Source organism: Salvelinus namaycush, chromosome 24 (genome assembly GCF_016432855.1).
Source record: "Salvelinus namaycush isolate Seneca chromosome 24, SaNama_1.0, whole genome shotgun sequence".
Lineage (NCBI taxonomy): Eukaryota > Metazoa > Chordata > Actinopteri > Salmoniformes > Salmonidae > Salvelinus > Salvelinus namaycush.
Window position 1 is genome coordinate 1,814,974 of NC_052330.1, and position 144,179 is coordinate 1,959,152.

Consider the following 144,179-nt stretch of genomic DNA (forward strand, 5'->3'; position numbering starts at 1 on the left):
GGACAGTGTGAAACAGAAGGTCCTCCACACCAGGACAGCGTGAAACAGAAGGTCCTCCACACCAGGGCAGCGTAAAACAGAAGGTCCTCCACACCAGGACAGCGTAAAACAGAAGGTCCTCCACACCAAGACAGTGTAAAACAGAAGGTCCTCCACACCAGGACAGTGTGAAACAGAAGGTCCTCCACACCAGGACAGTGTGAAACAGAAGGTCCTCCACACCAGGGCAGCGTAAAACAGAAGGTCCTCCACACCAGGACAGCGTAAAACAGAAGGTCCTCCACACCAAGACAGTGTAAAACAGAAGGTCCTCCACACCAGGACAGTGTGAAACAGAAGGTCCTCCACACCAGGACAGTGTGAAACAGAAGGTCCTCCACACCAGGGCAGCGTAAAACAGAAGGTCCTCCACACCAGGACAGCGTAAAACAGAAGGTCCTCCACACCAGGACAGCGTAAAACAGAAGGTCCTCCACACCAGGACAGCGTGAAACAGAAGGTCCTCCACACCAGGACAGCGTGAAACAGAAGGTCCTCCACACCAGGGCAGCGTGAAACAGAAGGTCCTCCACACCAGGGCAGCGTGAAACAGAAGGTCCTCCACACCAGGGCAGTGTGAAACAGAAGGTCCTCCACACCAGGACAGCGTGAAACAGAAGGTCCTCCACACCAGGACAGCGTGAAACAGAAGGTCCTCCACACCAGGGCAGCGTGAAACAGAAGGTCCTCCACACCAGGGCAGTGTGAAACAGAAGGTCCTCCACACCAGGGCAGTGTGAAACAGAAGGTCCTCCACACCAGGGCAGTGTAAAACACAATTTTAGAATTTTCTCCAGAAGAACTGCTAAGAACTGTTAGTCCTTTTGCAGCCTACCTGCATGCCCCATCCGTGTTGTTCTATACCACTGTATTATCTTTTGCAGGAAAATATTGTTTGTTTAATTTGTTTTACATTTCCATCATCACAACATTAGTCTTTAATAGTGATTTGTTCAAAACATTGCTGTTTCTTTTGCTGTAAATAATTGTTTATTTTACATTTCAGAAAATAAAGCAATGTTAATTCAGTTCTCAATTTGTTTCGTTTTTTTCCGTAAAAAATAACAAAAAGAACGGATAAGAATATCGTTAAAGTACCAGATCGATAAGCAGTATCTTTAAGAGTAGCAATACCGTTAAAATCTTAACGATACCCATCCCTAGGTGAGATAAAGAGTATGCTGTGTTGACCAAACGGACAGATATTATATTTGCAATGAAAAGCAAATCCAATATCAGTAACACACATCTGATTTATGAATACATTAGCTGTCTATCCATCTTGTTTAATTTAACCAGGGCCATGTTCAGTAGGAAGAAAACATTTTGAAATGGGAAGGTACAACCTGAACATATCCAAAAAGAACACTGGTTTTTGCTTCGCGCTGCAAAACGTTTTGCAAAGTTGTGGATTATTGAACACGACCCAGGTTTACACACAAACCTAGCAAATCAAGGTTTCAAATAGTAATGAAAATCTTTCAAATACTTTAACTCTTGACACACCATATATATATATATATACACACAGTGGTCTCCAAAATTACTGGCACCCCTGACTGGCAATGCACAAACAATACTTAAACAAATATAAACAATATAATTATAGAGATAAACTCAAAATACCAACATGTGAGAAATACTGTACTTTATTAATGTTTCAATGGAACCAACCAAAATCATTCAATTATTTAATACAAAATACATTTGACCAAAATCAAGGTTTCATAATTATTGGCACTCCTCATTTAGTACTTAGTGCAACCACCTCTGGCAAGGATAACAGCATGGAGTCTTTTCCTGTGATGTTTGACAAGGTTAAGGAACACATTTGGAGGGATTTGGGACCATTCCTCTATGCAGATCCTTTCAAGATCCTTCACACATTCTTGGGTTTGCGCTTATCAACTGCCCTCTTCCACTCAGCCCACAGGTTTTCGATTGGATTGAGGTCCAGCGACTGAGATGGCCATGGCAGAACAGAGCTAGCTGCAGCGAACTGAAAAGAGGAGCGACCCAGGGATGTGTGTGCTTTGGGGACCATTAACAGAATGTGACTGGCAGAACGGGTGTTGTATGTGGAGGATGAGGGCTGCAGTAGGTATCTGAGATAGGGGGGAGTGAGGCCTTAGAGGGTTTTATAAATAAGCATTGCGACGGGTATATAGAGATGACCAGTTTCCAGAGGAGTATAGAGTGCAGTGATGTGTCCTATAAAGGAGCATTTGTGGCAAATCTGATGGCCAAATGGTAAAGAACATCTAGCCGCTCGAGAGCACCCTTGCCTGCCAATCTATAAATTACGTCTCCGTAATCTAGCATGGGTAGGATGGTCATCTGAATCAGGGTTAGTTTGGAAGCTGGGGTGAAAGAGAAGCGATTACGATAGAGGAAACCAAGTGTAGATTTAACCTTAGCCTGCAGCTTTGATATGTGCTGACAGAAGGTGTACAGTCTATCCATACTCCCGAGTACTTGTATGGGGTGACTACCTCAAGCTCTAAACCCTCAGAGGTAGTAATCACAGCGGTGGGGAGAGGGGCATTCTTCTTACCAAACCACATGGCCTTTGTTTTGGAGGTGTTCAGAACAAGGTTAAGGGCAGAGAAAGCTTTTTGGACACTAAGAATCTTTGTTGTAGAGCGTTTAACACAAAATCCGAGGGGCCAGCTGAGTATAAGACTGTATCTGCATAAAAATGGATGAGAGAGAGCTTCCTACTGCTTGAGCTATGTTGTTGATGTAAATTGAGAAGAGCGTGGGGCTTAGGATCGAGCCTTGAGGTACTCCCTTGGTGACAGGCAGTGGCTGAGACAGAAGATGTTCTGACTTTATAAACTGCACTCTTTGAGAGGTAGTTTGCAAACCAGGCCAAAGACCCCTCAGAGACACCAATACTCCTTAGCCAACCCACAAGAATGGAATGGTCTACCGTATCAAAAGCATTGACCAAGTCAATACATTTCTGTCCCTCTAGAGTGGCCCCGGTCAACCGTAAGTGCTGTTATTGTGAAGTGGAAACGTCTCGAAGCAACAGTGGCTCAGCCATGAAGTAGTAGGCCACAAAAATAATAGTAGTAGCCCGTGAAAATAATCTATCCTCAGATGCAACATTCACTACGAGCTCCAAACTGCCTCTGGAAGCAACGTCAGCATAAGAACTGTTTGTCGGGAGCTTCATGAAATGGGTTTCCATGGCCGAGCAGCCGCACACAAGACTAAGATCACCATGAGCAATGCCAAGCATCAGCTGGAGTGGTGTAAAGCTTGCCGCCAATGGACTCTGGAGCAGTGGAAATGCGTTTTCTGGAGTGATGAATCACACTTCACCATCTGGCAGTCCGATCGACGAATCTGGGTTTGGCGGATGCCAGGAGAACGCTACCTGCCCCAATGCATTGTGCCAACTGTAAAGTTTGGTAGAGGAGGAATAATGGTCTGGGGCTGTTTTTCATGGTTCGGGCTAGGCCCCTTAGTTCTAAAGATGGGAAATCTTAAACTTCTTAAGGCTAGGGGGGTATTCGGAAGTTTGGATGACTGACGTGCCCAAAGTAAACTGCCTGTTACTCAGGCCCAGAAGCTAGGATATGCATATAATTGTTAGCATAGAAAACACTCTGAAGTTTCTACAACTGTTAAAATAATGTCTGTGAGTATAACAGAACTGATATGGCAGGTGAAAACCCGAGGAAAATCTATCTGGAAAACATGTTTTTTGAGCTCCCAGGCCATTCCTATGTTGGCATATTGGATTTCCAACCAAAAAGTGCCCAGATTGCAGTACCTATGCCTTCCACTGGATGTTAACAGTCTTTAGAAAAGGTTTCAGGCTTGTTTTTTGAAAAATGAACAAGTAGTTGTAGTTTTTCAAGGTGTCCCTCATTAGGACTCTAGTCTTGTGGAGCGCGTGAATGAGGGCGCGCACTTCGTTATTTATCTCCGGTATTGAACATACTACATTCAGTCTTAAATTTTATCGTTTATTTACATATTAGGGTACCTGAGGATTGATTAGAAACGTTGTTTGACTTGTTTGGACGAAGTTTACCGATAACTTTTGGGATTCCTTTGTCTGCATGTTGAAGGAGTGGAACGGGTGGATTACTGAATCAAACGCACCAACAAACCTGACTTTTTTGGGATATAAAGAAGGACTTTATCGAACAAAACAACCATTTGTTGTGTAGATGGGACCCTTGGGATTGCAAACAGAGGAAGATCTTCAAAGGTAAGTGTTTTATTTTATCGCTATTTCTGATTTTTGTGGCGCCTCTGCTGGTTTGAAAAATGTTTTTAAACCAGGTGTATGCGGGCGCTGTCCTCAGATAATCAAATGCTTTCGCTGTAAAGCCTATTGTAAATCGAACAAAGCGGTTCGATTACCAAGATTCTAAGCTAAAGAATGATGTATGACACTTGTATTTTCATGAATGTTTCATACAACTATTTTTGTATTTTGAATTTCGCGCTCTGCAATTTCATCGGATGTTTTCGTAGTGGAACGCTAGCGGGACACCTAGCTCAAAGAGGTTTTAACACTGTGCTTCCAACTTTGTGGCAACAGTTTGGGGAAGGCCCTTTCCTGTTTCAGCATGACAAAGCCCCCGTGTACAAATCGAGGTCCATACAGAAATGGCTTGTTGAGATCGGTGTGGAAGAACTTGACTGGCCTGCACCGAGCCCTGACCTCAACCCACACCTTAGGGATGAATTGTTAGACCTCTCACTCAAACCCTTGTCATTTGTTTGTTTTATGTTGCACCTACCTCAAATGTGTTATTTCATGTTACTGAATGTATGTACTTTATTTAACCAGAGTATTTTCTGATTTCATTATCAACAAATGAATCAAAAAGTACAGTTAATGTAAAATGAACATAAAATCTACAGTATAATGTTTGGATTCAGTCTTCAAAGGGGTCCTTGAACTACCTCTTACAAGTCTAACGGAGGAGTACAAGTGCTCTAAAGTAAGACTTCAGATGACATTGAAGGACTCCAAAGACCAGACCATTAGCAAGGCTGCACCTCCCCTACAAACTGGACGGAAATGGACATCATCCAAGGCTGTGCAGCAAGCAACATCAGCCCTGAGACACCAAGACATTGTGGGGAATATCCAGCATGGAAGAGGAGACTTTGGCCTGGCAGCAAGCAAACCAACGTTCCATAAGGCAACAACATCTGAACGCAGGAAGCTGGTGGTCGAGGAGGTGCGCAGACAGGAGGAGACTGCAAGAAGTGCAAATGCTGTCTCTCTTGCTAAACAAGGGCAATGGACGCGGTGGGAAGGCCTGGAGAGGAGAAAGATCAACTGGAGTGAGCTTTGGCAAATGGAGGCAAGCAACATCAGCTTCATCATAAGAGCTGTTTATGATGTGCTTCCATCACCAAAAAACCTACATCAATGGTATGGCGAGGACCTGACCTGCCCCCTCTGCCCAGCTCCAGCGACTCTCAGGCATATAATGACAGGTTGCAAGACCAGCCTCTCACAAGGCCGCTACACCTGGAGGCACAATCAGGTCCTCAAGAGCCTGGCTGCAGCACTTGAGACCAAGAGGAGTGCAACCAATTCATTACCTCCAAAAACAAGCAATCCCGTCAAAACAACAACATTCATCCGGGAGGGACAGAAAAGGCCCAAGCATCCTCCTACAAAGCCAGAAACTGGACACCTAGGCATGGCCCGGGACTGGAAGATGCTTGTCGATATTGGCCAGCAACTCATTTTTCCACCTGAGATTGCTTCTACCAACCTTAGGCCAGACATAGTACTCTGGTCCCCTTCACGAAAGGCTGTGTACATCATAGAGCTCACAGTCCCGTGGGAAAACTCTGTTGAAGAGGCCTACGAGCGTAAGAAATTGCGTTACACAGAGTTGGCAGCAGACGCAACTCAGCGTGGCTGGAATGCAAAAGTCTGGCCAGTTGAAGTGGGATGCAGAGGATTCGTGGCTTTTTCCACCATCAGGTTGCTGAAAGAACTTGGAATCCATGGACAGGCTCTGCGGCAGACCGTCAGAGCAGTTTCACAAGCAGCTGAAAGAGGCAGCCAGTGGATCTGGATCAAACGGAAGGACCCTTGCTGGGCTATAATTTCATGACCCCCCACCCCCACCTGAGAACCCAATTCAGATCCCTCCAACTTGAGGAGGGCATATGAGGTATGCGGTCAGCTGTAGGCATGGCTGAGGGAAGAGGACGCCCCTGCCTTGCATAGTCCCGTGGGAAATCTTAATTGGGCATGGGACACAAGCTAAGGCTTGATCACCCTTTAGCTGGCCACCTTTGATGAGGGTGTTTAGTGATTTAAAGGCCGAAACACCCACTGATTCGAAGGCACACTACTGAGGATGTGTCCCAAAATTGACATCTTAACCCAGTCTAAGAAATAAACCTCCCATGCCACTCTGTCAACATCACGGCAAATCTCATGTGAGTGCATACCATCTATTGGCACAATGGACAGTTTTAACATCTCGTCCCGTGTTTTATGATTCTGTCAGACTAACTGTTTTGTCCTCACCTTTAGTCTAATCATTTTCCAAACTGTTCCCATTTAATAGCTTACCATGGTTATGCATATGCGTTTTCATATTTCTTCTGTAAGAAACATTTATATTTAGCCCTATCCATATAGGCCAATTCCCACGAGTATAAATGGTTAATATTGCTTGATTGAGCTTGTCTTGTGCAACCAACGGAATAGCCCCAAAAGCGCAAACACCGCCGATCTGGCATTCCAGGCAGGCTCAAGCAAATACTGAAAGTATTTGAAAGATTTCCAAAACAATTTGAACCAAGTCTGAAAGCCACCCTCTTTACCTATCAATAGTCTTACCTGGGCTTCCCTGCAGGCTGAGTCTGCTGGCGACTGGGCTGGACCTTGATGGCTCCGCGATGGGGGGACAGGCTTGGAGAGTTGCGGGGGGAGGCGCCAGGGGAGAGTCGGGGGGAGGAGTGGGAAGATGGTTCGGGGGCTTGGGCCACGGAGGCGGGTCCAGGGTGTTTCCTCGGGATGCGTCTGATTAGCCGGCTGACCCATCGCTGCTGCTCCTCCTGAGAGCCGGCCAATAGGAGTAGGTCTTTGGCCGTGGATATGTCGTAGTTCACTAAGGGAGGAGGTTTGACGTTAGTGAATACACTAATACAGGAAAACAATTTATTTAAAGAAAACGGACTAATATGTATGCCTACTAAAATGTGCTTTAACTTCACTGTCTTAATAATACAGTCGCTAAAGTGGCAATGTTCAAGGGGGACTAACATTCTAAACAGTAATTCCCATTGTTCGAAAACTCATAAATAATATTTAACCCTCGCTTGCCCACATGCCCATAAAACCCTTTGAACCCAGTGGCATTCACCCACAGAAATATAAAACCTAGACGGTAAAGTGGCACAAACCCTCTGGGTTTTAGAACTCTATGGGTGAACACCACTGGGTTTATAGAGTTTTAAGGAATGTGGAAGGCAAGGGAGGGTTACATATTGTGACCATTCCCCTCTTACTGACCCCTGCAGGGGGCGATAGCCTCCTCATTCTGGTCTAAGTGGTCCTTGTGGCACTTGGTGTGGCAGCGGCGGCACTCCAGCGCGGGCGGCGGCTTGAACACGTTCCACAGGGGCCGCGTGCACGCCTCACAGCTCGATGGCAGGTGGTAGAGAGTGGGGATAAACTCGTGACCCTTGTGCGTGACGTAGGACGAGCGCTCGCCCGCCAGCGCCAGCGGCTCCGCCGCAAATTCCTGCTCCCGCTTGCTCTCGCCCTCATTGGCGTAAAGGATCTGTGAGGTGGAGAGATGGAAGAGGAATTAAGGAGCAGATCATATATGTTACGTTTCTGTAAATGAGGATTCTGTTGAAAGTCTCGAAGAAAAGATATTGATGTCAATGTGAGTTGTCACCTGGAATATCCTGGGGATTTCTTTGGTGTCAGCACGGTACACATCTGTTTGAGTGACTGGTCGGACGTGGAACAGCTTACTGCATGGAGGAAAGAATGGAAAAAAATGATAGGCATCTCAATAGAAGCAGTGAGAGAAAAAAAAGATCAAATGAGGACAAACAAGCTTTGTGACTCACTCAATGTCTAGGATCATGTAGGGGTTGGACTGCTCTCGGTCCATCTCACTATTGTAGAACAAGATCTTCTTACTGCTTACCACCACGTACTGAGAGAGAGAGAGCAGGGAAAAAGACAAAATCACACAGTAGGACTCACGTGTCAGTGGAATAATCAATAAAGACCAATAATCAGGTACAGAATAGTCAGAGAGGCAGAAGGGGCACCATACCCTTCTATCCCATCCAAATCTCTTGGTGCTCTTCACAGGAAGTGATAGCCAGCCCTCCAGCCTGGTATCTGTTTTGCATACAGGAAACAGGAAGTACATTAATATTGCTTCATAAGAGCTTCATTACAGCTGTTACATACTGCAGAGCTGAGGTCAGGAGCCAATCCACACGGCCCACTTTTGTCGAAACGTGTTGCGTGCATCATGTAATACTCTGTAGCTAATTATTGTCTCCTAAACGTTATTTACATGCCTTCCCAACAAAGGTTTTTATTTCGCTAAATTAATCTATTAATGGTGCTTGAAAGAAAAATGGCACCCTATTTCTTATCCAAAATGGTACCATTTCTGGTCAAAGTAGTGCACTATACAAGGAATAGGGAGCCATTTGAGATGCAGCTCAGGATCCCTACACGCGAGCTATTCCAAATCGGGAAAACGTTTTGAAAGTCCACATAACCTTGAGTTGAGTCAACTCAAACTAACAGGGGCCACACAATGTTAGGCTGCGACTTTCCGCACACAGCTGTGAAACACCAACCACTATTACTGTAGTTGCACTGCAGAGTCACTGCCGGGAGTGTTACAGACTGACAGACTGCCGAGGCGGGATAGAGAGGGTACGTATTTTGGAGACTTGCTTCGTTGCGTTTGAACCACCATGAGGGGTCACCTGCACCGCTGCGGTCAGGCTCTGGGGACGGCTGCTCATAGGTGAGGGCCAAAGGTCGGCGGCCATGTTCTAACCGCCCGTCATTTACGTCATACTCTTTCTCTTCCTCCTACTCCTCATTCTCAGAGTCGGAGCCAAAGAAAAGGTGAGCCACTCTAAAGGAGGGCCGGGTGGCAATGCTGACATTTCTGCCTGCGCTGGTAGTGGAGGGCATATATTCGGAGGTCTGGGAGTGACTGATGAACACTACACCATCACAACAGACAGAGAGAGGGAGTGTGGGAGTGGATATTGAAGGGACAGAAAGGAATAAGGAATTAAAGGTGTATTCGAGGCAGATGTTTAGGCATAGTGAAAGAAGGCGTGGGAAAGTCAATAAAGGAGTGACAGGTGGGAAAATAAAAGGTGTGAGGAAAACAGTGTTGAGACAGAGAGAGATAGGGAAGGATAGAGGGATTGATAGAGGAGTGTTCAGTGCTTTGACTTGAATGTTAAATATTCATTATTTAACGCTCAAGTTAAAACACTGAACATTTGAGTACATAAAGGTAACACCTGCCTACTGAGGGTTTCCAATTGAAGAGTTAAGTGGCCAGTGTTAAAGTGAGGGGTGAGAGGCCGGTCTTACCTGGGTAACCGCAGTCATCCATGTCGTTACTGCTGCTGACGCTGGTGGAGTCCATAGAGTGGATGCTCAGAGAGGTCAGCTGACAGCGCAGCTGCTCAATGTCACTGTCCTTACTGTCCAAGGCCATCTGGAGCTCCATGCGTACCTGGCTCTCGTCTGATAACACCTACAGTACAGATGGAAATCAGAGGAGGATGCTGGCACCTTAAATGGGGAGGACAGGCTCGCGGTAACGGCTGGAGCGGAATAAGTGGAATTGTTATCAAACACATGGTTTCCATGTGTTTGATGCCATTCCATTACCACGAGTCTGTCCTCCCCTCAGCAGCCTCCACTGATGGAAACACACATGCACACACTTTTAGCTGAAGCATCAAGTAGGTAGTATTTACTGGTGTCTATATATCGATGTGACTTTGGGAGGCCATTCCAGCCAACTGGCCTCACTTTGTTCCCACAGCACTGCCTAGTAATAAGAAAATGAAATGCTCGCATAGTAAAACGTTCACAGCAACAAGTGGTTGTGTGATGGTTAGTATTTTATTTCTTTAACCTTTATTTAACTAGGCAAGTCAGTTAAGAACAATTTCTTATTTACAATGACGGCCTACCCCGGCCAAACCCTTACGACGCTGGGCCAATTGTGAGCCCTCCTATGGGACTCTCAATCACGGCCGTTTGTGATACAGCCTGGAATCTAACCAGGGTCTGTTGTGACGCCTCTAGCACTGAGATGCAGTGCCTTAGACCACTGCGCCACTCGGGAGCCCAACCTAGTACAAGGTTGTGGTTATGTGATGGTTAGTTTAAGGTTGTCGTTGTGTTTTGGTTGGACTGACTACCTGTTTAAGTGGCTGCGTGAAGGTTGTGGTTATGTTATAGACTGACCGCCTGCATATCGTTTATCTCTCTTTGGTACTTGATGATGGTGCTGTTCAGTTTCTCCTTCTCCGACCTCAGCTCCAGCTGTAGCTTCCTGTTCTCCTTCTCCTTCCTGCGCATGTCCAGGGTGTCGTCGTGGCGGTGACCCGTACGCATCGACTCCCTCCGGTTCATGATTTCAGACAGCTTGTTGACCGCCTGGTGGATACAGCCATACATATACACAATATGTTATGGGGACGGAAATAAACAGCACACCGCAATATACACCGAGTGCACAAAACATTAGGAACACCTTACTAATATTTGCTCTTAGAACAGCCTCAATTCGTTGGGACACGGAATCCACAAGGTGTCAAAATCGTTCCACAGGGATGCTGGCCCATGTTGACTCCAATGCGTCCCACAGTTGTGTCAAGTTGTCTGGAAGTTCTTTGGGTGGTGGACAATTCTTGATACACGGGAAACATTAGAGCGTGATACACCCAACAGCGTTGCAGTTCCTGACACACTCAAACCGGTACATCTGGCACCTTCTACCATAACCCGTTCAAAGGCACTTAAATCTTTTGTCTTGCCCATCACCCTCTGAATGGCACACACACAATCCATGTCTCAATTGTGGTCCCGTGTGGCTCAGTTGGTAGAGCATGGCGCTTGCAACGCCAGGGTTGTGGGTTCATTTCCCACGGGGGGACCAGGATGAATATGTATGAACTTTCCAATTTGTAAGTTGCTCTGGATAAGAGCGTCTGCTAAATGACTTAAATGTAAATTGTCTTAAAAATCCTTCTTAAACCCGTCTCCTCCCCTTCATCTACACTGATTGAAGTGGATTTAACAAGTGACATCAATAAGGGATCATAGCGTTCACCTGGATTCATGGAAAGAGCAGTATTTTGTACACTCAGTGTATATTCTCAATGAAAAATACTTTATGGGCTGGTTTCCCGGACACACGATTCAGCCTAGTCCTGGAACAGAAAGCGCTTTTGATGGAGATTCTAGGAAACTGACTCTATATATTGCATAATATGTAACATTTTAGTTTTGTATCTGTTCTGCTGATCTCAGGACCATGAACCCCCGATACTTTGTACTCCAGGAGCTAACGTGTTATGCTAACCATTACCCCTACCAATAACGTGGTCTTGGTTGGGAAAGGGCGACACTACTTTTACAGCGACACTATTTGTCGCTAACCAGTGCTTTCTAGCCAGCTAGCTCGTATGTGATACACATCCAAACAGTCCCTCACCTGTATCTTAAGCGTTCTCTCCGTCTGCAGATTCTTCTCAAAGGACATCTTCACGCTGTTCATATGTCTCTCATCCTCCCTGGCCTTCTGGAGCTCTGTGAACAAAACCCATACCAAACCTTCTGACAACATCCCTGGAACATTCTGGACAAACATTCTCATCACCACATCTGGTAACATTCTGGATACTGTGAGGACATTGAGAGCACATGGAATCCTCCATCACCAAACCAAGAACAAACATTCCCACAACATTTCTGGAACATTCTGGACCTGGGCTCAAAGTAGGAAGGGCGAGTGGGGGGGGGCTACTCACGTTGCTGCATCTCCTTCAGTTGGTTATTGAGCTCCTCTTTCTCATTGGCTAGGTTGGCCACGTCTACGGTCAGGGTGCGGTTGGACTCCTCCAACTGTAGGGGGCCACAGATGACAGTTGAGCATTACAGACACCAAGTACAGTGGGAGAAGGGTCTCAAAAGTATTCAGTGACACCCTCTCTTTGACAACATTCTTATTTGACTGATTAAACTCAAGCCTCAGTCTCTCTCCCTCTCTCTTCCTCCCCGCTCTCTCTCTCTCCAACCCATCCCCCCTCACCGAGCCGATGGTGGCCTCCTTGTCCCCTAGCTCCTGCCTGTGTTGGGCCATCATGTCCTTGATCTCCAGCTTTTTCATGATCTTCTCCTTCTCCAGATCGGAGTACTTCTCCTCGGCGATGGAGCGCGCTAGCTGTTCAGAGTCCACCTTGGTCAGGCTCACCCCCAGCTGTGCTGCCAGGGAATCCCTGTGGGAAGGAAGACCCGGAATACCAGGGAATGTGGGAATTTGGAGAAATACTGACACTACTGTATGGGAAAACGGCTGAATCTAGTCCAGTGCTTTATGTCAGAGCAGTCACTGGAAGGCCAGAAAGGAAATCCCAGAATACCAGGAAAATCCTGGTTTGTTGGAATCTGTGCACTATAATATGGGAAAATTAAGCTAATGACATCAGTGTCCTGTACTGTATGTCGGGACGGTCACTTGACCTAGGAATACATTAATCTTGCATTGCCAAACGTTGTAATAGGAGAAGGCTGGCCTGAGGTTAGGCCTAAGTACACTACAGGTCAAAAGTTTGGGGTCACTTAGAAATGTCCTTGTTTTTGAAAGAAAAGCAAATTTTTGACCATTAAAATAACATATAATTGATCAGAAATACAGTGTAGACATTGTTAATGTTGTAAATGACTAGTGTAGCTGGAAACGGCTGATTTTCAATGGAATATCTACATAGGCATACAGAGGCGAGAAATGAAGGCTATTCCATGCAAGAAATTGCCAAGAAACTGAAGATCTCGTACAAGGCTGTGTACTACTCCCTTCCCAGAACAGCGCAAACTGGCGCTAACCAAAATAGAAAGAGGAGTGGGTGAACAACTGAGCAAGAGGACAAGTACATTAGTGTCTAGTTTGAAAAACAGACGCCTTAAGTCCTTAACTGGCAGATTCATTAAATAGTACCCGCAAAACACCAGTCTCAACTTCAACAGTGAAGAGACGACTCCGGAATGCTGGCCTTCTAGGCAGAGTTGCAAAAAAAAAAGCCATATCTCAGACTGGCCAATAAAAAGTAAAGATTAAGACGGGCAAAAGAACACAGACACTGGACAGAGAAACTCTGCCTAGAAGGCCAGCATCCCGGAGTCGCCTCTTACTGTTGATGCTGAGACTGGTGTTTTACGTGTACTATTTAATGAATCTGCCAGTTGAGGACTTGTGAGGCATCTGTTTCTCAAACTAGACAAACCTCCCACTCCTCTTTCTATTCTGGTTAGGGCCAGTTTGTGCTGTTCTGTGAAGAGAGTAGTACACAGCGTTGTACGAGATCTTCAGTTCCTTGGCAATTTCTTGCATGGAATAGCCTTAATTTCTCAGAACAAGAATAGACTGACGAGTTTTAGAAGAAAGGCCATTTTGAGCCTGTAACCAAACCCACAAATGCTGATGCTCCAGATACTCAACTAGTCTAAAGAAGGCCAGTTTTATTGCTTCTTTAAATCAGAACAACAGTTTTCAGCTGTGTAACATAATTGCAAAAGGGTTTTCTAATGATCAATTAGACTTTTAAAATTGTAAACCTGGATTAGCTAACACAACGTGCCATTGGAACACAGGAGTGATGGTTGCTGATAATGGGCCTCTGTACGCCTAAAAAAAAAATCAGCCGTTTCCAGCTACAATAGTCATTTACAACATTAACAATGTCTACACTATATTTCTAAACAATGTCTACACTATATTTTTAAACAAATGTCTACACTATATTTCTAACATCAATTTCATGTTATTGTAATGGACCATTTTTTTGTTGCTTTTCTTCAAAAACAAGGACATTTCTAAGTGACCCCAAACTTTTGAACGGTAGTATATATATCAATGAGTTCCATTTTCACTTCTATTTTAGGTGCAGTCAAGTCAAAAACGTGATATTACTCTTTTATATATACTTCCACACAATGAGGTTGGAATAATATTGTGAAATTGTGAAAATGATGATGATGCCCTTTTAGTATAATAGTCTAAGGGCTGTTTAGTGTCAGCCTGTTTTGGTGGGATGTAGTTTTGGTGACATCACCAGGCGGTAAATTAGTTAATAGACAAATAAGAGAGTTCCAAACCTCTCTGCCAATAACAGCTAGTTTTCAGTTTTCCCCTCCCCACCATTTTAATTGAAAACAATGACAGTAAGGTACTTAAAAAAAAAAATATATAACTAGGCAAGTCATTTAAGAACAAATTCTTATTTTCAATGAAGGCCTAGGAACAGTGGGTTAACTGCCTTATTCAGGGGCAGAATGACAGATTTGTACCTTGTCAGCTCGGGGCTTCGATCTTGGAACCTTTCGGTTACTAGTCCAACGCTCTAACACTAGGCTACGCTGCCGCCCCTTAATTGTTACCCAGAAATGATTTGATATTGAGATAAAATTAGACCTCCGTGCTGGCTGTAACAGGAGTTTAGAGCTTAAAGTCTGTCTGTGTGACTTTACAGTGTGTGCTAATAATCAAACATCTTGTGTAATTTAATTTGGTCAGATTCTCGAAGATCATTGTGTTTGTGATATGGTGATTGATGGCACATCACCTGTAGACTAGGCATCACAAGAGGTTAGGTTACGCTCTGATCACATTACCTGCAGTATTGTCAGGCTATCATTTCGCCATGATAAGGGTGGAACGCATTATTACATGAGGCTACAGCTAATCACTTGTGGACAGACTACTTAAACATAAGTGGTACCATGTATGTTTACGTAGTCTGTCCATGACAGATTAACTTTGTGCTAATGACACTAATCTCCAAGAGCTTGTTAGAAGTGCTTCTTCCCACAATGGGTCCAGCAACTACAGTGGATGTATAACCAGGCAAGTGCAGTACAGCTGGGCTCAGTAGTGTGAACAAAGATATAATTGAGTTTCAGGTAGGGTTGTAAAAATCCAGTAACTTTCCCAGGGTTTCCAGAAATCACGGTTGGGTGATTTGCAGAAAAAAACTGCATTTTGGGAAAACTTACAGGAATTTCGCAACCCTAGTGTCAAGGCACAGTTTATGGGTAGGATCCTGTTCCAGTACCTCTCCTCCTGGTACTCCTCCAGTCTCTGCAGAATGTCCTTATACAGCTTGTTCCTCTCATCACACTCCTCCTTCAGCTCCCGGATCTGGGTCTTGTACAGGGTCTGGCACAGAGGACAGCCAAGTCAACACACACCAACTATTGTGCGTCCCAAATGGCACCCTATTCCCTATGTAGTGCACTACTTTTGACCAGGGTCAATAGGGATAGGGTGCCATTTGGGACATAACAAACACTGTAAAGCAGTGCTAAATTGCTAAATATAGTATTTCTTAGGGTTGCAAAAATTCCCAGCAGTATTCTAACCTGGATGTCTGGTAAACCTGGGAATTTGGGGGAAATCTTTCCACACATTGGGAGAGTGACTAGAAGTCAACAGTACCGTGAAATACTGTTCTGCCTCCAGCTGGTCCTTCATCTCCTTCAGCTGTCCGTCAGTCTCCTGTCTCTCCCTGTGATTGGGGAAAAAGACTGTCAATCACTGCCATGTCAAATCAATCTAAAACAAGCAACACACAACTCCCAACATGTAGTGCCTGGGGAAGACAGAAATGATACCTAATGATGAGTAACATCTATTGGCCATCACATCCCCTCTCTCACACACACACATACAGTGCCTTTCCGGAAAGTATTCAGACCCCTGGACTTTTCCCACATTCAGTTACGTTACAGCCTTATTCTAAAATGGATTAAATATATAAAACTCCTCAGTAACCTACACACAATACAGCATAATGACAAAGCAAAAAACGTATTTTTTGTAATTGTTTCAAATTTATTTGAAAAAAAAGAAGGAAATATGACATTTACATAACTATTCAAACACTTGACTCAATACTTTGTTGAAGCACCTTTAGCAGCAATTACAGCCTCAAGTCCTCTTGGGTATGACACTACAAGCTTGGCACACCTGTATTTGGGGAGTTTCTCCTATTCCTCTCTGCAGATCCTCTCAAGCTCTGTCAGGTTGGATGCACAGCTATTTTCAGGTCTCTCCAGAGATGTTTGATCAGGTTCAAGTCCGGGCTCTGGCTGGGCCACTCAAGGACATTCAGAGACGTGTCCCGAAGCCACTCCTGCATTGTCTTGGATGTGTGCTTAGGGTCGTTGTCCTGTTGGAAGGTGAACCTTCGCCCCAGTCAGAGGTCCTGAGCGCTCTGGAGCAGGTTTTCATCAAGGATCTCTGTGTACTTTGCTCCGTTCATCTTTGCCTGAATCCTGACTAGTCTCCCAGTCCCTGCCGCTGAAAAACATCCCACAGCATGATGCTGCCACCATCATGCTTCACCGTAGGGATGCCGCAAGGTTTCCTCCAGACGTGATGCTTGGCATTCAGGCCAAAGAGTTCAATCTTGGTTACATCAGACCAGAGAATCTTGTTTCTCATGGTCAGAGTCTTTAGGTGCTTTTTGGCAAACTCCAAGCGGGCTGTCATGTGCCTTTTATTGAGGAGTGGCTTCTGTCTAGCAACTCTACCATAAAGGCCTGATTGGTAGGGTGCTGCAGAGATGGTTGTCCTTCTGGAAGGTTCTCCCATCTCCATAGAGGAACTCTAGAGCTCTGTCAGAGAGACCATCGAGTTCTTGGTCACCTCCCTGTCTTGGTGGTTCCAAACTTCTTCTATTTAAGAATGATGGAGGCCACTGTGTTGTTTTTGGGACGTTCAATGCTGCAGAAATGTTTGGTACCCTTCCCCAGATCTGTGCCTCCTGTCAATCCTGTCTTGGAGCTCTACGGACAATTCCTTCGACTTAATGGCTTGGTTTTTCCTCTGACATTCACTGTCAACTGTGGGAACTTATATAGACCGGTGGGTGCCTTTCCAAATCATGTCCAATCAATTGAATTTACCACAGGTGGACTCCAATCAAGTTGTAGAAACATCTCAAGGATGATCACCTGAGCTCAATTTCGAGTCTCATAGCAAAGGGTCTGAACATTACGTAAATAAGTTATTGTGTTTAAGATTGATGAAGAAAAAAACAATTGAATACATTTTTGACTAAGGCTGTACCCTAACAAAATGTGGAAAAAGTCAAGGGGTCTGAATCCTTTCCAAAGGCACTGTACGTCCAAGCCAGCTCGACTGTGCATATGTGTTTATAAAGCATGTGTGTGTGCTCGCGTTATCCCCTCTACCTGCGTAGCTCCTGGTTCTGTTTCTCCAGGCTGTGCTTCATGTCTAGCAGGTGGTTGAGCTCCTGCTTCAGCTGCTTCTCCGAGGAGCACAGGGCAGTCACCTGCTGGGTCTGGGCATTCAGGTCATTCTGGCTCAACATGCGCTTTTGCTCCTCCTGCTCCATACACAGGCTCAGGGTTTTCACCTAGAGTGAGGAGAAATGAGACAGTGTGTGAGAGTGAGTGAGTGAGTGAGTGTGAGAGAGTGAGTGAGTGAGTGAGTGAGAGATGGTGAGGTTAGTTTAGGGTAAAGACAGCACCAAGATCTTTTCTTGCAGGTAATAGAACAGACAAGAGAGAAATCTTCACGAAACACACAAATAAAGACACACACGCACACATATTTACACGCTCTCTCACACAAAGATGCATAATGAATGTAGAGACACGCACAGACTTGTCCCCCTCCCCACACACACACACCTCCTCAGCGAGTTTGTCCTTGTGCGTGCGCAGCTCGTCCAGTTTGTGCTCAGCCTGCTTGTAGTCACAGTCCAGCATGGAGTACTCCTTCTCCAGGTGCAGCAATCTGGACTCCAACTGCAGCTTGTAGCTCCGCTCCTCCTGCAGCGTCCGCTCCGTCCCTCACAAACATAAGGAGGAGACAATGTTATGATAATAATAGACAATTGTATAATATGGACCGCCAGATGTTTCCCAATTTTGCTGCAGACCTGAACTAGCTGACAGTATTCACCTATTCAAGGACTTAGTTGACAAGTTGATTCAGATGTGCTAGAATAGATGGAACAGCTGGAGGTCCCAGAGGAGAGGTTTGAAAAGTCCTGATTTAGCCAACACTTTTATCCAGATTGTCATTGTTGACAGTGACACATACTCACTAGGTGGGGCCCATTTCCCCCCTGCTTCTTGTTGTAACATATATTTTTCTCTTATGCTCCATTTCACTTATCTATCAATTCCCAAACACCACTACCTTTTCTCCCCCCCTCTCACCATTCAGGGCCTCAGACTTGGCTTCTTCGATGGACTCGTAGATCTGGTTCTTGTCGGCCAGGTGTGTCTTGGTGGCCTTGTGCTCTGCCCGCTCCATGTCAAAGCTCTGCTGCAGTGACTTGTGCTTGAACGCCAGGTCAATCTCCTGGTTGCTCTTCTCCTAATGGACCCAACCAGAAGTCAAAGGTCAGCTGTGCATGTGTGTCTCTGTGTGTGTGGCTGTAATCTGTGTACAGCCACAGGATAAAGAGGGGACAGCCGCCCAATACCAAATTGATTGCCACTGTGAGAGATCTAAGAGGACTTGAGATTATTAGATCTAATAAATCAATAGATCTACAGTGCCTTCAGAAAGTATTCACACCCCTTGACTTTTCCACATTTTATTGTGTTACAGCTTGAATTAAAAAAAAATATTCAATTGTGTCACTGATCTACACCCAATACCCCAGGGATCATCAACTAGATTCAGCCGTGGGTCAATTTTTTCTGGAGCAGATGGTCAGGGGGCCGGAACATAATTACAAATCATTTGTAGACTGCAAATTGCCTGCAAGAAGCCCAAACAGATAGAATGTTTGACTAAAACATAATCATTTCAAACCTTGCGTACATTTGTATACAATCACGTGTCTCTCTATTATGCGTGGGAATGCCTGGGAACAGATTTCTTTAAATAACTTGTAGCTGATTTCCTGGTGTTTTTACAGTCTTTTATGTCCAGCAATCAAAATCCCCCCCCAAAATACATACATATTTTTTATTATTTTGCTCAGAAAACTTGGGGTGCCAAACCCCCCCCCCCCCCCCCCCGCGGACCAAATTCGTCCCACGGGCCACCAGTTGGGGGACCCTGCAATAGCCCACAATGTGAAAGTGTAATTATGTTTTAAGAATTTTTTGGGAAATTAGTTAACAGTAAAAAATGTCTTGAGTCTGTAATTATTCAAGCCCTTTGTTATACAAGCCTAAATAAGTTCAGGGGTAAAATGTGGCTTAACAAGTCACATTATAAGATGAATTGACTCTCTATGAAATAATAGTGTTTAACATGATTTTCATCTCTGTGCCCCGCCCACACATACAATTATCTGTAAGGTCCCTCAGTCAAACAATGAATTTCAAGCACAGATTCAACCACAAAGACCAGGGAGGTTTTCCAATACCTTGCAAAGAAGGGCACCAATTGGTAGATGGGTAAAAAAAAAATTAAAAGCAGACATTTAATATCCCTTTGAGCATGGTGAAGTTATTAATTACACTTTGGATGGTGTATCAATGCACCCAGTCAGATTAGACTAGATTAGTTTATTAGTCACATGCACAGGGTCGCAGATGTAATTGCAGGGTGCAGTGAAATGCTTACGCTCCGAACTCCAACAGTGCAGGTCAAAAAGAGAAGTGACAATAATACCAATCATAAAAAATACATATTTACAACTGTAACAATGATAAATGTCAATGGGGGGGTAGAATGTCCCCGAGGGAATGTCCATAAGTACAGGCACCCTTCCAAATAGTTGCTGGAGGGGAAGGAAACCACTCAGGCCAATGGTGATTTAAAAAAAAGTTAGTTTAATGTCTTTGATATGAGACAAATTTGGATGGATCAACAACATTGTAGTTACTCCACAATACTAACCTAATTGACAGAGTGAAAATAAGCAAGCCTGTACAGAATAAAAAATATTACAAAGCATGCATTCTGTTTGTAATAAGGCACTAAAGTAATACGGCAAAATATGTGGCAAAGAAATACACTTTTTGTCCTGAATACAAAGGGTTATGTTGTTTGGGGCAAATCCAACACAACAACACATCACTGAGTACCACTCTTCATGTTTTCAAACATGGTGGTGGCTGCATCATGTTCTGTGTATGCTTGTCATCGACAAGGACTAGGGAGTTGTTTAGGATAAAAAGAAACGGAATAGAGCTAAGCGCAGGAAAAATCCTAGAGGAAAACCTAGATCAGTCTGCTTTCCGACAGACACTGGGAGACAAATTCACCTTTCAGCAGGACAATAAACTAAAACCCAAGGCCAAATATACCTTGGAGTTACTTACCAAGACGACATTGGATGTTCCGGAGATAATGTACACAAAAAAATGAATTAAAAACATTTTAATCCCACTTTGTAACAAAACAAAATGTGGAAAAAGTAACTTTCTGAATGCACTGTATCTTGCTCTGAAACGCTGTTTCAGTTCATTTTCTTCCGTTTGGTGCCTAATGTTTCACGACCCAGCCCTCTTACCTTTTCCATGTCAGTGAGCCTATGCTGTAGCTGCTTCTTCTCCATCTGTGAATTGGAGAGAGACCCCTTCACAAGCTTCACCTCCTCCTCCAGACCCTGGATATGCCCTGAGAGAGAGGGAAGATAAAGAACAGTGAGAGAGAGTGAGGGAGGTAGGGACGAGAGTAAAGGTGGAGAAAGCGAGAGAGAAAATGACATGGAGAAACACAAGTACAGAAATAGGGAGAAAGGGAGTGAGAGAGACAGAGATTAGTATCGTTTTGAGGTATCTGTGAGGCAGAGGTGGCACCACAGGTCCCAGAATGGTGTGGCGGAAAAACTATTCTGGGGCCCATAGTTTTTTTCTGATCTGGTAACCTAACCGTCGCAGATGCGGAACGCCAACATAGGCCTGTTTCAAATTGTTCAACGTGTCCAGATCCGAAACGACAACAGTATCACTTGTCTCCAGGGGTGTTTTGACTGTACTATGTGGGAGGTATGAGTTGTTGATCAGACTATGTAAACTTCTGTGTTGAGTCAGGTGTGCCTACTAAAACCTGTAAAATCGTCCCTAACAATAAGCCTTGGGTATCAACAAAAATCTAAAATCACTACTTAATAGGAAGAAGGCGGTTTATGCTGAGGGTGATAGACAGGCTTTAAGAGATGTACAACGTGAGATCAAAAGACAGATACCGGTGGACAAGGAGGCATACAAGCAAAGGGTGGAGAGGACGCTCTCCTCCGAAAACTCAAGGGTGGCCTGGCAAGGGATTAAATCCATGGCTAAAGCCTCCCACATAGACAGGGGAGAAACCCAGTGCTGACCTTGGGAGACATGAGGGCCAGAACATGGCTAATGAACAGAATGTTTTCTTCTCAAGATTTGAATCAGACAACTTTGTGTCAGAGGTAGAACAAATGGAAGTATCATTACAAATGTTTGAGAGGGTTGTTGTGAAACAGGATGATGTTTTGAAGTTGTTCAGCGGATGTAACGCACACAAAAGCCCAGGCCCAGACAAAATAAGTGGACATGTGTTCAAGCACTGTGCTGAACAATTGGCCAGTGTTTTTACAGACATTTTCCAACCTCGCTCGACCAGCTCGACCAGCGACCACGTGCCAGTATTGTGGAAAAACTCAATAATTATACCAATTCCTAAAGCATCTAATCCCTCTGTGCTGAATGACTACCAACCTGTCGCCTTGACATCCTTAGTAATGAAATGCCTTGAGAAAATTGTGAAAAATCATGTTCTCAGCGCCACCCAGAAGCTCCTAGACCCGTTTCAGTTTGCCAATCAGCCAAGCAGAGGAGTGGATGATGCCATTCTTACTCTTCTCAACATGGTCTATAGACATCTAGAGTGTGCCAAATCCCAATGTTGACTTTTTTTCTGCCTTCAACACAATCCAGCCTTACATTCTGCCACAGAGACTCATTCGGGACTTCTCCTTAGATGGGGGGCTGGTTTTGCAGCTGTTGGACTTCCTGAGCCAGAGGTCACAGTGAGTCAAGATAGGTCCCCACGTGTCAGACATACACACTACCAACACAGGCTCTCCTCGGGGATGTGTTTTGTCCCCACTCCTGTACATCTTGTACACTAATAGTTGTACTAGTTCCCATCCTGACAGACACCTCATTAAGTTCGCTGATGACATACCCTGTTGTATGATGACGAAGAACACCATGGAGCGGTCCTAAATGACTTTGTAGAGTGGTGTGACGAATCACAGTTGGTCCTCAATACCAACAAGACCAAAGAGAAGGTGCATAGACTTCAGGAAGCATGCAACACCCACAGTTGAAGTCGGAAGTTTACATACACCTTAGCCAAATACATTTAAACTCAGTTTTTCACAATTCCTGACATTTAATCCTAGTAAAAATTCCCTGTCTTAGGCCAGTTAGATCACCACTTTATTTTAAGAATATGAAATGTCAGAATAATAGTAGAGAGAATGATTTATTTCAGCTTTTATTTCTTTCATCACATTCCCAGTGGGTCAGAAGCTTACATACACTCAATTAGTATTTGGTAGCATTGCCTTTAATTTTTTTTACTTGGGTCAAATGTTTTGGGGTAGCCTTCCACAAGCTTCCCACAATAAGTTTGTGAATTTTGGCCCATTCCTCCTGACAGAGCTGGTGTAACTGAGTCAGGTTTTTAGGCCTCCTTGCTCACACACACTTTTCTATAGGATTGAGGTCAGGGCTTTGTGATGGCCACTCCAATACCTTGACTTTGTTGTCCTTAAGCCATTTTGCCACATCTTTGGAAGTATGTTTTGGGTCAATGTTCATTTGGAAGACCCATTTGCGACCAAGCTTTAACTTCCTGACTGATGTCTTGAGATGTTGCTTCAATATATCCACATAATTCTCCTACCTCATGATGCCATCCATTTTGTGAAGTGCATCAGTCCCTCCTGCAGCAAAGCACACCCACAACATGATGCTGCCACCCCCGTGCTTCCAGGTTGGGATGGTGTTCTTCGGCTTGCAAGCCTCCCCCTTTTCCTCCAAACATAACAATGGTCATCATGGCCAAACAGTTCTATTGTTTTTCATCAGACCAGAGCACATTTCTAAAAAAAAAAGTACGATCTTTGACCCCATGTGCAGTTGCAAACCGTAGTCTGGCTTTTTTATAGCGGTTTTGGAACAGAGGCTTCTTCCTTGCTGAGCGGCTTTTCAGGTTATGTCGATATAGGACTCGATTTACTGTGGATATAGATACTTTTGTACCTGTTTCCTCCAGCATCTACACAAGGTCCTTTGCTGTTGTTCTGGGATTGATATGCACTTTTCGCACCAAAGTACGTTCATCTCTAGGAGACAGAACTCCTCTCCTTCCTGAGCGGAATGACGGCTACGTGGCCCCATGGTGTTTATACTTGCGTACTATCGTTTGTACAGATGAACGTGGTACCTTCAGGCGTTTGGAAATTGCTCCCAAGGATGAACCAGACTTGTGGAGGTCTACAATTTATTTTCTGAGATCTTAGTTGATTTCTTTTGATTTTCCCATGATGTCAAGCAAAGAGGCACCGAGTTTGAAAGTAGGCCTTGAAATACATCCACAGGTACACCTCCAATTGACTCAAATGATATCAATTAGCCTATCAGAAGCTTCTAAAGCCATGACATAATTTTCTGGAATTTTCCAAGCTGTTTAAAGGCACAGTCAACTTAGTGTATGTAAACTTCTGACCCACTGGAATTGTGATACAGTGTATTATAAGTGAAATAATCTATGTGTAAACAATTGTTGAACAAATTACTTGTGTCATGCACAAAGTAGATGTCCTTACCAACTTGCCAAAACTATAGTTTGTTAACAAGAAATTTGTGGAGTTGTTGAAAAATGAGTTTTAATGACTACAACCTAACTGTATGTAAACTTCCGACTTCAACTGTACCTCTGCAACATCTATCAGAGGTCAGAACATTGTAGAGGAATACAAATATCTGGGTGTCCTCTTGGACAATAAGCTTCAGTGGAGTAAATGTACAGACCTGATCTACAAAAAGAGTCAACAGAGACTGTACTTTCTCAAAAAGCTGGGCTCTTTTAATATAGACTGTACTATACTGACTCTGTTTTTACAAACTTTTCATTGAGAGTATTTTAACTTTTTGTATTGTTTGTTGGTTTGGCAATGCCACTATCAGCCAGAGAAATATGCTGAGAAGGATTATCACCACAGCAAGCAAGGTACTTGGAGTCAAACAGACAGGCCTGGATGAGATCTATAAGGTCTGGGCCCTCCGCAAGGCTCACATAATCATTTTAGACCCGAGCCACCCCCTGAACCCGGACTTTGAACTACTCCCCTCTGGGCGCAGGTATAGGGCACTCCTCGGCAGGAAAAACACAACTAGACAATCATTTGTGCCAGGTGTGATATCCTACCTAAATAGCTTGGGCTAATATTCCTATCGACCCAGTATGGCCAGCAGGCTAGTCTTTTTTATATTTTTTTATTGGTATGTAACTTATGAAAGTTGTATTGTCAATTTGTTTTGTATTTAAACATGTACATGACACTGAAACAAAATTCCCCATGGGTACAATAAAATCAGTAAAGAGTTTGCACTTTTACTTTACTTTAAAGCCCATCCCCAGTCTCACCCTGCAGGTCCAGTATAATCTCTGTCCCTAGGCTGCGGTCCCGCCTCTCGGCCTCCAGGTCGGCCTGCAGACCCATCAGCTGCTGCTCCAGGCCCATCTTGGCATTCTCCAGCTGGGTGCAGTTGTCCACCAGCTCCCTGAGGTTGAACTCCAGGGCCTGGGCCTGCTTCTGGGCCTCTGACTGGCTCCTCCGCAGCCGCCCCGACGCCTCCTGCTCCTCGGCCAGCACCGCTGTCGCCTCCTCCAGCTGAGAGATATAGAGGGAGAGAAGGAACCGCATGAGAAATGCCACTCTACCGCTGCTGTCCGACTGTACAATAACTGTAGTTCTTAAATGTTTTTAAAGTAACATTTATAACGATACATTTTTATCAATAGTTTCCCAATCAAGAAATAAATAAGAAAAAGCTGAATATTATTTATTTCCGTATTGTGCCTAAGTAAGTGTTTTCTTATGCTATTTTCTGTGCAATTTGTATGATGTTAATTTCTTCATTTTTTTATTCAATAAAGTGAAAGTAGTCAGTCCATTCCTGGCCGGCTATCATATATTCTTGGTATTTTAGAAGCCATCTCCTGTCAGTTGTGCCCTTGAGCAAGGCACCCAAGCTTACATCCCCTCATGGAGTTTATGTGTGTGTTTTCTCAAGAGGTTGGGTTAAGAAAGCAAAAAACACATTTCTGTGATCTGAAAAATCACAAGATAGTGACGCATACTTATTTAAAGGAATACATGCATACAAGCTTGCTCTCCCTCACCTGTCTCTGCAGGTGGATGTTCTTCTCATTGGAGATCTGAGAGTTCTGGTTCCTCTTCTTCAGCTCTTCAAGCTGGTCCCGCAGGCTGTTTACTAGACATGGTGATGGGATGGATTAAAACAATCAAAGCTTGGTGATGAGTTGGTTATTTGAATCAGCTGTGTAGTGCTAGGGCAAAAAACAAAACGTGCACAGGGGGATTCACTTTTTAATGCTAGTTAAGGTTACTATAAGCATAGTTATCATTCGTGACGTTTGATTTAAAAGCTTTAAAAGCTGCACTAAGTAAGCATTTCACTGTAAGGTCTACCTACACCTGTTGTATTCGGCGCACGTGACAAATAAACTTTGATTTGAAGATGTGTTTTTAATTCACACACAAGCATGTTAGCTAGCTAGCTCAAGCTTGTTAGCTAGCTATCACAAAGGAAATTCAAAGTTCCTCCATAGAAGCCTCTCCTAAGTATAATTATGTGAACCTAATTCATATAACGCATGTCATAACAAGATGCCCAGCGCATCAAGCTTCCTCCTCAACCCTCTCTCGTTCTCTCCCCACCTGCAGCATTTCAGTCGCATCTTGCACCATAGGCTCCACTCGTCTGTCCGTCACGCATGTAAACAACTAGCGTTGCCTGCTCTATCTGCACTGATTGGTGAAATAATTTAATTAGCAAAAAAAAAATGTTTAAAGGTTGATTTCACAGTTTAAAAACCTAACAGAAAATAACAATATAAACCGGTACTTTTTTAGGAACTTTCTTTTGCTGGTCGGAACAGTGGCACCACAGGCTAAAATGTAAGTTTTGCATCTAACTTTACTAACCCATTTTGAGATGTTTTTGGTATTTTGGTCCTTTAATGAGTACCTTCAAAAAGTAAACAAACATCATGTAAATGCATATATTCTTTAGTTTATCATACCACCGTAATCAACATTTCATGAAGTGTAACAACTTTTACATGGACATACATCTATCATTTAAAAGCTCACTACATTTATTCACACATTGTTGTCAAGCCCATTTCATAGAGAATGTTAGAAACTGGACTATAAAGTAACTTACTTTGAAGGCATTTGGCGATTGGTAGGCTAAATTCGATTTCTCGCAAATCAGACATTTTTCTCAGTTTCAGAATAATCTACAGTCACCACAGTTTGTGTAGTTATCCTTAGATATATTCTCCCGATTTACTCAGAGGGAATTGTTAATATGTTGTCACATTTTTATTCTTGATAACATTTCCTTAGAACAATTTGACAAAAATGGCTTGAGAATTTTACAGATGGAAAGATGAAAAAAGTATTTATCCATAATCTCTTCTGAATGAATCTAGTCCTGGAGTGTCTAAACAAAATGAAACCAAAATATTTAGACTGACTTCATCCAGAAAAATTGATTTGTGTGATATGCAAATATGTGCATATTTAATGAGATATCACGTCATTTGCATATTCTATACAAAAAGTATTATATTTGTGTCTACATTTAACTGGTAAAAATGTATTGTGATATGATTTTAAAAAATGCCTCTCATTAAAGCCAACAGATATCATTTCTTGATTTGTTATAAGCATGCACAAGCCCTTGTTATGGTATCTGTGAAACAACGTTAAAATTACACAAATGAAAGTAACAGTCAGGATCACTGTAAAGTGATAATAAAACAAGAGCCAGTCATACATGCTTATGACAAGTCTTTCAATGCATTATAAGCTCATTACAAGCTCATTATAATCAGTATACTGGGCTTAGTTTACGCTCATTCTCGAGGCTGCGTTTCCTGTCTGCCTCCAGCTCCACCCTGCGGAGGTTCTCAGCACTCTGGTGCTGCAGCAGGGCCCTCTCTCTCTCCAGCTGCCTCAGCGATGACTCCACTCTCTGCCTGCTGTTCATCTACAGGGGCAGGGAAGGGTTCATGCGTAATGTGCATAGTCAAAACATTACTGACCATTAACTCTATTACTGACCATTAACTCTCGTCTCACCTCCTCGTCGATCTCGTTGACCAGCTTCTCTAGACGGCTAGTGGTAGTCCTGGGGAGAGAGGAGCATGTGTGAGTGTGTGTGTGTGTGTGTGTTTGGCATGTGTGCTTGTGTGTGTGTTCTGAGGTGAGCCATACTTGCACTTGTGCTCCAGGTCGTCTTTGGCCTGCATCTCATGGTTGAGCTGCTCCTCCAGACAACGGAGTTTATTTTGTAGCTGACCGGAATAAAAGAGGAGAGGGGGGAGAGTTAGCGAGTACACACACTAACATGGAGCTCACCAGATGCACACTCAAGTGTCAATATGTCTGTCAGACAGAATTATATTTAGTCTGTATTAGTGTTCTAGTCTGTCTGTCAGATAGTTCTACTGTGTCTGTCTTTCTGACAAAAAGTGACCATTTAAGAACAATGAAAAGAAGGTCTTAGCGGTAACGGCATGGATTTTGTGAGAGGAAGCGCAACCTATCCAGCTGTGATGCACAAAGCCCTAATGCCCATGGAATAAGAGCGGAGATGTGATTTTTGTGCTGGTAACACTCGTATTAATAAACATTAAAAAATCATGTTTTTTTCCCCATTTGGTTTAATTTGGTTAAAAACCAAGCAAATAGCCTCCCTTCGATGAAGGCTGTTTTTTCTGTCCTGCCCAATGCGTTCACCAAGTAGCCAAGTCTATCAATAAAGGATTTGACTAGTGAGACTGCTTTGAAATAAATCTTTAAATCACCAAAGCTTTATTAAAAGATCAAGTTTGGGAGCAGCAAAACAGTGAGCAGACATCCCCTTTTTTTCTTTGTATTGTGAAGGCCTACATTATTTTAGCCAGCTCCTGTTTTGGATGTGTGTAAAAACCCTTCCACGTAGGCTACCCGTGTCCATATGCCCATCATGAAACGAGAGGTGAGATGATGCTGGTGACCCTTGTATTTAGAACTTATTTTCCTGTAACAATTGCTTTTTTGTTTCATACGATTAAAAACCAAGCCCTCCATAGTCTCCCCGTACCCTAGGCTATAACTAAGGCTGGTTTAACAGCAATCCTTTGTCTTTCTTATCCCGTCAATTTTATTATATCATGCTTCTGACCCCAAGCTATTTAGAAATATACTGTTGTTGAGAAAAAAAACGCTTGATTGTTTTTCGTTTTATTTGTTTATTTTTTAAAAACTTGTTCGAATGATTCCCCATCCTGGCTTTATGAAAATGTCTAGTTCACATGCAATGGAATTTAGGAGCCGTCTCCTATCTTTGGAGAAGTGTGAATGCGATCTGTAAGATGGTTCCATTATGTTTATAAAATATTACATTTGGGAACCACATTTTTCTTAGGGCACTGCAGCCCCTCATAATGGGTTCAGATTTTTTGTGGCCCCCACCCACATCAATGTTGCCCATTACTGCTGTAGACTATTTAACAAACTAGGCTATAACGGACTAACATTCAAATTGGAGTTGATGACAACATAATACATAAAAGACCGTAAATACACAACTTGGAGAAACCACATATTTAGCCATGGAGCACGTTCTGATCGGCCTGTGAGGGGTCAAGCCTCCAATTTATTTATTCATCAAAACCCAGCCCTTTCGCACCACCACCAGCTACTGCACCCATAATTCCCACAGTGAAAATTGCTAAAATATTTCTGACACACCCCTGGACCTATAGTGCTACCGCCATCGCTATTATTTACCATTCCGTTAGGTTTGTGGGTGAGCCCTGAGAGTTCTAGTTTGTCTGTCTGCCTGAGAGTTCTATTTTGTCTATCTGTAGGAGTTTCATTTTATCTGAGAGTTCCATTTGTTATTTCTGAGAGTTGTATTTTGTATGACAGTTCTATTTCTTGTGTCTGAAAGTTCTATTTTGTATATCTGGGAGTTATATTTCTTCTTTTAATAAAAAAAGTATAATGTTTATTTGGCAGGGACAATGCACACCAAAAAAATAAGACTCAGCACTGAGAAAACATGTCGCACCAGATTTAGCTAATAGCTAATTTCTATCTGTAGTCCTTAAAACATCTAGACATACTGTAGGTGAATTTTACATCATACAGTAAACAAAACCCACAGAAATCAGGACATAGAGACGTGTTTCAACACAGAAGTCAAAACATTGCACATAGAAACATATTGCTATTGGATAGACACCCCAGTGGTGTAAAAAGTAGCCAATTGTCATACTTGAGTAAAAGTAAAGATACCTTAACAGAAAATGACTCAAGTATGTGTTTGAGTTTATTTATTTGATTTTTACAGGGACAGTGCACATTAATCAACGTTTCAGTAAAAGTGCCGGTTTTAGCCAGCCGGCTAATTTTCAACCGCCCCTGGGCAGGTTATTAAAAACAATTACAATACAGACAATCATTGAGCAGTGAGCACACGCAGAGCAACATAGGACCAGTAAGACATAGCATACAGACATAGCAACATAGGACAAGCAAGACGTAGCATACAGACAGAGCAACATAGAACAAAAAGCAGCAAGACAAAATTCATTAAAGCAACAAAGTGTTTCCACACCTCACAAGCTACAGACAACAGACAACATGGAAAGCGGCAATACACAGCTAGGGATTATGTTCACAAATCTGATTGACCTTTAGCAATGTCATCATGCATATCACCTTTTGTGAAAGTGTGATATGTGGTGCAGTTATGTGAAAGTCACCCAGTAAAATATTACTTGAGTAAAAGTCTAAAATTATTTAGTTTGAAATGTACTTAAGTATCAAAAGTACATGTAATTGCTTAAATACACTTCAGTATCAAAAGTAAAAGTATAAATAATTTCAAATGTCTTATTAATAAGCAAACCAGACACACCATATTATTGTTTTTAAGATGTATGGATAGGCAGGGGCTATCTCCAACACTCAGACATAATTTACAAATGAAACATTTGTGTTTAGTGAGTCCGCCAGATCATAGGCAGTAGGGATGTTCTCTTGATAAGTGTGTGAATTGGACCATTTTCCCATCCTGTTAAGGATTCAAAATGTAATAAGTACTTTTGGGTGTCCGGGAAAATGTATGGAGTAAAAAGTACAATATTTTATTTAGGAATGTAGTGAAATAAAAGTTCAAAAACACTTTTAAAAGTTAAAAATATAAATAGTAAAGTACAGATTCCCAAAAAAAGTACTTTTACTTAAGTACTTTACGCCACTGGTTTCATGGATGTCTCACATGCTTGTAACCAGCTGGTGATGCAGTAGGAGAGATGTGGAGAAAACCAAAGCATACAAGAATATTCTGGAAGCCTCGATGGAGAGAGCATTTCTGATTAACCGTAAATTGGCTTGGCTATATTGGATTGTGTTGGCCATTTCTTTTATGTGTTTTTTTTAAAGTTGAGGGTGGGCTCAAGGATTATGCCAAGGTATTGAATTCTAAAACAGTTGAGATATTTTGGACATCTATGAGGATGTCGGGGTAGACCTGCTGCTTTTGATTGATGGAGAAACACATGGCCACTGTTTTCCCCACATTTAGGGTGAAACAGGAGTCATTGAGCCATTGTGAAACATTCTCCATAACTGATGTTGACTTGGCAGCCACTTGCTCAGCGCTCTTTCCATGGATGTAGATGACCGTGTCGTCAACGTACATTTGGATCTCCACTCCCTGGCATACAGAAGGAAGATCATTGATATATAGGCTGAACCACAGTCAAGAGCATTTTGGGGGAGGTTGAAACTGGAGAGTTTTGAGAGAAGGACTTTACTGTTGACGTTAACAACATGCTGCCTCTGTTAAGTGGTTCACCTTAAACCCAAACTGCATGGGGTGAAGAGGGACCGACCCTGTATTCAGGTGTGCAGTGAGCTGTTCCTACAACTTTTTAAGCAACCTTTGAGATGACGGGAGTATACTGATAGGCCGGTTGTTGCGCACTTCCTGCTGGTCTCCAGATTTACATTCGGATGTCGGAAGTTTACATACACTTCGGTTGGAGTCATTAAAACTCATTTTTCAACCACTCCACAAATTTCCTGTTAACAAACTATAGTTTTGGCAAGTCGGTTAAGACATCTACTGTGTGCATGTCAAAGGATTTTTCCCCCAAAATGTTTACGGACAGATTATTTCACTTATAATTCACTGGGTCACAATTCCAGTGGGTCAGAAGTTTACATACACTAAGTTGACTGTGCCTTTAAACAGCTTGGAAAATTCCAGAAAAGTATGTCATGGCTTTAGAAGCTTCTGATAGGCTAATTGACAACATTTGAGTCAATTGGAGGTGTACCTGTGGATGTATTTCAAGGCCTACATTGAAACTCAGTGCCTCTTTGCTAGTCTGGTTCATCCTTGGGAGCAATTTCCAAATGCCTGAAGGTACCACGTTCATCTGTACAAACAATAGTACGCAAGTATAAACACCATGGGACCACGCAGCCATCATACCGCTCAGGAAGGAGACGCGTTCTGTCTCCTAGAGATGAACGTACCTTGGTGCGGAAAGTCCAAATCAACCCCAGAACAACAGCAAAGGACCTTGTGTAGATGCTGAAAAAAATTGAACTGTTTGGCCATAATGACCATTGTTACGTTTGGAGGAAAAATGGTGACGCTTGCAAGCTGAAGAACACCATCCCAACTGTGAAGCATGGGAGTGGCAGCATCATGTTGTGGGGGTGCTTTGCTACAGGAGGGACTGGTGCACTTAACAAAATAGATGGCTTCATGAGGAATTGGAAAATGATGTGGATATATTGAAGAAACATCTCAAGACATCAGTCAGGAAGTTAAAGCTTGGTCGCAAATGGGTCTTCCAAATGGACAATGACCCCAAGCATACTTCCAAAGATGTGGCAAAATGGCTTAAGGACAACAAAGTCAAGGTATTGGAGTGGCCATCACAAAGCCCTGACCTCAATCCTATAGAAAATTTGTGGGCAGAACTGAAAAAGCGTGTGCAAGCAAGGAGGCCTACAAATCTGACTCAGTTACACCAGCTCTGTCAGGAGGAATGGGCCAAATTTCACCCAACGTATTGTGGGTAGCATGTGGAAGGCTACCCAAAATGTTTGACCCAAGTGAAACAATTTAAAGGCAATGTTACCAAATACTAATTGAGTGTATGTAAACTTCTGACCCACTGGGAATGTGATGAAAGAAATAAAAGCTGAAATAAGTCATTCTCTCAACTCTCAATCTGACATTTCACATTCTTAAAATAAAGTGGTGATCCTAACTGACCTAAGACAGGGAATTTTTACTAGAATTAAATGTCAGGAATTGTGAAAAACTGAGTTTAAATGTATTTGGCTAATGTGTATGTAAACATCCGACTTCAACTGTATGTACAGGGGTTCAAGATGGCTATCTTCCATGCTTTTGGGAATGAACTTTCTTGCATTGATAACTTGACTATCTGGGTAATTAGGGTGGTTAGGCTGTCACTGTACTTTTTTAGAAATACAGTTTCAAGACCAAACACATCTTTTGCTTTAGAGTTTGAGGGAGGAGAGGATTTTCTTGACCTTTACCTCACTGGTGGACAAAAAAACAAAAACGGTATGGCTTTCTTTGCTGGGGATCATGGACAGGTCTCTTGGGGTGAACTTTTGGCCCAGCTCTAGGACTGAGTCAATGAAATAGTCATTAAAGGTGGGTGCGATGACATTTACATTTAAGTCATTTAGCAGACGCTCTTATCCAGAGCGACTTACAAATTGGAAAGTTCATACATATTCATCCTGGTCCCCCCGTGGGAATTGAACCCTGGTCCCCCCGTGGGAATTGAACCCACAACCCTGGCGTTGCAAGCGCCATGCTCTACCAACTGAGCCACACGGGACCACAATGACTGAGCTGTTGTCCTGAAGCCATTGACTTTCAGTTGTAGACTCGGCATGATCTTTCCCAGTGAGTTTGTTCATGTTTTTCCATATTACCTTGCTGTTCCCTTTTGCTTCGTTGATGATAGGCTTTCCTGAGACTCATTGTCACTTTGTTTCTCAGTCCTTTATAGATTAGTTTGTCAACATGGTCCCGTGTGGCTCAGTCGGGAGAACATGGCGCTTGCAACGCCAGGGTTGTGGATTCGATTCCCACGGGGGACAAGTACGGAGAAGAGAAAAAAAAGTATGAAATGTATGCACTTCCTACTTTAAGTCGCTCTGGATAAGAGCATCTGCTCAATGACTAAAACATAACATCTAGGGCAGATTTTAGAGACGGTTATAGAACAGCATCTCTTCTTCATAACTTGCCATAAAGTATCATCGAATCAGGGTAGGCCTTGTATTTTTGTTGCGTTTGTGAGGCACCTGTTTAGTGAACTCAGAAACGGCTCCAGGGATAAGCGACATAAGCGGTCGCTTAGGGCTCCAGGCTGCTTGCACCACAAAGGTGGAAGTTGGTTGTGCATCAGGAATTTTTATTTTGTTGTGTCAGTCACTGACAGTCACTCAATTAGCCATGTCAGCTAATTATTTTTTGATTGGTAAGTTAGTCTCGCAAGCTATTTAAACTTGTAGTAATCATGGCCGAATACCGACCGGTCACTCAGGGCACGTGCCCAGGGGCCCTGACCTCTAGGCGGCCCCCATTGATTTGTTAGTCACTTTCACTCAGATATCATTAACATGGCATAAGTCATAGCAAAATGTGTAGAATTGCAGGTAATTAGCTTTAAAACTAAAAAACAATCTCTCCACCTCATGGCAAAATGAGTAGAATTACAGGGAATTAGCTGTAAAAAATTATATATATATTTTTATCTCTGCTCCATTGCCAAATGAGTAGAATTGCATGAAATGTGTTAGAAAATTGATACATTTTCTCTCCGCCCCATGGCAAAAAGTGCAGGGAGGGGCAACCAAATCTCGCTTAGGGCCCCCAAAAGGCTAGAGTGAACTTGGTTGTATTTGAGTCATCCGAGAAGTCAGTATGTCTCAGTGTTCTTTTCAGTCCGTCTGTCTGAGAATTATGTCTGTCTATCTGAGTGTTCCATTCCATTGGTCTGTCTTGAGAGCTACTACGTTGCACCGAACATTTCAATATTGAATTTGTACTCAAATGTCAGTCTTGTCCCTTCTGAGCACACATCTTCCCTTTTTGTTTTGAAAACAAACAAACCCACAAATGCATGCATGTATGTACGCAGAAATGCAACAACCTACCTCTCCTTTGATGCTGTCCTCTTTTTCCTCAGAGCTATCCTTACAGTCTTTATAGTCCTCCACAAATATCCCTTTATTCCCACCTCTCAGCAGCCTGTTAGAGAAGGAGAAGCAAGAGAGAGGGATGGGAGAGGTCTTTAAACTGGCTTTACCTGAGGTGCCCTGCCAGCCATGCCAACCTCCATGCCAACCTTTCTCGCCCTCTGAGTACCCAAGTCCGTATCCCGCCCCATAACACGTCGTGCCCAACCAAGAACCCACCCAGCTCAGACTCCAGCTCTACAATTCCCATTCAATGATCATGATCATAAGAACAGACTTTTATCATGAGCCTAGTGGCTTTATTAAAAGGGCTATTGGAACAAGGAGGCAGTGTAAAGTACAGACGCAGCGTGTACGACTAGTTTCAACATAAAACTCTACCTTTTTTCATTCACTCTCTCCCTCTTTCATTTCCTCTCTCTATAGCTGCAGGCACAGACATGACCTCAAGCACATTGTCTGCACAGTACAGAGAGTCTTACAAAAACAACCTTAAAAACATACAGCAGACTCATTCCAATGTAAATTTAGAAAACCAAACCAGATTCCTAGATAATTGGCACGCTTGCTGAAGCTAAATATAACACTAACATGAATGTACACAGACACTGTATAGACACTAAACTTAACTCTTAGAATAGATAGAAACCAATTAGTCTTACTGGTCTTCCTTGAAGTAGGTGAAGCCCACGAATGGCAGCTGGTTGCCCACAAAGGCCCTTGGTGTGGGAAAGGTCTCCACGTCGCCTTTGTCATCCTTAATCTCGTCAAAGTTACTGGTGTCTATGTCACTGCTCAGCTCTGGTACTACTGGGGCCACGGCTGAAGAAGGGAGAGCGAGAGGGAGGAAGTGGGAGAAGCAAAGAGGGGGAGATGGGGGCAGAGAGGGAGAGAGGCAGAGTGAGAGAGAGAGAGATGCAGAGTCATAAAGAAGCAGAGTGTGTGTGTGAGCGAGAGAGGACAGAAAAGGGGTGGAAATAGTGTGGGTTTGGGTAGAGAAGGGAGAGGGAGACATAGTTGATTCAAATATGTCTAAAATCAACCAACTCAGCTCAACTCAGGTGTCAATCAAGATACACTAACACAGAGCTCACCGTCAGCTCCTCCGATTCTCAATCAGTGTGTGGTTATTTTCACAGTATAGTTTGTGATTTTCTAAGTGTGTATAGAATGTGTGTGTGTGTGTGTGTGTGTGTGTGTAGTACACCAAACGAAACTGGGCATAGGAGGTAGAAGAGAGCGAGCCGAGCTGGCGTGGTGCGGACGCCAGACCCGCCACTCCTCTCTCCCCCTACAGTAGCCGCTTTGTGTCCCAACACACACTGTTGCCTTTCACACATGCAGCCTAAACACACTCCAGGAGAGATATAACTAACTCTCCTTCTTTTGCTGCTCTTTTAAAGGCCCTCGGCTGCAGAGCAGGCGGACAGAAATAAATTATAAGGGCCAGGAGGCGAAAGCTGAAAAAGTAAGGCTGCTCTGCAGGAAACTAAGCCGCCTTGTTGAATCCTCTTTCTTCAACAGGATCTGTTCTGGCTCCAGGCAAAGATAACCAAGTTTAAGACAGACCCTCAGTAGGGAGAGATCAAGAGATGGATGGATGAAAGACAGGAGAGAAAGATATATGGATACAGAGAGTGAGTGATAAAAGAGGGAACGAAAGAAAGAGAAACAAATAGTTGTGCGGTGAGACTGGAGAAAGAGATGCTGCTCTAGCTCTGCAGAGGCCAATTACGTCGCTGCTTACCCAGCATGCTCTCTGATAGCGGGTAGGCTAATGACAGGCAGCTGTGGCCACAGTGAGAGTGGAGAGAGGAGGGAGCGACCGTACCTCGAATCTGATCTGGGGCCTGGTGCAGCGGTTCTAGGGCATCCCCTCTCATTACCCCTATCCAACCCAGCCCGCCCCCAGATTGGCTACCGACACCCTCTCCACCCATTCCCTCCCTCCACCTCCCCTCAATCATGCAATCATAGGGCAGGGTGCATCAGCCTAAGAACATGGCTGACGTTTTACATTCTCCCAACCAATTCTGCTATTTTGTTATTTTTTTATGTAGTTTTTATAATGTTGCTGCTACTGTCTCTTATGACCGAAAATAACTTCTGGACATGAGAACAGCGATTACTCACCGCGGACAGGAAAAAACTTTTTCCTTTAACAAGTTCGACAAGAAGGATATCCTGCTTTCACTGGAACAGGCACAGATCCACGTCTTTTGAGTGAAGAAAAGACGCGGGAAAAGGGGCCGCAGATCGGGCAGCCTTCTGAGAATTCGTAGGCGAGCGAGTAAACTCCCAGCCGTTCTTCTTGCTAATATACACTGCTCAAAAAAATAAAGGGAACACTTAAACAACACAATGTAACTCCAAGTCAATCACACTTCTGTGAAATCAAACTGTCCACTTAGGAAGCAACACTGATTGACAATAAATTTCACATGCTGTTGTGCAAATGGAATAGACAAAAGGTGGAAATTATAGGCAATTAGCAAGACACCCCCAATAAAGGAATGGTTCTGCAGGTGGTGACCACAGACCACTTCTCAGTTCCTATGCTTCTTGGCTGATGTTTTGGTCACTTTTGAATGCTGGCGGTGCTTTCACTCTAGTGGTAGCATGAGACGGAGTCTACAACCCACACAAGTGGCTCAGGGAGTGCAGTTCATCCAGGATGGCACAACAATGCGAGCTGTGGCAAAAAGGTTTGCTGTGTCTGTCAGCGTAGTGTCCAGAGCATGGAGGCGCTACCAGGAGACAGGCCAGTACATCAGGAGACGTGGAGGAGGCCGTAGGAGGGCAACAACCCAGCAGCAGGACCGCTACCTCCGCCTTTGTGCAAGGAGGTGCACTGCCAGAGCCCTGCAAAATGACCTCCAGCAGGCCACAAATGTGCATGTGTCTGCTCAAACGGTCAGAAACAGACTCCATGAGGGTGGTATGAGGGCCCGACGTCCACAGGTGGGGGTTGTGCTTACAGCCCAACACCGTGCAGGGCGTTTGGCATTTGCCAGAGAACACCAAGATTGGCAAATTCGCCACTGGCGCCCTGTGCTTTTCACAGATGAAAGCAGGTTCACACTGAGCACATGAGCACATGTGACAGACGTGACAGAGTCTGGAGACGCCGTGGAGAACGTTCTGCTGCCTGCAACATCCTCCAGCATGACCGGTTTGGCGGTGGGTCAGTCATGGTGTGGGGTGGCATTTCTTTGTGGCGCCGCACAGCCCTCCATGTGCTCGCCAGAGGTAGCTTGACTGCCATTACGTACCGAGATGAGATCCTCAGACCCCTTGTGAGACCATATGCTGACACATGCACATTTGTGGCCTGCTGGAGGTCATTTTGCAGGGCTTTGGCAGGGCACCTCCTTGCACAAAGGCGGAGGTAGCGGTCCTGCTGCTGGGTTGTTGCCCTCCTACGGCCTCCTCCACGTCTCCTGATGTACTGGCCTGTCTCCTGGTAGCGCCTCCATGCTCTGGACACTACGCTGACAGACACAGCAAACCTTTTTGCCACAGCTCGCATTGATGTGCCATCCTGGATGAACTGCACTCCCTGAGCCACTTGTGTGGGTTGTAGACTCCGTCTCATGCTACCACTAGAGTGAAAGCACCGCCAGCATTCAAAAGTGACCAATACATCAGCCAGGAAGCATAGGAACTGAGAAGTGGTCTGTGGTCACCACCTGCAGAACCATTCCTTTATTGGGGGTGTCTTGCTAATTGCCTATAATTTCCACCTTTTGTCTATTCCATTTGCACAACAGCATGTGAAATTTATTGTCAATCAGTGTTGCTTCCTAAGTAGACAGTTTTATTTCACAGAAGTGTGATTGACTTGGAGTTACATTGTGTTGTTTAAGTGTTCCCTTTATTTTTTTGAGCAGTGTACAATCATTGGAAAATAAAATTGATGACCTATGATTAAGATTATCCTACCAACGGAACATCAAAAACTGTAACATCTTATGTTTCACCGAGACGTGGCTGAACGACGATACGGACAATATAGAGCTAGCGGGATTTTCCATGCACCGGCAGAACAGAGATGCTACCTCTGGTAAAACGAGGGGTGGGGGTGTGTGTCTATTTGTCAATAACAGCTGGTGCGCGATGTCTAATATTAAAGAAGTATCGAGGTATTGCTCGCCTGAGGTAGAGTACCTTATGATAAGCTGTAGACCACAATATCTACCAAGAGATTTCTCATCTATATTATTCGTAGCCGTCTATTTACCACCACAGACCGATGCTGGCACTAAGACCACATTCAACCAACTCTATAAGGCCATAAGCAAACAAGGAAATGCTCATCCAAAAACAGCGCTCCTAGTGGCCGGGGACTTTAATGCAGGCAAACTTAAATCAGTTTTACAAGATTTTTACCAGCATGTCACATGTGCAACCAGAGAAAAAAAAATCCTAGACCACCTTTACTCCACACACAGAGATACATATAAAGCTCTCCCTGTCAGAGCTGCTAGGAATACTGGGTGGAGGAGTCAAGCGCAGAGAGCAGGGTTTCAAGAAAGTGGATTTATTTTCCAATAGACAGGGAAAACGATCATGCCCTAAACACACGGGCGCATGAAAAGACGAGTCCAAAAACACCGGACTAAACTGTCCCGAGAAAATAATAAAATCCACATCACAATCCAACACCAAATAACAGAATACAAGCCCGCACAAAAGCCAGCGGGCTACCTGCCCTTAAATAGCCTACCCACCAAACTAAACTCAAAACAGGTGCACCCAATCAGCCCAAACTAACAGAAACAAAAAAGAAAAGAATCGATGGCAGCTAGTAGGCCGGTGACGACGACCGCCGAGCGCCGCCCGAACAGGAAGAGGCACCATCCTCGGCGGGATTCGTGACAGTACCCCCCCTCTGACGCGCGGCTCCCGCAGCGCGCCGACCCCGGCCTCGAGGACGACCCGGAGGGCGAGGCGCAGGACAATCCGGGTGGCGACGGTGGAAATCAACCAAGAGGGAAGGATCTAAAATGTCTCTCCCCGGTACCCAGCTCCTCTCCTCCGGACCGTACCCCTCCCAGTCAACGAGGTACTGCAGGCCCCTCACCCGGCGTCTCGAGTCCAGAATAGCTCGTACAGTGTACGCCGGGGACCCCTCGATATCCAGAGGGGGCGGAGGGACCTCCGGTACCTCACCTTCCTGAAGGGGACCAGCTACCACCGGCCTGAGAAGAGACACATGAAACGAGGGGTTAATGCGATAGTAAGAAGGGAGTTGCAATCTATAACACACCTCGTTTATCCTCCTCAGGACTTTAAATGGCCCCCACACACTGCGGCCCCAGCTTCCGACAGGGCAGGCGGAGGGGCAGGTTTCGGGTCGAGAGCCAGACCCTGTCCCCTGGTGCGAACACAGGGGCCTCACTGCGGTGGCGGTCAGCGCTCCTCTTCTGCCGCTCACTGGCCTGCCTGAGAGAGGCCTGGACTGCCCGCCAGGTCTCTCTAGAGCGCTGTACCCACTCCTCCACCGCAGGAGCTTCGGTCTGGCTCTGATGCCACGGAGCCAGGACCGGCTGGTACCCCAATACGCATTCAAATGGCGACATGTTAGTTGAGGAGTGGCGGAGTGAGTTCTGGGCCAACTCTGCCCACGGGACGTACCTCACCCATTCTCCTGGCCGGTCCTGGCAATACGACCTCAGAAACCTACCCACTTCCTGGTTCACTCTTTCCACCTGCCCATTACTTTCGGGGTGATACCCAGAGGTAAGGCTGACCGAGACCCCCAGACGCTCCATAAACGCCCTCCACACCCGGGACGTGAACTGGGGACCTCGATCAGATACGATGTCCTCCGGCACCCCGTAGTGCCGGAAGACGTGGGTAAATAGAGCCTCCGCAGTCTGTAGGGCCGTAGGGAGACCAGGCAATGGAAGGAGACGACAGGACTTAGAAAACCGATCCACAACGACCAGAACGGTAGTGTTCCCCTGAGACGGGGGAAGATCAGTCAGGAAATCTACCGATAAATGAGACCATGGCCGTTGTGGAACCGGGAGGGGTTGTAACTTCCCTCTCGGCAGGTGCCTAGGAGCCTTACTCTGTGCGCATACCGAGCAGGAAGAGACATAGAGTCTCACGTCCTTAGCCAAGGTGGGCCACCAGTATTTCCCCCTAAGACCCAGCACTGTCGTCTCAATCCCCGGATGACCCGAAGAAGGTAGTGTATGAGCCCACCGAATCAATCGATCACGAACACCAAGCGGTACGTACCTAAGGCCAGTCGGACACTGGGACGGCACAGGTTCTACCCTCAACGCCCGCTCGATGTCCGCGTCCACCTCCCATACCACCGGGGCTACCAGACAAGAGGCTGGAAGGATGGGAGTCGGATCGATGGGCCGGTCATCCGTGTCATAGAGACGAGACAGCGCGTCGGCCTTAGTGTTGAGGGAACCTGGTCGGTAAGAGATCGTAAATCTAAAACGAGTAAAGAACATGGCCCACCTAGCTTGACGCGGATTCAGTCTCTTCGCCTCTCGGATATACTCCAGATTGCGGTGGTCAGTCCAGATGAGAAAAGGGTATTTAGCCCCCTCAAGCCAGTGTCTCCACACTTTCAGGGCTTTTACCATAGCTAGTAACTCCCGGTCCCCCACATCATAGTTCCGCTCCGCCGGCTCCAGCTTCTTAGAAAAGAAAGCACAGGGACGGAGCTTCGGTGGCGTGCCCGAGCGCTGTGATAGCACGGCTCCAACACCAGCCTCGGACGCAACACGGGAGCCTCAGTAAACCTTGCCTTCAACTGGTTGAAGGCTCCATCTGCCTCGGCCGACCACCGTAGACGCACCGGCCCCCCCTTCAGCAGTGAGGTAATGGGCGCCGCCACTTGGCCAAAACCCCGGATAAACCTCCGGTAGTAATTGGCAAACCCTAAAAACCGCTGCACCTCCTTTACCGTGGTCGGAGTCGGCCAATTACGCACGGCGTTAACGCGGTCACACTCCATCATCATCCCCGAGGTGGAAATGCGATAACCCAGGAAGGAAACGGCTGGTTTGGAGAACACACATTTCTCAGCCTTGACGTACAGGTCATGCTCCAGCAGTCGCCTAAGCACCCTGCGCACCAGGGAGACATGCGCGGCGCGTGTGGCAGAATAGATCAAGATGTCATCAATATATACTACCACACCCTGCCCCTGCAAGTCCCTGAGAATCTCATCTACAAAGGATTGGAAGACGGCTGGAGCATTCTTCAACCCATACGGCATGACGAGGTACTCATAGTGGCCTGATGTGGTACTAAACGCTGTTTTCCACTCGTCTCCTCCCCGAATACGCACCAGATTATACGCGCTCCTGAGGTCCAGTTTTGTGAAAAAACGCGCTCCGTGGAATGATTCCATCGCCGTAGCGATGAGAGGTAGTGGATAACTAAATCCCACTGTGATTGAATTTAGACCTCGATAATCAATGCACGGACGCAGTCCTCCCTCCTTTTTTCTCACAAAAAAGAAACTCGAGGAGGCGGGTGACATGGAGGGCCGAATGAACCCTTGTCCCAGAGCTTCCGTGACATATGTCTCCATAGCCAACGTCTCCTCCTGTGACAATGGGTACACGTGACTCCTGGGAAGTGCAGCGTTCTCCTGGAGGTTTATCACGCAATCCCACCGTCGATGAGGTGGTAATTTGGTCGCTTCTTTCTTACTAAAAGCGATAGCCAAATCGGCATATTCTGGGGGAATGCGCACAGTGGAAACCTGGTCTGGACTCTCCACCGACGTGGCACCGATGGAAACTCCCACACACCTACCTGAACACTCATCTGACCACCCCTGAAGAGCTCCCTGTCGCCAGGAAATGAGGGGATTGTGAATGGCTAGCCAGGGAACCCCCAACACCACTGGAAACCCAGGTGAATCAATAAGGTAAAAACTGATCTGTTCCCTATGATCCCCCTGGGTTACCATGTCCAGCGGAATCGTGGCCTCCCTGACCAGCCCTGACCCTAACGGTCGGCTATCTAGGGAGTCCACGGGAAAAGGTGGGTCTATCTGCACCAGCCGAATACCCAACTTACGGGCGAGTCCGCGATCCATAAAACTCCCAGCTGCGCCTGAGTCGACTAGCGCCTTATGCTGAAGAGAGGGGAAAAACGCAGGGAAAAAAATAACCAAAAACATGTGACCAACAGGTAGCTCTGGGTGAGTCTTGTGCCTACTCACCTGGGGTGGCCGAGGAGTATTCCGCCTGCCATCCCGACTCCCAGATGGACTCCTCCAGCACCGGTCCGAAGTGTGTCCTCTCCGGCCACAGTAGGTGCAAGAGGAGCCACCTCCTCCGGTCCCCCTAGATGCAGCTCCTCCCAACTCCATCGGAGTTGGAGCGGGAGGGCTGGGAGGTGGAATGGACAGGACCCCCTCTGAACGCCCGCGGGCAGCTAGCAAGTTATTTAGTCGGATCGACATGTCTATCAGTTCATCGAGGGAGAGTGTGGTGTCCCGACAAGCTAGCTCCCGGCGGACGTCCTCCCGGAGGCTGCAACGGTAATGGTCTATTAAGGCCCTGTCATTCCACCCCGCACCAGCAGCCAAGGTCCGGAACTCTAAAGCGAAATCCTGGGCGCTCCTCGTCTCCTGTCTGAGGTGGAACAGACGCTCACCCGCCGCTCGGCCCTCTGGTGGGTGGTCGAACACCGCTCGAAACCGGCGGGTGAACTCCGCGTAATGGTCCCGAGCCGAGTCTGGGCTGTTCCAGACTGCGTTGGCCCAGTCCAGGGCCCTCCCCGACAAACAGGAGACAAGGAGGCTTACACTCTCCTCACCCGAGGGAGTCGGACGCACGGTAGCCAGGTAAAGCTCAAGCTGAAGCAGAAATCCCTGGCAACCAGCCGCTGCTCCATCGTACACCCTCGGGGGGGTGAGACGCAATGTGCTGGTCCCAGCCGATGACACTGTAGGAGTGGGTTGTGTCGTCTGCAGGGGAGCTGAAGGGGGCGTCGGGAGACCACTCCTCTCCCATCGTTCCATCCTCTCCATCATCTGGTCCATCGCTGACCCGATACGATGAAGGACAGCTGTATGATGATGGACACGCTCCTCCATAGTTGGGAGAGGGGTGGTCGCTGCTTCTGCTGACTCCATAGGTGGTGCGGGCTTCTGTCAGAGCTGCTAGGAGTACTGGGTGGAGGAGTCAAGCGCAGAGAGCAGGGTTTCAAGAAAGTGGATTTATTTTCCAATAGACAGGGAAAACGATCATGCCCTAAACACACGGGCGCATGAAAAGACGAGTCCAAAAACACCGGACTAAACTGTCCCGAGAAAATAATAAAATCCACATCACAATCCAACACCAAATAACAGAATACAAGCCCGCACAAAAGCCAGCGGGCTACCTGCCCTTAAATAGCCTACCCACCAAACTAAACTCAAAACAGGTGCACCCAATCATCCCAAACTAACAGAAACAAAAAAGAAAAGAATCGATGGCAGCTAGTAGGCCGGTGACGACGACCGCCGAGCGCCGCCCGAACAGGAAGAGGCACCATCCTCGGCGGGATTCGTGACACTCCCCCGCCCTCCATTTGGCAAATCTGACTATAATTCTATCCTCCTGATTCCTGCTTACAAGCAAAAACTAAAGCAGGAAGTACCAGTGACTCGCTCAATACGGAAGTGGTCAGATGACACGGATGCTACACTGCAGGACTGTTTTGCTAGCACAGACTACTATATGTTCCAGGATTCGTCCAATGGCATTGAGGAGTACACCACCTCAGTCATTGGCTTCATCAATAAGTGCTTCCACGACGTCGTCCCCACAGTGACTGTACGTACATATCCCAACCAGAAGCCATGGATTACAGGCAACATCCGCATCGAGCTGAAGGCTAGAGCTGCCGCTTTAAAGGAGCAGGAGACTAATCAGGACGCTTATAAGAAATCGCGCTATGCTCTCTGACGAACCATCAAACAAGCAAAGCGTCAATACAGGATTAAGATTGAATCCCACTACACCGGCTCTGATGCTCGTCGGATGTGGCAGGGCTTGAAAACTATTACGGATTACAAAAGGGAAACCCAGAAGCGAGCTGCCCAGTGACACGAGCCTACCAGATGAGCTAAATGCCTTTTGTGCTTGTTTCGAGGCAAGCAACACCAGCTGTTCTGGATGACTGTGATAATGCTCTCTGTAGCCGATGTGAACAAGACCTTTAAACTGTCAACATTCACAAAGCCGCTGGGCCAGACGGATTACCAGGACGTGTACTCAAAGCATGCGCGGACCAACTGTCAAGTGTCTTCAATGACATTTTCACCCTCTCCCTGACCGAGTCTGTAATACCTGTTTCAAGCAGACCACCATAGTCCCTGTGCTCAAGGAAGCGAAGGTAACATGCCTAAATGATTACCACCCCTTGGCACTCACGTCGGTAGCCATGAAGTGCTTTGAAAGGCTGGTCATGGCTCACATCAACAGCATCCCCCCGGACACCCTAGACCCACTCCAATTCGCATACCACCCCAACAGATCCACAGATGACGCAATCTCAATCACACTCCACACTGCCCTTTCTCACCTGGACAAAAGGAACACCTATGTGAGAATGCTGTTCATTGACTACAGCTCAGCGTTCAACACAATAGTGCCCATGAAGCTCATCACTAAGCTAAGGACTCTGGGACTAAACACCCCCCTCTGCAACTGGATCCTGGACTTCCTGACGGGCCGCCCCCAGGTGGTAAGAGTAGGCAACAACACGTCTGCCACGCTGATCCTTAACACTGGGGCCCCTCAGGGGTGTGTACTTTGTTCCTTCCTGTATTCCCTGTTCACCCACAACTGTGTGGCCAAACACGATTCCAACACTATCATTAAGTTTGCTGACAACACAACAGCCTGATCACCGACAACGATAAGACAGCCTATAGCGAGGAGGTCAGAGAACTGGCAATGTGGTGCCAGGACAACAACCTCTCCCTCAATGTGAGCAAGACAAAGGAGCCGATCGTGGACTACAGGAAAAGGCGAGCTGAACAGGCCCCCATTAACATCGACAGGGCTGTAGTGGAGCGGGTCGAGAGTTTCAAGTTCCTTGGTGTCCACATCACTAACAAACTATCATGGTCCAAACATACCAAGACAGTTGTGAAGAGGGCACGACAAAAGCCCCCCCCCCATGAGAATTAAAAGATTTGGCATGTGTCCCCAGATCCTCAAAAGGTTCTACAGCTGCACCATCGAGAGCATCCTGACCGGTTGCATCACTGCCTGGTATGGCAACTGCTCGACATTTGACCGTCAGGTGCTACAGAGGGTAGTGCACACTGGGGCCAAGCGTCCTGCCATCCAGGACTTATACAATAGGCGATGTCAGAGGAAAGCCCATACAATTGTCAAAGACTCCAGTCACCCAAGTTATAGACCGTTTTCTCTGCTACCGCACGGCAAGCGGTACCGGGGCGCCAAGTTTAGGACCAAAAGGCTCCTCAACAGCTTCTACCACCAAGACATAAGACTGCTGAACAATTAATAAAATCGCCACCGGACAATTTACATTTGACCCTCCCTTTTGTACACTGCTGCTGCTCGCTGTTTATGTACAAATTACCTCAACCAACCTGTATCCCCGCACACTGACTCGGTGCCGGTGCCCCCTGTACAAATCCTCGTTATTGTTATTCTTATTGTGTTACTTTTTATTATTACTTTTTATTTTATTTTAATTGTATTTATTTCACCTTTATTTAACCAGGTAAGCTAGTTGAGAACAAGTTCTCATTTACAACTGCGACCTGGCCAAGATAAAGCAAAGCAGTGCGACACAAACAACAAAACAGTGTTACACGTGGAATAAACAAGCGTACAGTCAATAACACAATAGAAAAAAAAGAAAGTCTATATACAGTGTGTGCAAATGGTGTGAGGAGGTAAAGCAATAAATAGGCCATATTAGCGAAGTAATTACAATTTAGCAAATAAACACTGGAGTGATAGATGAGCAAGTAGAAATACTGGTGTGCAAAAGAGCAGAAAAGTAAATACAAATAATATGGGGATGAGGTAGGTAGATTGGGTGGGCTTTTTACAGATGGGCTATGTACAGCTGCAGCGATCGGTTAGCTGATGTTTAAAGTTGGTGAGGGAAATATAAGTCTCCAGCATCAGCAATTTTTGCAATTCGTTCCAGTCATTGGCAGCAGAGAACTGGAAGGAAAGGTGGCCAAAGGAGGTGTTGGCTTTGGGGATGACCAGTGAGATATACCTGCTGGAGTGCGTGCTACGGGTGGGTATTGTTATCGTGACCAGTGAGCTGAGATAAGGCGGAGCTTTACCTAGTATAGACTTATTAATGACCTGTAGCCAGTGGGTCTGGCGACGAATATGTAGCGAGGGCCAGCCGACTAGAGCATACAGGTCGCAGTGGTGGGTGGTATAAGGGGCTTTGGTGACAAAACGAATGGCAGTGTGATAGCCTACTTGGTAAATATTTTCTTAACTCTTCTTGAACTGCACTGTTGGTTAAGGGCTTGTAAAGTAAGCATTTCACGGTAAAGTCTACACTTGTTGTATTCGGCGCATGTGACAAATAAAGTTTGATTTGATTTGCTAGCACCCAGGCTGTGTTCCAAATGGCACCCCATTCCCTATATAGTGCAGTACTTTTGACCAGGGCCCCTAAGGCTCTGGTCAAAAGTAGTACACTATGTAGGGAAGAGGGTGCCATTTGGGACGCAGCCCCAGAGTCCCACATCTAAGAGCTTTATGGCTTTATGTCACGCAATGGTCAGGAAGGGAGGTGCTTTAATCTGCTAGCCAATGAGCAGACTAGAGAGAGGGAGACTGCGTTCCAAATCTCTACCCTTCTCCCGAAGTGTGCACTTGCAAATCTCTACCCTTCTCCCCCCAGCCAATGCTTAAACCCATAATTTGCTTTTAAACCCATAATGGACAGTGTGCAAGTGCACAACTCTGGAAAAGGGTGCAGAATGGGGATGCGCCACAAACTAGAGAGAGTGGGGAGCTCAACAGGAGAACTGTTGACTGTGATGTGTGCTATGGATGTTGCAACGATGGGTTGTAAATGAAGACTTAAGGATGAGACACGCACACATGCTGGGGTTCGGAAAGGTTGAGACACACTGAGGTTCGGTAAGGAGGAAAGACACACACACGCGCACGCACATATGCACACAAGCACGCACACACACAGTGGGGTTTCAGTAGTGCAGTAATGACTCTTTCCGGTTTAGTGTTACAGACTGCCTGGGCTGTGATCAGGAGTTACAGTATGTCTCGGTCTTAATCAGAGCCAGGTGAAACTTCTTCCTTCCTTTTCTCTCATTTCCTTGGTGACTTTACTGATCTGGCAGCAGTGGATAACTGCAAGCAGCATTTCCACCAGTTGTGTGCGTGCCCTTCGCTGTGTGTGTGCAAGTGTGCACGTGATCCCGCCAAAGTACTTTCAGTTGATTCCTGTCACATGATATCAAAATCAGTGAGGATGGAAGGATGGAGGAGCCCACCTTATGCAATCCCTCCTTGTATCGCCGAATAAAATGGCAAACAAGTACATACTACTGACAAAGCATTAATATCTGTACATCTTTACGCGGGGCAAATGGTCTAATGACTGATTAGTAATAGTTCAGTCACAGCTGAGCTCTGCCTTCTGATAAATGTATGTATCAAGAGCAGGAGTGCCGATTTAGGATCAGTTTTGCCTTTTAGATCACAATAAATACGATCACATGGAGAGCGGGAAAGACCTGATCCTAGATCAGCACTCCATACGACCCGTTCCACTACATTTTTGCTGATAGACCAAAGAGAGCAAAGAGGAGGCTGATGCTTCATGGCCCCACACATGGGAATGAACTGTAGTATGTCGTGTAAAATCAGGAAAAATGGGAAGTTGGGTTACATAGGCAGATACAAAAGGCACACACAGACAGGGATACACGCATGGTTGCGCACTGGCACGCATGCCCACACACACACTGTATGACTGAACACACACACACTCACTCACTCTGTCGGATGGTGTGGAAGGTCCACTGGCCATGTCTCTTCATCTCCTCCACGCCGTTCCTCCCCAGACGCACCTCCCTGTACATAGCCAATGGGACGGCGCGGTCAGAGAGTTGTCACTCACTCAAACGTGCAACTCGGCCACAACCTGAACACAATGCAAAGCACCACTTTCCTCCACACAGCTGGAGTGACCGCTAGGCACTGACCACAGTCCACTGACTGACCAGGCTAGACCGCCTCATGACCACTGCAGCACTCAGTAGAACCAGAGTCTAACTGCAGCCAGTAGGAGTAGTGATACTGAGAGAAGATAGGTCCAGTAAGTTGCTGATGTGGAGATAGATAAAGCCACACAGCAGCACAATAGGGTAATGAGGCAATAGGGTAGTGAGGCAATTGGGCCAGACAAGTCAACAACACTACTGCCTCTCTCTTCCTCTCACCCTCCCTCCCTGCCACAGGGTGCAGGGCTGGAGGGGTGTGGCAGTTTGGGCTGCCACGTGTGGGACATTCCAGCCTCAGCCATGAGGAAGGGAGGGAGCAAGGGAAGAAGGGAGGGGTGTGTTTCTGTCCCACTAGAAAACATGAGACCATGGAAAAAAACACAGCTTGTCCCTCAGAGAGAGAGAGAGACAAAACAGGGAGATGGGGAGGGACTGGATTAAGTCATCGATGAATGAGAGGGCGAGAGTGAGTGAGTGAGTTGGTGAGTGAGTCAGTAAACAACATGCTGAGCGTGAATAAATGAGTGCATGAGGCAGTGTGTAGGGAGTGTGTGTGAATGACAGTGGAGTAAGTGAGAGAAAAACAAAGGGGAAGGGGAGTAGAAAGCAGATGTTGCGCGGCAGCAGAAAGGGCCAGTTGTTGACGTGGCCCCCGGGGGGGCAGGGCTGCTAATGTCAACAGGAAGTGGGCTTCACCTGGGGGCTGACTGATGGGACTGGGCTGGGTCTTACGCTTCAATGCTCTTAGTTGTTTGCGGAAATTGACCCACTATGCTGTGTACCTTCAGCTAATTTGTCACCAGGCAGGCGTGATGTCACCAGGCAGGCGTGATGTCACCAGGCAGGCCAAAACTCCCTCTCACCAAAACGGGTGGTCTTTTCAAACAGCTCTTACACTAAAAGGGCATTATCATCATCAGATTAACCTCATAGTCTGTAAATATACTGAACAGAAATATAAATGCAACAATTCATTTTTATTTTACTGAGTTACAGTTCATGTAAGGAAATCAGTCAATTGAAATTAATTAATTAGGCCCTAACCTATGGATTTCACATGACTGGGAATACAGATATGCTTCTGTTGGTCACAGATACCTTAAAAGAAAGGTAGGGGCATGGATCAGAAAACTAGTCAGTATTTGGCGTGACCACCATTGGCCTCATGCAGCGCAACACATGTCCTTCGCATAGAGTTGATCAGGGTGTTGATTGTGGCCTGTGGAATGTTGTCTCACTCCTCTTCAATGGCTGTGCGAAGTTGCTGGCGGGAACTGGAACACGCTGTCGTACACATCGATCCAGAGCATCCCAAACATGTTCAATGGGTGACATGTCTGGTGAGTATGCAGGCCATGGAAGAACTGGCACATTTTCAGTTTTCAGGAATTGTGCACAGATCCTTGCAACATGGGGCTGTGCATTATCATGTTGAAACATGAGGTGATGGCGGCGGATGAATGGCATGACAATGGGCCTCAGAATCTTGTCACGTTATCACTGTGCATTCAAATTGCCATCGATAAAATATAATTGTGTTTGTTGTCCGCCGAACTGCAGTCAGGTCAAGACCCTCTGGAGGATGACGAGCACGCAGTGAGCTTCCCTATGACGGTTTCTGACAAGTTTGTGCAGAAATTCTTCGGTTGTGGAAACAAACAGTTTCCTCAGCTGTCCGGATAGCTGGTTTCAGACAGGTGAAGAAGCCGGATGTGGAGGTCCTGGGCTGTCATGGTTATCGGTGGTCTGCGGTTGTGTGGCTGGTTGGACGTACTGCCAAATTCTCTAAAATGACGTTGGAGGTGGCTTATGGTAGAGAAATCAACATTAAATTCTCTGGCAACAACTCTGGAGGACATTCCTGCAGTCAGCATGCCAATTGCACGCTCCCTCAAACCCAGAGATATCTGTGGCATTGTGTTGTGACAAAACTGCACATTTTAGTGGCCTTTTATTGTCCCCAGCACAAGGTGCACCTGTAATGGTCATGCTGATTAATCAGCTTCTTGATATGCCACATCTTTCAGGTGGATGGATTATCTTGGAAAAGGAGAAATGCTCACTAACGGGGATGTAATCAAATTTGTAAGCAAAATTTGAGATAAATAAGCTTTTTGTGCGTATAGAACATTTCTGGGACCTTTTATTTTAGCTCATGAAACATGGGACCAACACTTTACATATTGCGTTTATATTTTTGTTCAGTATATATATAACACAGGAAAATCTAGCTTTTGTTTGCACTCTGCCTTTAAAGGGCAGTAACAGCCTCCACGGGAAAGTGTGAAAAGTGAGGGGTCACACTTTGAAGGAGCCGAGAGGTCACAGAGGTCATGGGCTTGTGTTTCGTAGGTCAGAGGTCACACATATACCTGTCAGACAGGAAGGCACAGATGAGGTCCTTGGCATCGTTGGACATCTGCACATCGTCTGGGAAGTTAAGGTTATTCTTGTGATCCATGACCTTCCCGTACGTTCCTACCAGTGACTCGGCATAAAATGGGGTGTCACCTAAAAAGAGAGGTGACATTTAAGTTACAATGTTTGGGTTTATTTTACGCTTTACAGGGGGAGGTTAAGCTGGTTTCTATACACACTAATAGCTTAGTAGTGTGACTAACTGGGTTCAAACCTGTGTCTAGCCCACTGAGCTAAAGCCAAGTCTTGAGGTCTCTGGAAAGGTTACTTATTACCCAAGCATGGTTAACCAAATCATGTTCGATATTGTATCTTAACGTCAATCCAAATCAAATGACAAAACTAAGCTTATTACATTTTTAAAGCAAATGGTCTGCATGATTCAGACCCTCAACGCCTTTCTGATTCAGGATCAGTGAATGGGGACAGAGAAAAACTCACTCGCCGACCAGCATCTCAAAAATGAAGACCCCCACAGACCACCAGTTACACTCGCGGCCATAGTAGCCGTCGCCCCCCTGAGACTTGAGGACCTCGGGGGAGATGTAGTCCGGAGTCCCCGCCGCCATGTCACAGCGGACCATGCCCGTCTGGAATCAGATAGACAGACGGACAAAGATGCAGACGGGGAGCCGGGCAGACAGACAGAAACAGAGACCTAGTTAAAGCAGGTAACCTTAAGTGAAAGATAGTGGGACAGTGTGCCTAACACAGATTAGCCTACAGTAACATAGCCTAATAGCCTACAGTAACATAAACTACTGAAAATGCTATTGTGTTAAACTGGCCCATACATTTTGTCCAACAGCTTTCTGCCACACTGCACCTGTGCTTATAAGAAATGATTCAGTAACTAAATCGGATGCAATTTGTCTGGGGAAATTGACATTGCATTCAAAATCTGACCACAGGGTGTTCTCTTAAATGCAGATTTCAGCCAGACACAGTTCATTGCCTTGAAAAATAGCAAAACATTTGCTCAACTTTAGCTCAAGAGACGAAAGCAGAAAGAAATTCTGGTCTAGGGCTTGAGTTTGCCATTTCAGAAAGAATGACCATAACAAGACAATTTACAGACGGAGTCTACCTCAGCAAACCCTTAATGCACAGTCTAGGCCGTAGACCAGTGTTTCCCAATCCTGGTCCTGGGGACCCAAAGGGGTGCACATTTTTGTTTTTGCACTAACACACCTGATTCAAATTAAAGTTTGATGATGACTTGATTTGTTGAGTCAAGTGTGTAAGTGCTAGGGCAAAAAACAAAAATGTGCACCCGTTTTGCTCCCCAGGACCGGGATTGGGAAGCACTTCCCAAGACCCAGTGCTTCTCAAGCCTGGTCCTGGGGAGCTAAAGAGGGTGCACATTTTTGTTTTATTCTCCATTCTCCACCACCAAAACTCACCGAGTCCATCTTCATGCAGGTGCCGAAGTCAGCCAGCTTGAGGTGGCCATTTTGGTCCAGCAGTATGTTGTCTGGTTTCACGTCACAGTGGATGAAACCCATAGAGTGTATGGTATCTAGAGCCAGCACCACCTCGGCAGTGTAGAATCGGGCCCATTTCTCTGGCATGTCATAGTTCATGGTCAAGGTGACCAGGTCTCCACCGGGCATATACTCCATAACCATGTAAAGGTGGCGGTCATCTTGGAAAGCACAGCACAGCACAGCTGAAAAACATGTGGATAGGATAGTAAACTCAGCAAAAAAGAAACGTCCTCTCACTGTCAACTGTGTTTATTTTCAGCAAATTTAATATGTGTAAATATTTGTAGGAACATAAGATTCAACAACTGAGACATAAACTGAACAAGTTCCACAGACACGTGACTAATAGAAATGGAATAATGTGTCCCTGAACAAAGGGGGGGTGGGGGGGGGGGGTGGTTAAAATCAAAAGTAACAGTCAGTATCTGGTGTGGCCACCAGTTGCATTAAGTACTGCAGTGCATCTCCTCCTCATGGACTGCACCATATTTGCCAGTTCTTGCTGTGAGATGTTACCCCACTCTTCCACCAAGGCACCTGCAAGTTCCCGGACATTTCTGGGGGGAATGGCCTTAGCCCTCACGCTCTGATCCAACAGGTCCCAGAGGTGCTCAATGGGATTGAGATCCGGGCTCTTCGCTGGCCATGGCAGAGCATTGGCATTCCTGTCTTGCAAGAAATCACGCACAAGATGAGCAGTATGGCTGGTGGCATTGTCATGATGGAGGGTCATGTCAGGATGAGCCTGCAGGAAGGGTACCACATGAGGGAGGAGGATGTCTTCCCTGTAATGCACAGCATTGAGATTGCCTGCAATGACAACAAGCTCAGTCCGATGATGCTGTGACACACCGCCCCAGACCATCTCCAAATCGATCCCGCTCCAGAGTACAGGCCTCGGTGTAACGCTCATTTCTTCGACGATAAACGCGAATCCGACCATCACCCCAGGTGAGACAAAACCGCGACTCATCAGTGAAGAGCACTTTTTGCCAGTCCTGTCTGGTCCAGAGACGGTGGTTTGTGTCCATAGGCGACATTGTTGCCGGTGATGTCTGGTGAGAAACTGCCTTACAACAGGCCTACAAGCCCTCAGTCCAGCCTCTTGTGGACAGTCTGAGCACTGATGGAGGGATTGTGCGTTCCTGATGTAACTCGGGCAGTTGCTGTTGCCATCCTGTACCTGTCCCACAGGTGTGATGTTCGGATGTACCGATCCTGTGCAGGTGTTGTTACACGTGGTCTGCCACTGTGAGGACGATCGGCTGTCCTTCCTGTCTCCCTGTAGCGCTGTCTTAGGCATCTCACAGTACGGACATTGCAATTTATTGCCCTGGCCACATCTGCAGTCCTCCTTGCAGCATCCCTAAGGCACCTTCACGCAGATGAGCAGGGACCCTGGGCATCTTTCTTTTGGTGTTTTCAGAGTCGGTAGAAAGGCCTTTTTAGTGTCCTAAGTTTTCATAACTGTGACCTTAATTGCTTACCGTCTGTAAGCTGTTAGTGTCTTAACAACCGTTCCACAGGTGCATGTTCATTAATTGTTTATGGTTCATTGAACAAGCATGGGAAACAGTGTTTAAATCCTTTACAATGAAGATCTGTGAAGTTATTTGGATTTTTACGAATTATCTTTGGGGTCCTGAAAAAGGGACGTTTCTTTTTTGGCTGAGTTTATATGACAACAATGATTGATTCACATTAAGAGAAAGTGAGAGGAGTGTGTGTGTGTGTTTGTGTGTGTGTCTATCTTATATAAAATAAATAGAAATACTGAGCTACATTTATTGGGAAATTATATTATTTTATACTCATACCATCGCTCAGAGAAAAAAAAGAACTAAAAAAGAACTTTTAAATATTTTGTGCACCCTCCCCTTATGAGGATAACATCACTTAGCCTTTTTCTATAATGTTTTATTAATGTTTTATTTTTCTATAATGTTTTATTAGATTGAAGAACACATGGGGAGGGATCTTCGACCATTACTCCATACAACATTTGTACATATCCCTGATATCCTTCGGTCTGCACTTATGGACTGCCCTCTTAAAAAAAAATTGTATTGGTTTTCAGTGTGGTTCAAGTCCGGAGACCATTGCAAAATGTTGATCATAATCGAAGTAAGCATACGCCGAATAAAACACCTGGATTTCAGCTTAAATCAGCATTCCAGCTGTGTATTTGATCTGCACACGTGCCAACACCGGTTATCGCAAGCCTCCTCCTATTATGTGCAAGTAAAGTACGCATCTTATAAATAGTTTTCACATACAAACCTTCTATGTCCAATCTCAGAATCAAATAAGTCTTAGCAAAAATAACATGGTTACTGTGGTACAACATTTATTTTGGCAATTTTCAGTATTTATCAAAGTCCCATCAGTAGCCTGATTTCAGATGTGTCCATGTAAACAGGATGATTAGGGAAATCGTTCTTCTTGCAAAGTATTATTGTGTTCATGTAACCGTGCTCACTGTGTGATACACCTGGGTCCTCTACCAGGCAAGTCTACCACTGTTGCAGTGGTTTTAAACCTCTTAATTGTTGCCATAATATTGGTAAATGGTGCATTTGTTTTTTCAGTAGATTTTTCTACCCATTGCCTGATTTATGAAAGTCAACAGCCATTTGTCTCTTTTCATTTGTGATTTCTTTGCCTAGTGATGGATAACAGAAGGATTTCACATGCTTCTTAAGTCATTTTTATACCCCAGTGAAACAGGAAGCCATGGAAGTAGGGCTGCGCAAGTAATTGAATTCACATCGAAATCGCAATATTGACGTGTGTAATACCCATATCGCATGCAATATTTTGAAACGCCACCCAGTGTAACGTCCGTTATTAAAGTTTACTCTGTTTATAGTCCCTCTTCTTCTCTCCTCTTGTGGCTGCTTCCAGCACACACCAAGCCCCACCCCTGTCAATTAGGCAGTGCAGTTCCTCCTCCTCAGTTTCATTCACTGTAAGTTTTCATGCTGTTCTGTGAGGTCAAATGCAGTGAACAGATTGTGACAAACAAGAACGATGCTGATTTACACTTAGCTTCTTAATATACATAATTGTATTTCTATGATTCCAACAGTTCACCCAAGTGTGTTGATCTATACCTCAAGTCAAATCACAATCGCAATATTTGGTAAGAAAATCACAATTCGATTTTTTGGCTCATATCGTGCAGCCCTACATGGAAGTAGTTCCACAATAGTTCTTTAACCCTTTATACTTGTGGAAAAAGGCCTATATGGATACGAACAAATTGAAATGTTTCTAACAGAAGAAATATAAAAAGCATATGCATGACTATGGTAGCAATTGAAAGAGAACACTTTGGAGATTATGGGGATCGCTCGGTATTTGTATTATGTATCAAGGGTGCCAATCATTTTGGAGATGACTGTAGGTCTGTGTGTGTACTGTACATGCGTGAAGGTGTGCACATGTTTGCGTATGTGTGCGTGTGTTTGTGTGTGTGACTCTCAGCCTCCCTTTCACCTGGATGACCCAGGGGCTGTTGGAGAAAGCCATGATGTCTCTCTCCTCCCAGAAGAAGGCAGAGTCAGAGCGCTTGATCGTCTCAAACTTGCTCAGCTTTTTCATGGCGTACACCTTCTGAGATGCCTTGTGACGGACCTGGAGGGGCGAGTTACATGATGAGTTATGACACACACACACACACACACACACACACACACACACACACACACACACACGTCACTCCATCAACCCTGTGTCAGTTATAGGAAGATTTTAACCCAAATTTCACCATCATTGTAAAGCCCTAGCTATTTTGTTGCTTTCTGAAGATCATAATTTATTTCATGTGATTAGTGATTTATTTATGTCTGACATATTGTCAACAAAACAGCATGACATGATTAATAGTTTCTTTGGGAATATATATAAAGTGATCTGTGCATTTAAAGAACAGCATAAACACCTATTTCACTTGTGCATGTAAAAACAGAATCACCATTGCGGCACATGCTGCCACTGTTTTGATGACCAAAAGTTATATTTTTAGAACGAGCGGTGCGCAGCCAGCTCACAAGTGCATCAGTGACACAAGCACAGGGAAAATGCAACAAGCACAGATGCGACAAGTGAAAAAAAAGGAGCTAACTGTGAAAATGATGTGATGATTTTCAATCATTACTGCAGTTCCCCCCAACAGTAAGCAATGTAATAGCCTGGCAATGCAATCCAAGCGCTGGGCGGCAGTTCAGAGGTCGGAGCTGCTGATGGCAGAGCATCGGGTAACTGAACAGCTTGTTTTGAACAATATATTTTGAAAACAGTGAAATGTACACAAATTAACCACACTTATGAACATTTTCAGAATCCTTGAATTATGTAATATATACACTACCGTTCAAAAGTTTGGGGTCACTTATAAATGTCCTTGTTTTTGAAAGAAAAGCAATTTTTTTATCCATTAAAATAACATCAAGTTGATCAGAAATGCAGTGTAGACATTGTTAATGTTGTAAATGACTATTGTAGCTGGAAACGGCAGATTTTTTATGGAATATCTACATAGGCGTACAGAGGCCCATTATCAGCAACCATCACTCCTGTGTTCCAATTGCACATTGTGTTAGCTAATCCAAGGTTATCATTTTCAAAGGCTAATTGATCATTAGAAAACCCTTTTGCAATTATGTTAGCACAGCTGAAAAGTGCTGTACCTATTAAAGAAGCAATAAAACGGGCATTCTTTAGACTAGTTGAGTATCTGGAGCATCAGCATTTGTTGGTTTGATTACAGGCTCAAAATGGCCAGAAACAAATACTATTCATCTGAAACTCGTCAGTCTATTCTTGTTCTGAGAAATTAAGGATATTCCATGCGAGAAATTGCCAAGAAACTGGAGATCCCGTACAATGCTGTGTACTACTCCCTTCACAGAACAGCGCAAACTGGCTCTAACCAGAATAGAAAGAGGAGTGGGAGGTTTGTCTAGTTTGAGAAACAGATATCTCACAAGTCCACCAGTCTCAATGTCAACAGTGAAGAGGCGACTCCCGGGATGCTGGCTTCCAGGCAGACGCTACAAGCTAGGCACACCTGTATTTGGGGAGTTTTTCCCCATTCTTCTCTGCAGATGCACTCAAGCTCTGTCAAGTTGGCTGGGGAGTGTTGCTGCACAGCTATTTTCAGGTCTCTCCAGAGACGTTCGATCAGGTTCAAGTGCAAGGTCTGGCTGGGCCACTCAAGGACATTCAGAGATTTGTCCCGAAGCCACTCCTGCGATGTCTTGGCTGTGTTCTTTGGGTCGTTGTCCTGTTGGAAGGTGAACCTTCGCCCCAGTCTTAGAACCTACTCCAGAGTGGTCAGGATTTCATCTGTACTTTGCGCTGTTCATCTTGGCTCGATCCTGACTAGTCTCCCAGTACCTGCCGCTGAAAAACATCCCCACAGCATGATGCTGCCACCACCATGCTTCACCGTAGCGATGATGCCAAGTTTCCTCCAGACGTGACACTTGGCATTCAGGCCAAAGAGTTCAATCTTGGTTTCATCAGACCAGAGAATCTTGTTTCTCATGGTATGAGAGTCCTTTAGGCTTCCATCTGGCCACTCTACCATAATGGCCTGATTGGTGGAGTGCTGCAGAGATGGTTGTCCTTCTGGAAGGTTCTCCCATCTCCACAGAGGAACTCTGGAGCTCTGTCTAAGTGACCATCAGGTTCTTGGTCACCTCCCTGACCAATGCCCTTCTCCCCCAATTGCTCAGTGTGGCTGGGCAGCCAGCACGAGGAAGAGTCTTGGTGGTTCCAAACTTCTTCCATTTAAGAATGATGGAGGCCACTGTGTTCATTGGGGACCTTCTATGATGCAGAAATGTTTTGGTATCCTTCCCCAGATCTGTGCATCGACACAATCCTGACTCCGAGCTCTACGAACAATTCCTTCAACCTCATGGCTTGGTTTTTGCTCTGACATGCACTGTCAACTGTGGGACCTTATATAGACAGGTGTGTGCCTTTCCAAATCATGTCCAATCAATTGAATTTACGACAGGTTGACTCCAGTCAAGTTGTAGAAACATCTCAATGATGATCAATGGAAACAGGATGCACCTGAGCTGAACTTCGAGTCTCATAGCAAAAGGTCTGAATACTTATATAAATAAGTTATTTCTGTTTTTACTTGTAATACATTTTCAAACATTTCGAACAACCTGTTTTCACTTTGTCATTGTGGGCTATTGTGTGTAGTTTGCTGAATAACTATTTTAAAAAAATCATTTTTAGAATAAGGCTGTAAAGTAACAAAATGTGAAAAAGTAAAGGGGTCTGAATACTTTCTGAAGGCACTGTACATGTCGAGGTAAGATCATAGAGATGTACAGAGATAGCAACTTTGCATCTGTGCCATTATGTTGTCTGTAACAGCATGGTCAGCACGTTTGAGGCTATCTGCATTTTAAGTTGTACATTTTCTTCTTTGGTGTTTAAAAAAAGTGTCAAGCCTAATATTGGTGACTTACCGCCCGCCACCTGCAGTCCTAGAGTCTTGAACCAAATCTTGTGTGTCATTAATTTATTGCGACCACTAGATGGCGGTAATCTAGCTTAAAGCCATTAGCTTTAAGCCAAACTAGGCAAACCAATTTGAAGAAGACAATGATATCTGATTGCTCCCAACCCATTGGAATCCCAACCCAGTTGACTACTTTGAAATGGAGGAAGCCCTTAATGGCAATGTCCATGCAAAAACAGTTTTTTTCCAAGTAATGATCTCTATACTGTACATCTCCATAGGTAAGATACAGATAAGGTCAGTAACACTTTAAATTAACTTGCTCTTATACCAGCGTTGTATTACTACAGTAACACGCAGACCACAATTCCCGCGTCGCGTGTGCGAGCATGGCAAAATAAATGTACAAATACATGTTATTCAATCATTGCACCCACACTGCTCACAAGCGTCTGTGTAGCCAGGCGCTAAAATAGAACTTGGTTCTATTAGTGACACTTGACGTGCTGCAAGTCCCACCTCCTCATTGGTTTTCAGGAGCATATACCCATGGGCCATCTCCTCATTGGTTTTTAGGACCGTACACCCACGTGGGTTATTGAAAGATAAACTGAGGTCCACACTCCAGTCCAGTTGGTAGTGATAATGCACCTTAAAGTTGGTTGTCAACCGCCATATAAAGTCCAAAGAAGAAGAAGAAGGCTGAAGGAGGAGAGATTACTAGAAACACACTCGGTTTACCCTTTAATCTGTGGATTAATTGTCAGAATAGAGGACCTTGTCTATTTCAGGTAAAATAACAACCCAATGTTCATATCCCAGGACAAATTAGCTAGCAACAGCAAGCTAGCTAGCTAAATTACCATAAATGTTTCATGCTTTTCCACTTGTCCCCAAATGAATATAGTTGGTACAGAGTTTGTTTTGATATTTCGAACCTGCGTGTCCTGATCACGTCTGGTGTGGGTGGACATAATCAACAGGTCTGGTCAGCATGTAAGGGTGATATTATATGGTGCTGCTTTCATAATGCTTATTACATAGTGGTCTAATATGAAATATTGCACGGCAGGGGTCAATACCGAAACTGTAGTTAGTTGTTATAAACCTACTACTAAACTAAGGATGACAATGGACTGCGATATTGAACGTAGCCTAGAATTAGGATAGAATTTTGCAATGAAGGTCGATGGTAACTTCAGCAGCACTCTCTGGTCTAGCACCATGGTGTAGCCGGAGGACAGCTAGCTTCCATTTTCCTTGTCGTAGCTGAATCAGAATTAGTTAGGTAACATAGATAAATAAGATGTTTTATTTACCTTATTCTTGTCATTAGAATGTCTTCTTTTGGACTATACTGTTGGCAGTTGCATTTTCCTTTCTTCTCTAGGGAAAAGTCACTTGGGGCCCAGAGAGGGGAGAGGTCAGGCTTGTCTTTTACATGTCTGGTAATATGCAAGTGATTCATATGTGAATCATTTGTGAAACCATGTGAAGGGCTCCACTATGTCTGTACTCCAGTCATTCCCTCCTTTTCCCATTGGGGGGGAGGAGTATGGCAGTGTCTGGAACCATTGTATTACCCCTCTGATGTTGCATGAATCTTGACCTAGTATATGACCTAGAGGCTCACTCCCCTCCGTGAGCTTGTCCAGGAGATGGGAGTATCTAGAATTGACAATTGATATATGCCATTGGATGAGGTAATGTTTTGGTACTAGGAAGTACCAAGAACGAGAAGTAGAACCTCGTCTAAGAGACCAAACTGAACGATAATTTATAGCTAATGCTATCTGGCTATGGGATACTCCTCTTTCAAGTAAAAGGCTCTTTGTGAAGTTCCTAAGATCTGTGGTTCGTCATGTAAGTTGAGAGGGGTGTATCTTGGCAATAAATATACTAAGAATTGTTTTGTAAGCCCTCTCAGAGAATTCATTTATAGACACTGAATTGATCTGAGAGTCAAAGGGCTATGGTGAAGCTCATATAATTAAAGATGGAGTTTAAAATACAACTCTGACTTATGTGTGGTTTGTAAACTCTCCTCATTTAGTAATACAGGAAATTACCACAACATTTGGCGACGAGGATGGGATGTGAATCTTCACTCGGTGACCGCTCCTGATGACCTAGGTAAATCGTGCACGAGGGATCCCTCAAAACATGGGATCTCAGGGAGACCACACTTCGGGAACGGAGCAGATGGACCAACCTTTGATCTGAGAGGCAGCGAGCCGAGTGGATACCACATCTCGAACTGAGTTTTTTTTTAAAGAAAGAGGTGAGCGAACCACACACACTTGAAGTCGAGTTTTTAGAAAAGCCTCTGTTATGTGGGCTCTGAGTGTATTCCCTTGAAAGAGAGGGCACCTTGGAGGCGTAAACAGGGCCGAGTCAGAGGAGAGTAATCTGAAAGTTTGCGGACTCAAAGAATACTCTGCTATTGGTCGGTTGCGGGCGACTTAGAGCCATCCCGACACTGAATTGATCACAGTGGGGATTGGTGCGGTTTGTGGGGCTGAGGGGCCAGGGTGACTGTGTGTTCTGTGTGAAACACAGTACTTGGTGAAGCCCTATTGGAAGAAGGACCTCATTCTGAAAGTGTCTGTGTGACCGTCTAAGTGACCCTCAGAGGTGGTGAATTCCAATTATTTTAAATGTGCTAGCCAGGTATGCCCTGGGTTACTCTGTGTGAGTATTTTGTTATGGGATCACTAGGTAATATTTGTAGGAGCGTTCTGTGAGAGCGGGGTAGGTTGACTCTGTGTGGGTAACCTTTTAATTATGTTCTGATGTTCTGTGTGAACATCTGACCAGTTCTGTGTGAACATCTGACCAATCCTGTGTGGGGGATCCTTAAAGTTCTGAGTACCTAAGATTGTCTTACGTTTTATATGGATTCTGTGAATATTTGAAAATATGATAAATTGTATGTGTGTATAATCGATTACTAGAGATTTGATAAAGTAATGCTGAGAATATAATTAGATACAATTTAAACCACCCATTTGTAGACGTACGTAGGTTTTGAGTTGGGATCTTTAATGGATAATTTGATAAAGATTAGGTTTTAAGCACTATTAAACTAGTCTACAAAATCTGGGCAATTGAGCTCTAGAAACTGATTAAAGAGTGTCCACTTTTGGTTATCTTACCCTAACGATGGAACTATAAAACGCTTATTGGTTTATCTCCGTCTGGGCACAACATTTGAAATAAAACTGCCCTTAAGGTCTGAAAATGTTTTATTTTTCTTCACATTATGAGAGGATTTATTGAATAAACCGTTTTCAATAAAGATAGAGCGAATTAAAAGGGAATCGACGTAATTTATAATGTCGTAACAAAGCCTAAGGTTTCCATCAAACTAATTATCATTGCGTGATTAATGTGATGTAGTAAAGTAATGTTGCATGAGTAAACATAATCTACTTTTATATTAAAATGCGCAAGATCTGTTTCCTAGTCTATAAATGTCGATTTTATTCTGTGACTGCTAATCTATTCATTTGGAATGTGAGAATCATAGCCGGAGTAACGATTGGACCTTTAATAAATTAGGGCTATTTTTCTGGGAAGTGTCTTGATTTTACGAATACAGACAATTGTAAAGTGGGTTTATTTGCGGAGAGTCTTAGTCATTCAAATAGCATTGGTGGTTCAGTGGTTAAATTAGCTGCCTTCTAAGCTTGAGACCTGAGTTCGGTTCCTGGCAAATGCACTGACTAAAATCTGAGTTTTTGATTGTAATTCAACTATTTGTATGTTTTGCCTGGAAATATATAGTCGCTAGCGTTTGTATAAGATATAAACTGAACATTTTAATAGCTTGTTTGGTTCAAATTGAAAAAAGTGATAAATTGAACTTTTTAATAGATTGTTTAGGTTAAATTGAGAGACTAATTCATTCAAAATAATAGCGAAGCGAATTTCGATGCAAGACGGTGTCTGTTGCCTAAATGATCTGCTGGAATAATGTATTGAGTTAATTGAGTCGTATTTAAATTACTGTATCATAGAGGAGACAGTTACCTAAATTAAAGTAATTCTAAATAATAACGGAGAGATAATGGCGATAGAGTGGTGCCCAACGAAATGTTTTTCATTGTTATGGATTGACTCAAATCAAATCATCAAATCAAATTTTATTTGTCACATACACATGGTTAGCAGATGTTAATGCGAGTGTAGCAAAATGCTTGTGCTTCTAGTTCCGACAATGCAGTAATAACCAACGAGTAATCTAACTTAACAATTCCACAACTACTACCTTATACACACACAAGTGTAAAGGGATAAAGAATATGTACATAAACATATATGAATGAGTGATGGTACAGAACGGCATAGGCAAGATGCAGTAGATGGTATAGAGTACAGTATATACATATACATATGAGATGAGTAATGTAGGGTATGTAAACATTATATTCAGTGGCATTGTTTAAAGTGGCTAGTGATACATTTTTACATAAATTTAAATTCCCATCAATTCCCATTATTAAAGTGGCTGGAGTTGAGTCAGTATGTTGGCAGCAGCCACTAAATGTTAGTGGTGGCTGTTTAACAGTCTGACGGCCTTGAGATAGAAGCTGTTTTTCAGTCTCTCGGTCCCTGCTTTGATGCACCTGTACTGACCTCGCCTTCTGGATGATAGCGGGGTGAACAGGCAGTGGCTCGGGTGGTTGTTGTCCTTGATGATCTTTATGGCCTTCCTGTGACATCGGGTGGTGTAGGTGTCCTGGAGGGCAGGTAGTTTGCCCCCGGTGATGCGTTGTGCAGACCTCACTACCCTCTGGAGAGCCTTACGGTTGTGGGCGGAGCAGTTGCCGTACCAGGCGGTGATACAGCCCGACAGGATGCTCTCGATTGTGCATCTGTAGAAGTTTGTGAGTGCTTTTGGTGACAAGCCAAATTTCTTCAGCCTCCTGAGGTTGAAGAGGCGCTGCTGCGCCTTCTTCACAACGCTGTCTGTGTGGGTGGACCAATTCAGTTTGTCCGTGATGTGTACGCCGAGGAACTTAAAACTACCCTCTCCACTACTGTCCCGTCAATGTGGATAGGGGGGTGCTCCCTCTGCTGTTTCCTGAAGTCCACAATCATCTCCTTTGTTTTGTTGACGTTGAGTGTGAGGTTATTTTCCTGACACCACACTCCGAGGGCCCTCACCTTCTCCCTGTAGGCCATCTCGTCGTTGTTGGTAATCAAGCCTACCACTGTAGTGTCATCCGCAAACTTGATGATTGAGTTGGAGGCGTGCATGGCCACGCAGTCGTGGGTGAACAGGGAGTACAGGAGAGGGCTCAGAACGCACCCTTGTGGGGCCCCAGTGTTGAGGATCAGCGGGGTGGAGATGTTGTTACCTACCCTCACCACCTGGGGGCGGCCCGTCAGGAAGTCCAGTACCCAGTTGCACAGGGCGGGGTCGAGACCCAGGGTCTCGAGCTTGATGACGAGTTTGGAGGGTACTATGGTGTTAAATGCTGAGCTGTAGTCGATGAACAGCATTCTCACATAGGTATTCCTCTTGTCCAGATGGGTTAGGGCAGTGTGCAATACACTCGACTATACTATTCAACAAGATGGCTTTTCCATCTTCCGTATGGATCGAACGATGGCTTCTGGTAAGAGTAGGGGGAGGGGTATGTCTCCTTATCAACAATTCTTGGTGTACCGAAGGTTGAAAACATCTCGAGCTCCTGTCCTCCCGACCTGGAATTTCGGACACTTAAATGCTGGCCCCACTATATGCCAAGGGAATTCACGTGTGTTATTATCACAGCTGTGTACATACTGTCACAAGCAAACACCAAGGTGGCATGCTGCGAACTGTACAAGATCATTAGCCAGCTAGAATCCTCTCACATGGAAGCAGTCTTTAGTGTCGTGGGTGAATTTAAACAAGCACATTTAAAACACATTTTTGCAAAATATCACCAACATGTATCCTGCCCCACAAGAGGAAGCAATGTGCTGGATGATGTATAAACAAACATCTGTGACACATACAAAGCCATCCTCCGCCCCCACTTAGACCAATCAGATTATGTCTCTCTGTTCCTACTCCCCAACTACAAGCAGCAATTTAAGACGGAGCTACCAACACTGAGAATAGTGAGGCGCTGGACATAGGAGGGTGACTCAATGGCACAATATTGTTTTGTGAATACTGATTGGAATATGTTCAAAGATTCATCCACCCCGGACTCATCCAGGAATATAGGAATATACATGGTCAGTTACAGGCTTCATTAGGAAATGTGTTGATGATGTTGTACCCACAATAACAATCTGGACATACCCCAACCAAAAACCCTGGATGAACGGAGATATCCGTACCATGCTGAGAGCCCAGAGCCCTGGGTCTGGACATCACCCTCTGCAACTGATGGGCAAACCGCAGGCTGTGAGGACTAGCAACAACACCTCCTCCACACTGACTCTTATCACAAAAGGACCCCAGGGGTGTGTCCTCAGCCCTCTGCTGTACTTCCTGTTCACTCATGACTGCATGGCTTCGCACAACACCACCTCCATAATGTGCTGAATACACCACAGTTGTAGGCCTGATAACCAACAGCGATGAGTCGGCCTATAGGTACGAGGTAAGTGAACTGACATTGTGGTGCCAGGACAACAACCTCTTCCCCAACGTCATAAAAACAAAGGAGCTGATTGTTGAGCTGATTGTTTGAGTTTGGGAAACAGAGGAAGGAACATGCCCTGATCCACATCAATGGGACTGCAGTAGAGGGAGTCAGCAGTTTTAAGTTCCTCAGTGTCCACATCACCAACTGATCCAAGATGGCGTAGCAGTCAGATATCTTTGTTCTTCGTCTTGTATATGTCCCATGTATATATCTTTTTATATATTTTTTCTTTGCATATCTTTTATATTTTTCTAAACCTTAACTTCAAAATACTCTCCTGCAACCCGCCTCATCCAATGTGGTGTGGAACTGTCTCTTCTAAAGTATTCTTATCCACCTCCGAACCGGTATTCCCCAACCAGCTAGCCAGCTAACTAGCTAATAGTCAACTAACCACTGCTAGCGGTCATCAGCTAACCTTTAGCTCGGAAAGCACTCGCCAGTCTGTACAACGCGATTCACAACAAAGCATACCGGACCTATTCTCTCTCCATATCCCCAGTTTCCTACGGCAAGCTCTGAACCTTTTCACCTGGATCACCACAGCTAGCTAGCTGCAATCCGAGTGACTATTCCTGGTTTAACGTCACGTCCCTGTCCCGAAGCAAGCAAAAATTAGCCTGGAGTTAGCCAATGCTAAGCCCATATCAAGGCTAGCAGAGGAAGGCCAACAGCCACTCCTGGGCTATAATACCCTTTTTTCCCAACTGGCCCAAACCCCCTTCTACTGCCGGTAAGGGGAACGGAACCCCGCCGATCCTTCATGACTGGACTACCGACGAAATCTGCTCGAGGGGGTACTCAAACTGGCTCCGCGGCACTGCTAGCCACGGCCCACTAACATTAGTTGTCTAGAGCACACCGGACTGTTAGCTTAATAAGAGGCCCATAGGACAAATTCTTCGGCCACTGCACCTATTTTTCCAATTGGCTTGGTTTACTACACGGAGCCCTGCTGATCCATCTGCAGACATATTCAGCACGAGGGGGCCACAACAGACTTTCTTCCGTCGCAATGTCCTTCTAAGGCCCTTCTGCTAGCTGCTAGCCGAGGCCTCTAGCTGACTGAAGCCACTCACTGGACTCCCATGATTACTCGGCTACGCATGCCTCTCTCTAACGTCAATATGCCTTGTTCATTGCTGTTTTGTTTAGTATGTATTGCCTTATTTCACTGTAGAGCCTCTAGCCCTGCTCAATACGCCTTAGTGAACACTTTAATTCCACCTCCAACACATTCGGTGACATCACCTGGTTTAAATGATATTCATAGAGACAATATCTCTTTCATCGTCACTCTATGCACAGGTTTACCCCCACTGTATTTACATCCTACCATACCTTTGTCTGTACATTATGAATCTATTCTACTGCACTCAGAAATCTGTTCCTTTTACTCTCTGTTCTGAACGTACTAGACGACCAGTTCTTATAGCCTTTAGCCGTAACCTTATACTACTCCTCCTCTGTTCCTCTGGTGATGTAGAGGTTAACCCAGGCCCTGCAGTGCCTAGCTCCACTCCTATTTCCCAGGCGCTCTCATTTGTTGACTTCTGTATCCTTAAAAGCCTTGGTTTCATGCATGTTAACATTAGAAGCCTCCTCCCTAAGTTTGTTTTATTCACTGCCCTAGCACACTCTGCCAACCCAGATGTCCTAACCGTGTCTGAATCCTGGCTTAGGAAGACTACCAAAAACCCTGAAATTTCCATCCCTAACTATAATATTTTCCAACAAGATAGAACTGCCAAAGGGAGCGGAGTTGCAATCTACTGCAGAGATAGCCTGCAGAGTTCTGTCTTACTATCCAGGTCTGTACCCAAGCAATTCGAGTTTCTACTTTTAGAAATCCACCTTTCCAGAAACAAGTCTCTCACCGTTGCCGCTTGCTATAGGCCACCCTCTGCCCCCAGTTGTGCCCTGGACACCATATGTGAACTGATTGCCCCCCATCTATCTTCAGAGCTCGTGCTGCTAGGTGACCTAAACTGGGACATGCTTAACACCTCGGCCATCCTACAATCTAAGTTTGATGCCCTCAATCTCACACAAATTATCAAAGAACCCACCAGGTACAACCCCAAATCTGTAAACACGGGCAACCTCATAGATATCATCCTAACCAACTTGCCCTCCAAATATACCTCTGCTGTTTTCAACCAAGATCTCAGCGATCACTGCCTCATTGCCTGCATCCGTAATGGGTCCGTGGTCAAACGACCACCCCTCATCACTGTCAAACGCTCCCCAAAACACTTCAGCGAGCAGGCCTTTCTAATCGACCTGGCCCGGGTATCCTGGAAGGATATTGACCTCATCCCGTCAGTAGAGGATGCCTGGTCATTCGTTAAAAGTGTCTTCCCCACCATCTTAAATAAGTATGCCCCTTCCAAAAAGTTTAGAACCAGGAACAGATTGGTTCTCTCCAGACCTGACTGCCCTTGACCAGCACAAAAACATCCTGTGGCATTCTGCATTAGCATCGAATAGCCCCTGTGATATGCAACTTTTCTGGGAAGTTAGGAACCAATATACACAGGCAGTTAGGAAAGCTAAGGGTAGCTTTTTCAAGCAGAAATTTGCATCATGTAGCGCAAACTCAAAAAAGTTCTGGGACACTGTAAATTCCATGGAGAATAAGAGCACCTCCTCCCAGCTGCCCACTGCACTGAGGCTAGGAAACACTGTCACCACTGATAAATCCACTATAATTGAGAATTTCAATAAGCATTTTTCTACGGCTGGCCATGCTTTCCACCTGGCTACCCCTAGCCCGTTCAACAGCCTTGCACTCCCCACAGCAACTCGCCCAAGCCTCCCCAATTTCTCCTTCACCCAAATCCAGATCGCTGATGTTCTGAAAGAGCTGCAAAATCTGGACCCTACAAATCAGTCGGGCTAGACAATCTGGACCCTCTCTTTCTAAAATGATCTGCCGAAATTGTTGCAACCCCTATCACTAGCCTGTTCAACCTCTCTTTCGTATCGTCTGACATTCCCAAACATTGGAAAGCTGCAGCGGTCATCCCCCTCTTCAAAGGGGGAGACACTCTAGACCAAAACTGCTACAGACCTATATCTATCCTACCCTGCCTTTCTAAGGTCTTCGAAAGCCAAGTTAACAAACAGATTACCAACCATTTTGAAACTCACCGTATCTTCTCCGCTATGCAATCTGGTTTCAGAGCTGGTCATGGGTGCACCTCAGCCACGCTCAAGGTCCTAAATGATATCATAACCGCCATCGGTAAGAGACATTACTGTGCAGCCGTATTCATCGACCTGGCCAATGCTTTCGACTCTGTCAATCACCACATTCTTATCGGCAGACTCAACAGCCTTGGTTTCTCAAATGATTGCCTCGCCTGGTTCACCAACTACTTTTCAGATAGAGTTCAGTGTGTCAAATCGGAGGGCCTGTTGTTCGGACCTCTGGCAGTCTCTATGCGGGTACCACAGGGTTCAATTCTCGGGCCGACTCTTTTCTCTGTATACATCAATGATGTCGCTCTTGCTGCTGGTGAGTCTCTGATCCACCTCTACGCAGACGACACCATTCTGTATACTTCTGGCCCTTTGTTGGACACTGTGTTAACTAACCTCCAGACGAGCTTCAATGCCATACACCTCCTTCCGTGGCCTCCAACTGCTCTTAAATGCAAGTAAAACTAAATGCATGCTCTTCAACTGATCACTGCCCGCACCTGCCCACCCGTCCAGCATCACTACTCTGGACGGCTCTGACTTAGGTATTTGTAGTTGTTCACATATTATAGGTGTCTGGTTAGACTGTAAACTCTCCTTCCAGACTCACATTAAGCATCTCCAATCCAAAATGAAATCTAGAATCGGCTTCCTATTTCGCTACAAAGCATCCTTCACTCATGCTGTCAAACATACCCTCGTAAAACTCACCATCCTACCGATCCTCGACTTCGGCGATGTCATTTATAAAATAGCCTCCAACACTCTACTCAACAAATTGGATGCGGTCTATCACAGTGCCATCCGTTTTGTCACCAAAGCCCCATATACTACCCACCACTGCGACCTGTACGCTCTCGTTGGCTGGCCCTCGCTTCACTCTCGTCGCCAAACCCACTGGCTCCAGGTCATCTACAAGTCTCTGCTAGGTAAAGCCCCGCCTTATCTCAGCTCACTGGTCACCATAGCAGCACCCACTCATAGCACGCGCTCCAGCAGGTATATCTCACTGGTCTCCCCCAAAGCCAATTCATACTTTGGCCGCCTTTCCTTCCAGTTCTCTGCTGCCAATGACTGGAAGGAACTGCAAAAATCACTGAATCTGGAGACTCATATCTCCCTCACTAGCTTTAAGCACCAGCTGTCAGAGCAGCTCACAGATAACTGCACCTGTACATAGCCAATCAGTAAACAGCCCATCCAAATACCTCATCCCCATACTGTATTTATTTATTTATCTTGCTCCTTTGCACCCCAGTATCTCTACTTGCACATTCATCTTCGGCACATCCTACCGTTCCAGTGTTTAATTGCTATATTGTAATTAATTTGCCACCATAGCCTATGTATTGCATTACCTCTCTTATTCTACCTCCTTTTCACATGCTGTATATAGATTTTTCTACTGTATTATTGATTGTATGTTTGTTTATTCCATGTGTAATTCTGTGTTGTTGTATGTGTCGAACTGCTTTGCTTTATCTTGGCCAGGTCGCAGTTGCAAATGAGAACTTGTTCTCAAGTAGCCTACCTGGTTAAATAAAGGTGAAATAAAAAAAATAAAAAAATAAAGGACTTGTCATGGACCAACAACACCACCACTCTTGTCAAGAGGGCGCAACAGCATCTCTACTTCCTAAGGTGGATGAAGAAATTTGGCAAGCCACCCCGGGTCTTCTCCAAATACTACCACTGCACGATCGAGAGTGTCCTGATCAGTCGCATCACAATCTGGTACAGGAATTGCTCTGTCCACGACCACAGACCAGTACATCACTGGGACTGTGCATCCCACCCATATCGGCGCATGAGGTCTGATACCAACTGATACCAACAGGCTCAGAGTCAGTTGAACACTTGAACTGGACTGACCACCTGCTCTGATTCTCCGCACCTTAGCACACACATACACATTCATGCTACACACACCACAACTGCTACTACCAGACTCTCATTATGATGGCTAAATACTGCACAATTTAAACACTTGCACAAATCCCCCCTTCCCCAAAACACGTGTACATTTTGGACTATACATTGTGCCTTCCAGTATTTTACTTATGCAAAATGTTTTATTCTATTCTACTGAGTCATTTACTTTATGCTTTTATTCTTATCGTTTATAATTTCTTATTGTTGTTGCATTGTCGAGAAGGAACCTGCAATTAAGCATTTCGTTGAATGGTGTATACTATGTGTATCCTGTACATACGACTAATACAACTTGAAACATGGAGCACATGATACTTTTTCTTACATCCAACGTCAACCAACCACTCCAAGAGTAGACCCTCTGTAAGGTCAGGGGCCATATATATCAAGCGTATCAGAGTTAGAGTGCTGATCTAGGATCGGGTCCCCCCCATCCATATATTTTTGATCACTGTGATCTAAAAGGCAAAACTGATCCTAAATCAGCCATCCTACTTTGAGACGCTTGATAACTACACGCCCATAATGTATGATTCAGAATCTGTCTATGGAGTTTGTTAGCTAATCTTTCTTTTATAATCCCATAATAATCTAATCTGCCTAACAACAATCTAACTACATAGATAATCTGTTTATTCTAAACCAGTTAAATACGCTCATGCGTTATGGGGGAGGGATTGAAAGAGATTAACTGAGCAGAGTGGGTACATACAGTAAGTACACCCTCATCTAGAAAAGCATGTCAATCCAGCCTAGACATTTGTATGTGTATTCTTTAAAGGGCTTCATTTAGCACATTAGGTGTGCCCCAAACCCTGAGAACATCATAGAGATTCAGGCATCCGACCACTGCCTGAGGCTAAGGCAGGTTTCCTCAACTGGCGGTCCGCTTGCCAAGTGGTTTTATTTGGCCCCCCAAGTTCTCTGAGAAAAATAAAACAGTGCCTTCAGAAAGTATTCACACCTCACACCTCGGGAATAGGAATGGGTCACACCTACTGAGATGGGGGAGGGAGAGGGGAGTTGGGACAGACAAGACAAATAATGCTTATTTTTTAAATATTATTGCCTGTCTGTGATGTGAACCCCTCACAGAAACATAAAAAAAAAAAAAAATACACATTTTGTCACAAAAAAAATATACAGGCGTCCTTCCTAACTCCGTTGCCGGAGAGGAAGGAAACCGCTCATGGATTTCACAATGAGGCCAATGGTGACTTTAAAACAGTTACACAGTTTAATGGCTGTGATATGAGAAAACTGAGGATGGATCAAAATTGTACTTACTCCACAATACTAACCTAATTGATTAAGTGATTAAGTAATCAGACCGTTATGGTAGTGGCCAGACGGAAGCCACTCCTCAGTAACAGGCACATGATAGCATGCTTGGAGTTTGCCAAAAGGCACCTAAAGACTAAGACCATGAGAAACAAGATTTTCTGGTCTGATGAAACAAAAAATTTGACTTTTTGAGCCTGAATGCCAAGAGTCACATCTGGAGGAAACCTGGCACCATCCCTACTAATCAGGATCAAGGGAAAGATGACCGGAGCAAAGTACAGAAATCAGGTTCAAGTTCAGGTTCTGGCCGGACCACTCAAGGGAATTCAGAGACTTGTCCCGAAGCCTCTCCTGTGTTGTCTTGGCTGTGGGCTTAGGGTTGTTGTCTTGTTGGAAAGTGAAACTTTGCCCCAGTCTGAGGTCCTGAGCGCTCTGGAGCAGGTTTTCATCAAGGATCTCTCTGTACTTTGCTCCGTTCATCTTTTCCTCGGTCCTAACTAGTCTCCCAGTCCCTGCCGCTGAAAAACATCCCCACAGCATGATGCTGCCACCACCATGCTTCACCTTTGGGATGGTGCCAGGTTTCCACCAGATGTAACACTTGGCATTCAGACCAAAGAGTTCAATCTTGGTGGACTTGGAGTTTTACCAAATAGGGCTATCTTCTTTATACCACCCCTACCTTGTCACAACACAACTGAAGGAAATAAATTCCACAAATTAACTTTTAACAAGGCACACCTGTTAATTTAAATATATTCCAGTTGACTACCTCATGAAGCTAGTTGCCAAGAATGTGCAAAGCTGTCATCAAGGCAAAGGGTGACTACTTTGAAGAATCTCAAATATTTGTTCAACACTTTTTTGGTTACTACAGGATTCCATATGTGTAATTTCATAGTTTTGATGTATTCACTATTAATCCACAATGTAAACTCAGCAACAAAAAAAAACTTCCTCTCACTGTCAACTGTGTTTATTTTCAGCAAACTTAACATGTGTAAATATTTGTATGAACATAACAAGAGTCAACAACTGAGACATAAACTGAACAAGGTCCACAGACATGTGACTAACAGAAATGGAATAATGTGTCCCTGAACAAAGGGGGGGTCAAAATCAAAAGTAACAGTCAGTATCTGGTGTGTCCACCAGCTGTATTAAGTACTGCGGTGCATCTCCTCCTCATGGACTGCACCATATTTGCCAGTTCTTGCTGTGAGATGTTACCCCACTCTTCCACCAAGGGACATGCAAGTTCCTGGACATTTCAATGGGATTAAGATCCGGGCTCTCCGCTGGCCATGGCAGAACACTGACATTCCTGTCTTGCGGGAAATCATGCACAGAACGAGCAGTATGGCTGGTGCCATTGTCATGTTGGAGGGTCATGTCAGGATGAGCCCGCAGGAAGGGCACCACATGAGGGAGGAGGATGTCTTCCCTGTAACGCACAGCGTTGAGATTGCCTGCAATGAAACAAGCTCAGTCCGATGATGCTGTGACACACCGCCCCAGACCATGATGGACCCTCCACCTCCAAATCGATCCCTCTCCAGAGTACAGGCCTCGGTGTAACGCTCATTCCTTCGACGATAAATGCGAATTCGACCATCACCCCTGGTGAGACAAAACCGCGACTCATCAGTAAAGAGCACTTCTTGCCAGTCCTGTCTGGTCCAGCGACGGTGGGTTTGTGCCCATTGGATGACGTTGTTGCCGGTGATGTCTGGTGAGGACCTGCCTTACAACAGGCCTACAAGCCCTCAGTCCAGCCTCTCTCGGCCTATTGCAGACAGTCTGAGCACTGATGGAGGGATTGTGCGTTCCTGGTGTAACTCGGGCAGTTGTTATTGCCATCCTGTACCTGTCCCACAGGTGTGATGTTCGGATGTACCGATCCTGTGCAGGTGTTGTTACACGTGGTCTGCCACTGCGAGGATGATCAGCTGTCCATCCTGTCTCCCTGTAGCGCTGTCTTAGGCATCTCACAGTATGGACATAGCAATTTATTGCCCTGGCCACATCTGCAGGCCTCATGCCTCCTTGCAATGTATTTTTTTCATTTGGTTCGGTTGGTTTAACATTGCGAAATGTCAAAATAACATACATTTCGAAACAAAACCACGTGTCCATGCAAGTCATTTGTTCATTGAACAAAAATGCTCACATTAAATCCATTTATGATGATCATGAAGCGTCACTTCTGTGTCCCAATCTTCATTTTACATTCGCGTTGGTCTTCCAACATGCCGGAGCAAACAGCGCAATAGTCACTCTAACTGCGACGTGAATAGGCTATATTGAGTAGTCTTTTTCTCCGGTGTAGCCCTAGTCTCCCCATATCTCTAAATACCCTGAATATCCAAAATAAAATTGACAAGTGAATATCACCATCTCATAGATTATCTGATCAAACGTCCATTCTATAGCTAGTTAGCTATGGAGATAGCAATATGAATACTCTGATCAGGGTCCCGTGTGGCTAAATTTGTAGATCAATGAGCTTGCAACTTTAGGGTTGGGGGTTCGATTCCCACGGCGGACCAATACTAAAATGTATGCTACTGTAAATTGCTCTGAATAAGAGGTTCTGCTAAAAGCCAAACTACTCTCTTTGACATATGTATTGTTACAACCTTACCAGTAAACTCTCCAAGTTTAACGCTGACTTCAGGTCTCTGACCATGAATTCCAACTTTTTCCTTCGGCTGTCCAGCCTTTTCTCCACTCCCGACGACATGATAATAATTTAGTGAATCCAGGTTCGTCAATGGTATATGATGGCAAGCTGAAATGTTCGGACAACAAACTTGTCAATACCTGCCGTGGCCCTTTAAAACGCTGGCGCGCAGTGCTCGAGACAACTCAATGTTTTGCTGCTGGTTGGTTGAATGAGCAATAAAAACTGACAGCTCCACTGAACACGCGCTGTTTTGGCGGTATAAACGGGTTAATAATTTATTTTCACGTATTATTCGACATTAAAGTTGGTTTTCAAACTCAAATCCTGCCAGAATCTCCCCGCGTAGAATTCACTCATTCATTTGGTGGTGTTTATCATATGACAGTGTCGACTGTTGCAACCTTGTTGAACTCATGAACTCCGCTCAGCATGACTCAAGTATTATCTTGGTGTAAATGGAAAGTTTCTTCATTGACAGGAATTCCTCTCCTCTTATCTCATTGATTGATTTTACCGTCACAGCTCATGCTCGCCATAACTTTCAATAGTTTTGGAACGCTCATGTGTAGCTCTGTAGACTACCATAAAGCACGGACAAATCCCAATGTCTTTTGGATGTATTTTATTGGGGTCCTGATTTCGACTTCTGAACCAATCATAGACGTCTATGTTTGGTTCAGATTTGGTATGGTCCGCACCGGCCTATATTTGCCATATATCACAAACCACCAAGGTGCCTTATTGTTGTTATAAACTGGTTACCAATGTAATTAGAGCAGTAAAAATACATGTTTTGTCATACCTGTGGTATATGGACTGATATACCACGGCTGTCAGCCAATCAGCATTCAGGGCTTGAACCAGACAGTTTATAATACAGTATAATGTACTCTATTGTAACCTACTTTACTCTGATGTACTCTACTCTGCTGAACTAAACTGTACTCTACTGAATTAAACTGTACTGTACACTACTCGACTGAATTAAACTGCACCATACTGTACTCTACTGAATAAAACTACCGTCCTGTGCCGTACCATACTGTACTGTACTCCACTACACTTTACTATGCTCTACTGTACTGAACTGTGCCATACTGTATTGTGCTGTTCAAACTTGTGAAACAAAGTCTAGACACTCAGACTTGGTACTTGTTTTGGGGCGGAGCTCGTTAGAATAATATCCAGAATGCTTTGCAAGTGTTTGTTTTTCATTTACATTTTGGTCATTCAGAAAACGTTATTATCCAGAGCGACTTACAGTCAGTGCATTCAACTAAGGTAGATAAACAACAACAAATCACAGTCATAGCAAGGAAAAATATTTTTTTAACTGTTACTGAGAATGTTACTGTAGTGAAACTAGTCTGTTGGTTAATTCTGTAGGTTGGGAACTTAGAAATTCATTGCATCGCTGTCAGTTTTAAAGCTTTGAAAAATATAGCATAAGTGCAGGTGACGATGGGAGCAATAACAATTATATTATATGTTGCAATCTCTTCTCACTTACATTAAATGGATTTTAAAAGTTTTATTGTGATATAATACTTCATTGAGAATGCATGTGTAGAATCAATGACCAAAAAATATGCATTTTCAAAGTCTGTAAAAAACTTTCATTCAGAACTGAAAAATAACTGATTTAAACACCGGGAAATACATATTTTCAACGTCCAGAAATTCATATTTTCAAAGTCTGGAAAATACATAATTTCAACTATCATTCAGAATAGGAAATTACGTTGATTTCACTACCCGGAAAATACCTATTTTCAACGTCCGGAAAAAAAACTATTTTTAACACAGAAAACACATATTTCGTATTTTACCCTTTCATGCAGAACCCAAAATGAACCGAACTTCAACGTCTGGAAAATATGTTTTTTCAATGTAATTTTGACTTACTTGGTAGTCTGTGAGTCTTCTCTAGCCTGTAATAGGCTATAAAAAGCTGATGACATACAGTATTTGCGGCTCAAAATATATTTTTTATTCGTGCTATCTTGTTGGTGAATGATAACTATAATAATCGTTAAGCTTTAGGCTACTCAATCATGCATCCTCTGTCTTGTTGTCCACTTTCTGATTGTGCCCACATTTTTAGACATGTGTAGACAATTAAAAAACCATTGTGATCACCACCAGAGGTAGTCAGGGGCCCTGTAGAGACTACAGTTGAAGAGGTTGTGTATCATTTCAGTCAGTAGTTTTGAAAAAAGTTCTCACAAGCCAAAACGGGTACCCGAAAATTGTGCACAATTGTGTACAATGTCATATATCATTCTGCAATGCGAATTGTAGAATGGCGCTGGAGGGGATGGCTGACGTTTTACGTGCTCCTAACCAACAGTGTTATTTTGTTAGCTTTTTTTGTGTTTGTATCTTATTTCTTTAAACTTATTTTGTACATAATGTTGCTGCTTCCGTCTCTTATGACCGAAAATAACTTCTGGACATCAGAACAGCGATGACTCACCATGAACTGGTAGAAGCTTTTTCCTTTTAACGAGTCCGACGTGAAGGATATACTGCTTTCCCGGGAACAGGCCCAAATCATCGTCATTTGCGTGAAGAGAAGACGGAGAAAAAGGGGGCGGTCGGTCTGCCTTCTGAGAATTCGTAGGCGAGCGAGTAAACCCCCACTGCCATCTGTTCTATTGGCAAACATGCAATCATTTGAAAAGAAAATCGATGACCTACGAGCAAGATTAAACTACCAACGGCACATTAAAAACTGTAATATCTTATGTTTCACCGAGTCGTGCCTGAACCACGACATGAACAACATACAGCTGGCGGGTTTTATACTGTATCGGCAGGACAGAACAGCAGCCTCTGGTAAGACAAGGGGTGGCGGTCTGTGTATATTTGTAAACAACAGCTGGTGCATGATATCTAAGGAAGTCTCGAGGTTTTGCTCGCCTGAGGTAGAGTATCTCATGATAAGCCGTACACCACACTATATACCTAGAGAGTTGCTGTTCATTGACTACAGCTCTGCGTTCAACACCATAGTGCCCTCAAAGCTCATCAATAAGCTAAGGACCCTGGGACTAAACACCTCCCTCCGCAACTGGATCCTGGACTTCCTGACGGGCCACCCCCAGGTGGTAAGGGTAGGTAACAACACATCTGCCACGCTGATCCTCAACACAGGGGCCCCTCAGGGGTGCATGCTCAATCCCCTCCTGTACTCCCTGTTCACTCATGACTGCATGGCCAGACACAACTCCAACACCATCATAAAGTTTTCCGATGACACAACAGAGGTTGGCCTGATCACCGACAACGACAAGACAGCCTATAGGGAGGAGGTCAGAGACCTGGCCGTGAGGTGCCAGGACAACAACCTCTCCCTCAACGTGATCAAGATGAAGGAGATTATTGTGGACTACAGGAAAAAAGAGGACCGAGCACGCCCCCATTCTCATCAACAGGGCTACAGTGAAGCAGAAAATCCATTTTATATTTGAAATTCTTCAGTAGATACCCTTTGCTTTGATGACAGCTTTGTACAATCTTGGCATTCTCTCAACCAGCTTCACCTGGAATGCTATTCCAACAGTCTTGAAGGAGTTCCCACAAATGCTGAGCACTTGTTGGCTGCTTTTCCTTCACTCATCCCAAACATCTCAATTTGGTTGAGGTCGGGGGATTGTGGAGGCCAGGTCATCTGATGCAGCATTCCATCACTCTTCTTCTTGGTCAAATAGCCCTTACAAAATAACCCTTGTAAAACAAATGATAGTCCCACTAAGCGTGAACCAGATGCGATGGCGTATCGCTGCAGAATGCTGTGGTAGCCATGCTGGTTAAGTGTGCCTTGAATTCTAAATAAATCACTGACAGTGTCACTAGCAAAGCACCCCCACACCATCACACCTCCTCCTCCATGCTTCACTGTGGGAACCGCACATGCAGAGATCATCCGTTCACCTACTCTGTGTCTCATAAGGACACGGTAGTTGGAATCCAAAATTGCAAATTTGGACTCATCAGGCCAAAGGACAGATTCCCACGGTCTTATGTCCATTGCTCGTGTATCTTGCACCAAGCAAGTCTCTTCTTTCTGTGGGTGTCCTTTAGTAGTGGTTTTGTTGCAGCAATTCGACCATGAAGGCCTGATTCACGCAGTCTCCTCTGCACAAATAAAATAAATGTTATTAGTCACATGTGCCGAATTCAATAGGTGTAGACCTTGCAGTGAAATGCTTACTTACGAGCCCCTAACCAACAATGCAGTTTAAAAAAAATACAGATAAGAATAAGAGGTAAAAGAAACACGTAACTAAAAAGCAGCAGTAAAATAACAATAGCGAGACTATATACCGGGGGGGGGGGGGGGGGGGGGGGGGGGGGGGGGGGGTCCGATACAGTGTCAATGTGCGTGGGCACCAGTTAGTTGAGGTGGTATGTACATGTAGGTAAAGTTATTAAGTGCACTATGCATAGATGACAACAGAGAGTAGCAGTGGTGTAAAGAGGGGGGGGGGGGGGGGGAGGCAATGCAAATAGTCTGGGTATCCATTTGATTAGCTGTTCAGAAGTCTTATGGCTTGTGGGTAGAAGCTGTTAAGAAGCCTCATGGACCTAGACTTGAGAGAACAGTTTATGACTAGGGTGGCTGGAGTCTTTGACAATTTTTAGGGCCTTCCTCTGATACCACCTGGTATAGAGGTCCCGGATGGCAGGAAGCTTTGCCCCAGTGATGTACTGGGCCGTACGCATTACCCTCTGTAGTGCCTTGCAGTCAGAGGCTGAGCAGTTGCCATACCAGGCAGTGATGCAACCGGTCAGGATGCTCTCGTAGGTGCAGCGAAGAAGAGCTCTTGTTTTCCTTCAAGGCAGAGTTGCAAAGAAAAAGCCATATCTCAGACTGGCAAATAAAATTAAGATGGACAAAAGAGCACAGACACTGGACAGAGGAACTCTGCCTAGAAGACCAGCATCCCGGAGTCGCCTCTTCACTATTGACGTTGAGACTGGTGTTTTACGTGTACTATTTAATGAAGCTGCCAGTTGAGGACTTGTGAGGGTGTCTGTTTCTCAAACTAGACACTCTAATGTACTTGTCCTCTTGCTCAGTTGTGCACCGTGGCCTTCCACTCCTCTTTCTATTCTGGTTAGAGCCAGTTTACGCTGTTCTGTGAAGGGAGTAGTACACAGCGTTGTACGAGATCTTCATTTTCTTGACAATTTCTCCTATGGAATATTCTTAATTTCTCAGAACAAGAATAGAAAGTTATTTGTTCCTGGCCATTTGGAGCCTGTAATCGAACCCACAAATGCTGATGCTCCAGATACTCAACTAGTCTAAAGATGGCCAGTTTTATTGCTTCTTTAATCAGTACAACAGTTTTCAGCTGTGCTAACATAATTGAAAAAGGCTTTTCTAATGATCAATTAGCCTTTTAAAATGATAAACTTGGATTAGCTAACACAACGTGCCATTGGAACACAGGAGTGATGGTTGCTGATAATGGGCCTATGTAGATATTCCCTAAAAAAATCAGCTGTTTCCAGCTACAATAATCATTGACAACATTTACAATGTCTACACTGTATTGCTGATCAATTTGATGTTATTTGAATGGACATAAAATGAGCTTTTCTTTCAAAAACAAGGACATTTCTAAGTGGCCCCAAACTTTTGAACGGTAGTATAAGCGTAAGCATGTAGACATGTCCAGGGACCATTTGCTATCTGCATATCAATATCAATCAAGTGTAAACAGAGCTCGATTGCCATTTAAATCACTTGGGTCTCCTGAGTGGCGCAGCGGTCTAAGGTACTGCATCAGTGCTAGGTGTCACTACAGACATCCTGGTTTGAATCCAGGCTGTATCACAACCAGCTGTGATTGGACACAATCGGCCCGGCGTCGTCCAGGATTGGCCGGTGTAGGCCGTCATTGTAAATAAGAATTTGTTCTTTACTGACTTGCCTAGTTAAATAAAAATAAAAATACCATTTAAATCATCATTATACCGGCCTCTAAAATCATTGATAGGTAGCCCCATCAACTTATGACATCATTAGGCCTAACTGTTCAAGTAAATACATTCACATTATTTTGAAATAATATCTGTCAAATAATTTGCATACAGGGAGGCACCAGGAAATCTGGTCACAATGCAGACACAGTGGACTGATCCCAGACACATTTAAATATCACGTGTAGACGCAACAAACCTTGATCAGATAGTGATTGGATCATGTTAATCCAATCCCGAAACCACATGTAAGCGCAAGGTGTAAATGAGTCTTCTCTTTATCGCTTCATCTCTGTCTCTGTGTATTAATATAAAATACTGACACCAACATCATAAGTGAGGCATTGGGTCAAATGTGTTACATTTGAACAACTTCATTAACTGAGTGACTAGGATGCCATTTGGGACACAACCAAGGTATGGCAGAGAGAATGTTATCCAGCCTACATCTGGATGTTATGTTTCAGTGAATAGTTTTGACTTTGGTTGCTATACTTGGACCATTTTACATTGAAAAGTATATTTTTGTGGTATACAAAGTAAAAGACGACATCAGACTTGAATAACACATGATGATGTTACTGTCAGAATAGCCTTTATTCACTTTACAAACAGGTCTTCACCAAAGAGCTCCCAGTTTATCATATTCATTTACATAAAAAACTATCTGAATTGTCAATTATACAGTACCCTATATGTTCAACAAGTGTCCTCAGAGTCCACAATATATAGGTTTCAGACAACTTTACATTTTTATCTTCCCAAACTGATACTGGCCAGAAATGGTAGGTATTGGTAGATGTGCAATATACTATGGCAGTTTTTTGTTGACTTTTTGGCCGCTAAGGAATGGCTAGGGGACTACTGCAGGATATGCCAGGCATTAGTATAGAGTGACACCACTGCTGAGTCATAATAGTTTGTGACACAGTCCCCTGGGCAGACTAAGATGACAATGATTCTATAGGCATGACCTAAGGTAAGCCTGTTGACTGGAATGAGCTTGTTGTCACCGTGGCTACACATACGCTGATTGGGCATGTGCTCTTTGGAATGCAGTTCTGAGATGGCAGAGGTGTATGTGTGTATGTGTGTGTCTGTGTGTGTGTGGGGGGGGGGGGGGGGTGTGACAATGTTCTATTTTGGCTATGGGATGGCAACAGGTGATCTGTGGCAGGATCGATGAATAGATCGAGCCATTGCTGAAATTGGCATGAAAAAGACAGGCTTGTATTGGCACTAAATGTATGGTTGTTTACTGAATGAAGGTGAATTAATACATGTTTATGTTAATGAAAATAGCCTATCTATTTACTGAAGGTATTGGAGACGGCTAGTTATGTATATAAAAAAGAGGCAGCTGCTACAGGTAAGGTAACTTCCAAAATAAAAGAAACCAGAACATAAAGTGTCTTAATAGGCCGTTGGGACACCACAAACCACAACAGATTCAATGTGCTTTGGCGTATATTCTACAAGTGTCTGGAACTCTATTGGAGGGATGTGACACCATTCTTCCACAAAAAAAATTATATCGTTTTGTGTTTTGTCTCAGGCGCCGCTCCAGAATCTCCCATACGTGTTTAATTGGCTTGAGATCTGGTGACTGAGACGGCCATGGCATATGGCTTACATCGTTTTCATGCTCATTAAACCATTCATTGACAATTCGTGACCTGTGGATGGGGGCATTGTCATCCTATGGGGGCATAGGCATGGCAGCCAAAATAACGGCTTGCCCATTATTTTGTATATATGACCCTAAGCATGATGGGATGGTAATTGCATAATTAACTCAGGAACCACGCGTGTGGAACCACCTGCATTCAATTTACTTTGTATCCCTCATTTACTCAAGTGTTTCCATTATTTTGGCAGGTACCTGTATGTTCCAAAAGCGACACTGCACTCTACTGGACAAATTCTAACAAAACATTTGGAAACTGGTTAGAACTTGCAAAATACAGCATAATAATCATCATCAAAATAAAAAATCAATAAAGCACTTTTTGAAGATCTATAGAGGCATCATTCATAAGTTAATATAAAGTCAAAGTCTATGTATAGCAAAAACTAAAAGTGAATTCTCACAATGTGATGATGAGTGTTGGCAAGGCCTCAAGATGATGATGCTCCCACTGGAGCGTTTGTTACGCTGATCCCAGATCTGTTTGTACTGTTTGGCATGCCAATGACTAGAAGAGTTGGCAAGACAGAACAAATAGATCTGGGACCAGGCATATAGTTAGTATCTCATCAAACTGTAATACTGATAGCTGCATTTTGCAGCCTTTGACGGTTCAAAATAATACCATGGCTGGTAACATGACTACCTACGTTGTTGTTCCAAACCCACCAAAAGGGGCCCACTGCACATTATCTGAGTAAGGTAAGGAGCATCAACAGAGGGAGTGGGTTTGGAAACTCAAAATATCTACTTCTATGGCAGTGTTTACACAGGCTGCCCAATTATTGGCAAAAGATCTGATCTGATTGGTCAAAAGACCAATTGGTGGTAAAAAAAAGATCATAAATGGTATGCCTGTGACAATATAGCCCAAGTCCCATGACTGAGTCAGTGTTATAAATCACTGCATGTGTGATGGTTTGAAACCCAGGTCTCCTGCACATCACAAGACCGTGTTAGCCCTTTGAGCCAAAGCCTTGGCATTCATTTTGGGGACAAGTCTTCAAGTCTCAGGCAAGTCAAAACTTCCCTTGCCAACTCAGCTATATCAGTAGATTGATATATGGGACTTGCGCCCTCTCTCTTTCATTAACATATGACATTGTTTACAGTTCATATGTTCCCCTTTTTCATTGCTCCAGGAGATACCATCCCTCCTTAAAATAGTTCAGACAAATACCAGAGGATAAATTCTTGAACTGAAATTGTGTACCCTCATCCCTCGTGTGACGATATAAGAGGGAAAGAGGAAGTTATCGAGCAATTGGTGTAAGAAGTTGCATTTCAGGACTGGTGTGTGTACTGTATACTGCAATTGGGCAGGGGTTACAGGGTGGAGAGGAGAGGAGAGAAGGAGAGGGGGGTACACACATATTCCTGGCCCTCAATCAGACCAAAAAATAGACACTCCTCCTGAAGCCTGAGCCCCCGTCGGCCAGGTAACCCAAAACCCGAGTAGGGGAGTTAGCGTGGGATATGGGGGAGAGGAACAATGTGGCTCTTTGTGTGGAGCTAGGCAGAGAAAACAAACCGTTTCCCCAGGAAAGAGATCAGGTTCAGGCTCCATCTGAGAAGACCACACAAGGCTGATGATTGGAGCCTAGTAGCCTACCGTCTAGTGTAGAGCCACTGAATAGGGTTGAGGAGTGGGCTCTGATAGGCTCATGGAGTATGGCAGAGATCAAAGAAGGAGGTATCTCTGAAGTCCAAAGATGCTGTGAATATACTGGAAGTCCACATCTTGGGCTGCTTCCCCCATTGGACTGCTTCCTTGATTGGCACCTCGTGGTCAGAAGAAGGGCGGGGCCAATCTCCCTGGTGGCTGATTGATTGGCTGAAGAATGGATTGGAGAGAGGGGCGTTGGTTCTGGTGATGTCCATAAGAGGGCAGGGCACTGGATCTGGTACCGCTGTACAGTGTAAAACAGTAAAGCAGTTCATCACATACAGAGAGAGAGAGAGCGAGAGACGGAGAAAGAGAGAGAGCGAGAGAAAGAAATAAAAGGAGAGAGAGACACGGAGAGGGAGAGAGTGAAAGAGAGACAGAGAAAAAAAGAGAGAGCGAGACAAAGGGGGATGAGAGAGAGAGAAAGAGATTTGAATTGTATTTCCATTTACATCTATACCATAGTTTTAGATCTGCCTTCCTATTCTGTCAATCCTCCCTTCCTTAATCCACCCACTCAACATAAACACTGTGAGAATGAGGCTTTTAGATATGTCAACACCCAGATAACTGTCGCATAGGTTATTATCAAACCAAGAACATCTGTGCTGAACACACACTCACACATGCACAGACGGATGCACACGCACACACACACACACACACACACACACACACACACACACACACACACACACACACACACACACACACACACACACACACACACACACACACACACACACACACACACCAGGGGCCAAGAAGCCATGGCTCTGTACTCTCTAACTCTCTATTCCCCTTGTCCCTCTCTGTTTAAGTTTCAAACGCTCTGCAAATACCCATGTGGAGGGATCTAGTTACACGTGGCAATAAAATAGCCCAAATAAAGGCATTGAAAACTGAGACGAAGCCGGGCTATTTCCTGAGGTGAAATCCTCCAGTTGGCCTGTTGATTTTGTCAGAGCTAAAAGACTTAAAAGTTTTTTTAAAGAAACTTTTAGTAGCGAACACAATGGAAGTGGACAGCCATATTAACCTCTGCACTGAGAGTTACTAAGCTAAAGTCAGCCGACTGTGAACGCAGACCGGGTCCCATTACACATAAGCGCTCGCGACATATGCAAACACACACACACGTTACTATACACACCCTCAGCACACACATATACTGTATACACACGCTCACACATACGTGCGCGCACACACACACACACATTTGTTTTACTATCCTTTTGGTGACCCAAAAAACTATTCCCATTCAATATCCTGTTTTCCCTAACCTTAATCCTTAACAACCTAACCCTAACCTTAACCCCTAACTCCTAACCAGTGCTTAACTGGTAAATTTGGAGGTGCCGGAACAAAAAGTTAGCGCGAGAGGGGGGTGACCTGGGGAGCTTTGAGGTACCGGAACACATGAGAAAGAAAAAATATTAAAGTATATATATAAAGTATTCCATGCATATCATCACATTTCCACTGTGACATAGAGCAATATAGTAGAGGCACTTACAGAAGTTCCACACATGGGAAAAAAAAATTCTAGCCTAGGGTCCGGGAAATGTTTGGCTTTGTATAAACACATTTCATCCAATTCTACGTCATTTTACATTACTGGAGAATTTGGCAAAATATTTTTTTATGCGGCGTTTGTAACAGATGTAAATCGCACTCTCCTTGCGTTGTGTTTTGTCCAAATAAATCACATCAGCCAGTGTTCCCAGTTGAGCATCATTTATTTCTGTTGCTGTTGTTAAATAGGAAACAGCACGTTAGTTGTGCAGGGCTTAACGGTATTGATGGCTGTCGATGGCAAAATCCCTTGCATCACATTTTCATACTGGGAAGACCTGACGTTCGCGATCTCCCCCTATCTGCAAGCGGGGCCAATCACAACACGCCTTATTGTCATCAGCGTTGAACTAACCAATAAGAATGCTTGAACATTAAATACACCTTTCTTTAGAGGCAAGTGGAAACATAACCAACTCTGTTACACCTTCAAAACAACTCGGAACTGAGAACTGGGAAATATTTGACTTCCGACTTCAGTGCGTTCAAGACAACTGTAAAATTCGGAAAATAATTTGCTCCGACTGGGAAAATTAGTTTTGAATGGTCTTCCAACTCGGAATTCCAAGTGGGAAACTCTGGCCTCTTTCTAGAGCTTCGACTTTCCGACCTGAAGATTACTGACGTCATGATTCGACCTCGTTTTTTTCAGAGTTCCCAGTGTTCTTGAAAGCACTATAATACTGCACAAATGATTGAAATAACAGGCTACTTTGACACTGACTTACTGATAATCTGAGATCAATGAAAACGACCTTATCTTGAATCCATCAGTAGCCTAGGCCTAGGTGTGTGGAGACATATTGTATGCTACAATATGAGGAGGAAATTATAGTCCTAAAAAGGCTTTCCAGTTTCACTTACTCACCCAATGACGCACAGCTCACTTGCTGGTGATGGCATATGCTCTAGTGCCTAAAGCTCCCCCCTCTCTCTCCCTTGTTCAACAATATTTGGATGTTGATAAAATATTTTGGCAGCCTACAGCTGGTTATATTCTTCTTTTCAGCAGGAGCCATGTGCTTTACAACCTGTGTTTTACCGCGATTGTAGACTATTTAAAATATTGCGAAAGGCCAGTTTTGTCTGCGTGCTGTTTGTTCACTGACAGATTTGCCACACGTTCCCAACTGTAGGCTATGCCTTGTTATTGGGCTACACTCCACAGCTAGGCTATTTTAAAAGAAGCTATTTATCCTCTGTGGCTAAATTTGAGGCGTTCTCATGGTGTAGCAGTGGCGTGTATTCATGGATGCCAAGGGAAGCCAGGCTTCCCTGAAAAATGGACCAATAAAAAAAACTATATATATAAAATAATTGACCTTTTGTCTTTCTGTGTTTCATAATTTTCCTTCAATTTCGCAAGAAGCTGAATGTATCTCACAGGAGTAAGCAACCGAGCGTGTGAAACAGCGCCCCTCTGTCACTCTACGTGTATCTCTACGTATCTATCTGATTCTGTCTGGTCCAAACAAGTATGACATTGTTGTCGCCCGTAGCGTTGAAGGCAAGGGAAGCCAGCGAGCATCTGGCCTCTGGCCCCATAAAAAATGTGGCAATCAGCGTCGAACTAAACTGAGCCAGCTTAACTGTAAATGGTCCTGGCGCAACAAAAAAAGTGTTACGGGAAGCCAGCTGTGATTTTGGAGCATATGGTATTGACAGAAAAACTTGAATTGTTGCATCTCGTTGTGTTCTTGTCCTCCGGTGGCTAGCTAGCTAGCTAAAATTGGCCCTTTCCTAAATTAACCATGGATGGAGATAGGGATTTGGACATGAGGTTTTACTTAATTCTCCGTACTGACCAATGATTATAATGGCTATTTTGATCCAACCATTAATTCATACATTGTTGTGCCACTGGCCTGAGAAGATGGAAGTTCAATATGTAGCTAAATGTTGAAGGCTAATTTTAACTAAGGTTGCCAATGAATGGAAGTTAGGCTAGCGAACAAGCATTTTAGCCAGGTAACCTAGGACAACAAATACAAGCGTGTACTGTATGACAGAGTGACAGACCGTTTCGTCAACATGAATGGATGACATTGTTGTTTCTCCACAAGTAGGGTGGGTCAAAATGTTTATCTACTTGCACGAACGAGCATGCACACACACACACACACACACACACACACACACACACACACACACACACACACACACACACACACACACACACACACACACACACACACACACACACACACAAAGAAATCAGAACCATGAAAAGCCACATCATATTTAGCTGATGTTGATTGGACTAAATCGTTTTTGGTATCTTTTAGTTTTCACTGTATTAGACAAAAGAAGAGGTAATTTGATGATGTTGAAATGTTGAAGTTGAAATGGTGCTGGAATAGTGGAGGCAGCTCCTGTTTTCTTTGTGACTTGTGGTAACTCTCTGTGGCTCTAAATCAATATTTGTTTAGTGGTCTGAAAATGCCAGAAACATTAACTTGACTTGGCCATGCTGTAGCCAATCTAACTGTCTGTTACTGTACATGCCATATGCTTTGTGGACTTCACTGGACAGAGGTTGCTATCCGGTGATAAAACAAAGGTGTGGTTGAATTTATTCTGCCACTGTGTCTTCTTATTGTCTGGGCCTTTAGGCCTCTATATCACGGTCGCAAGGCATATGAATTAACAGGTTATAGAACAAATAACCCAATTATCACATCACATAGGTTGTAATATAGCTTTTTTTTGGGGGGGGGGGGGGGCTTCCCCGGTGATTTTACCCACGCACCGCTACTGTGGTGTAGTAGTTAGTTCTGAACAGACAGCATAACTTTGGCAAATTTATATCAATTTATCAGGCTCCTCCAGAACCCTTTCCTCTATAAGGAAATAAATTATAAAGTGCAATGCTGGAGAGAAGAGAGCTGCAGGCTCTATTAGAGCAGAGAGAGGGAGAGCGATCATAGAAAGTGAATCTCATTCTAGTTCTGTGATAGACAATCATTTTTCATGCCACAAGATGTACCAGATCCAGCCAAATAGGTTACGGTTCAAATTAAGCACTGCTCCTAAGCCTAACTCCTAACCTTAGTTGTAACCCTAACCCTAATTGTCAATCTAACCTAACCACTAAGCATAAAATTGTATATTTTCTTGTGGGGACTGGGGAAACTTCCACTTGTCCGAATTTTCCTTGTTTTACTATCCTTGTGAGGACTTGTGGTCCCCACAAAGATAGTAAAACCAAAAACACACACACAAACACACACACAGGCTCCCCTTACACAGAACACCAAGCAATAAATCCGCCTGCGCAACGCTGGCAACACTCTGTGATTTTCATGTGTATTGGTTACTAAGGGGACCGGTGGACCACGTGAAACCACAACAAATGACAAAGGGTGAAGCGGGGACCTCTCTGAAAGAGGATGGTTTAATACTTCTGGCACATGGCTTTTGGGAATATACGATAAACAATTATTGGGTTATGTGTCGCTCTCTGCCAATAGCCATCTTTTTCACTTTCAGACACAATTATTAAGATGACCCTTGACCTTTTGAGGTTTTCGAAATGGGAGGGGAGAAGCGAGGAAGTAGAGGTAACTGGAAATCAAAACCTTCTCTGTCATCATGTGTACATTAAGCCCAGGATGTAAAACGGAAAGATAAGCGCATAATCACACAGCTCTGCGTGGCAAAAGGACCATTTGAATGAACAATTAGAAAAGGGTAAACTGGAGACGGATCTGATTTGTCGAAAGTAAGGAGGGTTCCAATCTGATTGGTCGTTAGGGTTTTGAATGTACTTTATGTCTTCCATAGAACATCCATAGAGCAGGAAGAAGCTGTGAAGTGAGAGAAGGGAATAAGAGAGGAGAGGAAAGGAAAAGAGAGAGGAGAGATAGTAGAGAAATGGAGAGAAGAGAAAGAGAGGAGAGGAGAGAAAATGGGAGAGAAGGTGGAGAAGAGGAGAGGACGGGAGTGTAGAAAGAGAGGATAAGAAAGAATAGGGGAGATGAGGAGAGAAGAGAACACCAATAAACGCTACTAAATGAGACTAGAAGAGATGATTGCACACCACTAAACTCCTACATGGGAGTGAGACCGAGCGACGGCGCCAGGGCCAGTATTGCATGTCAGTGTCGTTGTGACACACGTAACCGGATCATTCCGGTTCTGCTGCTCAGTTTTCTAATGAAGCCCCAGAGCTCTATCACTGAGGGCTGGCTCTCATTTTCACAGCACACACACACACACACACACACACACACACACACAGACAGACATAGGCTCTCATATTCACAGCGCCTTCGAGTCTGCTGATCGCCACCGTCTCCAAGGTAACGCCAGAAAGAGGGCTGGATTGGAAGAGTGGTGGTTCATGGGAGAAAAGAATATCACACAGTGTGGAACTTTGGCAGTACCCAATCCTTTGGGTGAGCTGCTCGATCACCCTTGATCAATCGACCTCACCCATGGACACTGTGATTAATGGGGGCTGAGCTAGAGCGGTGTTTGTGAGACAAGGGTGGATCCCGAAGGGACTTGGGCCGGGTCTCTTTAAAAAAATGTCCGCAGACTCTGAAAGGTTTGAGCTACAAACTATTCAAATAAAGCTGAGATTCTCACAAACACGCACATGTAACATGTGCTGCTCTATGACACTCGATGACTCTCACAAGCTACACAAGAGTCACTAGAAAGTAAGTGGTTCTTCTATATAGAAGATCATAGGAAATCCCAGGACAGTGTCTATAATACTATAAGCTCACATATTTTCTGTCACAAACTCCACACAGTTGTCACTGACTAGTAGGATGTTCATTTCCCACTGAGCAAACCATTTCTGTACTTACAGCATTCATATAAATTCATTTCTCTCAGGTTTTTGCTTTGGCGGACCTTGTTTTTTTAATTTCATTTGTCAAACAAACTGTTTTCTGTTCTACTTGTAGCCCTGGTTGTCCTGAAAAGAAAATGGTGAAACAATTAATTGTGAGGCTAAATATAAAGGCTGAACAATCGGATAAATGAAGGTCAGATAAATTAAAAGCCAATTTTTTTCTGGGGTCTCGGGACTGATAGGGTTAATGAGTGCTTGTTTCCTTTGAAATGTGGTTTGTTTGAACAGACTAAAATGAATAGCTTTGTATGAGTTCAAAAAACATTGCATGTTACCTTCACCCTGGTGGTGCAGTGGTCTAATACCGTGAGTAAAGTAAGAGAAGAGCATAGGCTTTAATCTCACTGATGCCGTGCTACAATAAAAGTTCTGATCAGAACCTCTCTGCAACCTTAACATGTACACAGAACAGGTGAAACTTTCTCCGAATGTCTTAAAAACCTTCTGTTTTACTGGTCAGGAAGTGTATGGCTATGGAACCAAATGTGCTAGCTCGGTTCTCAAAATGTATTTGAATCAACCATGTTTGATTAGAGCTTGCCTGGTGCAATGGAGCCAATGGGATATTCCCAAAAGCACACACGCGCGCACACACACTGTCACACAATATGCGCATGGCCACGAAACAGAAGGGCGCCAAAGAGAGAGAATCCCAGTAACTTGGCACTCCCCACAGCTCTAGGATTACAGCTAGGCCAGGCGAAGGAGCAGAGAAGAGAGACAGTGAGAGTCACTTTGAAAAGAGGTCACCTCACCATGCAGGGCCTGTTACAGTGACAACGCTTTGTTTGGATGTTGGACTGTTTTATATGGGGATCTGTCAGGGCACGCGAGTGTGTGTGTGTGTGTGTTTGATTGTTGGTGATAGATATAAACAGTTAATTGTATACCTTCTTCTAAGGTTATTTCATCTATATGGAAGTTCCTTCATATAATCTTCACCTGTATTACATCTTTCTCATTCAGAGTCCTCTAGGTATCCTAACATCTCCATGACCCCCCCCCCCCCCCCCCAAAAAAAAACATATGTTACAGTGCCCCAAAAGCCTGTGTAACAAGCAACACCCACCTCTCTCTTCTACTTGTTCTGATCTCTGATGCGGAGGCACCGTCTCTTCTGAGCAGGCTCCATGTCCCCAGGTCCAGCCACACTCGGTGGGCTCCAGAGGGCGCCCTTGTCCCTGAGCTTGGGCAGAAGGAGTGTGGTGTGGGTGGTGGCTGGGGAACTGCCCGTCCTGGTGGGTGTAGGGGTGGGGTTGGGCAGGGCATAGGCGTGGTCCTCATCGAGGATGTGGGGGTCTTTAGGGTTGCCACTGGGCGAGGGCTCCTCTGATTGGCTGATTGGGAGGGGAGGGAACTGGCCCTGGTCCCTCCCCTGGACCTGGCCATTGGAGCAGCTGTTCTCTTTGACCGCCTCCAGCTCGCTGAGGACAGAGTCAGGGCCAAGGAGCGTGGCCTCTCTCTGGGACTGGGAGGAGTCTGGGCTGGGAGCAGGGTCGGGTGATGATGACGTAGTCGTTCGGTTAGGGATGTCTGGGGACATCGGGGGGGAGGAGGAGGTGGCGGCATCACAGGGAGGGCTGCGGCATCCCCCTCTGGTCATTGGTGGAGTGTGCGAGGGGAGTTGTGTGTTTGGGCTCTGGGGGAAGGAAATGTCGTGCAGGGGAAGGGGGGACTGGGATGGTGGAGCGGTGGGTTTGATAATGTCATTGTGGTGGTTGTGGTGGTCCACTCTGGTATCCACTACCCTGGTGCTTTGCCCCGCTCTGGACTCCTGTTTACCCGACATGTCCACCATTTCGTGGGGGTTGAGCTCCAGCTTGACCGGGGTCCTCTGGAGCACTCTATGAATGAGCTGTCTCTCTGGCTGCTGCTGCTGGCCCAGCTTAAAGTCTAACAGTGCCTCAATCACTGAGGTGGAAGAAGGGGAAGCATCGTAGCAAGCCCTGGGGGAGGACGCTGCACTGTGGGGGGTTGACATGGGCGACGGAGCCTGCCTCTCAGATTTAACCCAATCTGTGATATCCCTTTTGGGGTGGTCGGAGGGCGACGGGAGACCCTGGTTGGTGGTTCTACTTAATCTGTTTGGCACAGAGCTCCCGGGCGAGGGCAGTTTGACACCACTGGAGCATCTCCTCTCCATCCCATCTGGCACTGGCTGGATAACCCCACTGGGGGAGATCCCTTGGGGGTCTGAGGGGGAAGCCTTAGGGGGGATGGGTATGGGGATAGGGATGGGGATGGGGACGGGGATGGGTACAATAATGGGGTAGGGAACCAGGACCATGGGCTGAGGGAAGAAGGGGCCTAGGGACGGCCATCTCCCGAAGTTCATCATAGGGGGCATGGGCACAGGGCCACGGGGCCCCATCATTGGGGGGGAGTGCAGGCCGGGGAAGTAGGCCCCCGGGTATGGGTGCATTCTAGGTGGGTTCATGGAGGAGGCCGAGGGGGGCTGGAGGTGGGGGTGGTGGGGGGAGTGAGGGGTGGACCGGTTGATGGGGCTGGAAGGGGGGCCAGGGTGGCACCTGTGGGGATTGGCGAGGGGGCTCGTCAGGCCTTGGGCGTGGAGGGGGGGCCGGATGAAGGGCAGCGGGATCTGAGGAATTGCCTGGTGGTGCTGGTGGTGCTCCATGGGGGGGTGAGGAGGAGGAGGGTGGACGGGGTGGTGGTTTGCCACCTCTGGGGGTGGCAACGGGGGCAGGACATGTCTCTCCAGGTGTCTCAGCCCAGAGACGGGGACCTTGGAGGACGAGGACGACGCCTCAGATGGTGACACAGTCCTTGACGCCGCTGTACTGTGGATCGGCATGGGCCCTTTGGGTGACCTGGTCCTCCCCCGAACGACCCCCGCGCCATTGTTCCACGATTCGGGAGTCAGGAGTTTCTGGTTCTGACCCCCTCCGCTGGACTCAGTTCTCCCATCCTGGGTGGGTCTTCCTGGGCCTGGGCTGGAGCTGGTGAGAGCTGCCCTGGCCTCTCTGTAGAACACGTCCATCTTGTACTGGTTCAAGCACTTGCTACTGCAGAACTGGAGCCGTTCTGCGCCTGCGCCGAAGTCCAGGTACTCTTTGGTGTGGCGGACGTGTTTGCACCAGTCGCACACCTGCGGTACAGGCGAGAGTGACTGTGGAGAATTACTAAAGTGCCACGTGAAAAGGGAAAACCAATTATTTGAATGTGGAATGTACTGTATAACATTATTTGAATAGAGTGGTTTTGTTTATCCATCTCAAAATTCCTAAAAGGCTCTTAATTGTTTCCGCACAAAAACATTTAATCAGGGTATAATGGACAAGGAGTGACTTCAACATTTGGGATGAATTCTCCATGTAAGGCAATCTTCCCTATTTAGCATGTGTTCAATTTCATGGTCAAATCATATTAAATTCATTGTGTTCTTTTTTAATGATTTGGGCATTAAATGTAATATATTCTAAACACGAGAGATGAATTTGCATGGGGAATTGGTCCCAAAATGCTAATGTGGCTACTTGTTGGCTATGACTACTTTAACAAAACCTAATGTGGATTGCAGCCTCTCCTTGTCCATAGCCTATTTTAAGGTAACAAATATCTATATATGGAAAACAGCTGAACTATCAATTTAAGGGGTGGTTTCCCAGTCACAGATTAAGCCTACTCCTATTCTAAGGCTTAATCTGTGTCCTGGATACTGCCCCTAAGTGTTTTGAAGTAGCGGTATACCTCTTAAAGACAAACATGCTTGACTTCATTAGTACACTTTGAGCAAAAACATTTTTAGTAACTTTAGTATTTCCATGATGTGGATTGTGTTCTGTTCTTACTCTGGCCCCACCGCTGTTCATCTTCATCACCAGTCGGGGTGAGTCGTCGGCATGGGTGTGTTGGGGGGATTGCTCACCTCCGTTGAGATCCTCATCCCGGGCCTGACGGACGGGGGCAAAGCCACATCATTATACACTTATAACAAACTATCAAGAGCTCGGTCATGTTCTTCGGCACCAAACAAACAAACGGACTGATTTGTCAAATAAGAAACACTCCTTGTTTTTTTTTTATCTCCGTTGCGAAATGTTTTAAAACGTTGTGAACACGTCCCAGGATTGAGTTAAAGTTGTTTTAGAGTACAGCCTGGATTCAGTTGAACCCCTATGGGATTTAAGCACCAAACTTTGATGAGGTAGCATTTGCTTTAAGTCATCATGGATGGCTCTCGTGGTCATTAAAGCAAACTTACATAACCAATTCCAAAATAAACACTGCAAGATTCACCTCGTCATAGGGGTTCAATGTAACAGAGTACATTGACCTGTGGGCTTTGAGGTCACTGAAACAAAGGGAACGTTTTGGAAAGTCTTGACAAGATAAAGTAGATGACAAACATAAAACCCTTATATTATTGTCAATGGTCCGGCTGTATTAATATTGGACATTCCTCCCGATTCATGTAAGCTGATCCTGTGTGGATCTGCAAGCAGTGAGCACCCCCCTTCACTGTGACCCACTGAGTCGTGTTGAGTTACGAAACATGAGGCAGCTGCAGGTAAGGTATGCGCTGAAAGTGGATACCTTGCCCCTAGGCCCCCTGCCCTTCTTCCTCAGTGAGACAAGCAGGGACAAGCCAATGGCCACGGTTCCATCCCCACCTCCACCAACCCAAAAAATGGAGGGTTTGTTGCAGCCTGGTAGGTAGGCAGCATACGATTCCCTCTTTCCCCCCTGTCAGTTGTTGTGTGACTATAACCTAGCGCTGCATAAACAACAGAAATGTTGAATGGGGATAGCCTTGCCTGACACCCCCATGCCTCTAAGAGGGGGTATCAATGTCTTGGATGTAGGGTGAAAAATGGTGGTAATGTGTATGGGAGAGAAGTGGTGTATGGACACTACTCCCCTGTCCTCCTGAACCAAGCCGCATTTATGACTGGCCCTTTCTCCATTAAGGCGAAACTGATACTAAGGGCTTTATTGAATCCGTATCGCAAAAGTTCAGCATTACAGCATGACTGAAATTTAAAGGCAATGTTCACAAGTTAGCTGAGACTGCATTCCTGGTAAACGATGCATACGAAAATTACCTTTACATTTCTATCACCCAATCTGTAATGCTTCAGCGATACAGATTGAATAGAGCCCTAACTGTCCTCTGCGAACCTGACCCCTTCCCACGCTCCAAACACTGGCCTGTCTATTAGAAACCAGCATGTGTGTGTGGGTCTGTGTGCATTTTCTTTGTATTTTATTAGTATCCCCATTAGCTGTTGCGAAAGCAGCAGCTACTCTTCCTGCGGTCCACACAAAACATGAAACATGACATAATACATTAATGGACAAGAACAGCTCAAGCACAGAACTACATCAATTAAAAAAATTGATGAATACATATGAATACATACACACAAACTAGCTTTGTCAAATATGGGAGAGGCGTTGTGCCGTGAGGTTGCTTTATCTGTTTATGGAACCAGGTTTGCTGTTCATTTGAGCAATATGAGATGGGACAGTTCCATGCAATAATGTCTCTTATATGTATTTATTTAATTTAACCTTATTTAACTAGGCAAGTCAGTTAAGAACAATTTTTTTTGTCACAATGATGGCCTACCCCGGGCAAACCCTCCCTTAACCCGGACGCTGGGCCAATTGTGCGCCACACTATGGGACTCCCGATCACGGCCGGTTGTGACACAGCCCGGGATTGAACCAGGGTCTGTAGTGACACCTCCAGCACTGAGATGCAGTACCTTAGACGGCTACACCACTAGGATACAGTATATAATACTGTATGCTTTCTTGAATTTGTTCTTGAATTTGGGGATTGTGAAAAGACCCCTGGTAGCATGTATGGTGGGGTAAGCGTGTGTGTCAGAGCTGTGTGTAAGTTTACTATCCAAACAATTTGGGATTTTCAACACATTAATGTTTCTTTTAAAAAGAAGTGATGCAGTCAGTCTCTCCTCAATTCTTAGCCAAGAGAGACTGGCATGCATAGTATTTATATCAGCCCTCTGATTACAATGAAGAGCAAGACGTGCTGCTCTGTTCTGGGCCAGATGCAGCTTAACCTTGCAGCACTCGACCACACGACTGGACAATAATCAAGATAAAACAAAACTAGAGCCTGCGGGACTTGCTTTCTGGAGTGTGGTGTCAAAAAATCTGAGCATATTTTTATTATGGACAGACCTCTCCGCCTCTTTACAACCATTGAATCTATATATTTTGACCATGACAGTTTACAATCTAAAGTAATTTAGTCTCCTCAACTTGTTCAACATCCACACCATTCATTGCCAGATTCAGCTGAGGTCTAGAACTTAGGGAATTACTTGTACCACATACAATGATCTTAGTTTTAGAGATGTTCAGGACCAGTTTATTATTGGCCACCCATTCCAAAACAGACTGCAACTCTTTGTTAATGGTTTCAGTGACTTCATTAGGTGTGGTTGCTGATGCGTATATGAACAAATCATCAGCATACATGGACACACATGCTTTGTTTAACCTCTCTTGGGTAAGGGGCAGTATTTTCACCTCTGGATGAAAAGCGTGCCCAAAGTAAACTGCCTGTTACTCAGGCCCAGAAGCTAGGATATAATTGGTAGATTTGGATAGAAAACACTCTAAAGTTTCTAAAACTGTTAAAATAATGTCAGTGAGTATAACAGAACTGATATGGCAGGCGAAACCCCGAGAACAAACCATCCAGGGAAAAAGAAATTGAGGTCATAGGATTTTCCAATGGGTTTCTATGGGATACCCTTATTATTAGGAACCTGGTTGCAGTTCCTATGGCTTCCACTAGATGTCAACAGTCTTTAGAAATTGTTCAATGTTTTTCTTTTGAGAAATGAAGAAGTTGTCCTATTCATTGTAAGTGTCACTCCAGGTGGACTCTACTGTTTTGGTGCGCGTGAACTGGAGCGCGCTTAACGTTGTTTTTATCCGGTATTAGAAACAGTTTATTCCGTCTTAAATTTGATCGATTATTTATGTTTTAGGGTACCTGAGGTTGGATTAGGAACGTTGTTTGAGATGTTTGGACCAAGTTTACAAGTAACTTATTAGATACTTTGTAGGCATGTTGGGCGAGTTGAAACCGGTGTATTTCTGAATCAAACGTGCCAAATAAATTGACATTTTTGGGACATAAAGAAGGACATTATCGAACAAAGGACCATTTGTGATGTTTCTGGGACATTTTGGAGTGCCAACAGAAGAAGATCTTCAAAGGTAAGGCATTAATTATATCACTATTTCTGACTTTTGTGGCGCACCTGCCTGGTTGAAATAGGATTTTCATGTGTTTGTATGCGGGGCGCTGTCCTCAGATAATCACATGGTTTGCTTTCGCCATAAAGCCTTTTTGAAATCTGACAGCAGCTGGATTAACAAGAAGTTAAGCTTTATTTTGATGTATAACGCATATATTTTCAAGAATGTTACATATTTGAATTTGGTATTTTTGAATTTCGCGCTCTGCAATTTCACCGGATGTTGGCCAGGTGGGACATTACTGTCCCACCTGCCCATAAGAAGTTAATGCCAGTGGCAGGTCATTGGTAAAAATAGAAAAGAGTAGAGGGCTTAGGGGGCTGCCCTGCGGTACACCACACGTTACATGTTTGACATTAGAGAAGCTTCCATAGGGGGAGCTGTTAGCACTATTTTTTTCTTGGTCTACCCAAATTAAACTGCCTCGTACTCAATTCTTGCTCGTACAATATGCATATTATTATTACTATTGGATAGAAAACACTCTCTAGTTTCTAAAACCGTTTGAATTATGTCTGTAAGTGAAACAGAACTGGACTTAGAGCAATTTCCCTATGTAGAGTTGAGAATGCTGATTTTTCCAAAACTGTTCTGAGATCTGTGTATTAATATGCCTGTCCTCTATTGGTTGAGATGCACTGCATACGCCTTCCCCTGGGTGTCAGCAAATAGGGAGACTTGAAATGGAGTTTCTACGTAGTTCCCAGAGGTTATAAATTGATTGGAACCACGGTGTACGTTCTTTTGGATCTTCAACTGGGCGCAAAGAGGAGCTTGCCATGTCCTTGTAGAAGCTCTGGTTTTAGCTACTTAGATAATTCCGGTCATGTTTTTATTCGATATAGGCTTTAAAGACATCATAATCTTGTTATTTTGAACCGAATTATACCAGTTTATGTCAGTATATTGCGATTTTCGGGCATTTCATTTTCTGACGTTGTATTGAGTTGGGTATCTCTCTCTCGAATGCCATTGTGTACTGCTAATTGCAACGTCGAAGGAAACATTCTCCAACCCAGCAACGATTCTTTTGGCCAACGGACACCTTTCCCAAGATTCTGATGGGAGTTCAGCTAATAGTAAGTACTATTTATGCTGATAATTCGTTGTTCTGTTGAAAAAGTAAAATGCATAAGACGCCATTATTTTCCGTGTAGCCTTGCGCTATCGCACCCTGTATTGCACCCAGTATTGCGCAGTAAGGTTAATTTTAAAAATGTAATTCAGCGATTGCATTAAGAACTAATTTGTCTTTCAATTGTTGTCCACCCTGTATTTTTTAGTCAAGTTTATGATTATTTATTGATTAGACTAGGTGACTCTCCAAGATGGCGCCCGCAATTTTCTGGGGAGCTTGGTAACTTTTCTCATTGTATAAGCACCATTTGTGCCGCTAAATATGCACATTTTCGAACAAACTCTATATGCATTGTGTAATATGATGTTACAGGACTGTCATCTGAAGAATTCTGAGAAGGTTAGTGAAAATTAATATATTTTGGTGGTGAATACGTTATCGCTATGTTTGGCTGGAATCAATGCTGTTGTTTGGTTTGCTACTGTGCTAAGCTAATATAACGCTATATTGTGTTTTCGCTGTAAAACACTTAGAAAATCTGAAATATTGTCTGAATTCATAAGATCTGTGTCTTTCCATTGCTGTACACTGTGTATTTTTAAGAAATGTTTTATGATGAGTAATTAGGTAATACACGTTGCTCTCTGTAGTTATTCTAGTCGATTTGTGATGGTGGCTGCAATGGTAAACTATGATTTATACCTGAAATATGCACATTTTTCTAACAAAACATATGCTATACAATAAATATGTTATCAGACTGTCATCTGATGAGGTTGTTTCTTGGTTAGTGGCTATTTATATCTTTATTTGGCCGAATTTGTGATAGCTACTGATGGAGTCAAAAACTGATGGAGTAATCAGTCTTTTGCTAACGTGGTTAGCTAATAGATTTACATATTGTGTCTTCCCTGTAAAACATTTTAAAAATCAGAAATGATGGCTTGATTACCAAGATGTTTATCTTTCATCTGGTGTCTTGGACTTGTGATTTAATGATATTTAGATGCTACTATTTACTTGTGACGCTATCCTAGCCTATGCTAGTCAGCTTTTTTACTGGTGGGGGTGCTCCCGGACCCGGGATTCTGAGGAAGTAGAGGTTAAAGAAAGCCCTCTAAGTTATATTAGAAAGCTCTGAATCCATAATATGGCAGAGGTTGAAAAGCCATAACACATACGTTTTCTCAATAACAGGTTATGGTAAATAATATCAAAGGCTGTACTGATATTTAACAGTACAGCTCCCACAATCTTCTTATTACCACTTTCTTTCAACCAATCATCAGTCATTTGTGTCAGTGCAGTACATGTTAAGTGCCCTTCTATATAAGCATGCTGAATTTTTTCCAACAGTTTGTTAAGAGCTGGCAGCAAGCTGATAGGCTTTACCACTCTTGGGTAGCGGAATAACTTTGGCTTCCCTTCAAGCTTGAGGACAACAAATTTCCTCTAGGCTCAGATTAAACATATGACAGATAGGAGTGGCTATAGAGTCAGCTACCATCATCAGTAGCTTTCCACCTGTTTTCAATGCCAGGAGGTTTGTCATTATTGATCGATAACAATAATTTCTCCACCTCTTAACCACTAACTTTACAGAATTAAAACTTGTAATGATTTTCTTTCATTATTAGTTTTTTATGCATGAGTATGATGGCTCACTGTTCGTTGTTGGCATTTCCTGCCTAAGTTTTCCCACTTTTCCAATGAAATAGTCAAATTAAAATCAAATGGTTTTGTGATGAATAAGCCTTCAAATTTGATGGACGATGGAGTTGAATTTGTCTTTCTGCCCATAATTTAATTTATATCATTGATCTTGGCTTCATAATGAAGTTTTTTTTTTGTTGAGTTTAGTCACATAATTTCTCAATTTGCAGAAAGTCAGATGTGCAGCCAGATTTATTTGCCACTCCTTTTGCCCCATCTCTTTCAACCATACAGTTTTTCAATTTCTCATCAATCCATGGAGCTTTAATAGTTCTAACAGTCAGTTCTTAACAGTTGCATGTTTATCAATAATTGAAAGAAGCAATTTCATAAAATTACTCAAGTGCAGTGTCTGGATGCTCCTTATTAATCACATCACAAATATTTTTTACATCATCCACATAATATTTTGTATGATCTCTGATATATTATTTTAGGCCCAGCTTTTGGAACTTTGGCTTTCCTGGATATAGCCTCTATATTGTTATTACTGCATCCAATGGGTATGGATACAGCTTTAGATGTAGAACAAAGTTCAATTTAGAACAAAGAAGAACAAAGTTCTACAGTATTAGTAAAAAGGTGATCAATACATGTGGATGATCTTGTTCCTGTAGTTTTGTAAACACCCTGGTAGGTTGATTAATAACCTGATGAAGACAGCGTGTTTGTCGAAAAGTTGATTATTAGGTTACTAAATTATTGCATCTGAGCCCCTAGAGTGTGTGGCTCTCCTTTTCTTTTTCAAGTGATTAATAACCTGAACCAGATTACAGGCACTGCTCACAGTGAGGAGCTTCCTCTTGAGTGGACAGCTTGATGAAAACAAGTCAATATTCAGGTCCCCAAGAAAGTAGACTTCTCTGCTTACATCATACACTATCAAGCATTTGACACATATTATTTAGATACTGACTGTTAGCACTTGGTGGCCTATAGCAACACCCCAAAAGAAAAGGCTTTAGATGTGCCAGGTGAACCTGCAACCACAACACTTCAATAACACTTGACAAAAAAATCTTCTCTAAGCATTACAGGGATATGGCTCTGAATTTATACAGCAACACCTCCCCCGTAAACATTGCTGTCTATTCTATAGATGTTATATCCTTGGATAATTCATTTGATGATACAGCAGTAATAATACAAGTGAGTCTCAGAAATGGCTAATATAAAAATGTTATCTGATGTTAGCAAGTTATTAATTTCATGAACCATATTTCTAAGGCTACATACAGTGCATTCGGAAAGTATTCAAACCCATTGAACTTTTCCACATTTTCTTACATTACAGCCTTATTCTAAAATGGATTAAAAAAAAAATTCTTCATCAATCTACACACAATACTCCATAATGACAAAGTGATTACAGGTTTTTAGAAATTTTAGCAAATGTATTAAAAGTTAAAAAATGAAAAAATGATTTTACATAAAAATTCAGACCCTTTGCTATTAGACTCGAAATTGAGTTAAGGTGCATCCTGTTTCTATTGATCACCATTGAGGTGTTTCTACAACTTGATTGGAGTCCACCTGTTGTGAACTCAATTGATTGGACATGATTTGGAAAGGCACACACCTGTCTATATAAGGTCCCACAGTTTTAAAAACCCACAGATTAAAAACCAAGCCATGAGTTTGAAGAAATTGTCCGTAGAGCTCCAAGACAGGATTGTGTCAATGCACAGATCTGGGGAAGGGTACAAAAACATTTCTGCAGCAAGAACACAGTAGCCTCCATCATTCTTAAATGTAATAAGTTTGGAACCACCAAGACTCTTCCTAGAGCTGGCCGCCCGGCCAAACTGAGGAATTGGGGGAGAAGGGCCTTGGTCAGGGAGGTGACCAAGAACCCAATGGTCACTCTGACAGAGCTACAGAGTTCCTCTGTGGAGATGGGAGACCCTTCCAGAAGGACAACCATCTCCGCAGCACTCCACCAATCAGGCCTTTATGTTAGAGTGGCCAGACGGAAGCCACTCCTCAGTAAAATGCACATGAAAGCCCACTTGGAGTTTGCCAAAAGGCACCTACAGGACCTTCAGACCATGAGAAACAAGATTCTCTGGTCTGATGAAACCAATATTGAACTCTTTGGCCTGAATGCCAAGCGTCACGTCTGGGGGAAACCTGGCACCATCCCTACGGTGAAGCATGGTGGTGGCAGCATCCTGCTGTGGGTATGTTTTTCAGCGACAGGGACTGGGAGACTAGTCAGGATCGAGCGAAAGATGACCGGAGCAAAGTACAGAGAGAACCTTGCTGAAAACCTGCTCCAGAGTGCTTAGGACCTCGGACTGGGGTGAAGGTTCACCTTCCAACAGGACAACGGCCCTAAGCACACAGCCAAGACAACGCAGGAGTGGCTTCGGGATAAGTCTCTGAATGTCCTTGAGTGGCCCCGCCAGAGCCCAGACTTGAACCCAATCGAACATCTCTGGAGACACCTGAAAATAGCTGTGCACCGACACTCCTCATCCAACACAGGATGAGGATCTGCAGGTGTGCCAAACTTGTAGCTTCATACCCAAGAAGACTTGAGGCTGTAATGACTGCCAAAGGTGCTTCAACAAAGTACAGAGTAAAGGGTCTGAATACTTATGTAAAAGTGACACTTCAGACACACTTTTTATAACTTTGCAAGAATGTCTAAAAACCTGTTTTTGCTTTGCCATGATGGGATATTGTGTGTAGATTGATGAGGGAGAAAAAACTATTTAATACATTTTAGAATAAGGCTGTAACATAACAAAATGTGGAAAAAGTCAAAGGGTCTGAGTACTTTCTGAATGCACTGTATATTAATGTGGGCTTTTTTCAGCCCTTTCCTGGGTAGCTTGTGTGTGTGTGTGTGTGTGTGTGTTACCTGTGTTGTGCTTGGATAAAACCCCACATGCATACACCCACACACTCTTTTTAAACTCTTGATTTTTTTATCAATACAATGGTATGATGACCTCACTGAGGAAAACAGTGGTATTCCATTTCCGAGGGTTTGTTTACCTGCCAGAAATCTCACCATTAAAGTGTGTGTGTGTGTGTGTGTCTGTGCGTGCTTATCTTTATTTCCATCTGAACTTCATCAGTTTTGTCAGACCTAAAATTGTCCATTGACTCCTAGTTGAATCAAGGTTGAATCCCTCACCTTGTTGCGTTTGAAGTAGGCACGTCGGCAGGCGGCGAAGCATTTCTCACTACAGAAGCTCTTCAGCTCGGTGCCCATACAGAGAGAGTAGCGCTTCACCCCCTCCTTCTGACACCACACACACACTATCTGCACATTCTGCACGTCTTCCACTGTGGACAGAGCCAAAGGAGAGAAACATCAACATGCGAAGTGTGATTAATGATGATGATGATGAAGATGACCATGTTAAGAGCATGTGAGTGTTCAATCAACAGCTGTATAAAATAATTGTAGGCTACATGTGGTAGTGATGATGATGATGACCTGAAGACTAGGCGTTTAGCTTTTATGATGTGCAGGAGACCCGGGTTCTAACCCAGTTGTTCACACAAAGTGCTTGTGTGTGTGTGTGTGCGTGTGTGATGTTTGCTCTACCTGCAGATGGCTTTATAAGGGGGACAATTACGGGAGCGCTCTTATGCTCCTTAGGGCTGGTCAAAGAGGAGGAGCTGGGGAAGGAAGAGGAAGTGGAAGAGGGGACGCTGGATGATTCTCTCTCTCCACTCCTCATGGCCAGTGCAGAGGGGCTGACTTTGCTGTTCAAGCTCTTGGGCTTCGGCACTGAGTTTTCTGGAAGGCACAGGATATGTATGGTCACTTTATGAGAGTCAATTTATGTTCTAACATAGGTATGGAGTTATATAAGTGACAAAATAAATGTAATCTGCATTCAAAATGTTGAGATTTTTGGGGCACTAATATCACTCTATATAAACAAATAATGTATATGCAGCCCAAAGGACATTGACAAAACAAAGTTAATTTTTAATTTTTATTTAACCTTTATTTAACTAGGCAAGCCAGTTAAGAACAAATTCTTATTTACAATGACGGCCTACCAAAAGGCAAAAGATTAAAAATACAAAATAAAAAAAAAATATATAGGACAAAACACACATCAAGACAAGAGAGACAACACAACACTAGATAAAGAGAGACCGAAGACAACAATGGCACTGAATATTTTAGAAAGAGAAAAATCCAGCCATACAGGTTTACTGTAGGGATAATAAGTGAAACATAAGAATGGTGAATTAAGGAAGGGTGAATTAAGTTGCAAGTATGTCTAGCAAATGTTTAAAGTGATTCTATGTCTGGATTGAACAACCTGTATGCTCTGTTATTGGGTTACCCGTGAATTCTGTCTGACCTCTGTTAACTATGCTACCTGTGTTGTAGATACCTGGGCCTTGTTCAGTTGGCAGAAACGTTTTGAAAGGGAGTGAAACGGGAAGATACTACCTGAACTAATGATCTTGGGTCGTGTTCAGTAGGCAGAAATCATTTTGAAACGGTAAGGGGCCACCTGAACTTGTTCAACTAAAACACAGATTTCCACTAACTGTTGCAAAACGTTTTGCTACGATGTGCCCTACTGAACGGGACCCTCGCCTTTTCTCACCTTTAAGGACGGAGACATGCTGCTGGCGTCTCTCTCGGTTGGGGTAATTCCGTATCTCGGTTGCCTCGTTGTCCCTGAGCTCCACCTTGTCATAGCCGTACCAGCCTAGTAACTCATTCATGGTGCTCTCTGCAAACGTCTAGAGGGAGAAAAGGAAAATGAATCACTGAGCAACATTATAGGTTATGTCAGTCAGGTGACATGGCGGGAGACGGGGCAACTGAAACACTGCATGCTAATGCTAAGCCAATATGAACTTCAGTTTTGAGTGACCTTACATCTGAGGTTTGTGAGTGGAACTTTTTCATCCCACTCTTTAAATGTAACCAGAGCTTCCACTCCCGAATCAATGTGCTGGATTATTTTGACTTCCAGACCAGCCCTGCCTGGATGAAATGAATAGGGGAACACAGAGGCGTACAGTATGACTCTTTTTCCATGATGTATTCCAGTTTGTTTACTCTTGCTAAATCAGAGACGGAAAAGTTTTTCAACCTAATACTATTGTGAAATCTATGAATCATCATTTGTTTATCTCTTTCAATTGAGGGGAAAAAAGAGACACAGAGAAGAAAAAAAGTGTTGGGTTGAGAAGTGAACGTCCAGGCTTTTTATTTTTTTATTAAGACCATGTTTTAAAAAACAGCACAAAGGTCTCGCCCTGTCTCTTCATCCGCCCACCTCTCCGCCTCTGTGGCTTTGGGGGCGAGCGGGGATTGGAGCAGAAACACGATCTGGAATGGGCAGAAATCAGAGCGGGACACCCTACACCGCCTCTAGGTCCCATGGTTCTGGGAAATGACCCGCTCCTCTCCCCTCAACTCTCCCGAGCGTCCAGCACTCTCCAGTCCCTCTCTGTGTGTCCCCTCCCTCCTCTCCCCTGCCCTCTCCTCTCTCTGCCTCTCCTTGGCCCCCTCCGCCCGGCACCTTCCAGCCCTGATACCCGACACTGCACTCTCGGGTTTCAACCTTTTCCAGCGTGGACAGCCTGCCTGTGGGAGTGTTGTACTAGGCCTGTAGTACTGACTGCACATTCTTTCCCCCTGCTTTCCTCACACTGACTGACCTCTGCTCCGGACCAGGGCCTCAAAGAAATGGAGCTCTGTGTGTATGTGTGTTTTTCTGTCTATCTGTGTGTGTGTGTGTATGTGTGTGTGTGTGTGTGTGTGCACACAGAGGTATCATATCCAGCTAAATATGCCTAATGATGATTAGTCAAGTATTTGGTGTCCGTGCTGTGCTACGGTCTGACGTGGAGGGAGTGGGTCAGACTATGGTGTTGAAATAGATCCTTTAGCTGACACAACGCTGGACAGGACCGGACCGGATCAACCCGCAGACAGAATGCCCCAGAAACAACTGTGTCTGTCTATCTTTTTGTCTGTCCGTCTTTCTTTCTTTCCCTCCCCTTTCTCTATTTCATTATGCGACCCTTATACATCTGGCCTTCAAGTCCAACAGCACCAGTTCATTACCGCGCATAACCCAAGGCCTATACTGTAGATCCAGTACATGTCTGAGAATCACAAAGTAGTAGTCTGTCAGTGCTGCCTGCCATGGGACTAGCCCAGTCTACATCAATGATTACATCAGGGCAAGTCCTCCTATATTACAATTAAGTGTTGTTTTGTCTCACTATTTTCTCATTAGGCAGAGACAGGCGTCTTTTCTTTCCCCTCCCCGTCTTTTCTTTCCCCTCCCCGTGCTTTACTTCACACAATGTTGTTTTTGTTTCTTCTTGGCAGTTCAGACAAACATCTGCTTTGTGAGAGTGACAAGCCATATCCCAAACCACAGAGAGAGCCCCAGCCAAAGGCAACAACCCAGGGCCGACCCCCAGATCCAGCCCAGATCCAGGCCAGGCTGACTTACATCAAGCACGGATAGCATTTCGCATGTTTTGATTAAAATTAGTTAAGTTGTAATTCTACACCCCTCCCTGCATATCAAAGCTACAATCCAAACCACTCACGCAAAAAGACCACATTTCTTCTCTCACGAAAAGACCAGAATAAAAACCCAAACTCCTTCTTTATTTTTTGTCCTATGGAGGGGGAGCTCATGGATATTCCTTACCTTTTACTCACAAGTCTCAAATGTCCTAAGCGGATAGTCTCAAGTGACCAGTGTTACTCAGTATGTTTGGCCAAATGCCTTCCATTTTATAAAGTTAGATTGTAATAGACTATCCTACTACAACAAGTACGTGCACAGCCGAAGCGGGGAAGAAGTTATGTGTTCTTGCCGTCTGGCTGGTGACGCACATCTGGAACACCACTGGACATTGCGCGCGGCCACAGCTGGACTGACATGGCGTCACTAAAGAAGGGCTACAATTCCGTGTGCACGATATCAAATAGCCTATTGGATAACATAAGATTGACACTTTAATTAAACACACACTTTTCTATCCCCCCGGAAAAGTACATTTCCCGACAGTTGGTTTATTATGGCAAGGCCAGGTAATCTAATATAGCTGTCTTATTTCACCAATATGGGACTAATGTTACACAATTGTTTTATCACTTTTATTTCGTCAGTATTCAATAATATAATGGCATTAAATTATAAAACAACTTTAAAGGGAGGTGCGCTAATCATTTCACTGAAATAAATCAAAGTTTGCGTCGCTTCTGTGCCTCTTCAACTGTGATTTTTACGCACGGCGCTCTCTCCCACTGCCTCAATAGTCCCAAACTGCCCTTGAAAGAATTCACAAACGGAACAACGAAAAAAGAAAAGCAGCCAAAACACTTCCTCTCACCTTCATCTCTTGGTTGATCTCTCTCTTGACGGGATGCGCAGGTTTCCTACTGCGTTTATTTTCCGGTGGTCTCCCTTTTTCCATCTCTGGCATAGTTCTGACTGGCTCCGTGTCACTTCTTTGGCAGGCTTCACTCGGGTCTAGTCGAGGTGCGGCGTCAGAGAGCGAAAGCTGTCACTCTCGGTGACAGCGGCTGTCATGCCCAGACGTTTGCGTCCGTCATCTGAGGGCTCCTTCCATTGACTCTCCACTGAACATGCGTGTTGGGCGCTGTGGCCTTCTGCTGCCGTGGTACCGCCGCCAACGAACAATCCCCTCTCTCTGTCCCGGAGAGCAAGGAGGGGCTTCCGGGCTGTAACCCAACACCGGGCGCCCACCCCTCAACAGATACATTTCATTAGGAATGCAAGAACTGTGTATTATCTGCGGGGAACACACTACCAACACGGTCTGTTATATTCCAGTCTTTAAATAAATAGATTAAAAGTCAGTTTGGGCAAATGATACCCATACATAATGTTTGTGGCTTTCTCAAATGACATCTGTTCGATCAAAGAGAGAGATAGCAGCCTTGGACAGGGACAATGGAAAGTAGCCTGCAACCCACTATTATTGTATTGTCAGTGACACCACACACTTGTTAGTGGCTATGGTCAAGAGGAAAGGAAGCCACTACACACCTACTTGATGTGTCTTATAATGATGTGCCTGCTCTGCTGAAATCCCTATTCAATTAATGTTTAACACAATATTTTCAGGATGGCACAGTTGGACCTGCTAGGGCCTCATTTAGGTGAGACCACATAGGCCTATGCCACTGAGAAGTGTCTATTTTATTTATTTACCTTTATTTAATGACGTCCTACCCCGGGCCAAACATTACCCTAACCCAGATGACGATGGGCCAATTGTGCACCACCCTATGGGACTCCCGATCACACCCAGTTGTGATACAGCCCGGGATCGAACCAGGGTTTTTAGTGACGCCTCTAGCACTGTGATGCAGTGCCTTAGACCGCTGCGCTACTCGGGAGCAACATTTTACGTCTCTAACAACTCTGGGTGTCTGATTTGCTGATCTCCCTCTCTCTCTCTCTCTTTGCATTCCTCTCTCTCTCCCTCGCTCTCTGATCTTTATTTACCGTTTTCACTCTCCTCCCTCTGTGACTATATGGACCTCAGACAGACAAACGGACAGACAGGACAAGACAGGAAGAGGGGTGTTACACAACCCCTCTTCCATTTCCCTTCGGCCCCCTCTGCCCTGCTCTGTTTCGAGGAACCCTGGAACCACAGCTCATGTAAACAGAAACCTGATCCCGGTGCGCTGGCTCAGGTTGCGCTCCCCTCGTAGACCCGCTGGCCACTGGTGATACGAGATCCGCCTGGGCTTTGGGAACGGGGCTTATCAGATGCCTTCCAAAAGGCCCCCTCTCTTCCCGTCTCAGAGCACATCTGGTGCCTCTGCAGGGAGCACAGGCAGCGAAGGGAACGCTGTCCCTTGGGTCCCCTCTGTAGGGGACCCAGACCCAAGACTCAAGACGGTATTTATAGGCCTTAAGTTACAATCCCCACATCTGAATCCAATCATAAGAAGGGCAATTTGGTGTACCCTTAATGTATCATTATTTGCATTACTGTCCATAGAGGGATGATTATAGTGTATTGTCCCTGCCAATTTAGAAAATTATCGAGAACGTTTGTGAGGTACAAACAGGTTCCCCCATAAACTCACAATGGGCGGTTATATAAGATCTTTGATTTTGCGATACTTTGACTTGCCACCAGAGGGCGATATTACCCTGTTTTCTGTTGAGGCAAATTGGCTTACCATTTGGATGCTTGTTTAGCCTATGGAGTCACGCTTCGAGCACACCGACAGTGAATTGCATTTCGGTATACCATCATTACATTCATTTTCAATGAAACGCTGCGTTTGCCTTGCAGCATTGCGTTGCAGAGGCAGTTTCAGTGCGTTCGGTGTGGTGCATACTTTGGATTTATCGACCGTATGCGTCAAATTGTATGCGTAGACGGCTTAACAGAAAAGGTATCAGAATGTGAATGTTGTACTTTTGTTGCATACATATCTAGATGATGCTGCGTTCTACGGCAAACACTGTCGGTGTGTTCGAAGCGTTGGGCTACCTCTGCCGATGAAACCCATGTATATTTGACCCATTAGATTTGTATACATATAACGCTCGGACAGAACATTTTGAGATTACTTTATGAGTCATAGGAACCTATCCATACAAAGGTAAAACAAAAACCAAAGACGCAGGTAGCCTAATATAATTCACATAGGACCACAAATAGGTTAATTACCAACTGTAGCCAGGAGATGTCACTGTTGGTCAAAAGTAATATCACGTTCAGTAAGACACAAGGGTTTGGAACGTCCAGATATAAATATACGATGTAGGCTAGAACAAACATGACTCTGGCATGTAAAATAATCAGCTCTATTCCTGGAATTTCTAACTGCAACATTCGACAATATTTGGCAACTTTATGTGGCTTCATTTGGATGTTAAAATCTGATAATACCTGAATAGAAGTTGGCCCGTGTAGCAGACCTTTCCATCCAATGGCACCATATAATGGGTTTAATAGCCATATTTTGTTTGGTTGTAGTCCAACGAATGCTTCCGAATTTTGCCTTCCCACTGATGACACATACTCTAATTAAATCATCTATTAAAATACATGTATGAAATATATACAATCCATGTGGATTTTAACAAGGCATATGTCCAATATAAAAACAAATATGTGTATCACATGCTTTTACAGTAGGCTACATTGTTATTTTGTTTACAGGTTGTTTGTGTATGTGACCAAGTTTCAACGTCACACGTCAGTCATGATGCTGGTATAAAACGTTGGTCCGACTATTTCAGTGATCACATTTTCAGAGGGACTGTGGCTGCGCTTGAAGTTGTGGCCAGATCATCATCAGGATGTCAAAAATGATAGTTGTTCATCTCGGAGTGATTGTCTTCGCCCTATGTTTATCGACACAGGTATGACAAAATATGTATTATTCATATTAATAAGAAAAATACGTTTTTTTTTTTAAATTAAGTAATTCGCTTTTCATTTGCTTGCGGTATTTTTGTGGTAGGCTATTAATTCGAAAGCTTATAATACATTGTTTTTGATTAGGTTTTATATTGCTTGGGTAGACAGGACTTAAAGTAGCCTAATAGCCCAGTAGGGTATTCGTTACTTCTCATCTATAGGCCTAAGCATATACATTATATAATCTCGGTGTCTTTTCTGCAATTATCCCACATTTCTTTCTTGTATCACTTTGTTATAAAAACACTTAGGCGAATTAATTATTTAAACCCACGCTACACCTGAGTCTTTCCAAGGGTTAGGGTTTATTTCAGTGCCGCGCGCTAAAACGGAACCTGAAACGGGTAGCAAAGACCAACAGTTTGCGCGTCTGCTTTTGGACTATCATTCTCTCTTTGTATGGTGTTACTGGCCAATGTGATACCTGGTTGTAAAAAAATATATACATTTTCCTAATTATTGCCAGTGTATGTCTGTAATTTAAAGGTGCATTGCGTTTTATTTGCTATTTTATTTTTCCATTCCATGGAAATGTGCTTGGCTTGGATAGGCAACTGATATTTGGTCTAATCCAGGAGTTTTCTGTGGGATTTGACATGAAAAGTTGGACTACAAAATTGTAGTGCACAACTTCTGAGAATATGTTTCTGAGCTTGGTGAGAGCATGGTTGAACTGTGGTTATTTAGCATACAACCTTCCCACAACTTTCTGGGAATTGTGCAGTATAGTTGCCTGGCTTTGGAACATTCTCAGCACATTTAAGGAACTTGACAACATTCTTTTCTTGGTGTTTCCTTACTTTAACAGAACGTTTCCTGAAAGTTCAAACATAGTTACATTCATTTCAATTTTGGTTACGTTCCAGGAACGTTCTCCAACTGTTTGGCCATTAGGAATGTCGTCAATGTTAAAAGAACTTTAAGAAACAACTTTCTGTGTGAATTTCAATACTTCAGCATAGTGTTTCCTCGCGGTTCTATTTAATGTCATGTTCTCAATTGTTCCGAGAACATTCAGATTCCTTTCCATAAAAACCAACATTAGTAACCATCAGAAAACATTCGTAGAATGTCATTTAAAAACATATACATTTCGTTCTCAGCATCCACAAGTCTATCTGCTATCATGTGAAGTTTGTTCAGGTGTTGGCCACTCACACTAACTGGCCACACCTGACCTTAATGAGTTTCCTTTGAAATTGGGTCTGTTTGAATCGATTCAAATTAACAGCTTTGAGTGTGTATATATATATATATATATATATGTGCTGAAACTCTTTGTAATATAATAACTGGAATGCTAGCTCCATCCTGGTGGCGGCATGACCTAATTCCATGGATAGAAAACAGAAGATTATAGGTTATAGAATCTCACTGAGGCTATGTCACAAAAGTGTTTGCATGATCAATGCCTAAGGAAATTACACTTTCATGTGTCCTATCTGTGCTTTGAGGTAAAAAAAATCACCTAAAATAAGCTAGCAGTGTTAACTTTCCCTGATTGTTTGAAGACTTAAGGAAGTTATTCAAAAACCTGTCAATTCTATTTTGAGTGTTAAAAAAACGTTCATGGAACCACAGTAAATTGTTCTCAGAACCTCACTCCAACCTAAAAATAAATGTTCCCAGAACAGGCAATTTTCACTTGTTCTCAGAACATAAACAAAATAAGTTCACTTTTTACTGGTCAGGACACAAATGTGAAACTAAAAACATGCATTCCCATAACGTCTAAGGAACCATATGTGCTAGCTGGGATAATTACTTTCCCCAAACCTTAATGGCCATTTCATTGTAATATCTAATCGCAATCCATTGTTTAACACGCTTGGCCTAGAATATCCATGCCACTATAGCTGGTGTTCAACCTATTGTGTGCTAGTTTTTCACAGCCAGCCTCCCACACCACACATTTCACAAGTCCTCTAGACATTACATCATATTGAAGATGTCCGCTTTGGCTGAAATGTGCTTTGTCATGGATCAATGAGGAATTGTCCCAATTCTGTAGAATTACATTTGAGTTTCCGCTTAACCAAGCCTCTTCCTGGTTGCCTGCAGGTGGTCTCCCAAAACACAACAGGATCCACATGGGTTAACGCGACCAGTGCGGGCTCCAGCGTCAACTCCACCACCATGGCCACAGACACGTACAGCAGCTCGGCCAACTCCACCTCCCCTACCGGAGCGGGCGTGTCACTGCAGTCCGGCCCCTTCTGTCTCCTGCTCCCCATTGTCATGACGACCTCCCTCCTGCACCACTACTGTTGAACCCTCGATCCACCGCCCTATTACCACAACCACCACCACTCCCCTCAACCGCACTGAACAGAGACCACTAGGCTTACATCTAAGATTTCGCCCCACCCACTCATTCGCCCAAAAGAAAGAAAATCCTAGTGCTGCCATTTTTCTCCGAAGGGGGGGGGGTGTAACGTCAGTTGGAGAGGAAGCTGCCACCATCACCCCCCCCCCCCCCCCCCCCCTTTCAAATCACTTATGGAGAATCAAAGGAATGGCACTCTTCAACATGGCTTCCTGCTCCAGCACTATACTCCGCCATCCCTCAAGACCTGCGTTTCCATAGCAACTCCATCAAAAAAATCCTGGTTATCAGTCTGTGGCATGCTGGGGGATGTAGGCCTGGAGGACGCAGGTGGTTGTCATGTCACATGTCTCTCAAAATGTGGACCACTTTGGTGTACAGAAGTTCTAATCGTAGTTTTTAATTATACCTAGGAAAATAATCTGAAATGTGTTTTGTATGTGCCCAAAGTGAAGGTTGTGCATAGGAGATTATTAATAAAGAAATTCAAACCTCTTTTAATTAAAATATTTTAAATGGGGTTTTCACGATTTGGTGCTTTTTAGTTTGTGTTATTGGCAATGTACCAGAATATGTTGTATGTGAAGAGAATAACTTTGACACTGGACTTGAGTCTGTATGCGTAGTGATTTCTAAAGATTTTCTGGTCTTTTTCAAGGAGGATATAACTGGCATATCTCCCTTTCAATGCCTGGGTTGGTCATAACAAAATGACTATACTGTAACCACGTGGGAAAGGATGACACATGTATATTCCCCTTTATAGTTTATATTTTGTATAAATGGCAATGTTAGTTTTTGTTAGCTCTTCCGAATCAATGGTACGGAATAACAATGTACAATAAATTATAATAAATTACATTTTGTGTCCTCCTTGGATTATTGTTTGTTGGTTGATGCTGAACTGGGTCACTGGGTTCAATGAGTTGGTATTTTGAAGAGTCTCTATTTAGGAACCCCTTTTGGAGGGCAAAAGTTCCATGTAGCTTCTAACTTCTGTAAACTTTTTAATTTCAAACTACCAAATCTTGTTTTAAGACTTCTGGCGTGTTCATTGCTCCAGCCCTCAAACACTCTTCTAGGTCTGTCACCTCTACTTTGATCCATCATCTCTCGCAATCAATCTCGGTCCATTACCTCCTAATGTAGTTTTCTATAGGGGTCCAACAGCAGCAGACAGATTCATTATTGAGCTGCCACTTGGTCTAGACGGCAACTGCTGAGCTGGCTGCATGGGCCTGAGCTAGACTCTGCATTCTATGATGCCCCCTCGATCTCTAGTCCAGTGACACACACTACAAAATCGTTACGACCATGTTCTCTAGATGTCCGTTTTTGACTGAGGTCCTAAGAATGCCGCATATATCACTTTTTAACCCTAGGGCACTGACTTTTTTATGCACTTGCCAAGAGTTGGAGAGGGTCCCCCAAAGGTATATTATTTACTAATTGATTAGGTAATGAGATGCTTTCCAAAGTCTACCTGTCACGTTCGTCGTCCTCCTCGTCTGAGGAGGAGTAGTTGGAAGGATCGGAGGACCAAAATGCAGCGTGGTATGTGTTCATCATGAATTTAATAAACAGAGAACACTGAACAAACTATACAAAACAATAAACGAACAAAAAGCTATATAAGAAATGTGCTGACACAAGCAACTAACATAGACAATCACCCACAAACCAAAAGACAAAACAGGCTACCTAAATATGGTTCCCAATCAGAGACAACGACTAACACCTGCCTCTGATTGAGAACCATATCAGGCCAAACACAGAAACAGACAAACTAAACATACAACATAGAATGCCCACTCAGATCACACCCTGACCAAACAAAACATAGAAACATACAAAGCAAACTATGGTCAGGGCGTGACACTACCCAACACTGTCTAGTCTTTGCCTCAGTGCTGCATACTCATGAGGACTGCTGCAGAGAATGGGGAAAAAATACTTTCATACTCACAGGGAGGCAGCTTCATGGCTAGAACCATCTTTAAGGCATAGTTCACTTAATGTAGTTTGTTCCAAACAATTGTCCATGTCAGCAGTCAAGTTTTCACGAGAGCACTTTGAGTATGTAACAAAAACTCAGTTTTGCAGTGAACTATACCTTTAATACAGATATTGTTCTAATATGTAGGCTAATTTTAAAAAGGGACTACAACTACGTCAACAGCCATTTTGTGTCCCAGCAGACAAATACGGATTAACGTCCAATTTTCATTGTTGAATTATACCAGAAAAAGTAACCAAAAGGTCACTGGTTTGAATACCCACACCGACAAGGTGGAAAATCTGTCTGCGAGGCACATAACCTTCATTTGCTCCAGGGGCGCCATACTATGTACATTTTAGTGCACCTATCTGGTGTCTGACATCTTTATCATGCAAAATGAAGAGATTAGTAGCCTCAGACGAACATGCTACTTGTTTGTCATAGACCAGTGGTAACCAACCGGTCGATCTCCAAGCCATTCCTAGTCTATCACCAAACATTTTTGTAAAAAACAACAAAGCCTTGTGTTACTATTTCTTCTTCATTTGTTTCATGCTGTTGACAATAGGTACACTTGACTCAGCAGCTCTAGCACCAGTGTTACCATTTCATATTTCTAGAGGTAGAACTCCACCTACCAGTTGTTAGGGGTTCAAATTCAAACCAGTGACCTTTCTGTTACTGGCCCAACTCTGAACTGTAAGGCTACCTGCCACCCCCAGGGTTGGGTAGGTTACTTTCTAAACGTAATCCATTACAATTACTAGCTACCCGTCCAAAATTGTAATCAGTAATGTAACTTTTGGATTACCCATACTAAGTAACGTAATCTGATTACTTTTAGATTACTTTCCCCTTAAGAGGCTTTAGAAGAAGACAAAAATGTATGTTACCAATTGAACCACATCTATTGCAGGATAAATCCATGTTAAAGTTTACATAGCTGGCCATATATGGATGTTCAATTTTACTTAATGGATTGGTTATGTAGGCTTCTTCTAACCAAAACTTTCTACTTCATACGATTAAATTATATCTTTACATTAATATATATAATTTCTAAGTCCAAAAATGGATGTAGCAACTACAGACTGCCCCTTTAAGTCTATCAAAAGTGTACGAGTTTGAGCAGGTGTCCATTAGGCCTACGGATGTATTTTTTTTATCAGTATGAATTAGATTGAGCAATAAAAGCCCCACTTTTATTCCATAGGTGTCACGGCCGTCAAAAGAAGTGGACCAAGGTACAGCGTGGTGAGCGTACATATTCCTTTTTATTTGAATGACGCCGACAAAAACAATAAACAATACAAAACGACCGTGAAGCTTAAGGCTATAGTGCCACAAACAAAGACAACTTCCCACAACGAAAGGAGGGAAAAAGGGATACCTAAGAATGGTTCCCAATCAGAGACAACGATAGACAGCTGTCCCTGATTGAGAACCATACCCGGCCAAAACATAGAAACACAAAATCATAGAAAACAAAACATAGAATGCCCACCCCAAATCACACCCTGACCAAACCAAATAGAGACATAAAAATGCTCTCTAAGGTCAGGGCGTGACAATAGGATGAGATCCGCACTATGCAGTTGTTGCAAGAGTACATTTTTCACTGGTTGTCCATTGGTTTCAAAAACAATGATTGATAGGCAGTTTAAACTTCTTGAATTGAACCACTATTGGGTCCAACTACACATTTAGATTTGTGAACAGCCACAATCCATAAGGTGCAAATAGCTAAATGAGAGAGCAGCAGTGTGATTCACATCAATGCGCTATGTAGATTCCTCTAATTATAAGTGATATCTCTATCACTGTAGACTACACCACTGCTGTCATCCTTACCTCCAAGCGTTTATTCAAGCTTGATAATCTTTGGATGCCGACAGCAGTCGCAGCATTGGAAGACATAGCTTGGACGGTATCCTACAAAAGTCTATTCCTGCTATTTTCCCGCGATCCATCAAACACATGGTGTGTCATCATACTGGTCTCTGACTTGTGGTCAGACTCAATCAGGTCGAGCCACCTTAAACTTGCGCCTTTTTATCAATGCTGATTTGAAAGTCATTCAGAAAACAGAAACGTGTCAAAGATTTTTCCCGCAAACACCCTTTCTGAATTTAAAAGTAATCCTCAAAGTAATCATCTACTTTTTCAAAAGTATCTGTAACCTGATTACAATATTTTTGCAGGTAATGTAACGGATTACAGTTAGCGTTTTTTGTAATCCCTTACATGTAATACATTATTCCCCAACCCTGGCCACCCCTATGTAGACACTGGTATGGTGCTGGAGTGGAGATATTAAATATAAGGTTAAAAAAGAGGTGAATTTACCATTTAACAAAGTATTAAAATCCACAAAATTCAATCCTTTTCAACATTATAGACAGGAAACCAATTGCGCACAAATGCCGAAATCTAAAGTATGTTCCCACCACTGTGTTATTTTTTGTGCAACCTGTTGTGCATGCTGTGGAATGACATCTGCAGTGAATAGACTAGTAGAGCGTGAGAACACAGTAAACTGATGATGCTACAGTCAGTGGAGAGAGACCATGCAGTGCGGAAGTGCTTCTCAGCAACCCTAAAGCCAGGCTTTACAAGCCATTGACCTGCCTATTGTCTCCCTCCATCCTCTCCCTGCTCTATTAACCCTTCCCTTCCCTGCCCAGCTTGTCTCGTCCCCTTTGAGATTGCATTACAATTATAGTGCAAATTATCAATGCTGTTCGAGATTCTGCACAGATTATTATAGCAATTGTGAAGATCTTCACAGACCTGCCACTTTTGCATGCTATCTTGAACATGCACGCTTTCTGTGATTACGTAAGACATGTATAGTTACTGTAGGCCTACCTCAAAAAGTGGCCATGGATGTGTTACTCAATGTAAGGTTGAATGAATACTATTACGTTAGTTTGTAAGATATTAAATAGTCTAAAGTTAAGGATGTTTTACAAAAGTAATATTGAATTGTGTTTGGTTGACAACACAAGCAAATATCAACATTTAAAGGATATATAATGCTTGGATAGTTTCATTTGTATTTAATTGGAGATGTGAATCCAACATATCACTTGTTAATTTGTCGATAATTTAGTAGGCTATTTACTCTATTGCAAAAGTGATATTGAAATTGAACGCAACCAATATCAACATTTGAAGGAGATATCTTTTGGCCTATCTTTTGTGCCACTGATGTTGTCTGGTTTTAATTCCAGATTAGCTACAAATTAATAATTGATATGTTGGATTCACATCTCCATCTCAACCAAGAATCAAAGTTAAAGAATAGGCCTAAATCAAATCAAACCTCATGTGAAGTGCATTTAAAGTTTGATTTGATTTAGTCCTGTTCTTTAATTTGAAGACGTGAATCAAACATATAAATGATTAATTTGTAGACAAACTGGGATTAAAGCCAGATTAAGTCAGTTGCACAGATGGAACTATCCAAGCAGAAGATACATCGCCTTGAAAATGTTGACATTTGGCTGCGTTGACAACCAACCACAATTCAACATCCAGTTTGTCTACCAATGTGTTCGATTCAGATCTCAATCTCAACCAAAAATCTAAATTAAAGAATAAGACTAAATTTAATCTAATCAAACTTTAAATGCACTTTAAAAAAAATTTATCAATTGATTTATTCCTATTCTTTAACTTAGTTTTTTGGTTGAGGTGGAGAAATGAATCAAACATATTTATGATTAACTTGGAAGATTCAATTTGAAATAATTGAATTTGCTCTGTTAAACCTACCCATTGGAATGACTTCAATAGCAACAGTGAATATATAGATCTCTCAATAAGCATTCTCACGATAGCACATTGGGAGTCAGTGAGAAATGTCAAAGCTAAGCTGGGCTTGGTTAAAACCCTGGATGGGGGACCAAATTAATAGCTGTAGATAGATCAGCGATACGGTAGGAGGTTTCTGCCCAGAGAAATTCATTTTCTGATAGTGGAAATAATGTTGAAGATCTGACGTTTCAAAGGTACAAATTCAACATTTTATACAACGTTTGTGAAGTTTGTCATGTAAAAAAATTGGTTACAATGATGACATGGTTGAACTTCCACCCTCAATTTTTTTATTTTTTTAATCGAATGCATTTTCCATGTAGATTCCACGGAACAATACGTTGACAAATTAAATTAGGTTGAAACAGCATTTATTCAACCAGTTTGCGCCCAGTGGGACACCACTTGTGTGCTTAATTTTGTGAATTTTGTTCCATCACACAGACAATTGACTTCAAACATTGATTTTTATAACTTTAGTTTTAACTGTGTCTGCGTCCCCATGTTTGTTTGGTAATCATATGCAGAGAGAAAGAGAGAGACATTCCTATCCAAACAGCAACCAGGTGTACCATCCTTCCATCCACATATAGACTCCTATGGGACAGTGTGTATGGACTTGTTTGTGTATGAATGTGTGTGGAGTCCTGGCTGGTATTTTGCAGATAGGCACTGGGTTTTGATTGAGGTCCTTCATTTGTGTAAATTATGTTCAGATCTGTAGGAACTAGCTATATACACAGAATAGAGTGAAATAGGAAAGTTATTTCAGATATATTAGCTTCATGTAAACTGGACTAACAAACATGTTAGCTTGTATCTCTGTCACACACCTGCCCAACACATGACCGGTTGCCTAGCACCCGGAAGCGCCTACATACTCTGTGTTGGTTAGTTCCAGGTAATGGGAGGAGAGGCCCAAGGCTAGTGCACTACCTTTGTAGTACTAAAGTAGTGCACAACGCGGGGAATAGGGTTCCATTCGGTAAAGGTCTTCAACTGAAGTAAAAAATAAAAGAGCAACAATAACATAACAATAAGGAGGCTATATACAGGAGGTACCGGTACAGAGTCAATGTGGAGGCTATATACAGGGTATTACGGTACAGAGTCAATGTGGAGGCTATATACAGGGGTACCGGTACAGAGTCAATGTGGAGGCTATATACAGGGTGTTACGGTACAGAGTCAATGTGGAGGCTATATACAGGGGGTACCGGTACAGAGTCAATGTGGAGGCTATATACAGGGTATTACGGTACAGAGTCAATGTGGAGGCTATATACAGGGTGTTACGGTACAGAGTCAATGTGGAGGCTATATACAGGGGGTACCGGTACAGAGTCAATGTGGAGGCTATATACAGGGTATTACGGTACAGAGTCAATGTGGAGGCTATATACAGGGTGTTACGGTACAGAGTCAATGTGGAGGCTATATACAGGGTATTACGGTACAGAGTCAATGTGGAGGCTATATACAGGGGGTACCGGTACCGAGTCAATGTGGAGGCTATATACAGGAGGTACCGGTACAGAGTCAACGTGGAGGCTATATACAGGGGGTACTGGTACAGAGTCAATGTGGAGGCTATATACAGGGGGTACCGGTACAGAGTCAGTGTGGAGGCTATATACAGGGGGTACCGGTACAGAGTCAATGTGGAGGTTATATACAGGAGGTACCGGTACAGAGTCAACGTGGAGGCTATATACAGGGGGTACTGGTACAGAGTCAATGTGGAGGCTATATACAGGGGGTACCGGTACAGAGTCAGTGTGGAGGCTATATACAGGGGGTACCGGTACAGAGTCAATGTGGAGGCTATATACAGGGTATTACGGTACAGAGTCAATGTGGAGGCTATATACAGGGGTACCGGTACAGAGTCAATGTGGAGGCTATATACAGGGTGTTACGGTACAGAGTCAATGTGGAGGCTATATACAGGGGGTACCGGTACAGAGTCAATGTGGAGGCTATATACAGGGTATTACGGTACAGAGTCAATGTGGAGGCTATATACAGGGTGTTACGGTACAGAGTCAATGTGGAGGCTATATACAGGGGGTACCGGTACAGAGTCAATGTGGAGGCTATATACAGGGTATTACGGTACAGAGTCAATGTGGAGGCTATATACAGGGTGTTACGGTACAGAGTCAATGTGGAGGCTATATACAGGGGGTACCGGTACAGAGTCAATGTGGAGGCTATATACAGGAGGTACCGGTACAGAGTCAATGTGGAGGCTATATACAGGGTATTACGGTACAGAGTCAATGTGGAGGCTATATACAGGGGGTACCGGTACAGAGTCAATGTGGAGGCTATATACAGGGTATTACGGTACAGAGTCAATGTGGAGGCTATATACAGGGGTACCGGTACAGAGTCAATGTGGAGGCTATATACAGGGTGTTACGGTACAGAGTCAATGTGGAGGCTATATACAGGGGGTACCGGTACAGAGTCAATGTGGAGGCTATATACAGGGTATTACGGTACAGAGTCAATGTGGAGGCTATATACAGGGTGTTACGGTACAGAGTCAATGTGGAGGCTATATACAGGGGGTACCGGTACAGAGTCAATGTGGAGGCTATATACAGGGTATTACGGTACAGAGTCAATGTGGAGGCTATATACAGGGTGTTACGGTACAGAGTCAATGTGGAGGCTATATACAGGGGGTACCGGTACAGAGTCAATGTGGAGGCTATATACAGGAGGTACCGGTACAGAGTCAATGTGGAGGCTATATACAGGGTATTACGGTACAGAGTCAATGTGGAGGCTATATACAGGGGGTACCGGTACAGAGTCAATGTGGAGGCTATATACAGGGGGTACCGGTACAGAGTCAATGTGGAGGCTATATACAGGAGGTACCGGTACAGAGTCAATGTGGAGGCTATATACAGGGTATTACGGTACAGAGTCAATGTGGAGGCTATATACAGGGGGTACCGGTACAGAGTCAATGTGGAGGCTATATACAGGGGGTACCGGTACAGAGTCAATGTGGAGGCTATATACAGGGGGGTACCGGTACAGAGTCAGTGTGGAGGCTATATACAGGAGGTACCGGTACAGAGTCAATGTGGAGGCTATATACAGGAGGTACCGTTACCGAGTCAATGTGGAGGCTATATACAGGGGGTACCGGTACAGAGTCAATGTGGAGGCTATATACAGGAGGTACCGTTACAGAGTCAATGTGGAGGCTATATACAGGGGGCACCGGTACCGAGTCAGTGTGGAGGCTATATACAGGAGGTACCGTTACCGAGTCAATGTGGAGGCTATATACAGGGGGCACCGGTACCGAGTCAATGTGGAGGCTATATACAGGGGGTACCGGTACAGAGTTAATGTGGAGGCTATATACAGGGGGTACCGGTACAGAGTCAATGTGGGGGCTATATACAGGGGGTACCGGTACAGAGTCAATGTGGAGACTATATACAGGGTGTACCGGTACAGAGTCAATGTGGAGGCTATATACAGGGGGTACCGGTACAGAGTTAATGTGGAGGCTATATACAGGGGGTACCGGTACAGAGTCAATGTGGAGGCTATATACAGGGGGTACCGTTACCGAGTCAATGTGGAGGCTATATACAGGGGGTACCGGTACCGAGTCAATGTGGAGGCTATATACAGGGTGTTACGGTACAGAGTCAATGTGGAGGCTATATACAGGGGGTACCGGTACCGAGTCAATGTGGAGGCTATATACAGGGGGTACCGGTACAGAGTCAATGTGGAGGCTATATACAGGGGGTTACGGTACAGAGTCAATGTGGAGGCTATATACAGGGGGTACCGGTACAGAGTCAATGTGGAGGCTATATACAGGGGGTACCGGTACCGAGTCAATGTGGAGGCTATATACAGGGTGTTACGGTACAGAGTCAATGTGGAGGCTATATACAGGGGGTACCGGTACCGAGTCAATGTGGAGGCTATATACAGGGGGTACCGGTACAGAGTCAATGTGGAGGCTATATACAGGGGGTTACGGTACAGAGTCAATGTGGAGGCTATATACAGGGTGTTACGGTACAGAGTCAATGTGGAGGCTATATACAGGGGGTACCGGTACAGAGTCAATGTGGAGGCTATATACAGGGTGTTACGGTACAGAGTCAATGTGGAGGCTATATACAGGGGGTACCGGTACAGAGTCAATGTGGAGGCTATATACAGGGGGTACCGGTACAGAGTCAATGTGGAGGCTATATACAGGGGGTACCGGTACAGAGTCAATGTGGAGGCTATATACAGGGGGTACTGGTACAGAGTCAATGTGGAGGCTATATACAGGGTGTTACGGTACAGAGTCAATGTGGAGGCTATATACAGGGGGTACCGGTACAGAGTCAATGTGGAGGCTATATACAGGGGGTACCGGTACAGAGTCAATGTGGAGGCTATATACAGGGGGTACTGGTACAGAGTCAATGTGGAGGCTATATACAGGGGGTACCGGTACAGAGTCAATGTGGAGGCTATATACAGGGTGTTACGGTACAGAGTCAATGTGGAGGCTATATACAGGGGGTACCGGTACAGAGTCAATGTGGAGGCTATATACAGGGGGTACCGGTACAGAGTCAATGTGGAGGCTATATACAGGGGGTACTGGTACAGAGTCAATGTGGAGGCTATATACAGGGGGTACCGGTACAGAGTCAATGTGGAGGCTATATACAGGGTGTTACGGTACAGAGTCAATGTGGAGGCTATATACAGGGGGTACCGGTACAGAGTCAATGTGGAGGCTATATACAGGGGGTACCGGTACAGAGTCAATGTGGAGGCTATATACAGGGGGTACTGGTACAGAGTCAATGTGGAGGCTATATACAGGGGGTACCGGTACAGAGTCAATGTGGAGGCTATATACAGGGTGTTACGGTACAGAGTCAATGTGGAGGCTATATACAGGGTGTTACGGTACAGAGTCAATGTGGAGGCTATATACAGGGGGTACCGGTACAGAGTCAATGTGGAGGCTATATACAGGGGGTACTGGTACAGAGTCAATGTGGAGGCTATATACAGGGGGTACCGGTACAGAGTCAATGTGGAGGCTATATACAGGGGGTACCGGTACAGAGTCAGTGTGGAGTCTATATACAGGGGGTACCGGTACAGAGTCAATGTGGAGGCTATATACAGGGGGTACTGGTACAGAGTCAATGTGGAGGCTATATACAGGGTGTTACGGTACAGAGTCAATGTGGAGGCTATATACAGGGGGTACCGGTACAGAGTCAGTGTGGAGACTATATACAGGGGGTACCGGTACAGAGTCAATGTGGAGACTATATACAGGGGGTACCGGTACAGAGTCAGTGTGGAGGCTATATACAGGGGGTACCGGTACAGAGTCAATGTGGAGACTATATACAGGGGGTACCGGTACAGAGTCAGTGTGGAGGCTATATACAGGGGGTACCGGTACAGAGTCAATGTGGAGACTATATACAGGGGGTACCGGTACAGAGTCAGTGTGGAGGCTATATACAGGGGGTACCGGTACAGAGTCAGTGTGGAGGCTATATACAGGGGGTACCGGTACAGAGTCAGTGTGGAGGCTATATACAGGGGGTACCGGTACAGAGTCAGTGTGGAGGCTATATACAGGGGGTACCGGTACAGAGTCAGTGTGGAGGCTATATACAGGGTGTTACGGTACAGAGTCAGTGTGGAGGCTATATACAGGGTGTTACGGTACAGAGTCAGTGTGGAGGCTATATACAGGGTGTTACGGTACAGAGTCAGTGTGGAGGCTATATACAGGGTGTTACGGTACAGAGTCAATGTGGAGGCTATATACAGGGTGTTACGGTACAGAGTCAGTGTGGAGGCTATATACAGGGGGTACCGGTACAGAGTCAATGTGGAGGCTATATACAGGGTGTTACGGTACAGAGTCAGTGTGGAGACTATATACAGGGTGTTACGGTACAGAGTCAATGTGGAGGCTATATACAGGGGGTACCGGTACAGAGTCAGTGTGGAGGCTATATACAGGGGGTACCGGTACAGAGTCAATGTGGAGGCTATATACAGGGGGTACCGGTACAGAGTCAATGTGGAGGCTATATACAGGGTGTTACGGTACAGAGTCAGTGTGGAGACTATATACAGGGTGTTAAGGTACAGAGTCAATGTGGAGGCTATATACAGGGTGTTACGGTACAGAGTCAATGTGGAGGCTATATACAGGGTGTTACGGTACAGAGTCAGTGTGGAGACTATATACAGGGGGTACCGGTACAGAGTCAGTGTGGAGACTATATACAGGGGGTACCGGTACAGAGTCAATGTGGAGGCTATATACAGGGGGTACCGGTACAGAGTCAATGTGGAGGCTATATACAGGGGGTACCGGTACAGAGTCAATGTGGAGGCTATATACAGGGGGTACCGGTACAGAGTCAATGTGGAGGCTATATACAGGGGGTACCGGTACCGAGTCAATGTGGAGGCTATATACAGGGGGTACCGGTACAGAGTCAGTGTGGAGACTATATACAGGGGGTACCGGTACAGAGTCAGTGTGGAGACTATATACAGGGGGTACCGGTACAGAGTCAATGTGGAGGCTATATACAGGGGGTACCGGTACAGAGTCAGTGTGGAGACTATATACAGGGGGTACCGGTACAGAGTCAATGTGGAGGCTATATACAGGGTGTTACGGTACAGAGTCAATGTGGAGGCTATATACAGGGGGTACCGGTACAGAGTCAATGTGGAGGCTATATACAGGGGGTACCGGTACAGAGTCAATGTGGAGGCTATATACAGGGTGTTACGGTACAGAGTCAGTGTGGAGACTATATACAGGGTGTTAAGGTACAGAGTCAATGTGGAGGCTATATACAGGGTGTTACGGTACAGAGTCAATGTGGAGGCTATATACAGGGTGTTACGGTACAGAGTCAGTGTGGAGACTATATACAGGGGGTACCGGTACAGAGTCAGTGTGGAGACTATATACAGGGGGTACCGGTACAGAGTCAATGTGGAGGCTATATACAGGGGGTACCGGTACAGAGTCAATGTGGAGGCTATATACAGGGGGTACCGGTACAGAGTCAATGTGGAGGCTATATACAGGGGGTACCGGTACAGAGTCAATGTGGAGGCTATATACAGGGGGTACCGGTACCGAGTCAATGTGGAGGCTATATACAGGGGGTACCGGTACAGAGTCAGTGTGGAGACTATATACAGGGGGTACCGGTACAGAGTCAGTGTGGAGACTATATACAGGGGGTACCGGTACAGAGTCAATGTGGAGGCTATATACAGGGGGTACCGGTACAGAGTCAGTGTGGAGACTATATACAGGGGGTACCGGTACAGAGTCAATGTGGAGGCTATATACAGGGTGTTACGGTACAGAGTCAATGTGGAGGCTATATACAGGGGGTACCGGTACAGAGTCAATGTGGAGGCTATATACAGGGGGTACCGGTACCGAGTCAATGTGGAGGCTATATACAGGGTGTTACGGTACAGAGTCAATGTGGAGGCTATATACAGGGGGTACCGGTACAGAGTCAATGTGGAGGCTATATACAGGGGGTACCGGTACAGAGTCAATGTGGAGGCTATATACAGGGGGTACCGGTACAGAGTCAATGTGGAGGCTATATACAGGGGGTACCGGTACAGAGTCAATGTGGAGACTATATACAGGGGGTACCGGTACAGAGTCAATGTGGAGGCTATATACAGGGGGTACCGGTACAGAGTCAATGTGGAGGCTATATACAGGGGGTACCGGTACAGAGTCAATGTGGAGGCTATATACAGGGGGTACCGGTACAGAGTCAATGTGGAGGCTATATACAGGGGGGTACCGGTACAGAGTCAATGTGGAGGCTATATACAGGGGGTACCGGTACAGAGTCAATGTGGAGGCTATATACAGGGGGTACCGGTACAGAGTCAATGTGGAGGCTATATACAGGGGGTACCGGTACAGAGTCAATGTGGAGGCTATATACAGGGGGTACCGGTACAGAGTCAATGTGGAGGCTATATACAGGGGGTACCGGTACCGAGTCAATGTGGAGGCTATATACAGGGGGTACCGGTACCGAGTCAATGTGGAGGCTATATACAGGGGGTACCGGTACCGAGTCAATGTGGAGGCTATATACAGGGGGTACCGGTACCGAGTCAGTGTGCGGGGGTACAGGTTAGTCGAGGTAATTGAGGTAATATGTACATGTAGGTAGGGGTAAAGTGACTATGCATGGATAATAGATTATAGATAATAAACAGCGAGTAGCAGCAGCGTAAAAAAGGTGGGGGGGTCAATGCAGATTTGATTAGCTGTTCAGCAGTCTTATGGCTTGGGGCTAGAAGCTGTTCAGAAGCCTTTTGCACCTAGACTTGGCGCTCCAGGACCGCTTGCCGTGCAGTAGCAGAGAGAACAGTCTATGACTAGGGTGGCTGGAGTCTTTGACAATTATTAGGGCCTTCCACATGTCAACTCTTTTCAGTCTCTTGAGGGGAATAGGCGTTGTCGGGCCCTCTTCACGACTGTCTTGGTGTGTTTGGACCATGATAGGTTGTTGGTGATGTGGACATCAAAGAACTTGAAGCTCTCAACCTGCTCCAGTACAGCCCCGTCGATGAGAATGAGAACAACACAAAACAACTATTTTATTCAAAATATTTCCTCTACAGTATCTAAATAGAATCTTGTCATTGTGAAGATAGAATCTCCCCTATTGAATGAATGGTCCCACCGGATACAGTACACACAAAGTACCATTCACGAAGAAATCACCAAACAAACAATGACTTATCAGCACTTCAGATTCTTATCTTCTTGGGTTAGTTTGCTTAAAAAACAAACATATTGTGGCCTAGGTCGCGGGTGGCCTGGGGGGCAGAGGGGAAGACAGAATAATCCCTTTCTTTGCTCTGTAACCAATGGACCATTCTGTGATTCAACTGTGTGTGATGATAGAGGTCAGCAGCACTGTAGGGCGACCGACCGACTAAATTCACATTGAAATGTGGGTTATAGATCTGTCATTCTCATTGAAAGCAAGTCTAAGAAAGAGTAGATCTGTTCTATGTGCGATATTGCTGTGCTTACCTTTCTGAAACGTAGTTTTTGCGTCTTTTACTTTCAGTTTTATACACCAGCTTCAAACAGCTGAAAATACAACATTTTGGGTTACAGAAAATATATTTCACAGCTGTTTAGATGGTACATTGATTCTCTACACTATACGTGCTTGTTTTGTCACATAAACTGAAATTAGCCAAACTATTAGAATTGTAGCAACCAGGAAATGGCGGAGCGATCTTTGCATAGTGCAGCTTTAATGGTGTCGGTTGTTGATACAGTGGAAACGAAAAAGGAAATGTTATCAATTGAAATCATGTTCATTACTAAACTCTTAAGTCCGGTCCACATGCCCTTTTTTTAATGTTGTTTAAAGTTGTTAGTGTGACAGGAATTTTGCTGGTCTGACTATATAAACCCTACAGAACTTTATTTTTGATGATCTATTTAGACATTTGGACATTGGTGTGAAACAGGGTTGCATTTGATCACCTTTTCTGTTCTCAATGCATATTAACGATCTGACTCTGACCATCAAAGCTCTTGGAAAAGGTGTCTAAACAACAAACAAATGTCTGTTCTTTAATATGCAGATGACATTGTATTGATCTCTGAAACTGAAGATGAGCTTCATGAAATGTTAAATATTGTTTTTAACTGATGTGAACAATGGAAACTGAATATGCATGTAGACAAAACTAAGGTAGGACACTATAAAAGCTCAGCAGTACCTAGAACGCCTATTATTTTCTCCTGTGGTCCTGCCACATTAGATGTTGTCAGTGAGTACAAGTATCCGGGCTCGATTATCAATACATTTTTGGATTACAATGTGTCTGTTAAATACATAGCTAACTTTGCGAACCGTGCTAACTTTGCTACGGGTGACCTAGCTTTTAAATGTTTAACTAAACTGTTTGATTCATTGGTGCTACCTATTATTACTTATGCTGCAGGAGTATGGGGGCCGATCATTTTCTACTTGTGCTAATACTGTTTTTAACCATACCTGCAGATTTTACCTTAGTGTGGGTTAATACATGCCAAATGCTGCTATTCAATGCGATGGGCTGTAAAACTATATGGCATGACCAGTGGCTACGTATTTTTTTAATAAATTGGCAGCGATTTTGCAGCATGCCAAATTTAACTTCTATGTAAATGTGTATTTTTAACGGGCTTGCGATGTTGCCACAGCAAAGGAAAATGTTCTATACCATGTCAAAGCCTTTTTTAACTGCATCCATATGACTTAGCTCACTGATACGGTGTATTCTAGAAATTACCGCAGTGCTTCTGATTCAGCACTTTTAGAGAGCAATTAAAGTGGTACTAACTGATAAACAAATCTGAAAGTAACAAACTGCGGATCTACTGCCTTTTTAAATACAATTTTGGGACAGAACCCTACGTACACACTGTTTTATCTAAGCAATATCTAAGCTCTTTTGCAAAAATGTAGATGTGAAGTGGCCCCTCTCGTTGTTGCGACTGGTTGATACACAAACACTCCCCTAGAAAAACGTACTTTTTGTAAACTGCTTTACTGTGGGTTATACCAACACGATCTCACAGTTTTACCAATTTGATTCAGAGTTTTGATTCTGATGTTTATCCACGTTTCTCCAAATGTCAAATTTCGAAGTTACTCTACATGTCAAAATTCAAAGTGTTTTTTGACACCCTGTCTCGACTCCTTCTGCTCAGCATCTTTCATTTCTCCAAACGTCCAAGCTAAGGGGTAAGGTTTTTGATAGGGTTAAAAAATGAAGTTTAGGCATTCACTCCAAATGGTTAAATTAAGGATTAAGGTTTAGGATAGGGTTAAAACAAAACATTGTTAGCGTTTACCACTGGGATAGAACTCAACCTTTGCATCTGAAGTCATGGTTTTCTGGTTCATTAAGAAACCTAAACTTGTGGTGTTTTCGGTTGTTGAGTCAATTAGACCATGCCTATTTCATGCTTATCTTTCAAAAAATGTAAAGTTGTGAGAATATTTTGACAAGTTAGCTGGCTAAAGGCCTTCCCACACTGTATGTTGGATTCAGTCTTTTACGATTATAATATGAAACATGTGCAATATTACCATATTAAAATCTTGACGTTAACCTGGCCAGATTGTACGATTTGCTTCAGTTTTGTCATCACATTCTGCAATTGGCTTGCGAGGCTACGTTAGCTAAGGTAGGCTACATCAACTGTAGCAATGTATTTGATCCGAGCACCAGCAGTGCAAGCCTCCCTCTATGCTTATGCGCAAATGAAGTAAGTTCGGAAAAGCTAAAAGAATGCATCTTACAAATACTTTTCACATGCTGCACCCTCGATAACTATTGTGATTATTATTATTTGACCATGCTGGTCATTTATTGTCACGCCCTGGCCTTAGTATTCTTTGTTTTCTTTATTATTTTAGTTAGGTCAGGGTGTGACATGGGGAATGTATGTGTTTTTGTATTGTCTAGGGGTTTTGTATGGTATATGGGTCAGTGTCTTGTCTAGGTGTTTGTATGTCTATGGCTGCCTAGATTGGTTCTCAATTAGAGGCAGCTGTGGTTCATTGTCTCTAATTGAGAGCCATATTTAAGGCAGTCATAGGCATTGGGGTTTTGTGGGTAATTGTCTATGTTGAATGTTTGTTGCTTGTCTATGCACTTACGTCGTTAGCTTCACGGTCGTTTGTTGTTTTGTTTAGTTTGTATTCAGTGTTCGTTTTCGTGTTTTTTCCCTTCTCTAAATAAAAGAGAATGTATTTTGCACACGCTGCGCCTTGGTCCTCTCTCTCACCCATAGACGATCGTGACAGAATTACCCACCAGAATCGGACCAAGCGGCGTGTAAAGCAGCAACGGGAGCAGAGCATAGAGGATTCATGGACATGGGAGGAGATATTGGATGGAAAGGGACCTTGGGCACAACCGGGAGAATATCGCCTCCCTCGTGAAGAGCTGGAGGCAGCTAAAGCCGAGAGGAGGCGATATGAGGAGGCAGCACGGAAGCAAGGCTGGAAGCCCGCGAGTACAACCCAAACATTTATTGGGGGGGCTAAAAGGGAGTGTGGCGAAGTCAGGTAGGAGACCTGCGCCTACTCCCTGTACTTACCGTGGAGAGCGAGAGTACGGGCAGACACCGTGTTACGCAGTAGAGCGCATGGTGTCTCCTGTACGTGTGCATAGCCCGGTGCGGTACGGTACATACCAGCTCCTCGTATCGGCCGGGCTAGATTGAGTATTGAGCCAGGTGCCATGAAGCCAGCTCAACGCGTCTGGTCTCCAGTGCGTCTCCTCGGGCCGGCTTACATGGCACCAGCCTTACGCATGGTGTCCCCGGTTCGCCTACATAGCCCGGTGCGGGTTATTCCACCTCCCCGCACTGGTCGGGCGACGGGGAGCATACAACCAGGTAAGGTTGGGCAGGCTCAGTGCTCAAGGGAGCCAGTACGCCTGCACGGTCCGGTATTTCCGACGCCACCTCCCCGCCCCAGCCCAGTACCACCAGTGCCTACACCACGCACCAGGCTTCCAGTGCGTCTCCAGAACCCTGTTCCTCCTCCACGCACTAGCCCTATGGTGCGTGTCTCCAGCCCATTACCACCAGTGCCTACACCACGCACCAAGCCTCCTGTGTGTCCCCAGAGTCCTGTGCGTCCTGTTGCTGCTCCCCGCACTAGCCCTGAGATGCGTGTCCCCAGCCTGGTACCACCAGTGCCGGCACCACGCACTAGGCCTAATGTGCGTCTCCAGGGTCCAGTATGCCCTGTTCCTTCTCCCCGCACTAGCCTGAAGGTGCGTGTCCTTAGCCCGGTACCTCCAGTTCCGGCACCACGCACCAGGCATACAGTGTGCCTCAGCCGGCCAGAGCTGCCCGTCTACCAAGCACCGTCAGAGCTGCCCGTCTGCCAAGCACCGTCAGAGCTGCCCGTCTGCCAAGCACCGTCTGAGCTGCCCGTCTGCCAAGCACCGTCTGAGCTGCCCGTCTGCCAAGCACCGTCAGAGCTGCCCGTCTGTCCCGAGCCGTCAGAGCTGCCCGCCAGACAGGATCAGCCAGAGCTGCCCGCCAGACAGGATCAGCCAGAGCCGCCCGCCAGACAGGATCAGCCCGAGCCGTACGCCAGACAGGATCAATCCGAGCCGTCCGCCAGACAGGATCAGCCCGAGCCGTCCGCCAGACAGGATCAGCCCGAGCCGTCCGCCAGACAGGATCAGCCCGAGCCGTCCGCCAGACAGGATCAGCCCGAGCCTTCCGCCAGACAGGATCAGCCCGAGCCGTCCGCCAGACAGGATCAGCCCGAGCCGTCCGCCAGACAGGATCAGCCCGAGCCGTCCGCCAGCCATGAGCAGCCAGAGCCGTCCGCCAGCCATGAGCAGCCAGAGCCGTCCGCCAGCCATGAGCAGCCAGAGCCGTCCGCCAGCCATGAGCAGCCAGAGCCGTCCGCCAGCCATGAGCAGCCAGAGCCGTCCGCCAGCCATGAGCAGCCAGAGCCGTCAGCCAGCCATGAGCAGCCAGATCCGTCAGCCAGCCATGAGCAGCCAGATCCGTCAGCCAGCCATGAGCAGCCAGATCCGTCAGCCAGCCATGAGCAGCCAGATCCGTCAGCCAGCCATGAGCAGCCAGATCCGTCAGCCAGCCATGAGCAGCCAGATCCGTCAGCCAGCCATGAGCAGCCAGATCCGTCAGCCAGCCATGAGCTGCAGTCCCTCAGTCCGGAGCTGCAGTCCCTCAGTCCGGAGCTGCCGTCCCTCAGTCCGGAGCTGCCGTCCCTCAGTCCGGAGCTGCCGTCCCTCAGTCCGGAGCTGCCGTCCCTCAGTCCGGAGCTACCCCTCAGTCCGGAGCTACCCCTCAGTCCGGAGCTACCCCTCAGTCCGGTGGCACCCTCTGGGATGGTCTTCAGTCCGGGACTTGCTACAAGGGTCGCCGCTCCAGAGGCGCCACCAAAGCGGGTATTGACAATGGTGGAGTGGGGGCCACGTCCCGCACCCGAGCCGCCGCCATAATAAGGCCCACCCCGGACCCTCCCCTTCAATGTCAGGTTGTGCGGCCGGAGTCCGCACCTTTGGGGGGGGGGGTACTGTCACGCCCTGGCCTTAGTATTCTTTGTTTTCTTTATTATTTTAGTTAGGTCAGGGTGTGACATGGGGAATGTATGTGTTTTTGTATTGTCTAGGGGTTTTGTATGGTATATGGGTCAGTGTCTTGTCTAGGTGTTTGTATGTCTATGGCTGCCTAGATTGGTTCTCAATTAGAGGCAGCTGTGGTTCATTGTCTCTAATTGAGAGCCATATTTAAGGCAGTCAAAGGCATTGGGGTTTTGTGGGTAATTGTTTGTTGAACGTTTGTTGCTTGTCTATGCACTTACGTCGTTAGCTTCACGGTCGTTTGTTGTTTTGTTTAGTTTGTATTCAGTGTTCGTTTTCGTGTTTTTTCCCTTCTCTAAATAAAAGAGAATGTATTTTGCACACGCTGCGCCTTGGTCCTCTCTCTCACCCATAGACGATCGTGACATTTATGAACATTTGAACATCTTGGCTATGTTCTGTTATAATCTCCACCCGGCACAGCCAGAAGAGGACTGGCCACCCCTCATAGCCTGGTTCCTCTCTAGGTTTCTTCCTAGGTTTTGGCCTTTCTAGGGAGTTTTTCCTAGCCACCGTGCTTCTACACCTGCATTGTTTGGGGTTTTAGGCTGGGTTTCTGTACAGCACTTTGAGATATCAGCTGATGTACGAAGGGCTATATAAATAAATTTGATTTGATTTGACATACAAACTTTATATAGCTGAACTCAGAATCAAATAGGCTTCCTCAAACTAACATGGTCGCCGTGGTAGAACTCTTATTTTGATTGGTTATTTTGTCCATTTATCAAAATCCCATCAGGTAGCCTGATTTTAGATGTGTCATGTAGGCTAAACAAGATTATTGGGGAAATTGTTATTCTTGCAAAGCATGTAAATGTTTAAATCAAACCATTATATTAAACTGACTATTCACAATAATCGTATTATTGTGTGCATACTCCTATTGGTCAGTCACCATAATCGTCTCGTAACACCAACCACACTACACGATAAAGCCAATACAATTCTGACACAGAACTTGTTGGAGCCTATGACCACACGTAGTGGTACTTAGTCGGCAGACCCTGTCACACTGAACGAGTCAAGATGTCCGACAATCTAAGAATTTGCCCACAACTTGGAAATTTTGTCTGGGTTTCATAAGACAGAAGGTTACTTAAGGCAAAAACAAAAGGCGGTTAGAGAGGGCATATAACGCTAACATCTAGTAAGGTTTACAACTACTAATTTGCAACTACTTACTACGTTTTTAGCTACTTTGCAACTACTTAGCATGTTAGCTAACCCTTCCCCTAACCCTAACCTCAACCCTTTAGCTAACCCTTCCACTAACCTTAACCCCTAACCCTAACCCCTAGCTAATGTTAACCACAACAAATTGGAATTTGTAACATATTTTATGTTTTGCTAATTCTTAACATATTGTACTAATTGCAATTCATAACATATTGTACGAATTGCAATTCATTACATTTTAAATTAAATGGAGATGGATATCCACAAATGAATGCATACCATACGAAACATATCAAACTAAACGGAGTGTCTTTGATTTGTGTACAGGATAATATGAAATGCTCTGAGACCACGTTGCTGGGACGGCAAAATCGTTGGATAAGGAGGCTAAAATCGTACACTCTGTGCAGGCCTTAAGTCATTGATCTTGCTTGTAGTATACCCATCCGGCCCCAAGTTTGGTTTGTGTGTGTGCAAACCAAAGCTATTAAAATTAAGAAACATCTTGGTGGATGAAAAACATATCACAGCTCAAAATAACAGCCCTGAAGAAACAAGATGCTCATTAGGTTTTCACTGTGTTTTCCTCTGCGTACACAACAGCCGACTCAGCAGACTTTGGATTTGCATGGATTTACACATTTCCAAGATGTCAGACTCAAAGAGCCGCAAAGATCTCCAAGATTCTCTAAAGTTTCCCAAGTTTTCCATTGTGATGATGTGTCACGCCCTGAACGTAGAGATCCTTTTCATGTCTCTATTTTGGTTGGTCAGGGCGTGAGTTTGGGTGGGCATTCTATGTCTGGTGTTCTATGTTGTCTATTTCTTTGTGTTTGGCCGTGTGTGGTTCTCAATCAGAGGCAGCTGTCTATCGTTGTCTCTGATTGAGAACCATATTTAAGTAGCCTGTTTTCCCACTTTGAGTTGTGGGTGATTATTTTCTGTTTAGCGTTTTTCGTCACCTTACAGGACTGTTCGTTTGTCGCTTTTGTTGTTTTGTTCAGTGTTCAGTTGTTTTATTAAAATAATGAACACTTACCACGCTGCACCTTGGTCCTCCTCTCCTTCTCCCGACGACATTCGTGACATGATGACCTAACCAACTGGGCACAAACTGATTGAATCAATGTTGTTTCAACGTAATTTGTCAACGTATTGTGACGTGGCATCTACTCTGAAAATAATTATGTCTATGACTATTACCAATGTGACTATTACCAATGTGACTATTACCAATGTGACTATCGTGATAATAATTGTTGAGAGATCTCCACTTAAAAACTTAAAAACGAGATTCATTGTTGCAATCATAGTCAAATCAAATCAAATTGTATTAGTCACATGCGCCGAATACAACAGCTGTAGACCTTACAGTGAAATGCTTACTTACGAGCCCCTAACCAACAGTGCAGTTTCAAGAAAATATGGATAAGAATTACAGATAAAAGTAACAAGTATATAATATAACAATATATACAGGGGGGTGCCGGTACAGAGTCAATGTGCGGGGGCACAGGTTAGTTGAGGTAGTATGTACATGTAGGTAGAGTTATTAAAGTGACTATGCATAGATGGCAACAGAGAGTGGCAGTTGTGGGGGGGGGGGGGGGGGGGGAAATGCAAATAGTCTGGGTAACCATTTGACTAGATGTTCAGGAGTCTTATGGCTTGGGGTAGAAGCTGTTTAGAAGCCCCTTGGACCTAGACTTGGTGCTCTGGTACTGCTTGCCGTGCAGTAGCAGAGAGAACAGTCTATGACTAGTGTGGCTGGAGTCTTTGACAATTATTAGTGCCTTCCTCTGACACCGCCTGGTATAGAGGTCCTGGATGGCAAGAAGCTTGGCCCCAGTGATGTACTGGGCCGTAAACACTACCCTCTGTAGTGCCTTGCGGTTGGAGGCCGAGCAGTTGCCACACCAGGCAGTGATGCAACCAGTCAGGATGCTCTCGATGGTGCAGTTGTAGAACCTTTTGAGGACTTGAGGACCCATGCCAAATCTTTTCAGTCTCCTGAGGGGAATAGGTTTTGTCGTGACCGCATCACGACTGTCATGGTGTGCTTGGACCATGTTAGTTTGTTGGTGATGTGGACACCAAGGAACTTGAAGCTCTCAACCTGCTCCACTGCAGCCCCGTCGATGAGAATGGGGGAGTGCTCGGTCCTCTTTTTCTTGTAGTCCACAGCTGGTGCTCTCATGCATGTTTCAGTGTTATATGCCTCGAAGCAAGCATAAAAGTAGTTCAGCTCATCTGGTAGGCACGTGTCACTGGGCAGTTCTCGGCTGTGCTTCCCTTTGTAGTCTGTAATTGTTTACAAGTCCTGCCACATCCGACGAGCGTCAGAGCTGGTGTAGTATGACTCGATCTTAGTCCTGTACTGATGATTTGCTTGTTTGATGGTTTGTCGGAGGGCATAGCGGGATTTGTTATAACCTTTCTGGTTTAGAGTCCCGCTCCTTGAAAGTGGCAGCTCTAGCCTTTAGCTCAGTGCGGATGCTGCCTGTAATCCATGGCTTCTAGTTGGTGTATGTACAATCACTGTGGGGACGACGTCATCGATGCACTTATTGATGAAGCTAATGACATATGTGGTGTACTCCTCAATGTCGTTGGAGGAGTCCCGGAACATATTCCAGTCTGTGCTAGCAAAACAGTCCTGTAGCTTATCATCTGCTTCATTTTACCACTTTTTTATTGACCTAGTCACTGGTGCTTCCTACTTTAATTTTTGCTTGTAAGCAGTAATCAGGAGGATGGAATTATGGTCGGATTTGCCAAATGAGGGCGAGGGAGAGCTTTGATGCGTCTCTGTGTGTGGAGTATAGGCTTGTCCAGAGTTAGTTTTTCAGAGCAAATGAAATGTGAACATACTTTAGCACTCATATACTGTATCATCAATGATGCTATTGAGGCCTATATGGCATTTGCAAAGTCATCAACAGCTATTGTTTCAATTCAACCCAGAATGAAAAATAGACAGTAAAATAGGCCTATGGTTTCATGCTCTGGTTGTAATGATATTTAGTGATAAGCGTTTGGTTGTCGAAGCAAACACTAAGATGTATCTTCTGCTTGGATAGTTCCACCTGTGCCACTGACTTAATCTGGCTTTAATTCCAGTTTTCTACAAATAAATCATTGATATGTTGGACCACAAATAAAAGTTAAAGAATGGGATGAAGCCAGTGGCTCAGATGGAACTATCCAAGCAGTAGATGCATGTCCTTTAAATGTTGACATTTTGTTTGCGTTGTCATCCAAACACAATTCAATATTAGTTTTTACATACATAGTACCGGTTCCAGGCATAAGCGATATAAAAGGTCGAAATTTGGTTGTGTATCAGCAGTTTTTCTCATATTTCAGTCACTGATAGTCACTCGATAAGCCATGACAGCTAACAATTTTTAGATTGGTAGTTAGTCTAGCCAGCTATCTAAACTTGAGGTAATCAAGGCTGAATACCAACCGGGCACACAGGGCACGTGCCTCCATTGATTTTGTTATTCATTATCACTCAGCTGTCATATTTGTATTTATTATGGATCCCATTAACTCTTCCTGTGGTCCGTCAAATTAAGGCAGTTATACAATTTAAAAAACATTATTTTCATAACATTCCTATCATTCAATACATTCATAACAGATTTCACAACACACTAAGTCTGTGCCCTCAGGCCCCTACTCCACTACCACATACGTGACCGACCTTCTCGATTCGGTCTTATGTAGCAACATTTGAAATTGTGTTTTTCACATTGGATAAAAGCAGAGACGCAGAGCTAGAAAATGGTATAGCATACACTACAGTTCAGGAACAATGTGAAAGTAATTCTGCTTTGAAAGTTGATAAACTTATAACCTCACTTTTGCGAAAATGGCCCTTGAATGTTTTGGTACACCTACTGGAGAGCTCTTCTTTGTCTACACACATACAGCATGGTTCACACCCTCTTAAGCTTTAGCCCCACCCATCTCTTTAAAGATTCAAATGTGAGGCCATGTACTAAACAACCAAAGATTGCAAGACCAAAGGCTGGTTTGTATTACCGGTGTGTTTGCAAATTTAATCTGGAGTGCCGGAGTGTGCTCTGGGCGTTCGTAAACTCAGAGCGTTGTCAGATTGTCCGTTTGTAAAAAAAACACAATGGAGCTTTCAGAGCGCATACTGGACGCTCTGGCCGAGGAGTAGGGTTGATGCGAACGTTCTGACCTAACAACAGCAGTCAAACACCCAAGCTAACTGGCTAATGTTGGCTAGCTTGCTAGCTACTTCCAGACCCAAAGGAGAGAACAGCTCACTCTGACCATTATACTCATCCTAGCAGAGCTGGATAGGCTGTTTTTATGTTATCCAGAGTGTTGTTGACTGCAACTGTGCTGCTGGCAACAATTGAATTACACTTTTTTTGCCAACGTTTACTGACACTGACCATATTCAACGGGTGTTGAGCATTCGTAAATTCATCAGTCATTCTGCGCTCTGGCACACTCAGACGAGAGTGCTCTGAAATTGGAGTAGATAGCCAGAGCGAATTTACCAGCTACGTCTATTGACAGTTGTCACGCTGTAACGCACGTCGTCGGAAGAAGGAGAAGAGGACCAAGGTGCAGCGTGGTAAGTGTTCATATTATTTAATAAAATATGCAACACTTGACAAAACAACAAACACGACAAACGAACAGTCCTGAAAGGTGAAACAAACACTAAACAGGAAACAACCACCCACCAACACAGGTGGGAACAGGCTACCTAAGTATGATTCTCAATCAGAGACAACGATAGACAGCTGCCTCTGATTGAGAACCATACCAGAACAAACACACAGAAATACAAAACAAGGACAACATAGAACACCAGACATAGAATGTCCACCCAAACTCACGCCCTGACCAACCAAAATAGAGACATAAAAAGGATCTCTACGGTCAGCCCTGACCATAGAGAGCTGTTTATTCTCTATGTTGGTTGGGGCGTGATAGTGACTAGGGTGGGTCATCTAGGTGAATTGTATTTCTATGGTGGCCTGATATGGTTCCCAATCAGAGGCAGCTGTTTATCGTTGTCTCTGATTGGGGATCATATTTAGGTAGCCATTTCCTCATTTGTGATTTGTGGGATCTTGTCTACAGATAGTTGCCTGTGTAGCTTCACGTGTCATTTGTGCTTGTTTGTTTTGTTTGGTGAGTTTCTATTAATTAAAAGATGTGGAACTCTACGCACGCTGCGCCTTGGTCCAATCATTACGACGAACGTGACAACAGTTGTCACAGTGACATCCTTAACATACTATTGAAATGTTTACTTGCAATGTGGAGTCTTTTGTTTTGACATGTAGCTAGCTAGCTAAACAATGAACCATAATCCCAACTCATGTTACTATCCTGCATGAATCTGCAGGTAGCTAAGCAACCAGGTTCAATGTTAGCTAGTGTATGAGAATTTCCAGTGCTTTGGTGATTTTCCGGTATCTATACTGTTTTCCCAGAAGTAGTGAAACAGAATCAATATGGGGTTAATTATTAGACATGTGTAAGCAGAAGGTAGGCTGAGCCCATGTGAATGTACAAAGCTGGATCAATATAGGGTTAAATCATTAGACATATGTAAGCAGAATGTAAGCTGAATCCATGTGATTGTGCAAAGCTGGATCAACACAGGCCTAGTCATTCTGGGTCTTGTGAAGGCCTTTGCACAGGCACATTAGTTAAGCAGTTGTAGTCACCATTAGACATGCACCTGCATTAGGAGTGTGCATGTCTGTTTATGTTTGTGTCATTGCTATCACGCCACCAATAGAATCTATGCCCTAATGTCTGAGCCAATAATGAATGGAAAGGCAAAGCAAGGCAAAGCAAGGCAAAAAGATAAGGGTTGCCAAGGCTAAAGGGTATTAATTAAAAGATGTGGAAGTGGAGTGACTATGTTATCCTCTTGAAGCTAGGGGGCAGAATTTTTATGTTTGGAAAAATAACGTTCCCATTGTAAGCTGCCCATTTCTCAGGTCCAGATGCTAGAATATGCATATAATTGACAGAGTAGGATAGAAAACACTCCAAAGTTTCCAAAACTGTCAAAATATTGTCTGTGAGTATAACAGAACTGATTTTGCAGGCGAAAACCTGAGGAAATCCAAACCGGAAGTGACTCTTATTTTGAAAAATCACTGTTGCATGGCCTGCCTTTCGTCCATTTAAAGGGATATCAACCAGATTCCTTTTCCTGTGGCTTCCTCAGGGTGTGAACAGTCTTTAGACATAGTTTCAAGCTTTTATTCTGAAAAATTAGCGAGATTTATCAAATCGCGTCAGTGGATGGCCATGGCTCCGGCCATGGAACTGGAGGTTCCTGACCGTTGACCGTCGCAGGAGGTACCGGACCGTTGACCGTCTCAGGAGGTTCCGGACCGTTGACCGTCTTAGGAGGTTCCGGACCGTTGACCGTCTCAGGAGGTTCGGGACCGTGGACCGTCTCAGGAGGTTCCGGACCGTGGACCATCTCAGGAGGTTCCGGACCGTGGACCCCCTCAGGAGGTTCCGGACTGTGGACCGTCGTTGGAGGTTCCGGACTGTGAAACGTCGCCGGAAGCACTGGACTGTGAAACGTCGCCGGGAGCTCTGGACTGGAAATCGTCGCCGGAAGCTCTGGACTGGGGACCGTCGCCGGAAGCTCTGGACTGGGGACCGTCGCCGGAAGCTCTGGACTGGGGACCATCGCCGGAAGCTCTGGACTGGGGACCGTCGCTGGAAGCCTGGTGCGTGGGGCCCGGCACTGGTGGTACCGGACTGGTGACACGCACCTCAGGGCGAGCGCAAGGAGCAGGCACAGGACGTACCGGATTGGGGAGGCGCACTGGAGGCCTGATGCGTGGGGCCAGGTGGCACCAGACTGGTGACACGCACTTCAGGGCGAGTGCGGGGAGGAGGAACAGGACGTACTGGGCTGTGAAGGCGCACCGTAGACCTGGTGCGTATAGCCTGCATAAATTGTACCGGTTCGATGACACACTTCTCACGACAAGTACGAGGAGCTAGCACAGGACGCACTGGGCTGTGAAGGCGCACTGGAGTCCTGGTGCATAGAGCCGGCACAAATTGTACCGGAACGATGACACACTTCGCACGGCGAGTGCGAGGAGCTAGCACAGGACGTACTGGGCTGTGGAGGCATACATCTGGGCGAGTGCGAGGAGCAGGCTCAGGACCTACCGGACTGGGGAGACGCACTGGAGGCCTGATGCGTTGGACCGGCACAGATTGCACCGGACTGGTAACACGCTCCTCCAAACACCTGCGTTGCCGCATACTCCTCGCCTACTCCATTCTCCGGTATCCCTCCTCGCTCTGTTCGATGGACTCCCAGGCGGGCTCTGGTACTCTCCCTGGGTCGACCGACCACCTCTCTACCTCCTCCCATGTTGTCACTGGTTCACACCTCGGCTCCGCCGACCACCCCGTGTGCCCCCTCCAAAATGTGGGCTGTCTTTTGGGCTTTCCTTGTGGCCGCGAACCCCGGCGTCGTCGCTGTTCTCCCTTCTCTCCTTGCGTCTGCTGTGACTCCTGCCAAGGAAGGATCTCCTGTTCTTCCATTATTTCCTTCCAGGTCAAACTTATTTTCGCATTGTAGCACGCTGCTTGGTCCTGGTGTGGTGGGATATTCTGTCACGATCGTTGGAATAAATATCGGACCAAGGTGCAGCGGATGTTGAGTTCCACATAATTTAATGATAAAGTGAAACTTAGCAAAGACAAAAACAAATAAACAATAAACTAACAACGAACCGTGACTACAGAGGTGCTACGTGCACTAACTCAAAACAATATCCCACACACACGTGGAAAAAATGCTACTTAAATATGATCCCCAATTAGAGACAACGAATACCAGCTGCCTCTAATTGGGAATCATACCAATCACCAACATAGAAAAACAAAACTAGAACCCCACATAGAATAATAAACTAGACTAACCCCCAGTCACGCTCTGACCTACTCTATCATAGAAAATAAGGGCTCTCTCTGGTCAGGACGTGACAGTAGCCCACAATACCGTCTTGACTGGATTTAGCGAGGGTCTGCTTGGGTGGGTAGGAACTCCATGATACCGCCTTGACTAGATTTAGCAAGGGACTGCTTGGGTGGTTAACAATCCTGTTCAATACCGCTTTCCTGTGTTGCGGAAGTGTATCAGGGAAGGGATGAATTTGCAGGTCGTTTTAGGAAAAAGTGATTAAAGTGTGAGAGGGAGCGTGAAAGATGCCTTTTCTTAGTGGGGAGGAGATTGCACACATTTCCTGGGACGCCACTTAAAACTGCAATTTTTTTCTCTCTGTGAGGATTGCAGGAAATGTGCTTTATAACTGGAACATTTTCTCTATGCAGCATGGCAACATGTGTAGAATTGCAGGCGATGAGCTTTAAAAAGTTAATGCTTCTCTTCACCATCAAGAGGTTGACACCTAAAATGTTAAGGCGCAAGATGGCGTTGGCCCACCAACCAAATCTTGCTTAGTGTTGCCAAAAGGCGAGAGCAGGCCTTGGTAATAGAGTAAACAGCCTAAAGTTAAGGTTGTCTTACAAACTAATGTAACTTTCAACATTAAAATATATAATACATCCATGTCCACATTTTGAGGTTACTGTAACTATAAACTGAGTATACAAATCATTAAGAACACCTGCTCTTTCTATGACATAGACTGACCTGGTGAATCCAGGTGAAAGCTATGATCCCTTATTGATGTCACTTCAATCAGTGTCGATGAAGGGGAGGAGACAGGTTAAAGAAGGTTTTTTAACTTCTTATGGGCAGGTGGGACGGTAGCGTCCCTGAAATTGCAGATCGCGAAATTCAAACTACAGAATTATAAATATTTAACTTTCATAACATCACAAGTGTAATACATCAAAATAAAGCTTACCTTCTTGTTAATCCAGCCGCTGTGTCAGATTTCAAAAAGGCTTTATGGCGAAAGCACACCATGCGATTATCTGAGGACAGCGCCCCGCATACAAAAGCATGAAAAACATATTTCAACCAGGCAGGTGCTCCACGAAAGTCAGAAATAGCGATATAATAAATGCCTTACCTTTG

General features: G+C 44.5%; 2 protein-coding genes and 1 long non-coding RNA gene across 4 annotated transcripts; 1 reads left to right on the plus strand and 2 right to left on the minus strand.

Annotated features, from left to right (window-relative positions):
- Positions 1-6,879: 6,879 nt before the first annotated feature.
- Positions 6,880-75,292, minus strand: LOC120019239 (rho-associated protein kinase 2-like). The gene is made up of 29 exons (XM_038962559.1): positions 75,194-75,292; positions 56,489-56,625; positions 52,906-53,167; positions 51,948-52,092; positions 51,457-51,595; positions 48,859-48,935; positions 35,508-35,667; positions 34,804-34,897; positions 27,802-27,881; positions 27,667-27,715; positions 27,439-27,574; positions 25,677-25,768; positions 24,918-25,164; positions 20,794-20,900; positions 18,536-18,695; positions 18,002-18,162; positions 17,540-17,724; positions 15,780-15,849; positions 15,397-15,500; positions 12,378-12,564; positions 12,097-12,190; positions 11,781-11,875; positions 10,529-10,720; positions 9,641-9,806; positions 8,340-8,407; positions 8,128-8,216; positions 7,950-8,028; positions 7,559-7,829; positions 6,880-7,154 (listed from the first exon to the last, which is right to left on the minus strand). The coding sequence occupies exons 1-29, from the start codon at positions 75,290-75,292 to the stop codon at positions 6,880-6,882; spliced, it is 4,020 nt and encodes a 1,339-aa protein (XP_038818487.1).
- A 6,510-nt stretch (positions 75,293-81,802) lies between these two features.
- On the minus strand, positions 81,803-108,740 carry LOC120019595 (sine oculis-binding protein homolog B-like). Of its 2 annotated transcripts, none has more exons than XM_038962919.1 (7): positions 108,429-108,740; positions 105,665-105,803; positions 104,638-104,832; positions 104,221-104,372; positions 94,831-94,932; positions 92,091-94,127; positions 81,803-84,826 (listed from the first exon to the last, which is right to left on the minus strand). In XM_038962919.1, exons 1-6 carry the CDS (start codon positions 108,519-108,521, stop codon positions 92,100-92,102), a joined length of 2,709 nt encoding a protein of 902 aa, XP_038818847.1. In that variant the 5' UTR covers positions 108,522-108,740; the 3' UTR covers positions 81,803-84,826; positions 92,091-92,099. The 2 variants fall into 2 exon arrangements, with proteins under 2 accessions (XP_038818847.1, XP_038818846.1); XM_038962918.1 differs by having other exon boundaries at positions 92,091-94,148.
- A 2,606-nt stretch (positions 108,741-111,346) lies between these two features.
- On the plus strand, positions 111,347-114,699 carry LOC120019426. The gene is made up of 2 exons (XR_005472328.1): positions 111,347-111,454; positions 113,574-114,699. It is a non-coding gene; the product is annotated as an uncharacterized LOC120019426 (long non-coding RNA).
- Positions 114,700-144,179: the final 29,480 nt, after the last annotated feature.

Coding starts and splice junctions, on each gene's coding strand:
- LOC120019595 (XM_038962918.1), bottom strand. CDS start 108,521: ATGCCAGAGATGGAAAAAGGGAGACCACCGGAAAATAAACGCAGTAGG. Junction 105,804..108,428: donor AGATCAACCAAGAGATGAAG/GTGAGAGGAAGT, acceptor TTCTCCCTCTAG/ACGTTTGCAGAGAGCACCAT. Junction 94,149..94,830: donor TGAACAGCGGTGGGGCCAGA/GTAAGAACAGAA, acceptor AATTCTCCACAG/TCACTCTCGCCTGTACCGCA.
- LOC120019239 (XM_038962559.1), bottom strand. CDS start 75,292: ATGTCGTCGGGAGTGGAGAAAAGGCTGGACAGCCGAAGGAAAAAGTTG. Junction 27,882..34,803: donor AGGACAGCATCAAAGGAGAG/GTAGGTTGTTGC, acceptor TATTCCGGTCAG/CTACAAAATAAACTCCGTTG. Junction 11,876..12,096: donor ACTGAAGGAGATGCAGCAAC/GTGAGTAGCCCC, acceptor TTTTGTTCACAG/AGCTCCAGAAGGCCAGGGAG.